This window comes from Oenanthe melanoleuca, chromosome 6, assembly GCF_029582105.1.
Source record: "Oenanthe melanoleuca isolate GR-GAL-2019-014 chromosome 6, OMel1.0, whole genome shotgun sequence".
NCBI lineage: Eukaryota > Metazoa > Chordata > Aves > Passeriformes > Muscicapidae > Oenanthe > Oenanthe melanoleuca.
In genome coordinates this window covers 16,297,419-16,441,597 of record NC_079340.1, presented here as the reverse complement: position 1 = coordinate 16,441,597, position 144,179 = coordinate 16,297,419, and the positions used below count along the sequence as shown (strand labels likewise).

The 144,179-nt window shown below is 45.2% G+C and overlaps 2 protein-coding genes across 16 annotated transcripts; one reads left to right on the top strand and one right to left on the bottom strand.

Annotated features, from left to right (window-relative positions):
• Positions 1 to 31,661: 31,661 nt before the first annotated feature.
• LOC130255015 (translation initiation factor IF-2-like) lies at positions 31,662 to 133,855 on the bottom strand. 5 transcript variants are annotated; one of them, XR_008840844.1, is made up of 2 exons: positions 133,177 to 133,855; positions 31,662 to 32,242 (listed from the first exon to the last, which is right to left on the bottom strand). XR_008840844.1 is itself a non-coding variant. In XM_056495259.1 (2 exons), the coding sequence occupies exons 1-2, from the start codon at positions 33,232 to 33,234 to the stop codon at positions 31,914 to 31,916; spliced, it is 465 nt and encodes a 154-aa protein (XP_056351234.1). In that variant the 5' UTR covers positions 33,235 to 33,354; the 3' UTR covers positions 31,662 to 31,913. The 5 variants fall into 5 exon arrangements, 3 of the variants coding, with proteins under 3 accessions (XP_056351234.1, XP_056351235.1, XP_056351233.1); XM_056495259.1 differs by lacking the exon at positions 133,177 to 133,855 and adding an exon at positions 33,099 to 33,354; XR_008840845.1 differs by lacking the exon at positions 133,177 to 133,855 and adding an exon at positions 32,804 to 33,354 and having other exon boundaries at positions 31,668 to 32,242.
• On the top strand, positions 37,913 to 136,018 carry PAX2 (paired box 2). 11 transcript variants are annotated; one of them, XM_056495250.1, is made up of 11 exons: positions 37,913 to 38,077; positions 54,008 to 54,176; positions 55,449 to 55,646; positions 83,699 to 83,784; positions 85,819 to 85,938; positions 107,188 to 107,363; positions 109,229 to 109,355; positions 121,663 to 121,872; positions 125,529 to 125,630; positions 131,496 to 131,582; positions 133,570 to 136,018. In XM_056495250.1, exons 1-11 carry the CDS (start codon positions 38,053 to 38,055, stop codon positions 133,689 to 133,691), a joined length of 1,422 nt encoding a protein of 473 aa, XP_056351225.1. In that variant the 5' UTR covers positions 37,913 to 38,052; the 3' UTR covers positions 133,692 to 136,018. The 11 variants fall into 11 exon arrangements, with proteins under 11 accessions (XP_056351225.1, XP_056351228.1, XP_056351230.1 ...); XM_056495253.1 differs by having other exon boundaries at positions 37,930 to 38,077; positions 133,551 to 136,018; XM_056495252.1 differs by lacking the exon at positions 37,913 to 38,077 and adding an exon at positions 49,397 to 50,037 and having other exon boundaries at positions 54,011 to 54,176; positions 133,551 to 136,018.
• The last annotated feature ends 8,161 nt before the right edge of the window (positions 136,019 to 144,179 follow it).

The following is a 144,179-nucleotide window of genomic DNA, read 5'->3' as shown; positions in this document are numbered from 1 at the left end:
CTTTGGCAAATGCTTTGGGGGGCCCCTTGTGGACATCCTTGCTGAGCTGGCAGCCCAGCTGGCTGCAGCAGGACAACATCTCTTGTAGCCTTTCTGCAGCAGAGGACTCACTGCAGACCCTTTCTGGAAAGGGAAATAGAGGCATTCAAACAGCTTGGTGGTCCCTGTCAGCCAAGGAAAAGAACAGAATCCCAAAGGCCCATTGGTTTACAGCTGCTGACTTCCACTGTGCAATGCTATTTCAGTTTCTAGACCTCCACCCTGCAGGCAGTTGTGACAATACAGAACTGACTTCTGCAGGCAGAGGTCTCTTTTCATGGCCTGTTCATCCAATACCAACATTACCAGTAACATGTCAGAGCAAAACTTTAGCAGTGAGAAGCAAGATACCCAGATTTAATGAACTAATCTAGACCAGCAGAGACTTTATTACAACTAAGTAAAGACCTCCAAAACCTCCACTCAAGCTCAGTCAGTCCTAAGCTTCCAGAAAAGTGATTTTCCATTGCAGTAATATATTCCCCACAAGACACTCCATTTGTCATAGCTACCAGGTTCCAGCTTCAAGCAGAAAAAAATTGCCCAAGCATCTTACTGCTGTAAGGCTTCCTGTTCCTGATTTTTGTTCCCAGGAAAGGACTTGGCAAAGTTTTCAATTATATTTTCCCAGTTTGTTGCATCAGTCTGGTATGTCTGTTTAACCTGATCCTCCCAGTGACTGTCATTCACATTTCAGTTGCCACCTGTAGCATGACTGACAATATTGCCAGGTCTGATATAATCCTCACATGCAGGTACAGCAATGGTAAGCATTAAAATCCTTGGATATGTTCATACAGCCAGGTACAAGCCTCCAAAGTCACTCCTTGGAAGTGCATAGCCTGCATCACATCTTTTTGAGCATAGGGTACCCCAGAGCACCAGGCACAGGAGCTCATGGCCAAGCAGACCAAGACAAGCTGTATGCAGCCCACACAAGGCATTTAGGGGGACAGTCAGGAGGTGGTCTGTCCTTTTAGACCTGTACAGATACAGCCTCTATTCCCACCAGGAGAACACAGGGCAGAACCAAAAGCAGACCCACGATCTGAGAGCTCTGTTCTGACCTGTACCCAAAGAGCAATCATACATGGTGCCAACAAGTTTTGATCCATTCATGGTCTTCCCTGCCCTAAGCTATGACAGTAGGGCCAAGCAGGATCAAAACCTCTTCCAGCCTGCCTTTGTCCCCAGTATGATCTGTGAAGTAATAAATAGTGATAAATCTTGACAGAGAGCATCCAAGTGTCTGGCATGCTGTGGAGGGTGAGGGCAAGGCAGCTTCTGCTACAGGAGATGATCTCTGGCCTGCCTTTCTTGATGACCCCAGAGAATTCACACCGCCCTGCTCCCTCCTCTTGAAAGGTGATAACAAAGGTGTGAGTTTCTAAGCCTGACTGGCTCATGGAGTTAAAACCCAGTGAACCTGACCAGATCAGTGATAAAGCCAGAGCTCTGCTGAATTGGTCATTCTCTTGCTCTCTCCTTCTCTTGCCTGACCCCTCTTTTGCATGGTTCATAGAATCGGCAAAACTCCCTGACACAGAAACTGGAAGACACTCGATCTGTCGGTAACAATTTCCAGCAGCTCTGACAGGAACAGGCAGAGCACAGGAAGAATGAGAAAAAAAAGGGAAAGGGGGAAAAAAAAAAGAAAATAAGATAATTCCATCTGCCTCATATTCTCCCTTTTGTTTTTCCTTTGGCTACCTCTCTTTCCTTGCGCTGTGTCTCCTTTCCTTTGTCTGCAGCTGGACACTGTAGGCACCCACCTCGAGCCGTAAAAGAGACTAACTCATCCCAGAGGAAAGGCTACACAGAGAAGGGTAGATTACACCTCTCTTACTTTGGAGCTCCCCCAGCACCTGCAGCATGCTGGCTCCCTGTCCTGATTGCTCACACTGGCAGGGAGGCTTGGAACAGGTAAGGAACATCAGTAGAGAAGATGAGGCTGGTGATGATTTATATATCCACACAATATCTACATTTTTTGTCACCTTTGCAGGGGCTGAGGGGACGCTTTCATTAATTTTATTTTGCAGAGTTAAGTGTGGCCTGGAACCATGAGTGTGTTTTTACCCACTAGATGCATTGCTCTGTCTTTGATCCTTCCTGATGTACAGTGGGCTTCACAGAGTATTGTGGGTCTGTGAGAAGTCAAGGCATACAGACCAAGATTTCTGCAGCTGCTTCTGAGCTGTACATCTGACTCACAGACTGACACTGTCACTAAGGAGGCTGGACTCTGAAACCCAGGTAGCTCCTGCCCAGCCTGGAGTTCTGATGTCCTTCACTAAGCAAAAATCATCCTGGCTAAGTGTCTAGGGAGAGGCAAGTACACAGTATGACACCTACCTTTTCAGACAATACCCACCCTCCTAGCCAAACATTAGATCAATGAGTTATAGAGAGTAGAATCTGTGTTGTATCTTCAGAGCTGCACTTTCCCCATCTCCCTCTCCCACTGAGGGGTAGGTTTTTCAGAACAGGTGATCTTTTGAAGGAGGTATGTGAGTTGATAAGGAGGAGAAGCCATTGCTCTGATGCACTAAAGGCCTAGAAACAACAGTATTTATTACACAGGACTAACTTCCACCATGGTTGAACCTGGCTATCATATTGTCATACAACCAGATCCTTCCGAATATACACACCCTTGGAAGAGTCCAGCTTGAAAATCAGATCTTACATGATACAAGTCACCTGTGGAGAGGGAGGGAGGGAGAGCACAGGAGGAGAAACAGAATGGGTGACAAGAGCAAAAACACACAGAGCACACTTGGTTATCAAAAGTCACAGCAAGTCAGGATTTTACATTTAGCCCAGGCACCACTTGTGAGACACCAGCAGGACACAGCACAGGATGATATCACCAGCAGGGTGTTATCCACCATGAAGCCCTTTCCTTTAAAAGACAAAGCACATCTGGCTCAGAACCTACACCATTTCATGACCTAGATGACACTAGGTCCATGAGTCTAAGACACACTGAGTGATTTATTTTTTACTCCTGACACAGGCAGAAATTCAGAATAAAAGCTTTACACCTTCCAGTCTGGTGGAAACATCATCAGTGTCCATTGAAAGCAGGAACTGGTCCCAGAGTTGAAGAGAAGACTGAAATCTAACTTTGGAAGTGATCAGAGCTTGGATTCTCCCCAAAGGCAAGATTTTGACTTTCTAACTAGTTCTTTTCTGTGCCAAGATCAAGCTTTTATGGTGCCCAGCCTCACTTGCTCTGAGTATCATGGCACATCAACAAAAGGAAACCCAACACATGAAGTTGCAATTGCCTTCCTGTCCAAAACAGCTGATCAGAGCTGTGCCAAAGGCTGCTGCTTGTTTCCTTCTCAAGAGATAATTACAGCTTCTAGAAAACCCCATTTACCATGCTGCCTTTAGTTCATATCAGCAGAACAGACAGCTACTGCTACACTTGCTCAGGGGCTGCAGGTAGAAGTCTGGGAAGGATGGAGTTGTTCCAGCTTCAGCTGCAAAGAGCTGGGACACTTTCAGCTCTCACTGCTGTCACCCTTTGCTTTGCTTTGACCCACAGTCCACTCTGCTTTCTGTGTCTGCTCCACAAACCATTTAGGCATCTGTAGCCAGAGGTTGAACCCATTGCTGAGAAGGGAAGGGTGACCTTGTGCTTGGAAGAACAGGAGTTCAGGTCTGCTGCAGGATCCCTGACCATGTCCTGGGGAAGCTGCAAAATCTCCACAGGGTTTTGGGGCTTACTTCCCTTCAGCTAGCCAGAGAAGCTACCATAGCCTGGCTGGTGAGGCAGGTGGTGTGTGTCTGGCTGAGTGCTCCATAACTGCTGACAGAGGCAATGGTGAAATCTGGGGCAGGAGGACAAGGGGTGGATGTCACACACCACAGGCTGGTTGCTGGTGTGACAAGGGGAACCCCAGCAGCAGGATACACAATGAAGGAAAGAGAATGGGAGAAGCAAATTGGACATCTCAGGAGTGAGCAGGAAGAGACTCTAACAATTGAGAAAACCAGAAGTGTCCTTGCACACCTGGCAGCCATGTCCTTATAGACTGAACAGCCTTCAGAGCAGCTGCTGCCTCCTGTTGTGCTTTACACAGCACCAACCACTACAAAGCCCAGCTGAGATGGGGCCACCAGGCCATGGAGAGCAGCAGTGAAAACAGAACAGACAAACTCAATTCATGGAACTTCCCTCAAGCAGGAAGCACACACAGCGAGCCACAAATGCTTCTAGTGAATCTGGAAGCAGTCCTCTTTAAGGTCAGAATTGGCCCAAATCACCTATAGGTGCACAAACTGATGAAAAGCCTGAGTGACTTAAAACCTAGGAAGTCTCAGGCATGGGAAATCAGGGCAAGGAAGGTGAGGAAGCAAATCAAGCCCTCCTGGTACAGCTGCAACCTCTTGCAAGTCAGCACAGAGTGGGTGCTTTAATATTCTATCCACCACAACCACACCAAATTCAGAGTGCCAGCATGGCAGTTTGAAGTGAAACAGTCAAGTAGCTGGATACCAAGGATAAATAAGATTTCTGCTAATCCTGCTTTCACAGCAGGATACTAGAAAATTTAGCTGACCTTTGTTAAATAAGCTTAATGGGTCCCTTGAGAGATGGTGAATTACTGTGAGTGAGCAAAGAATGTCTGCCCTGGGCTATAGCCTGCAGAGAGAGCTTTTTCTTACACAAGAGGCTGCAATCCACCCCCCTTCCCTGGACAACATGTTTCTTTCATGCTACAGGGAATAGCCCTCCCCAAGCTACTGCAAGGCAAGCCAGTTGTACCACATGTGTAGAACATCTCTCAGCAGCACAGGAGACACTCCACATCACAGCTTTTCAGCTGTGGCACTGGAAACTCTCCCCAGGAAAGCTGAGCTGCCATCAGAGCACTTGTTGCCCCAGGATGTCACTGCCATGGCTCCTGTTTTCCTGCTCACAGTTTGTCCTCTGACTGCCAGAGTCACCTGTGTAGGGCAGTCAGGGGATAATGGAGGACAGGCAGCAGCTTAGAAACAAGCCCATCATAGACTTTAATCTCACAGGGGCCCTTGACTAACACACTCTGAATCCATTGACAAAACATGGACCAAAATACTACCACGGCCAGATGCAGACAGACTAAAATTTCATTGCTACACACACATTTCCACTGGCAAATAAAAAAAAATCACACCTGTCCCCCTGTTCCAGCTTGACTAGCTGGGATTTAGACCACCTCACCTGACTGGCTGAGGAAGCAGATGAGACAGAGCAAGGTAACACAAAACTTTTTCATCTGTGCTCTGTTCCATCTGTGTTGATGAGACACAGTGGTCACAGAGGGTGGCATCAGATGAGACATTAACATGCTGCAGAAGGAACTGCAGATATTTCCTTTCCAAGCATAATGAGACAGAATACAGTATTACAAAGCTGCATCTAAGATCTTCCATTAAGATCTGACAAGCTGGATCAGAAAACCAGTTTGGGCCAACCCTTCTAGAGTGAACTGAGCTAGGACAAATCCCACTCAGAAAAGATATGTCCAGAACTACATTTCTGGGTACCCACAATTGCTGCAGGTGCCACTACTTTTTCCTTTCACAACCTCAGATAATAAGAAGGAGTAGGGATGGGAGAACTTCAATCAAAGTACTTTTTTCCATTTTTCATTCTTTAAGCAACCCCTGGGTACCTGGATAGACAAATACCTGGAATGCCCACTCATAGCAAATTAAAAACAAAAAGTGTGCTTCAGATTGTTGGCTTCCCTTATTTCTCTCTCTCTCATCTCCTCCCAACTCCAACCTCTCTAAAATTCTCAACTGAAAGAGATCACAGATTCCAGTGTCCATAAAAACAGGAACATTTTTATTTCAGTTTTGAAGCCTATTTCAATGACCCTGCTGAGGCAGGGGGCGGTGAGGAAACAGGATCATTCATCGTGGCTGAGCAGTACAATTCCATTTGCCAGGCTCTGAAATGAGACACTGCTGATGAAGTCAAAAAAGGAAAATGCTCCTCTGTGTCATTTTTCTCCTTTTCCCCACCCCAAGTCTTTTATATGTCTTCCCCCCTCTCTACCCCTTCAGTCTCTGAGCAGGCTCTCTGGAGATAAAGGAGAAGAGAAGCAGAAAGAATGGTATCTCAAGGGAAACCCACACCTCTCAATATTCAGAATATTGAATATGAAATGTCAGAGGAGTTATCAATCTTACTTTGAAGGCACAAGGAGTTTAATTTGTTAGTGCAGGATGCAAAAGGGGCCTTCCAGAGCCATTCACTGACTCTTCAAAGCACATTTCACCACTGGAGGTTTGTGATTGTTCACTCTGCACAGTGTCCAAGTAGGAAAGGGAGACACATTCAGTCCCACCAATCTGTCCTAGGCAGCAAGGGAAGGTACAGACAGGCAGAAGAATATACAATGGCAGCAGTGTTGTACAGAGGAGCAGCATGAGGTGAGGGCTAATTCTTAGCTGGTGGAAAGTCACATGCTACTTCAATTATCCTCCAAGATAGGATGATGCAGCTCAAAACATGTAAGGAAATTAAGCAAACCCTCTGCTGACACCAGTGACCACATCAGCTGTGAAACCAGTTGAGCCTAATCCTTTCCCTCAAGCTTAGGCTCACCCCTTGTCATCATCAAGATATCCTCTTCCTTACCTCTCTCCTGACTTCAGTGCATGCAGACAGAAGCCTCAGTGAGGCCAGAGTGGCCTGAGATATGACAAATAGCCCCAACTCAGTAATGACATCCTACAAAGCAGTATGGAGAACTGGGTCCTGGCTGACAGCAGAGCAGAGGCAGAGGGGGGATTAGGCTCCAGTAAGATCAGTAGAAAGCAATATTTGCAGAGCATCTCCAAAACCAGAGATATATATTTATACACACACACTGTCAATACAGTTTCCAAGTGAAAGATGCCAGCTCTGTGCCAAGAAAAGGCAAGGGGCAGGACTGCTCCCTGGGGAAGAAAGAGAACACTGGGACCATAGGATGCAGGTTATGTTTGGTGTGTCTGGCTCCCACCTCCTTGTCAGCCCCACTGCTCAGGAGCCTGACATTCCCAACCATCACCTGTTTTCTGCATTGTGTGATCCACAGCCTTCAAGTTTGCACACCATCCCTCTTCAGGGCAAGCAGTAGGGAGAGGTTTCAATCTTCCCCTAATTCATCTCTCTGACTACTTCCTGACTTTATTCCTAAACATCAGTGGTTGTATATGAACCACATAATATGTGACCCAGTTCTCTCTTCACTTGCTACCAAACTGCAGACACATCAGATATGTGCTAGTTCCAGGGACCTACAAGAGATCTTGTGTGTTATTCTCTGACCAACATTTTCCAGCCTTGAAAATAATGGTTTGATCCTACTACTAAGAGTGTTCTGCTGCTCAAAAGTTAGTGTGAGTAGCACACCCATTGAGGGATGGGACAGGAAACCAAACCTAGGCACCTCACAGAATTCAGTGCATCCTGCTTAAAGCCAGCTTCTCTCCCCAAGTTCAACTCCCTTGATTCCCAGGGAGCTACAATGATTTAAGCTGACTTAACATTTGGACTCTAAGTTCTATACAGGAAAGTTTGAAAATGCTGGACTGTTGCTGTTTCCTGCAGAGCCAGCATGTGGAAATGAGGTGCTGTTGTTTATGACAGACCACTGTGCAGAAAAAAATCTCCTGGTCTCAAACATGACCTTTCCATCAGAGGTCACCAAAAAGTCATCAGTGATTTCATCAGATATCAACCAACTCAATTGCCCTTACGTGCACACAGAGCAGTAGCAACATGCAGGTCACACTCATTTCCTTGTGTGACTCAGTCACTCTGAGCCCAAGGCCACCACTTAGAAGAAAGAAAGATCGTCCGAGATCCTGAATTAGATTTCTGCTCTTGGCTCAGATCTCATTCTCAGAAATCTGCCTACTGAATGATTACAGGAATAATACCCCCTGTTTAGTGTTACAGGAGGGTGTCCTAGGGACAAGGGGGCTGCACAATGGCATCTACCAACACCCCAGCTCAGCTGTGGATGTGCTCTGGCATATTTACCCTGTGGATTTGTAGGGCTGTTGCCCAATGCTAGCTTGGGAAAGACGATAAAGAGAAGAAAGAATAATACAGACATGAGGGTGACTATTTTCCAAAGAGGAAACACTTGCTCTAGCTGTCAATGATTTACAGGGTCATATTGTTCATTGTTGACATATTTTATTGTCATTATTTATCACACTCACTGCAGGAGCCCTAAGGAGCCCTGCACAGGAACTTGGGCCATGTAGCACAAGGTGATGTACAAATACAGAAAGCTGTCAGGGGGGTAAAGGCACCGGAGTCCTGCCAGCTGCTGCCACTGCAGAAGATACTGCAGATTCACAGCAGGACATAAAAGAGGCAGTAGGGGGAAGATGGCAGGTGTCCAGAGTGCCAGAGTATTTCTCAGCTCAGCATAGAACAAAAAGATTCTCTTCACTCCATCAAGTTTATAGAGTTAAGTTCACAAATGCTAAATGCTTGCATCGTTTTTAATGCTTTCTTACTGGCCACAAGGCTGTCAAAAAGCAGAGTAATTGCCTGCACAGTCAGAATCCTGAGCAAGAGATTACCCAATAATAATAATTATTATTGGTATTATTACTACAGATTTATATCTCTATCATGATCTCTCTATCAAGAGAAATGTACTCTCCTTGTGAAATAACATTTGCTTTGCTCTTCACAGAAAAATTAGAGCATTTACAGGCAAAAATATACTGGCAAGTTACTCCAAAAGCACTCCAAGAAGGCAGAGGTCTCCATCAAGTATGTACATTTGCACCTGTTTAGTCTATGATCACTTCTGTAGTGGTGTAAATCAGGAGCAATGCTGCAGACACTGCACTAACACACATCAGTGCAGTTCACTGATTTCATATGAAAACCCTGCAGCCATCAGGCAGGCAGAGTGCAATCAGACCCTGCCCGAGATCACCCCGTGTCCATATGCTGTTATTCATTACAAAGTGTGATCCCAGTGCCCAGGGGCTCCTAGCCAGGCCAAAGTCCCCTCCACTGCATTCTGCACTGATCAGTAATGACACACAGCACCTGCTTCAACAATTTGCAATGAAAGGAGACAGAAACCCAGGTATGTTCTGGATACCTTCTCAGATGATGAAAATACTGCCAAGTCTTGCAATTACATGGTGAGCCCATACAAGTCACAATTTTTCTTCAAGCCTCAGCTCCAGTCTAGTGAGTTGATAAGATCTTGGAGAAAAAGGTTCCTCTTTTACCTAGAGAAGCCTCACCACTCAGACCTTCAGCCTGGCCTTTCTGCCCATTTCTGATTTCCAACTGCATCTTCAGTGCATGGCTGAGCTGGCTCTCAATTCTATTTATGCTAAATCAGTCTAGAAGGAATGAGAAGTCCAAAGAACAAAACAATGGAAAAGAAAGAATGGTTAACAAATGCCACTACAATCCTTGTGAGCCAAAACTGACACAAACTTTTCAAACTGAATTTTTAGTGTGCCTGAACTTGAGTGAGAATTTTCAATTCAACCTGCATATTGATTTTACTTACTTATTATTCAGATTTAAAGAAATCATTTATCTCTGTCAAAAAAAAAAAAATTACACAAACAAAGTGAAATACCAAGACACACTAGGAAAGAATAGAAACACACCACTGCTCCAAGACAGTGGCTGCAGAGCTGGCAGCCACAGCCCTCATGAGAAACAGTGTGGCTCCTCCCTGCTCTGCTGAGCTCTGTGCTCTGTTATTTTAGTTAAAGGGAGTAACCCAAGCCTCCCAAAGAGCAGCTGCTGCTCTTACCCATACACAGAGTTACTAACAAACCAAAAAATGACAATAACCCCTCATAGGATGAGAGAATGTGCTAACCCTCCAGAGAGGAGGAAAGCCATGGCTGTTAGCACACAGCTCAAAGGCCTCTCTGAAGTACAGCATCCTTCCTGAACCATCCTACAGGACTCAGAGACACTCAACTCCACAGCACTGCCGAAAGACTTTCAGGAAACTCCTGGGAGACAGCTTCAGACCATGTCCCACAGTGCCTGTACCAGAAGAAGGACCCCCTTCAGGATCGTTTTGCACCTTAGCATGAAATCACTGACTAGATGAGGTCAGAAGAGTTACAGAGATTGTTATATTCAACCATCCTCTCCAAACCAAGATTAACAAGAGGAGGTTTCTCAGGGCTGTGTCCAGTCAGTTTTTAAACATCTCCACAGATGGAGACCCCACAAGCTCTCTGTGAAACCTATTCTAGTGCTTAACCACACTATAGCAATTATTGGTACATGGCTTACATGTGGAGCTATTTGGCCATCTCCTAACCTGTTCACCATGCATCAGAAATTAAATAAAATAACTCCACTGTCCCTAGTCAGTATGTTACTAGTGGTGTAAGGAACCTATTGCAATAGCACTTGGAGCCCAGCTGGAGCTCGAGAGCCCATATGTTACATCTGTCACACCATGAACAGACCAGACAGAGAAAGAGAGAAGAAACAGGATATAGAGAAGTGGTGTGCTTCAGCTCAGCCCATACAATAGGCAGGACTGAACCCAGGGTCTCTGAATCCTCTGTTCACAGCATCCAGAAAACCAGGCTAACACATCCACATTAAAGCATTTATGTTTTGCTTCACCACCAACATTGGTGACATATTTCATAAGTACAAGCTGACAAAAGTTTAGCTTTACCTTTTCCTGCTCATAGATCCAAAAAAGACTTTCTAGAAGACAGCTCCTTGTTTGAGTATTTAATACATAAGGCACATGCTCAAATCTCAATTGCAGCAATTCCCCTTCAGAAGAATTTTCATTCCTATGTAAGACATCTGAGGTCACTAAAGATATCTGCCCTTACCATTGCAACAATTGTGGCAAATAGCCACAAAGTAGGGATTTTCTGATGGACCAAGAGCCATGTATGTCTACAGGCCTCTTGGAAGGTCACAGGTCTTCTTCTCATTAAACCTGCCAGGTGCAAACACACCCCCGGTGTGATGGGCTGTGATCTCATTGTGGGGCTGTGCGACTTCTCTATCCAGTGCCCTCAGAAGCACCACTTTTTGCATTTTTTGCCTTCTGCCAGCACTTTTCTGGTTAAAGGCAGAGCTGAGGGAAAGTTAAAGAGCAGCAGCAGCTGCTCCGGTGTCTTCCCCAGCTGTTCAGCCGTGTTCAGCCCGTTAACAGTCTGAGAAATCATTCGTCAGCAAAGGTTTTGCTGCCTTGCAGGCTTATCTCTGAAACAACATGGTACTTACACAAAAACTCACTCTCACCCTGCCACACTTAGCACCTAAAAACCCTTTGTCATTTCTTAACCCACCATATTCCCTAATCTCTCTTTGGGTTGTAGAAATTATTTGGTGCCTTGATGGACAGAAATGTGAAGAAGCACCCACCCAGTAAAGACTATCTGCATGCACTCACAAAGGTTAACCTGAATGTCTCATGAACTTAAAAAGTTTTTCTGAATCCTGTGCTTCAACATGCATCCCTGCTAGAGCACTTTCTTCTGCTGAGTATCATTCAATTACTGTTATGATTCTCTGTTACAGGGATTGGTTGCAGAGGTCAGTGAAAGGAAGATTACAAGGAGTGTTAATGTTGGGATTGGGGTATGGTGGAGATCAGGGTGGAACAGAGTGGCTCATGTCCAGAGTTACAGCCAGTCAAATTACAGACAGCAAAGGGCAGTTTAAGAAGGCCAGTGTTAGGACCTCTTAACACCAGGTATCAAGGACTTGGAAGTGAACCACAGTGACAAGAGCTAATTGCCGGCGGGATACAGCCAGGACAAATTACAAGTGTTAACTGCCAATTAAAATGACAGGGCCAATATCAGGGCCACTTCAAAGATCAATTATGGGATTACAGCAAAGGTCTGCAAGCACAAAGCCCACCTGCAGCCACACAGAGAAACTCAGATAAGGAGCTTCCAAAAGTGGGAGAAGACTTTTTTGCCTTGAGGCAGCTAAAAGACAGAGGCTCAGTCTCTTACAGCAGACACAACTGAGGTTCAGGGAAGTTCAGGAAACAATGCTGATTTACTCCAGCTGGGGTTTCAGCTGTGAGGCCTTTACTGGTGGTAGGAGTAAGATATGACTTCTCTTCTTCGTGGTCTTAATGGCCAGGTTGTAAAAGACCTACAAAGACCTAAAAAGACCTAAAAGAGGGGCAGGAGACAGATGTCTTTACAAAGGGCTCACTGGAAAAACAGCACAGCTCTATCAGCCTGAGGAACCAGCCAGGTGTGAAAACCAGACCTCCTGTACTGCTTCTTTGCTAGTGTTGACTCCAGTGAATCTGGGATCAGAGGTTTTAAACTCAGCCCTGCTTTTTCTGTGCTTAATTAACTGTCCATCCACAAGCACATTATGTAGTGTGTGAAAGGGCTCCTCAGACCTCTGCTGAACACTCCAGTCATTTCAGAGCAACAGACAGAGCTTTATGAATAACTTCAGAGATTTTTCTTCCTCTGTTTGCAGAACACTCACATTGCACTTAGGATCTGACCCATATTCTGAGCTCGCATAGACCTTCTCACCCCTTTTGAAGACATCTAGACATAACTATTGCACAATCAGAACAGGGATATAAAAAGCCATCTAGGTGAGGACTGAGGCCAGAGCACAGGGTGGGCAGGTGGAGAAACCAGAATGGGCTGGAGGAACATATGTGTAGACTTCCCTAGAGCCTGAACTTTGGTTTGTTCAAAGAAGGATGCCCTTGTTCAAGCACGTTCCAATTGCAAAACTCTGTTCCCAGTTTGCTCTCCCCCTTGTATCATTCCACCAATAGCTCAATGATCCCAGCTTGGATCAAAATTGCTTAGTGCCCAGAGAGTCTGACCATATCCACCTTTGGGGCAGAACACAACACTCCAGAATCTTTCACACATGGAGGAGACAGTGATTCTCTGCATGCCGATCCTAGAAAGTTCAAATTACACAGTCCTAAATACCACAGAAGCTGCCCAGATTTCTTTGGAACTGCAAGAGCCACACTGAAGTTAACTGCAACCTGACAGCACAACCAAGATGACACCAAAACCCAACCCCAAAAAGCCTGGCATTGTTACCCAAGCCTTGCACTGCCCTTGCACTGCCCAGCTCCCAGGTTATGCTGGAGCACATTTGCCCAGGCTCCCAAATGATGTCCCTTCGACTGGCTGGACGAATCCCCTCAGTGCTGAGCAGTGCAGAGGCAGCCAGTCAGAGCTGCACTGCCTCCTCAGCTCACCTCCAGGATGCTGCTGTAAATCCAAAGAGAGATTATCTTACCTGCCACAGTGTTACCTCCTTGACTGCCAGCAACGGCAAAGGGACTGGTGAAAAATGCTGTAAATTAATTAACATCAGACCTCTTGTAGCTGTTTGTTACTGTAAACAAACATTTTAATATGCAGTAATTAATTAAATCTGCCATGCTGTCCCCCTCCTCCCATTGATCTTTCTTCAGCTTTTCTTCTGCTCTGCCTCATCTTTTTCGCTTGGTGAAACAGATCACTTGCAAACAGAGACACAGCTTTCCCAGTGGTCCAACAGCAGCGACCCAATTCAAAGAGATCACTTTCCTCTTCTTAATCAAATGTTGGGCTCTTTTTTGTCCACACATCTGGGGTTTTTTTTCTCCTCCTGTGCACATTCTTTTCTCTCTCTGACACTTTTTTTCCCACTTACCAAATGCAAATACCGTATTATTTTTTTTAAATAAAAATTTAAACAACAGCCCAATATTTAGAAATTGTTCCCTAGCAAAAAAAATTATGTATATATATATACATATAATTGGAGGGACTCCAAGGACACTTAGGCCAGTGCCTTTTTCCACTATCACAGCTAATACCCTTTGAACTGTGCCCAGCTCAGTCTGAGTTCCATTTGACATGTTCATGTCAGTGCTGTGACCCAAAAATTATGGTAATATTTGAACAGTCAGAGTGCATGGGTTTGTTGGATGAGGACTGGGATTTAGGAGCATCTCTGTATGTGCATACAGATGAAGGTAAGCATATGACAATGAATTTACAGAAATATAATAAATTCTATGGCAATGCATGCTTTTTGTGGAATGAACACTTTCACTGATAGGCTGTAGCAGCTTCATATTCAGACAACATTTCCAAAGACACCCAACAAAATTTTATTCCCACGGGAAAAAGACCTGTTGGTGTGTGTGGAGCCAAGCCAGCAGTGGGAGGCAGATGGAACAGAAAGGATCTACAGTTCCTCACCAACACTCTGGTTTATACTGCTGAAGGGAGAAGTTGCCCTTCCTGGCAACAACTACCTAAAAAACTGAGCTAGGGCCAGGAACTATGAGCCCCTTTGTGCTATCCTGATCGTTTGATGTAATCCCTATTCCTTGCAGAGAATATAATTTCTGCACACCAGGCAGGTCTGCCAGGCAGGAGACCACCAGCTCTGCTCCATTGCAGGGGGGAGTGCCCTAACCTCCACAAGGTTGCCAGGGTGTGCAAGTTCTAAGGCTGCCTCATACTTTTAAAACTGTGGGCTTCACCACAAAAGCTGGCTCCAGTGAAGCCAACCACAGTCATGAGTACCCAGCCCCTCTAAGGAGCAGGCCTTGTATTTGCAGTTTTATTATCCATTTTTCTTTTAATGTCCTGCACACTTGAGAAACCCTGTGTGAGAGTCAGAATGAGAGAGGGAAAAAGAGAGAGAGCTCATCATGCCCATAAAAGGGACAGATTCTGATTAGCTGAAGTTATAAAAATGATTTATACTTGCAAACATTATTTCTACTTGTATTGTTTGCCTGCAAGCGTTAACATCACGTCATGGACACTGTAGCCAGACTCAGGCATCCCCTGAGAGGGGACAGATGGCTAACGTCCCCGTCCTATCAAAGAAACCCCAGAATGCAGAATTGGGGTGACCAGAAGAAAGACTTTGCTCTGGCTCTTGGCACTTTCGAGCCTCATGGGAACATTCATCCTCATGCAGCCAAAACAGAGTCCCAGGCATCAAGAAGAGCAATCCTGATGTCAGCTCCTTCTCTGTGCTTGGCATTTCTGGAACAGGAGAAGCATGCTGAGTCCTGCCTATATTGTGCGCTTTCCCCGCCTCCTGCCAGCCCAGATCTGGGTTTATTTCCTCATCCGTGATTATTGTAAAGAGGAGCAGAATGAAATGCAGATGCAAAACATGCTCGTAAGAATTTCCTCTCTCTCTCTCTCTCCCCCATCTGCCAGAGAATAGATTTTAATCTTTAATCCATGAGCAATCAGCGAACACTAGCGAATTGCAAATTACAGATGTTTTACTGTCTTTGGCATTTTTAGCTTCCTCGCTTCCCCACTGCCACTCAGTGTCTTTCTCACATCCTCCCCTCTTCTGCATTCATCGAATGCCACGCGCCATCACCAAAACCATATGACACTGTCATCATTTGGTAATTAAACCTTTACTCACTTTAAATACGCAAAGCTGGCTGGGGTAAGCAGCACTTAACCCTTTCCTGACAGGCTTTTTGCATATCTGGAATGGAGGGAAGGGGGGGATGGTGGACAGAACAGTAAGCGAGAGGAAGCCCAAAGTTTGAAACAGCCATCGGCACTAGGATACTTTCTCTGAAAAATCCCTGCTATGAGAGAGGCCGAAAGAGATGGCAAAGATCTGTACTTGTTTCCATTTACCTTCCATCTGGACTGTGTGGTGCCTCTGACAGAGGGGAGCACAGGCTCTTCTGTTAAACAAATCCCATGGGCTGCTTGAAGACATGAGGTTCCTGCTCACCACAGCTACAACCCTGCACCACACTTTCATACTAAGCAATCACAGGCTCAGCCCTAGCTGCTTCAAGTTGTTTATTAGCACAAACTGTCCCAATCCTTGGTTTGATTCTTTGCTGCCCCACTGGAGATCTCCAAAGAAAAACCAAGTGCAAGGACAACTTGCAGATATAGAATAGATATAGGAGCACAGGCAATCCCTCAAGAGGGGTAAAGAGTAGGTGTGTAAGCACCCTTCCTGGAAATATGCTTCAGCTGTGAAGGACAAGGAAGAACTTTTATATTGCCTCAACTGCAAGATTATGGAGAAAAGACAAAATATGGCATAAAAGGTTTCAGCACAATCTGCTGTGCTGGCCCAGGTCTCTTCTCTTAGGGTGGCTTCCAGCAGGGTCCCAAGCACAAGTGAGCACTCAGCCCTACTAGTCTGTGAGAGACCTGAAATCTCAGTGGAGGTTAAATCACAATTCATTACCAAAGGAGCCCAAGGTAAATCAGAGCTGGAGAGAGTAAGACACAGCAAGAAGGGAGGGAGGGAGGAAGGAAGGGAGGAAAACGTTGCTGCAATTATTTTGCCATAGATTGGCAGGGCCTGCTTCCCCTGTAAGAAGACTGCAACATTTGGGGAAACATAAATAACAGTTGACAAGAGACTGCACCGTAGAGACAGGCAGTAATTGTTTCACCTCCCTCTGTGCCCTGTCCACTGTAGGCTCCCAAGGAACTACCTTTGTATCTTAGCTCCAGGCAGCAGCTCAGGGCCCCTCTGGACTAGGAACAGCCAGAGCCTTAATCATTTTCTACAAGTTTGTCAATTTAACAAGTGTTTGCCCAAGGGGCATCTGTCTTCCTGCCTTCCTTTATTTCTCTCTCTGCTTGTTTGTTTGTGAGCTGGTGCATTCTGGCTGCTATCACCAGCTTCTCACAAGTCTGGCTCTAAGCAGGATGTGGCCCTCACTGGAAGCAATATGGTTAACCTCAGTTTCAGAGGTTACTAAATGGTATCCTCTCCACTTTCTGCCTTCACTTATTCTTTTCCTCCACCTTTCCTTCCTGTGTGTGGCTGCAGCAGTCACACAGTGATCCTTCTCTCCTGCCTCCCTGCACCAGAGACTGAATTTACCCCATAGCAGCTGGAATTAAATTCATTAAAAAGCTGAGCACTGGCTGTTCTTGAAAAGAATGTCTTTTAGCAAGTCCTCACAGGACCGGGGGCAGCACCAGGGAGCTCTGGTTCATTGGGGCATTTTAGCCTGGGATCCAGCTGATGGGTGTCTGAGCTTAAGGTGCAGCTGTGTCAGGTGAGGAAGAGGAGGAAGGTTGGAGTGAAGATTGCTGATGGGAAGGGGCTGCACTCCCCTCCCAGTGCCAGGTCCCCAGGCCCTCTCAAAGTGTGGCAGATTGAAACACAGAACTTGGGAATTTTCACAGTACTTTGGACAACTGAAAAGCAGGTACAGAATTGTCTCTCTTTTTTCTCTTTGAATGAAGCAATTAGAAAAAAAATTGTCATTAGAAAGTTTTCAGTGCCTAATTTTAAATGTATTAATTTGTTTCAGTTTTCTTAGGTGGGGTTACTTTCAGTGACACTGTTCCCATCAGCCATAACCCTCCATATCATTATAACATGCCATTAGAATAACTCAGTATTTTATCAAGAAAACTATTTACTCCCTCTCACATTACTCTAAGCTTCTGTTCTCAGAGAGCATTCAACTTTGGTGCCCCTGACTACCAAGACCTGGTCTTAACCTTAGCCCAAATCCCAAACTTCAGGGTCAAGTCACCTATCTCTACAGTAAAGTAGAATGAAGGACACAATTCCAAAAGCATCAGATCTCTTCCTTGCTGTAAAGGCCCAGCAGACTCTGATAAAAAAACAGAGTGTTCAATCAAACAAGTGATAGCCAGATCTGCCATCCTGCAGAAAGAGAGAGCAAAGTCCTGACAAGAACCAAACATCCCTGAGGATGACATCCCTAAAGAACACATTTATTTTGGCTTCCTCAACCTAAAACTTCACTTTAATTATAATGGACAGCCCATTCTTGTGGTCAAGAAAAATTTAAGACTCAGCAGCTGTGAGAGCTCTGTAATGTCCATTCAAACTTGGTTCAAGTCATTTGGGTTGAGATGATTCTCCAGGCTGTGTTTCTGGTTGCAATCAGACTTTTATTCTAGTTTGGCTGTGATACTACAAAGATTGAATCTTCTAGTTTGATGTCCCATAGGACTGCTATCTACTTCTATATAGTGCTGTGCCACTGTCTCTTCAAGAGAGGGTTGTGTTAATCTGGAAGCTTTATAAGATTTTTTTCCTGAGTCACTTTTATTTGATTGTTCTAGTGTTTCAGCACCAAGACATTTTGGAGATCCTTACACAGCATCTCCAGGACAGTTATTGCTGTCTTAAAGACAGGGTAAAAACACAGAATAAATTTAGCCAGTATCTCCTACAACGTTCAGTTAAGCCACAAATAGGAATATGCAGGAGGTTTGGATCCTATCCTCAATTTAAATCTAAATATTAAATATATGACCAGCTGGTTTAAAGGAGTCATTAAAGATGAGAGTAAAAGGAAAGTCGTGGCATTTACTCCCCTGTGAGATGGAACAGGAAAGAAAGGATTGACTGCAAAACACATGTGTTCCAGACATGGCTTTTATAATGGACCTGGGTGATAAGAGCTCAGGCAACATGACATTACTGCAGGCAGGCAGTACAGCAGTCCCAGGAAACCTCCCTGCCACTCATCTGTCAGTATTTATTTTTTACAGGGGGGCTGGCTTTGTACTCAGGTCAGACTAACTGATTACAAAGGAAGACTTGACCATGATCCCTTTGAGAAAGGTGAGCAAAAGAACATCCACTTAAACACTTAGATCCATGGCACACTGCATCTCACATAAACCATATGAGAGGCAAAAAGTCTCAAGTCCAATGAGAAATCTGCCAGGATGCTCACCTGTTGGCTTTTCTTGATCTTTGAGACAGTGAAGAAATGCTTCACAAGAGCCAGAAGTACCACAACAGCTATTGCTGAGATTGCCACCTCCAAGAAGGTATCAGTGTGGATAACTATGAACCACAGATTCCAGTGTTTCACTTCAGCTGCAAGAAATCTACAACTGACAGCAGAATTTGTCTCTGTAAGCTGCCCTGTGTTCTCTGTATGCTTGGACCTGCATCACAGCTTCTCCAAGACTTGCTGCCCCCAGGCCCTTCACATGCCAGCAGTGGTTTATTATCTCAGTCTCCTCACCACTGGCAGGCAAATCTTTAAGAAAAATGAGTGGAAAACCCAGGAAATGTGTGTCCTTATTAATCACTGTTAGGACTGACAAAGATGAAGCAAGTCCTGGACCATATCTGGATAGAGGAAGGAGAACTGGAAAGACAGCTTCCCAAACAGTAAACAAGGCCCCAGAGGCAGAGCCCAAGATTACTCAGATGCAATTAGAGAAGCTGGAATATGTTTACAGGCTCCCTTCAATCTGACATGAAGATGGACAGGACCAAAGGAGACATACCAGGGCACTTTCCACCTGCCACTTTGATCAGGAAATGTCCCTTCTGCCTTCTCCACCCACTTGTTGGTGATAAACATCTCCCCAGGTCATTGATAATGAAGATGGTGTGTTTAAGAGATGAGCAAACCACAATACATGGAGCATTTGCCAAGCCCTGATAATAGGGTGGAGTGGCAGAAACACAGGCACCCTTCCCATCAGTCTCAACTCCTTCTCCAGTGGTTATGGCCACAGCCTGTTAGGTGCCAGAATGTTTTCCTCTGTGGCACACTTCCCTGCATGGCACCTTTTAATGTTAGAGACCCCAGGCAGGACAGAACAGAGATGGGATATGCACTTGCTCAGAACTGACCACTGTGGAATAACACAGTGAGGAGTTTCTAGGAAAGAGATCTGATTACTCCTGCTCTGTCCTCCCCATCTCCCTTCCACAAGGGAGGTCTGACTCTCTGATGTGTCTCCCTTAAGTCTTCTCCAGCCCTTCCATTCATGCAGCCTAGGCACTTCTCTGGCACACAGCCAAAACTGTTCCAGAAAGTAACTTGAATCCTAGGTCAGATCTTGGGATCCCTGACTGCCTCTCTGGCTCTGCCAGGAATAGAAAGAGCCTCTAATATCCAGAATTCTGAGTGAAAAGATCCTACAAGACATTTTGCCAGGATGAGGCAAAGGGCTGTAGTGGGGCAGGCAGAATAAAAAAGGAGTGGGAGTGAGTGCTGCAGAACATAAAGAACATAAAGACACTGTGCTTAGAGGGATTAATGATGATGCAGGAGAGGCGAAACTAAAATACCACCAAGCTTCAGAGAGTCAGTAATTGACATATACCAGTCAGTGCTGGGGCTTCATCTGTACTGCTATCAGTTTCCCCAAGCCAAACTGGAAAATATGTCACATCCTATATGACACTGGGAGGTAACTGGAGACTTGCAGACTTGCAGGTCACTGTGCATCTATACCCTCCCTAAAAGATCATGTGAAATTATGCAGCCCCCTCTCAGCACACTGCCCAGTAATACTCAAAGAGCAGTCTGCACCATGAACTGCAAGGAGAGATGGAGACTTTAGGAGATTCATGGACATGCAGTCCAGATGACTGCCATGGAAACAACTTGGCTAGCCTGGCTCCATCAGGAGGAATACCTGCCCAAGGCCAGCAACTCAGCAGGAATACTGTTCTGTTGAAGAGAATAGGAGCCCATTTCCAGATAATTTCTTCCATTCCTCCTGCCAACATCAGCTGTTCCTCTGTTGTCAGGCTTTGGCCAGGTGCTTTCCATCAAAGTATTCTCACGATCTGCTTTCCATTTTCCCTAGGCCAAAGAAGCTGAAGTTACATAGGAAGATCCCAGGGTAGACAATATATTGTTAAAGAACTACAGAAAGCAATGGAGCTATTTGATTCTGGAGTGCTTGATTGAAAAGAAGCAAAGTAGGAAAATGTTCAGAAATATTAAACTTGGTCTTCTAGCAAACAGAGATGATGAACTCTTAATCAGAGTGTGTTAGGGGAAGCAGTACAAGCCCCTTCCGTTCTCAGTGCCTGTTTTTATCTCTTCTCAACTCTTCCCCTCCAGCCACACTCACCTCAGTGCTTTTAGACACATGTGTTCTGTCTCTACAGCACCTTGCACACAGCTGTTGGCCTTACAGTGGTGACAGTGACAAACTCCATTGGCAGACAGTCTACTGGGGAACTTGGGAAAGATCTGGGACACAAATGAACTTGTATCAGTACAGGAAAAGAGTGGGAAGTCCAGCAGTATTGTCATAGCCTTGAGAAAAGGGCCTGGCAAAACCCAAGTAGGAAAGCAACAGCAGATGGGCTTGGACAGAGCAGCATCATGTGGGCTGAAACCTGGCTGATGGCCCGTGAAACAAAGGAAAGGTAACATCACAATGATCAGCATGGGCAAGGGAACAGCCAGGTTTCATGTCAGGGCAGTTCACAGGTTTATTAATGACACAGAGCAAAGGATATCAAACACTTCAGATGATACCAGATTTTCTCCTTTGTCAGCTCAGCAATGAAGACAGGGCCAAGTGAAGACTCGTTTTACACCTATGGTCTGACACAAGTCACAAGTTCTTGTGCCACAGTTATGGTCACAGCACCCACTCTGTGATGATCACTTCCCTTGTAGGAATGACATAAACCCCATCCTGCTCAGCATCCAAAAGGAAAAGAGATCAGTCTGCCTAGCAAAGATGGAGGCAAGCTGATGTGCTGGGAGTTACCTGAATGCTTGATGATTGAATCACACTATACTTCATCAGGCTAAAAACCCAATAGAAAAACAGACAAGACATAAACACCAGCATATAAAACAACCAATCCATGGGTGCTTTCCAAGACCTAGAAAATTCATAATAGCTTCGTTTTTGGAGGTTGTTTGCTTGTTGTATTTTGTTGCTGTTGATTTTTTTGTTTGTTTGTTTTCTGTACGAGAAACGTTAAGAAATGAGGAACGTTTCCCCTGGATGACTTTGCCCTCATATGGAGTGCTGCAGGACAAGGACATGCACAGAACCTGCCTGAAATAACCAACAGTCAAAGCATTCCCAAGGTCATTTCGCCCCATGGTGACCAGTTTGGCTAAATCTCAAGGAACCATAGATGAGAATTTCCTGTTTCCTGTTACTCTCTGAGGACATTTGAACACCATGGTAGTTGCTCCCAGTAAGTAACTATCAGGCTGGTGGCCAGGATCAGTGCAATCAGCACTTTAATTAGTTTGGCTATAGGTGTGTGGTAAACACATGCCAGTCACAGAGCAGGCAGGTACCCTCCCACGCCATTCTGGTGGCATTAGAGAAACAGCTAGAAACAAAAAAAAAAAAAAAAGGAGAAAGGTGGCTTTTCAGCAAAGTAGATGGGAAAGTCATGTTAGAAAAGACAGTGGGATGGCCCTCTGCTGCAATATACAAAGCTCATGAGCAAAAGAGAGGTTTTGTTCATGAATGAGGGAAGGAAGGAGTATTTCCATAGAGCACCACAGATAGAGGAATATCTCACTAAATGTAATGGAAATGAAGCAAGCAAAAGTCAATTTGAAGGTTACATGGAAGTGCCTCAAGAGAGAGGATGAAAGCCTTGGGATTATATAGGTCACTTGAGACTTTCCTAAAGCACCTAATCACACAGAGTGAAGAAAAATTCTGCTCCCCACCTGAGGAGGGATACCCAAAGGACCAACCCATATTCCCTATGCTGGAGTGGTTTCCACCAGAACACAACTGGTGAAGCATTCAACAATCCCAGAGCATTACCCAGTGGTTAGCAATGTAGCCAAGTGCAGGCAGAGCAGTACTGAGGCTCCTGAAACAGTATTAGGAAGTTTGGCTCATCATCAGCCCCTGATGCGAGTTCCTTCCTTTGCCCAAGCAGACTGCTGATTAACTGGGAATTAAGCTGGCATGAGACAAGAGCTTGTTGATGTCTCTATAAAGCTTCAGCTGATAGACAAAAATAACTTTCATGTTGTCTATTCTGCTCCATCTTCTGCAAACACGCCTGGTTCCGCCAGACTGTCAGCAGAGGTCCTCTCCATACTGTAGCTTCCTGCTTGTACTCAAAAGGAGCAGCTTGCTTGTGCTCCCTTAGCCACACAGCCATGTTCAGCCACCTGCAGGCTCACACTCACATGTGCCCCACACTGTCCCACTCGTGACTCAGACACCTGCACATGTATTCACAGGTAATAATCCCCAGGCTGCCTGCATAGGAGCATCCACCAAGTGTTCGAGGAAACACAGGGGAACTTACATTGTCACATAGGCACACACACGTTTTCTCACCTCACTCTCAGGCAAAATTGTATCCATACCTTCACTTGCAGAGATACATCCATCTCCTATTCATCCACCACCCAAGCATTCACATGCACCACAGCACAGATACCACATACAAAACCCATACCCATATGCTAAGATAAATTAGTACTTACTCACATGCAAAACATGCATACAACATGCATATTTGAACATGCTTGCAGAGACTGCAAATACACTGCAAACCTACAGAAAGAAATACTTTTAAGTTGTTCTCATTTATGTGTGTGCAAAGCAACCTCACTGACAAATGAATTGCTGACGTTTCCATAAGGGGAAGAGTTGCTCTTTGCTAAAATTATTATCTTTTTATTATTATTTTATTATTATATTTTTCTCTTTGCAGTTCACCACTGGTTTAGAAACATGGAGCAGTCTAAACAGATATTTGTTGCCATAATTATCATTAAAGATTCTTCAGAAACCAGTTTAAGAGAAAAAAAAATCAGCCCTATTCCTGTTGCCCACCACTGCTGCTTGTACTACAGCAGTACCAGGTCCCAGGAAGGGATCAGGAGGGCACAGTGAGGATCTAAATTCCTTCCCATGCAGCACCAGAGATGGTGGTAGGGCCTGTTTTGCCTGGATGAGCAGTACCTGCTTGCACCCTCTCCCCTTTCCCACTGCACAGCTCTGTGCCTCCACCTTCCTGGCAAACACACATGGCTTTCCTCTCTGGATTTACCCAGCTCTCACCCACCTCTCCAGATCTGTGCAAGCACTAAAAGGCAGCTAGGCAGCTGGGACAGGTTGACATCATGGTCTCTGACACACACATTTACATCCTCAACACATCCACTGCTGTGAATTTGAATTCTCACCTGCACAGAAGAATTTTCTTCTCTCCAAAGGTACTAGCTCATCACTGATCTTTCCAATGGGAATTTTTCATACTTTTTTCAAAGTATATTTTCTTCACTGGTCAGTGATCTGCTAGTAATAGAAAAGCTACATGTATAAATTTATTTGTTTCAGAATTGTCTTTTTCTCTTTTCCCCAACTCTGCCCCCAAGAAGTATGAGGTGCTAAGTCCCAAACTGCTAGCACTTACACAAACACTTTGGCAGATCTGTCTCCAAATCACTTCAGCAGTCATAAGATAGCTTCAAACTGCGTATAAACTTTTCCAGAAGAGATGCAGTGAGTTTAAGGAAAAAGCAAATAAATATGAGGAAAAATTCTGCTGTATTTTTGCTGTTAAAATGAAGAAATTCAAGTTAACTTTGTTTCACATGCCAAAGCAAATGAATGGGGGCTACTGTCCCAGACTAAGAGAACATTAAATTTAAGTCAAGGGTTGCAAATTTTCATATGGGTTTTTGGCCATAAGGACTCATACAAGAGCAAACATGGTCATATCAGAAAAGCATCTAGCAATGAATTCTTGGAATATTCTCAAAAGCTTCAGGAAAAAAGGTACTGGCACTGAGATATCCTAACACAGATCTTAAGTAGGAGAAGATGTAGTAAAAAGAAATCTGAAGTCTCTATAAGGAATAATCAGAGATAAAGGCTTTGATCTGAAAAAAGTATCCAAACTGTAAAGGGAAGGAGAAGGGGAAAGGGAATGTTCTTAATCTCTCCATCAGATTTTGTCTGACTAAGAACCCTTCACTGATCCTTCAGGAAACCTGGTGTGACCTGCTGGTCTCTTGACAAAAGATCAAACCTGCTCTTGATTCTGTCCAAGCCTGAGGAGGCAACTTAAACATTTTGTTTAATAGTTCTTTACCACATTAACAACATCCTGGTTCCCAGATCTGCTACTCTTTTTCTCTATGCCTTCCACCTACTTTTGCCTGTGCTTCTCACCAATAACACAGAAACACTATCTGTTTTTCATACTTATCTGCTCTGTGTTAACTTTGAAAAGCATTTCTGAAAAGCATCCCATAAGGTTCTCAGATAGGTGCTTTGAAGAAAAATTCTTTCCTAAATGAAAATTTCAGAGCAAAGACTGGTTTGTATCTTTGCCTTCCAAGGTGACACCAGAGAATTAACTAGCTAAATAATGACATTTCTGTTAAAGTAATCTAACCTATCTGCACCATTTTATTTTTAAGAGAAACTTGTATCTATTAGACTTGTTCACCTTTTAAAAAATAAATTAAGAAAAGGAATATTATAACTGAAAAATATTTTTTAAAAATTTAGTTGGTTTTATTTGTGTGTGTTGGTTTCAGGTTATTCTTTAACGCTGGACCATATGAATTTATGTGATTAGCCAGTTGTAGGCTTCTAAGAGAAAAATTATACTCAGAAATTACTAGTAATCTTGTTGTGCGTTTTTAAAGAAGAAAAATGTTTTGATTAATAAAATACACAAGATTCCCACTTTCATTCCCAAACCCTGTATCAGTCATGAATCAGTCATAGTTCGAGATACAAACAAATTTCCAAATTTACATCCTTCTCATTTTGTTGCTAAGGTTTGAGCTAGGCTTTTCCTCACAATTATATTAGTTGAAAGTACATCAGAGCTGAGAGTTGCCTGTAATCACTTGACTCTAGGAGATGGGAGTGGAACAAATTGCTGTTAGGGTAATCTTGGGGACAGTATTCCAAGAGCTGTCAGGGCAGTTTCTGAAGGTAGCTGGTAGGTGAGGCCGGGAGGCAGCCCTCACATATGCCCTGCAACAAACACAGAAAACCCCTCCAGTATTTCATTGACACAAGACTCAGGCAGAGCCTGAGACAAAGTTCTTAAATGCTAGTGACCAAGGGAAATAGCAGCACTCAGTCCTTTCAAAATGCAGCCCCTCAGTTAAGAGGCAGCCAGTTCATTGCTACTGCATGATTCCTTTTTCTGCTGGTAGATGATCATTTCTGCTTGCAAGTCTGATTAATTTTTAAGGGCTCTAGATGCTGGGGAGCTTGTGGGGTGGGGGGGAGGTGATTTCCAGCTTTATGTACATCTAAAGGGATTTATTTCATTAGAAGTCTATCTGAATGCATTTTCTGAACATGTACCTCTTCTACACACATCTCAGACTACAGTAAAGCAAACAGCCAGGGCTTGGGCACCTCAGCCCAGCTGAGGTCAGAAACCAGAGAGCCAGTCGAGCTCGACTGACTGACATCAGGACTTGCTCTGAAGCTGCTGCTCTGTGGAGCACCCCAATCAACCCACAGACAGAACTGAGGAAGAAGAGGAAAAATAAGTGCCTAACTTTCCCTTCTTGTGGGCAGCCCTGGGAAGGCCTGCTGCTCACACCTGCAGCACAGGCAGCTCCCAGGCTGTCAGCAGAACACAGCAGCAAGGGAGGGGGCAGAGGGAGCAGAGCTGGGCGGGCTATAGCCCCCATCCCCGGTGAAGTGACCGGGGCTGGGCCATCACCACCCCTGCCCCACCTCCAGCTCTGCCCGAGGCACACCCAAGGAGCACAGCAGGGGGCAGGGGATGGAGGCTCCCAAGGCATCGCCCCCTCCCCGAAAAGGGAAACTGAAATAAAAGGCAGAGGGAGCCTTGTGTGTGTTTTTATTATTATTATTTCTGATTAAAGAGGAATTCATTTCATCTTTGCCTCCTGCCAGGGGCTGAGGTGCCGCCATTGAGGTTAACGGTGCGGAAGAATACAAAAAAATTTCATTGAGGAGGATTATAAAAGTTACTAGCTGGAACATTAACAGAAGAGTAACTTGTAAAAAATGCAATATTACAATATTCACAAGGACGGTAGAGCGTGGTAAAGCTATAAAATTCAACATTAAAATCTTCTACAGCCTAGATAACCTAGTTAACAAACATTGTATTGGAACTACTTTCTTTCCGCGGGGCCGGGGGCGGCGGGGCCGGGGCCGGGGCCGGGGCCGGGGCCGGGCAGAGCCGCTCCGCGCTGCCGCTCCCTGCGCTCCAGCAGCATCTGCGCACGGGATGCGCCAGGCGTGGAGCCGGCGCGGCTCCAGCCCCTGATTCAGCACTGATGAACTTCATGCCATTAACAAAGCGTGGGAAGTGATTTGTCCCGTCCAAACCCGCAAACAGGAAGCACGGATTCGTGTCATTTGTCACCAGCACCTAGTGCCCACGCAAATAACAGCCAATATCTTTCCCTGATGGAATTCTACAAAGGGGAGGGAAAAAAAAAAAAACAAAAAAAACCCAAACAAACACAAAACCCAGAACAACCAAAACCCAGGGGAAAAAAAAAAATTAAGAAAAAAAAAAAAAAAAAAAAAGAAAAAAAGAAAAAAGAAAATCAAACACCAAACTGGCGAGGATCCGATATTATTATTACTATTGCTATTACTATTATTATTATTACTAATATTCTGCTCCTAATAATGGTATAATGCAAAGACATCAACCTCAAAGATAAACCGATGCCGTTCTCCCAAAATCGGCAGAGAGAGTTTTAATCTTTAGAGTCTCCTACATCAGGAGAAACTTATTTTGTTGTGTGTTATTTTAGTGTTGTTTGTGCCGCATCCTTCTGCCCCCACCCCCTTCCCTCTGCGCCCTCGCTCCCTGTGTTCTGGGGGCTGCGGAGTCGCGGGAAGCAGATAGTGTGAAAGGGCCGGGAGAGAGGGAGAGGGAGCGAGAATTGCTCTGAGCGACTGCGGAGTGGAATTCAGTTCCCTGGGGAGTTAGCAGACAGTTTGTGGAGATGTTACTCCAGAGTTTCAGACTATGATAAATATGATAATTTGTATAAAATTTGAATGGGTTCTTGTTTTCAGGGAGAATGCCTCCGATGATGAATGTTCATGATTTTCAGATAGATGGCTGATAAAAAGTGTATTGAATTGTTGAAAGCGATTTTAATTTTAATTCTCTACCTGCAGATGTCTGATAATAATAATGTCTCCTAATAAAATAGGAAGGTGTCAGTTTAAGCAGCAGTATTTCGCTTCACTTCATCCTTCCCATCCCCAGACTGTGGCAACATTAACCTCTTCTTATAAAAAGGCACATAAAATTATTATAATTACAGAGTTATTAATTTTAAAAAGAGGGTTAGCAGGATTTTTTATTATTATTAATAGAGCTCGCAAAGAACCCCTGCAAGTAAATCCCCGTGTGAAATGATGGATCCGATTGCTAATTCTATTATTAGGTATTGCCTAGGAATTGCCTTTCGGGTTTTTAATTAGAGTAATTGAAACTAGAAGAGGCGGGGCTGATTATTTTTATTTTTCCCCCTTTGTTATTATTTAAAAGTCATTGATAATGCTCCCTGCATTCAGATATCGTCTTCAGAAGGAGACTTACAACAAAGCAACAAAGGGAAAACAGACAGATCCGCGGGTCTGAAGCTTGAAACTCCCAAGCCAGCAGTGTGCGTGTATTAGGTTAATTGGGTTTTGTGGGTCTGGGGGATCTCTGAGACTATCCCCAACCCAGCTCTTGCTGCCTCTGAGCTGGGCTGATATTTCATGTGTGAAAAAAAGAAGAAAAAAAAAAAAAAAAAAACACCAAAAAAACAAACCAACAACAACAACTCTGGTAACATGAAATCAATGACCTGGCAGTTACACTCTAATTAGCGCCTCCTGCGAAGCAGCCCAAAGCCAGCGCAGGGAAGCCGCACGCAGGCACCGCACGCCGGGGAGCGGAGGGCTGCGGTTCCCGGAGCCGGGGGCAGCCCGCTCCGTGCGAGCCTTCCCGGCGCGGCTGCACCGCGCCCGCTGCGCACCTGCGGCTCCCCCGCGCAGCGCAGGGCGCGGGGCTGCTCGGCCGGCAGCGGCACCGGCCCCGCTCCCCGGGCAGCCGCCGAGAAACCCCCGGCTCCGCTCTCGCTTGCCCGAGCTATTTTTCTCTCGCCCTGAAAATAGCAGACAATATTGTCCATTCATCAGAAAGGCAGGAATTTGGTGCTTCTGGTTGACTCCGAGACGGGTAATTCAGGGAGAAATGAAAGCTGGATAAATGACTCGGTAGTGTGAATTAGTACGGAGGGTGCAAGCCGCCTGGCAGAGAAGTGCGATTTTATAAACAACGGCATCATCTGGCAAAAGGGTAAAGAACTGTGCAGAGCTCAGAGCTTTTCTAAAGCATCACATTGATATTTTATAAATGGAGAAGAGGGGGGAGAGAGATACATGTGATATATGTTCATAAGCACAGGCTATGCAAGCACAAGGGAACATTCCCGTTCAGATCCCCACACAGGTGCATCTCACCACGCACTAAATGCTCCCTAGCTGTCTCCCAAAGAAATAGTTCTATGCAATAAAATATATATAAATTAAAGTCTCTTCATTTTGATATAAAGATTCGGGTTTATATTATATATTTCTTATATATTGCCACGTATTCCTCTCCACAGACGAATCTATTTTGGGTATATGTGCGTAGCTGTGAACATAACATATATACTTATAGTTATACAGGGAATCTGAGAGTTGGCAATACGTCTAGCAATGAGAGTGCTCGTTATATATATGGTTGCATAAAGGATCGTGTATAGATACATTAAGTCCCATTAAGACAGTGAATGTCGGTCCGCACCGTTTCGCACACGAAATTACAATTACAAGTTCCCGACTAAATAACAGGAGGAAATTGTCAGAAGCTGGGGTGGTCCGGTCCCCCGGCCTGGTGCCTGCGACCTTCTTCTCAATGGGGTGCCATTGGACTTAAGAAACCGGAGATAGGGAAAGGTATTTATTCAGGGCGATTAGAAAGCAGGTACCGCTTCAAAAAATGGATTTATTAAGGGGGAAAAGGAGTCGAAATTATTGTTTAAAAAATGCGCATAAACGAGTCTAACAAAGTAGGGAAGCAGAAGCATATTGGCGTGTAAGGTATCACACTGGAACTGCTTCCACTTCAAACCTCGGGATTAATCAAAGAAATCGGTGCGGCTGATGAGGAGTTATTCAGCAGCTGAGCTCTGGAAAACTGCATCCCTGCTTTCTTTATACATTTTATTATTTTCAATTGGTTTGAAAAATTAGAAGTGTTTAGAAAAAAGAAATACACATTTCTTCTTCCAGCGGGTTGGAAAGCTTTGATTTTATCCCCCCCCATCCTCTCTCTCTTATCTTTCATTCCCTTTCTATTTTTTCTTTCTCTCAAGTTTGTGATGGGGACCGCAAGGAAAGATGCTTTTGAGAAAGAAATTGAAGCGCCTTTTTGGAGGGCACTGCTCTCCTTCGCCCCACCCTCAGCATTCCTAACTCCTGTTTTTACCGACCATGCCAGCCCTGGCAGCCAGCAGCCCGGGCGTTCTGTAGCCTCCGACACCAGGCAGGGAAGAGACAGATCTGGGCTCTTCCTGACAGTTCCCCTCCATTGTGCTCTTAAACCTCCCCCTGGCAGGGCTCGGCAAACGCTTCTTTGTCCGCTTAGGAGTGGCCGTGGCAGGGAGAGGCGAGTGCTTCCCCTTTACATGGACATCCGTCGATGCCAAAACTTTCTTAGGAAACTTGGAGGAAAACTCGACTTCTGACAATCGGGTAGAGATGACGACTGCCAGAGTTGCCCGTGGCCGCTAGCTTTAACTTTTTCTGCTTTCAAAACAGATGGGAAAACTCCTCTTTTGAGGAGAAGGAGAATACCCTCCATCGGGTGATTCTTGAGTGCAAATCTTTAATGCTGTTGAATCAGAGCCTCTGTCTCTTGGCCGCTCGCAGACAAAGTTGACAAGCTAAGGGGATGGTGAAGAGCGAAAGTTACTGGCACGGGTGGGAAAAGGCAGGAGCGGCCGCACCCCTCCGCGCTCGCTCGCTGGGGTGTCACGCCTGTCCCTGTCCGGGCACACATGGACCGCTCGGGAAATAATCCCCCGAGAGCGATTCCTATTGATCGCCGGGCGAAGAGCAGCGGATTGCATCTCTCCCCTGACGGTCGACGACGTGTGACGGTGGAGGGTATAGGGCGGGGAGGGGACGGCAGGGGGGGAGGGGGCGGAGGGAGAGAGGGGAAGAGGGAGTTCTTGGGCCAATTTATCAGTTATTAAAGGACCCTTCCTAGACCTGCAGAGCTCAGGGGCATTTCTCATCTCAACTCCAAATAGAAAAAAAAAATGTAGTCAGCTATCTTTAATCATTGACTCGAGGGCACATTTCACATCATCTCTCAAATCTGCATTTTTTATGAAGTGGCCAAAACGTGTGCTGTGTGCCTAATTTTCTCTCCCTTACAGGCGTTAAGAACAGTAATGAGAAATCGGCTGGAAATTAACTTGCTTCTGCCCCTGCAGCCTTCCCCCCTCATGAGAGACTGGAACTTTTATCCCCCTCACACACATTTTTATATCAACTGGTTCAGAGCCCGGGGGCTGCCGGGGTTGCGGGGCAAGGGGAGGAGGAGGAGGGAGCTGCTCGCATCAGAGTTACGAGACAGACCTGCAAAGTTCCCTTTTCTCTACAGCTCCCAGACCATAACAGAGATTCTTGTCACAAGGACAATGGTTGTGTTCCCGGGAAAAGGTGAAAGGCACACGAGTTACATCTCCCCGGCTTTTACTCTTCCACTCAGTGTTCCTCTCTCAAACCTACTGCAGCCTACAAAATACTGAAAACTCAGCGTGTCCAAGAGATCTGGGGACCAGAGAGGCAATGGATGTAGGAGGATATTTATTTTCTATGCTTTAATATACGGAAACACATTATCATTGTTGTCATTATTGTTCCTCTTATCATTACTAGTGCCTGGAGTATTGGAGTTTTCCACCGAGGTCTGGAGTTTTCCATCGACGTGGAGACGGCGTGTAAGGACAGGCTGTCTGGGAAGGGAGAGCCACTGCTTCCTCACTTCTTGCACCTTGAGGTCTATTTTTTGTTGCTCCCGTAGCTGTTCCCCAACACTAGCCCCCGCGCCTGGCAAGAGCAGCGGAGCAAGGCAGCCCAGCCGTGCCGCCACTTGCTCCCTCCCCATCCCGAAGAAAGCCTTGCCCGGGGGAAAAGCAGGTTCTTCCCTTCCCTCGTCTTGCCAGGGAACTGTTGCTTCTTCGTATTGGCCCTGACCGAGCCGCTCCTGCTGCTACCCCCGGGACCCCCGGGCTGCCGAGGGTGGCCAGGGCTGGAGAGCCGGGAGGGGCCAGCGCCCGCTGCCCGCTGCCCGACGGGAGGCGCTTCCTCGGGGGAAGCTGCTCCTCCTGCTCCGGGGCACTCGCAATGGAAACTGGAAGTGAACCTAAAAAAGAAAAGTGCGGTGAAAAATAATTCTTACAGCTCAAAACAGCGTAAAGCTGAGATTTAGGAGCTCCATAAAATGCCAATGGGGAAATCACCTCGGCGCAGGCCGCCATAAATGTTTCAGCTTTTCTGTTCTAATTCTCATGTCTACCAAGTGTTTGACGGCTCTTAAAAACCTCTTTACTCTTTACTTATTTTCCTTTCCTTTCCTTTCTTTTCCTTTTATCCTTTCCTTTCTTATCCTTTCTCTTTCTCTGCCCCCTTATTCACTTGTTTCTGTCCACAAACGCTAGAAAGGTGGGGGGTTGTTTTCGTCTTCCCAGATTTTCTATTTTTCCCCCATTCTGTCCATTTATCCATCCATCCATCCATCCATCCATCCATCCATCCATCCATCCAGCCATCCATCCATCCATCCCCCTTTCATCATCAAATTAAACGTCCCCTTCTTTATTCAGACCTTTTTCTCTAATATCAGTAAAGATCAATGTCTGTCTGTCTACCCATTTATCCTGATTTCCATCTTCTCACTTAAGTTCCATGCTTCTTTTATTTTCACTTTCTTTTGCACATTGGCACAGGGCGTGCACTGCTGCCTCAGTCTCTCATGGTTTTTACGTGATCTTCCATTTTTCCTTTCCTTTTCTCCAATTTTGACAACGGCGAGCGGAAGCCCCGCGCCTACGTGTCCACCTCCCTCTCTCCAGATTCCCCAAGCCCCGCAGATTCCCCTGGCCTTCGGACCCAGGCTGTCCTTAAGCACAGGGCGCCCGCAGGCCGTCTGGCTGCCGGGTCCCCTTCCTTGAGACAGAAACTTGTGTTGAACTACCTGGAGAAGAAATAAGAGATCTCACCGACGTCTCCCCAGCTCTCGGGAGAGCACTGCCGCCCTCCCGCCCCCAGCCCCGCGCAGGGGCTGCGGTAGTCCCGACCAAGGGACTCGTTTTGCCAGCCACCGCCTCCAACCGGGACCACCAGCCGTGCAAACATTCTGGGAAGCGCTTTTGAATCTAAACGTCACCACAGGGCAGCGAGGGATGATCAGTGCCCGGCTAGGGGCTGGGGCAGTCCCCCGGCCGGGCCGAGCGCGGCGCCGTGCCCGGCAGCGCCGATCTGCACTGCCCCCTCTGGCGGGACGCGCCCGCCCGCCCGGCACCGGGCCCGGGGCTGCTGCTGGCCCGCCGGGAGCCCCGGGCCAGCCAAACCGCGCCCTCCTCCCGCCTGCCCCCGAACCGCTGCCGAGCTCCCGGCCTGATTCTTGCCGGGGCACCTGGCTTCCCGCAGCCCGCCTGGTTTCGTGCCCCGGGGCGCCACCGGCCCGCCCGCCCAGCCCAGTCGTCCCTGCGCCGCGTCCCGGTCGGCAACTTCACGCCAAGGCCCCTGCATCGACGTGGCCTGGGCAGCTAACCCTGTTCCATCCCTCCCGCCCACCTCCCATCCCCGCCAGCCCCGGGCACCCCGCCGGAGAGACCCGCAGGCAGCGATAGCCCCTGCGGCTGCCATCCCACGGCAACCCTAACCCACTGCCCCAAGCATTCACCCCACCCACCCCAAACTTCTCGCAAACTCCTTCCCACTCCGCTGCTCCGACACCAGCTCAGCCACGGGAAAGGCAGCCTTTCCCAGTGCCAGAAGCATCCCTGCAACTTTGGTAGCTCCAGATATTCCTGCTCATCTCACAGCCTCTACGGACAGCCTCGGAACAGGGGAGAGGCTCACTCCCTGCCCTGCTCCTCTCACCTCCCCCTCTGTCCTCCCCCGTTCCGCCATCACCATGGAAAGGCACCAGGTGGCCAGCCCAACACTAAGGCAATAGTGCGGGGCAGAGGGACAGGGGCACGGACATCCCGCACCTGTGAAGTCACCCCGAAACTCTCGGGAAAGGACTGGATCTGCCCGTGCACGGCTGCCGGCCGGACGAACCGCAGGAAGAGGTCTCTGAGTGTCGAAGCCCCCAGCCGGGGTCCAACCTCGCCTCTCTCCTTGTGTCTCCCCTGCCTGTCCCTCTGCAGGTCCTCTCTTTAATATCCTCTCCACCCTTCAAAGCACACTCTGCCTCAGAGAAAGGGAGAGGAGAGAGGAGACGCTGGACAAAGAGAGAGGCACTCATTTCTTTACAGTGCTCTCAAGCTAAACAGCCCAGCAGTATGAATTTTCCCCCGCCACTGGAAAGCATCCCTGCTCCCCGTGTCGCTAATGTCTGCCCTATTACCTGTTGCACCACTTTCTGTCTCGGACTATGGGGAAAGAGCCTGTCTGCCTCATTTTTGCACGCCACAGCCCTATCAGGAGTTTTTTCCTCAAAACACTTCCTCCTGGTTTCTTTCCTAAAAGGTGCAGGCAGTCAGAGGCCGAGCCCGTAGCGGAGGACTGGGGAGATTTTCCCGAGTGGTACGAGCGGCCGCGGCCAGGGGGAAGCGGCGGCCGGTGCTGGCTGGGAGCAGGGAGAGCCGCGCTCCCTCTGCCTCCGCATTTCCCTGGGAACTTTCTATTACGGAGTTAACTATTAACTGCAGGAAAGCAGGCAATTTTCTTCGGAATGCGAACTATTTCCTTTATCCAGCAGATAGATGTTTGAGGTGATTGATTAATATGGAAATTGATATTAAAATACGTGTCGCAGAACACTTTTCCCGTAGTCACAGTCCCACGGCTACTGCCGCACGGAGGAACAGGGCAAGCAACGCGAACTGCTGCTGCCGAGGGCTTTCCTGGTTCGCCAAGAAATGTTTTAATTGTGAAATAATGCAGATATAATTATAATAGCTCGCATTAATACATCTGTACAGTGCTGAGCGAAAGGGCACACTGAGGGCGCACAGCAGCACTCACGGGGGAGAAGAAACGCCGGGGGTCCCGCCACAGAAGGGGAAGGTGTTGGGAAAATGCTTGGCGCTCCCCTCGGGAGCAAAGGCGAGGGTGAGCGTCCAACGTGTCGGCAGAGTAAAGAGCCGAGATTCACGCATATAGAGATGGTGCAGAGCCAAACAGGTACGCTGTAACCATTCCTGGGGCACTAGTCTGCTGCAAGGGGAGAAACAAGAAATTTTAACAGGGAAGTCTGTAATTCTAGACCCGCGTTAGATTGTACTTCAGCACAGCTTTAAGAGGAAGAGTCGTGTGTCCGTTAAGGTACTCATAATCGTCCACTCCTTTTATCTGCAGCAGCACCTGCGCTCCTTGGTTAAGGGTCGCAGTCTGACACCGAAGAGGAGTGTTACACACCGGGAAACCGGGAAAAGTCCGGTTCCCGTTTATGCCGGCCCCGTGGTGTGTTGCTGATCTCCCTCGGCTAGGCTCGTGCTAATTAACCTGTGCCCCATTTAATTAAGAGAGGGCTCTCCTGGCGGTGCCCCCCGCTCTGCCCGACGGCGCGCAGCCGCACGTCCCCTCCGCCGCCCCGCCAGGCGCTGAACCCCCGGGCAGCCCCAGCCCTGCCGCCCAGCCCGCCCCAAGCCCCCGGGCAACCCGCCGACCCGCCCCGTAGCCCGCAGGGGTGGCTGGCATGGGCACCTGCCCTTCTCGGCCTGCTCGGCTCAGCCTCCTGACGATATTTTTCATGCTTCGCACCCCCGTCCCCCCCCGTTCCCCGCCTTCCCTTCTCTGCCGGTTCACACAAATATTTTACACAGGGAAGGGGAAATTTCCCAGTCTCTTCTGCTCCTTTCCCTCTCTTTCCCGGGTTTACCCCTCTCCCCTTTGCTCCCTTCCCTTCTGTTTCCTTGCCCCTCGCCCCCCCGCCGCCGTTTGTTTGTCCCAATGCCCGGCCGATCATCGCGGTGTATGAAGTTCTAACTGGTTTGTGTCAGGCAGCTCTCTCTAAGCAGTCTGGCGTGACGGATTAAACATCAACTAGTTAAATAAAAATTAATATCAACTGCCTCCTAACTTCTAATGTCATGTTGTTTATAACTAATGAACTGATTAGGGGATAAACACATCAGGAAGACATTTCTGCTTCCCTGCTCTTTCGAGAGAGATTTGCAGAATTCAAAGTGAATCTCCCAGAGTCCCTTCTGGGTTTCTCCCACACCAGTCTGGGGAGGGACGACGGGGATTCCGTGGGGTTTGTTGGGGTAAGGTCGGAGGAATCTGGTGCATGTGTCAGGGTTAGCTGGACTTATTTAAATATCTCACCGAGGAAACATTTCAGCGCGGCTGCGAGCAGGGCTCGGGCTGCGGGGAGGTGAGGAACCACACCAGACAGATCCGGCGGCTGCTGCAGACCGGGCTGGAGACGGCGTCTGAGGCAAATACTCGTTGCTGCAATTATTGACTTTTGGTGCCCCATTTTAATATTTTAAATGAAACCTTTTTTTTTTTTTTTTTCTTTGCTTGAAGAGGCAATCGATGATTTTTAAGTGATATGAAGGAAAGCGTTCCCTCCGCCTTCCTTATTTTTACAATTCTTCACTTGTCTGGGGCGTGCTTTTCGCCAGTCCGCGATGCTAACATTTTCCTAAACACTTTAGAAAAAGAAACACATGCACACACATAACCCCCAACAGCCTCATCTTGGAGAGGTCCCAAGCTTTTAAATACTGTTTGCCCAGCACCGCCGGCTCTGACAAGACAATAATAACAGGGGAAGCTTTTTAAAACCAATTTAGCAAATGCAGAAATGTAATTTTAATGAAGAATCGATAGCAGAATGGTTCATTTTTCCTGGGACTCCTTGTTGGAGCTGAGAGAGACTTTCAATCAATGGGGAGGTAGAAGGGGGGTAGTAGAAAGAGAGAAAGAAAAATATTCGTTCAGTGATGTCTTTAGCACTGGGAATTTTTCTTCTTTTCTTTAGAGCTTTGTTCTATTTATTATTTATTTATTTTCAGTCGCAAAGCCTTTATCAAAACGTGGTCGTAAGAGCAAGAAAACAGGCGAGTGGACAGATAAATGGATGGATGATGGATAGATGGATGGATGGATGGATGGATGGATGGGTGGATGGATGGGTGGATGGATGGATGGATAATCTCTCAGAGGCTAAAAGCTAGGCGCTCACAGAAGTAGAATTCAGAGGATTGGCTTCTGCCGCCTCCAAACTAAACAGCGGAATCCCCGTCCCCCGCCACCCCACCTGGAGTCTGCCCGGACCCCGAACTGAGAGCTACCAGCTCCCGGGTGGGCTGCGCCACCGTCCAGACCAATCCCCCGCCCGTCCCCGACGCGCTCCCCCCTCAGTCCGAGCCCACCGCCTCCCTTTTCAACTTGGAGGAAGTTCCTCCTCTGTCCCGCGTCCCCCTCTCCCTTGCCAGCCCCTCTCCGAGCACATTTTTATGGTAATAAGACAACAAATTAATCTGCTGTTGCAACAAGACTTCCCTACAGGTAGCCAGCTTGAGGGAGGGGGGCAAGGGGAAGCAGATTCAAAGTCCAGGCGTTGTCCCCCCTCCCGCGGGATCCCCGCGGGACCCCCCCAGCCCCTTTCCTCTCTGGCTGCACAGCCCTGGTAGACTGGAGCAGGTGAGACCTTCTCCAATTTTATAAGCAGCAGCGCTGCATTTGCTTTGATTGTTATTTATTTTCCCCTCCTTTTAGCCTGTCCCGGCTCAGTAGAGCGGTGTTTCTTTCTCTATGGCTGGCTATTTTTTTTTTTTTTTTTTTTTTTTGGTGGTGGTGGTGGTGGTGCTCTGGTGTGTGTGTGTTGTTATCTAAACCGTTTAGTTTTGGGTGGTTGCGCCTAGATCTCGAAAGTCAGCGGGGGAAAGCAAGACACCCAAGCGGGGAGGAGAGAAGCGAAGAAAAGGCCGCGGCGGATCTACTGGCTTGCAGCCGTCCCGGGGAGACGGGCCATTAGGCAGAGGAGCCATGGCTCAGAGCTCAGGGAGAGCAGGTAAGGCGGGGGGGCGCTGAATATTCAGCAGGGAGGGATGAGACCGTCACCCCCAACTCCCTCCTTTGGCAGGAGGCAGCCTGCTTCTGCTCTCCTCCACGCACACCCTCCTCGCCTCGCCAGATCCCCCTCTAACACTTGCTATCTCACCTGATAAATGCCCCTTTTCCTTACGGGTGTCCGCCTCAGCACCCCTCGAAGGGCTGGGTTCCCAGGCGTTTACCGCGGGAGCTTCGCAAGGAGCCGCAGCGGAGCCCGCAGCCGGGAGCGAGAGCCGGGCCGAGCCCCGCTCCGTTCCCTCCCGGCCCGCAGCGGCCCCGGGCGCTTTGCCTCGCCGCCCTCCGGGCGCCCCGGGCGGCCGAGCCAGCCCCTCCATCGGCCTTTGTCTATTTGCCCCAATCCCGGAGGTCCCTCCCGTCCGCAGAAAGTTCAGGGCTTTGCTTAAACTCTTCCTCCACCGACTCCCTCCCCACCTCGGGAAACTTTGCTCGCCGTGCTGGCTCTGGATCTGCGCTGTGCCAGCCTCGGGCCCCTCGGGCAGCCCAGCGCCTCGCCCGGAGCGCGGGGCCGGAGCGCGGGGCCGGGGCGGGCGGGGGCCGGGACTGCCTTGAGCCCCCCAAACCTGCTCCGCCGACGGACGCGCCTCCGGATCGCCCCCGTCTCCCAGTCAGCAATTTTATGATTTGCAAACAAAGCTTCAAACAAACCCCGCTGGAGAGGTTTTCCTCGGCGCTGCCGCTCTCGGTAAAAGCGCAACTACTCGCTTTGGTTCCCTCAAATTAAGTATATAAACAGAGCTTTTAATTTAGGGATTTTTTTTTTTGGTGGGGGGAAAGGACACAGAGGTTTAAAATACAAACCTCGCCGACTGCCAGCACGGAGCCGTGCTGTTGCCCCGGCTGCCAGTCGTTTGCTGCAGGGGAGGCTTGGAAAAGAAAGGCTGCGGCGGGCGCTGGGAACCGAGGCTAGGACCCGGAGCTAACAGTGCTGGTTTTCCTTTGTCATTTCTGATGGAGTCGCAGGGTGGAATATCCCCCACCTAGAGAGGGATTCAAGTGCACAGAGAGACACGTACGAGAGGCAAATAAAAATATTTGCCCTTCAGGAAACCACATCTCTTCTGTCGATAGTTTCCCCACATACAAATGTGTGTGCACCACCTCTGTAAATCTCAATATTAAACACGTTGTGTGCGAATATATATATATGCATATACACGTGCAAGCTTATGTTTTCATAATCGAACCAATTAAATCTATTATATATGCTGTATACTATATATAAATATGACAAAGATTCACCAAAACGTAAAAGAAAATTACAAAGGCAACGAAAAAGGCCTCCTAAAAGGAAAGGCCACAGAGGCAGTATTTTTGCTATTCTGCAGCAAAAATCTTCTGAGCTAAAAATGAAAAAACCCTCAGAAAGTTTGCAAACCTCTCTGTTCCTTTTCCCTTCTGTGTTTTTAAAGGGTCTGCCGAAGTCCCTTTGCATCTGAGGTTTAAATAGGGAGATCAATAGAAAACAGTTGTAATGATCTAATTAATTATGGCAAAATTAAAAGCGAGTAGAAAATCAATCTCTGATGGTGTTGAAGATGGAATTAAATTGATAGTCCATCTGTTCACCTCCTAGACCGTATAAATATGCAACCCAAGGACGGAGCTAATGGGATCGAGCTGCCTGGGAGACTCTCTCATTCTGTCTCTCTTCTTTTTACTTCGTTCCTCCCCGAAGTTCAGCCCCGCAGCCCCCGAGTTCCCGCTTGCAGCCCTCTGTTCACCCACATTCCCCCTCTCGCTGGAGACGAGCAAAACGCTGCTTGTGCCGAGCAACTCAAACCGGCAGCAGTAGCCGCAAATCTGAGGGTACAAAGCCGAGTGGTTGGGAGGGAAAAAAGAAAGCTGAGGAGACAGCGTTCAGTGAGAGCGTGCTCCCTATCGTGATGGTTTTAAATCAAACGGACACGATGATGATGACGATGACAACGGAATAGTTTGAGGATGTTCTCCTCCTTCTGAGCGTCTTTTTTACATTGGTCGCGGGTTCAGGAAAGTCAGCCCTTTCTGTAGCCGGATTCCTATAAAATACTGTGTGTGTTCTGTCAGGGAGAGGCGACACATTGAGTTAGTTTTGTTTGTCCGGTTTTCCCGACTGTGAAGCTCTAAGAGCAGAGACCAAACGGGAGGCCCTCGGTGCCGCCCTGTCCCGGCCCTGTCCCCCTTCCCCACACCTGCCCTGGCCCTGTCCCCGCCGGGCCAACTTTCCCCAAGCGGGCACTGGGCACTCCTGCGCCGGGCTGTCCTCGGGCTTCCACCCGCCTGGCCACCACGGCGACATTCTGCTGAACGACCAGCGCCACTTGAAAATAAAGGAGAATCGGTGTAATTGCTAAATTAGAGGCATTACTGTATTTGCCCGCTAAAAAAAAAAAAAAAAAAAAAAAAAAAAAAAAAAAAAAAAAAGTAGTAAATACCCTCTTTCCCCCATTTCCGCGGTAATTCGTAGGTGCGGAGCTTACGCTAACAGCAGGGAGAGCTAGGGCGAGCTGTCAGGCTGGAGGAGTTCCCCGCCATCCCGGCCGCTTTTTAATCGTGAAAAATTAAAGCTAGGGGCTGCGGTTCCATTGGAAAATAACCAATGAAACCGACGATACTATTGCCCGGTTTAGAGCTGCGCGGGGTGGGACGGTGGGGGAGGGTCGCTTAATAAGTGAAGCCTAAATATAAGTCAGCTAAGACGTGGAATCCCGGGCCCAGATCTAACCGCGTGTGCACACCCCCACTATCGGGGCGAAAAAAATTGACCGTATCTCACCAAGTTGTGTCAATTTAGTTCTGCCAAACCCCGAGAGCCGACGGAGGGAGTCCCGCCGGCTTCGCCTGCCGCCCCCAGCGCCGCGCCGAGGCTGGAGCCGGTCCCGGAGCCCCGCGCAGGGCCGAGCGGGGGAGAAGGGGAGGGGGGAGGGCGGGTCGGGTCGGGCTCTGCCTGCGGGGACTTCCCTGCCAAAGTTTGCCTTCCCCTCACACTTCCCCATCCGGCCAAAAAGAGTGCCCCGGGGGCGGAGGGGGGTGGGCGAGGGGGGGGAGAGCAGCCCGCAGCACCAATCGGATTTATTAATTGATGTATTGAAAAGAAAGATTGATTGACATCTCCTAATGGAAATTACAGCCTCACTTTCCTACCGCACGCTGCCCTCCCGGCTATCCCTTCATAAAGAAACCCTTGAGGCTAAAGGTAGATTTTCATTTAAAGTGCCCCAGTCCTCAATTTCACAGATTAGATACATTTTAAACACAGACGCACATATTGCAAATTAGAAGCTAATTTAATTATAAATCAAAACTGGGCATAAATCTGTGCTCACCACAAAGGATCCATCTAGCAAAATGCTAGAAAAAAACACCTCCCCTAACCCTGGAAAACTGCCTTGCAGAAATAACACTACATATACATTGCCAAAGTTATGGATTGTGCACAGTTTAAAGACATCCACGGGAGATATTTTTCCCCACGCTGGGGGAAGGGTAAAGCCCCGTGTGTCAGAAATCAGCCGTTCACATGGTGACAATTTCTCTTCCTCCTAGAGAAAGGAATTCTCCGACAAATAAAAGTTTGCATTGATGTAGAAGGTTGTAATTCTGAACTTACAGGCTGGGAGGGAGTCAGAAGAGGCAGATTTTTGAAGTCCAGCAGATCAGGATCAACACACACGCGCACACACGCACACACGCACCCACAGAGCCGGGGTTCTTATTGATTGGTGACGTTTGGTTTGCAAACCTCGGAGAGGAGAGGAAGGAGGAAAGCACCAGGGTCCGAGTGAGGAGAAGGAAAGGCAGGCACCCGGGAACAACGCTCCGCGCTCGGAAAACCTCCCTCCCTCTGTGCGTCCCTCCATCCCGGATCCGCTCGTCCTCTCTCCTCTCTGCGTGCCCTCTCCCGCGCCCGCACAGCTGCTCCCTGACTCCGCATCCCACCCCAGCTGCCCAGATGAGGCAGCCAGGGAAACTGGAGGGATTTGGTGTCTGCTCACAGTTCAGTCCTTCCCCACCCCCTCCACCTTCCAGCTCCTTTTTATAAGTTAGAATTCTCCATTTCCCCCACCCTTCCTTTAATCTCTGCCTCTCTTCCTCCACTACGCTGAGAGACACCCCCACTTCTTTCTGCCCCTCCGTTTCCACGCATACTTCATCCCTGTGTGTCTTCTTCCTCAGAGACAGTAAACTCCGAGGCCATTAACAGCTGATGTTAAAGAGGCATGAGTCTTCCTGCCACTTTTTTTAATTAAGCGCCTAACTTGAGCTTTGGCGGCTCCCAGCCAGGGGAAGGGAAGGAGCGAGCCCGTCTTTGCGAACGGCACAGGAGGAGAGAGAGCTAAATTCGCCCGTTTTCCCAGCTTTCCCACAAAGAGGGGAAGGGGAAAGAAAGTTTCCCCACCAACTTACGACCAGTTTCTCCTGAAGCCCTGCAGACTCGCATCTTTTCCCCCGCCGCCAATTCAAGTACTGCTCCGCAGCAGGACCCCCCGCACCCTGCCGGGCAAGCCCCAGCCCTCACCTGCGGCTCTCGCACGGGGCGGAGGGGACGCGCCAGGTCCTTTGTTGGTGCGTTTCCAGCCTTTGTTTAGCGGTGAAAACGAGCCTGCCTTCCCCGACCCAGCTCCCTGCGCATCCCATCCGGCCGGAGAGCGGGCCGTGGCGGAGGGGAGCGGGGGACAGAGACAGGGCTGGGGAGCCACTGCCAGAAACGCGACCGCAGCAACTTTCTCTGGGGAGGTGGATTTGTGTGTGTATAGAAATTGTTCGGGCTCAGCTTGGCTGGGAGGGGAAGGAAGGGAAGGAAGGGAAGGAAGGGAAGGAAGGGAAGGAAGGGAAGGAAGGGAAGGAAGGGAAGGAAGGAAGGAAGGAAGGAAGGAAGGAAGGAAGGAAGGAAGGAAGGAAGGAAGGAAGGAAGGAAGGAAGGAAGGAAGTCAGTCTCGAGGCATATCTATCACTTTCTAGTGCATGTGTGAAGAAGTCTGCTTCCAACTTCCCCCGCCGGCCCAGATGAGGGAGTGGAGCAAAGCGATCGCCCCTCTACCCGGCGGGTCTTTTTGTGCGATCATTTTTGGAGATGTGAATCCCAAGCAGTCATTACCACACTTTGGCCCCTCTGACTGCTGGAATTACCCTTTCCGGGGACTTTAATGGGCAAGCCATAGGGTTTTTCGCTGATCCGCAGCAGTTTTCGCTGCCTCCCTGTTTTTATGGGTGTATTATAGTTAGGGGTTATATAAATGTTTTTGCGTGTGATAACTGTAAATCCTAACATTTGCAAATCGCCCTGAGGCAAACTAACCTTGGACGGGCAGATAGAGGGAGGGAGGATCTCCCACCACTGCTGATTAAAAGGAGACTTTAATAAGCGTCTAATTCACTCATCGGGAGTTTTATGGAGAAATTAGAGGACAAAAAAAAAGACATTTCCAGCGTGGGGGGGAGGAGGCAGTAGAGGGGGGCTCCCACGCCTCTACCCCAGCGGCAGCCCAGGGCAAAGGCAAGAGACAGCTGGGCCTTGCCAGTGGCACAGTCTCCTACCACGAAAGAAGCAGGGTTCACATCTGGGCCAGTTCGTTTTTGGGTCAGAGGGGCAGCACGAAACTCCCCTGCCCTCACGCCCTCTCCGCAGCTCCGGGGCAAAGAAATGAGCAGGCAGACGACGGGAGGGGCTCTGGGAGTGTGGGACAGACAAAAGCAGAGATCGGTGGCAGGAGTTTTGTGGCGAGCGGGTGAAGCTGGCCCGTGGAGGCCGCCTCGACGGGAAACAGGTCTGGGGACCCCACTTGCAGCGGGGGCTTCTCCAGCCCGCACTGGGTGCGATGTTCGGGGGCAGGGATGGAGCCAGGCCCCAGCTCGGTGCTGGGAGCCGTGTGCCCCTCCCTGCCTGCCCCCTTAGGGTGGAAAGGGGCAGGCTGGGCGGCCTGTGCTGAGGCCGCCCTGTCCCCGTATGTCTGTGGCCCGGGAAGCTTGGAGACTCGCCCCAGCTCCGGCCGTCCCGGTGCGCTAAGAGACGGCTTTGTTGCAGAAGTGTCTCTTCACATTGTTGGCTCTCCCCCTGCTCCACTCTTTCTTTTTTTTTCTTTCTTTTTTTTTCCTTTCCTTTTCCTTTTCATTTTTTTTTTTTTTTTTTTTTTTTTTTTTTTTTTTTTTTCTCCTCAATGAGGCTGCAAAAGGTCTTCGGCTTGTCTCGTTTTTGTGGCAAACGCTCTCTTGTAAAGAGGAGAGGTTAAAGTGTCGGTGACTGAATAAAGAGCAGCACACGTGGGCTATTACCATTCAGGGCAAACAAATGCAGAGAAGGGAAAAGCCAGCAGCAGGCAGGGCGAGGGGGGAGCGCAGCCCCCCGGTACACACACGCACCCGCCCCGCTGGCAGGGCCCGGCCGCCGGCCTCCTCTCGGCCCCGGCGTCCCCCAGACATGCAACCCACCCATGGCTCACAAAAGAGCGAGAGAAAGAGAGAGGGGGAGACATGAGGGGGTCTTAGATGGGAAAAAAAGAAAGTAGCTTTAGGGGGAATGTGCTGTGGAGTGTGAAATTGCAGCCCGTGGTGCTCCATATTGTACCAGAAGCTCTCCAAAAACTCATCCTCCAACGTGACCAGAGGTGCTTAGAGGGGGAGAGAGAGGGAGAGGGGAAGAGGGGCTTGGAGACACAGGGGGAGGGGAAGGATGGGGGTCTTTTATTCTTTTCGAGCCCTCTTTCTTATTAATTGTTCGTTTAAAACCTAACTTTATGTTTATTTGTTAAACTTGTCCACCAAGAGCAATCTCTGGTCTTCTGGGCAGAGTGGCTGGAGGGACGGGGAGGAGCAGCTGGACGCTGGCTGCCTCCCCCTGCCCTGCTCGGCCCTGCCCGGCCCTGCACATCCCTCGGAAATCTCCCACAGCTTCGGTCCTGTTTCCATATCTCCACGCTACTGCCCGGCACCTCCTCCCTGCCCCATCACCCGCTCCCCTCCGGTATGATCAGACCACAGCACCCCTACAGCAAGGATACCCCTCATGGGTACTCGTTGGCGAGAAATCTCCAGCCAGAAATCATCCTGTCCTCAGACAAAGCACCCCAATAGTGGTCCAGGAATGTTTTATCAAAGCGTCCCCTTTCCTGAAGTTGTCTCTGACACTCATACACTGACCCCTTCCCTTAAATGCTCAATCTTTGGGGGTGGGGGGGGAGGTATAATTTTTTCCCTCTATCTTTTCACAGACAGGGATTTCACTACAGACTTTGTCATGGTGAAAGTTAAATTAGTTGATGCAGAAACTGTGTTAGAAAAATACACCTAGAAGGTCAGTGTAGGTTTATTCTGTGCATTCATAAATATGGTGCTGAGAATAATAAGGGCTGAGCTAAATCACCTCCAAAGTACCAACACTTAGGCTGTAAGCGTTCACAAGAGGAAGAAGGCAGGGTGTGGAGCTGAGAACTTAGCGGCATCTCTATGGTGTACAAATCCCAAACTTCCACCTCTGCAGCACACCGTCCTACAACGCATCCTGAATGGCCAGAGGTCGCCTTTAGCTGTTTTCCAGTATAATTTGCTACAGGCAACAAGGAAAAAAACAGGGAACCGACGTGGGTGCAAGTCCTGGCTCTGGAGCCAACTGCAATCGCAGGCAGTGTTTGGTCCAGGCCTGAGCCCTCCGAGGGGCTCCCCCGCCGCCCGACCCCCATTGTTCCGGGGCACAGCGCCCTTCCGAGCGGGCAGAGGAGCAGGGGGAGCAGATTCCGACAGCAGCGTCCGTAGAACTGGTTCCCAGGGACAAGGCGAGTTCGGGAAGCCAAGGCAGCACGGGAGAACTCAAAGGACGTGGAAGAGAAGCTGACAGGGCCCTCGAGGTTATGTGTATTGGAACCAAGGGTGGGAAACAGGATCAATGGAGAAGATTTCGTCTTGATCAGCTGGAGAAAGCCGGCTAATGAAGCAGATCGAAAGATTGCTATCATTGCAACTCCCCCAAAAAGTTTATTTTTCTTGAAATTTCCGCAGAGAGGCGGCTGCCTCTTTTGAAGTGTTAATGTTTCTAGCTTGGGGGAAGGAGAGGGGGGGGAAGGCTGGGTTAGAGAAGAAGGGGGAGATCCTCAGATTCTCTTTGAGAAAAAGAAATAAAAGCAGGAGAAAAGAAAAGGAAAGGAAAGCAAAGCAAAGCAAAGATTAATCTGAAGTGGGAGAGGGAAATAAGCACACAGAGCTCGTGAAGTGGAATAGATGCAAAGCTATGGGAGTGGAAATAGGCCCATGGTCTTGGTCTCGCCTGGCCCCTCTGGGCACACGGCAGTGCCCGGGGGCGAGCGGACAGCCCGGTATTTTTAATTTGGGTTGGCAGAAATTGTTCCGTGGATTTAAATGTTGACAAAGCAATACTTCCAGGAAGTCTGATGTGGAAAGGGGCACCAGGTGATATTGTGGTATGTGTGGTGGGGGAAGGGGACAGTAAACAGAGAGCCTTCCCTTCCCTTCCCTTCCCTTCCCTTCCCTTCCCTTCCCTTCCCTTCCCTTCCCTTCCCTTCCCTTCCCTTCCCTTCCCTTCCCTTCCCTTCCCTTCCCTTCCCTTCCCTTCCCTTCCCTTCCCTTCCCTTCCCTTCCCTTCCCTTCCCTTCCCTTCCCTTCCCTTCCCTTCCCTTCCCTTCCCTTCCCTTCCCTTCCCTTCCCTTCCCTTCCCTTCCCTTCCCTTCCCTTCCCTTCCCTTCCCTTCCCTTCCCTTCCCTTCCCTTCCCTTCCCTTCCCTCTCTTTAAAAAGCTGTCTTGTTCTACCAGGCTCAGGGCTCCCCGGTTTACTCGGGTTACCTCCGTGCCGTGCTATTCACCCTTCGTGTCGCAGAGTGCCCATTTTGTGTATTTCTCGTGCCTGCTATCCCTGTCTTTCTTCTCAGTGATATGGGAAAACAGTGAGGAAACTAAGGCAGAACACATTACCGGGAAGAGGTTTCGGGATTCGCCGGCTGCCCCAGCCCACCACCAAGCTGTTGTTTCCACACCGTACAATCGCCAGTTACAAAGGCTCAGAGCATCTCTGAGAAAGGGTCCACCAGCTCACCAAGTGTTAGTGCGGGCGCAAGGAGTTCCCTTCCACCCGGCATTGCCGGGGGCTCCCTCCCGCACCTCCCGCTCTGCTTTTGGGCTCGGCTCTGAGCCTGGGCACGGCCCCAAGAGCGGGGGGCAGCCGGGGCTGCCTGGGGCGGGAGGGAGGAAGGCCGGGGGTGACTGCTGGAAGACAAGCGACCGAGACCGGTCGGTGACGGAGAGCTGTAACAGGGCCGTTTCCAGCCACGGGCAGCTCGGGAGGGGTTCCCGGCATCGGTGATAAGCGTGCTCCGGGCCCCGCCGCGAACGGGAGGCTCTGCTGCCGGGGGGACTCGGCAGCCACCGTTGTCCCACCGTGCCGTGCCGTGCCGGACCGGGCCGTGCCGGGGATCCCGCAGGATCGCGGTGGCCCGGGCCCGCCGCCGGCCGTTCCCCGCTCTGCCAAGCGACCGGAGGGCTCCATCTAGAGGCCGCGGCGGGAGCGGCGCCGCCCGCAGCGGGGCCCGGCCGCTCCTCAGCCCGAGCGGGTCCCGCCGCGGCCGCGCCGGGCCCGGAGCGCCGATGGGGACCTGGCGGGCGGGCGAGCTGCGGCCGGCGGGTCAGAGCCACGGCGGGTCAGAGCCACGGCACGTCCCCGGTGAGCAGGGCACCCTGCCCGGCAGCGGCCGCCCTCAGCTTGGCGTGCGGAGGGAGCTCCCCGGGAGAGACGGAGCAGTGCTTTTGCCTTCGCCGAGATCAGAACCTGAGCGGGCAGGGCAGAGCCCCCCAATCCCAGGGAAAATTCACCCTGCGCAGGAGCTGCTGCCAGGGGCGGGCAGGGCCGGCTCAGCCGTGCCCGCCGCGCCTGTCCGCAGCGCAGCCCCGCAGTCAGCGAGGACTCACTTCTGTGCAATCCCGGCGGTGTAACAAAAATTTTATTTTTCAAATCATCCTTTTTTTTTTTTTTTTTTTTTTCCCACACAAGGGAAAGAGAGAGAGGAGAGAGAAAGATAAAACATCAGCTGAAGTGCCAAAATGATTTATGAGACAGTGGAAAATATTTCATAAAGATCTCTCAGACATTCTTTACTTAAAGCGGTTAGAAAAAAAAAAAAAGGGGGGGGGCTGTTTTGTGACAGATAAGCAGAGAGATGGGGAAGGATGAAGGAAGGAAAGAGAAAGAAGTACCTTTCAGGTGATGGTAGACCCTCAAGTTTGAAAATCAAAATTGAACTCACAGCAATTTCTATCTTGCCTTTTTTGTCCCTGGTTATTACCCTAAGAAGGTAATATTGCTCTATATTGTTCTGCTAGGTCAAAGCCATGTCTATTTTAGCAGTAGACCTATTTATAAAATAAATTAAAATCCCACCCTAGCATTAAAAAAAAAAAAAAAAAAAAAAAAAAAAAAAAAGAGAGAAAAAGAAAAAAAGAAGGAGGGAGAGAGAGAAGCAGCAGAGATGTGGAGATGTGGAAAGCGTGAGGTTGGATTTGCTGTTATTTCCCCAAATACACGTGAGGGAAAACTTTGCAATGACTGAAACGGGCCTAATCTCTTGATTTAAAGAGGTGCAAGAAGCTTGCTTGCTCTTTCGTTCTCTCTCTGTCTCGCTCTTTTTTCCTTCTCTGTCAGTCTAGCATCTATTTATTTTTCTTTCTTTTCCTTCTTTGTGCATTCCTCTCTCGATTTCTCTCTCCTCTGGCTGTCCCTCTCCTTTTTCTTTTCCTTCTCTCTCCTTTACCTCCTTTCTTTCTTTCTCCCACACTAAGCCGCACACCACGGAAGCCTTGATGTGTATCGAATCCCCCTCCTGTCCCGCTTTACCCCGAGTAAAGTCTCCGGTAAAAAAAGCAGAGCGCGAGAAGGGAGGTGAAACTAGCAAGGCGTGTGTGCTCGTGTTAAATAAGGGAGTTAAGGATCCTGAGCCGCAAGTGACAACAAAGCGGGGCTCGGGTCGGCTCCCGCGGGCCGGGCAGGGGCGCCGCCGCCCCGCACACGCGCGGCCCGGGGCGCTCGGAGCGCGGGGCCGGGGCTCCCCCGCCGCGGGTCCCGCAGGCAGCGCCCCCCCCGCGCCGAGCGCCGCCGGCCCGGCCCTCCTCTCTCTGCTCTCCTCTCCCCTCTCCTCTCCTGGCCGCGCTCGGCTCGGCGCGCTGGCGAATCAGAGAGTGTCGGAATCTATTGCCTTTGTCTGACAAGTCATCCATCTCCGGGGAGGCGGGCGGGGGGCTGAGGGCGCTGCGGCTTTTAGAGAGACACACACCGGGAGCGGAGGCTCCAGTCTCCGGCCCCGGCTTCACGCAAGCACTTCCCACCTCGGGCGAAAGTCCGCCGGGCGCCGGATCCGCCGCCCGGCCGAGAGGAGGGGTCGCGCCCGCCCGCCGCTCGCCGCTTTCCCGGGGATTGCTACTCTGCTTTGAACTTAAATGAACTAGCCCCGGACCGCGGGAGGAGGAGGAGGGAGAGCCGCGTCCTCCTGCGCCTTCTGCCGCCTGGCCGCCGGCCGCACCTTGCTCCGGCACCCCCTCCCCGCCGCCGGGGATGCTCTGAGCCCTCCCAGCCATGACACCCACCTGCCCCCCGGCGCCGCCAGTCCCTCGCTCCCACGGACTCTGCTGACTCCCCCAAGGCCGGCGCAGCCCTCCCGCCCCCCGGAAAGTACTTCGCTGCCCGTTCCGCCGGGCCGGGGGCCCAGCGCATCCCGCCGCTCTCCTCCTCTCCTCTCCTAGTGTGCTTTTTTGTTTTGCTTCCCTTTTTTTTCTTTTTTTTTTTTTTTTTTTTTTTTAATTTTTTTCTCCCCTAAGTCTTGAAGTTGAGTTTTAGAGGCGACACGGCGGCTTCAGCCGATTTCTTCCCCTTCCTTTGCCTCCCCATGGATATGCACTGCAAAGCAGACCCCTTCTCAGCAATGCACCGTGAGTACTGGAGCCCGGCTCCTTCCGCTGCTGTCCTTTCTCATCCTTTCATTCTTCCTTCCCCGACCATCCTTCCTTACCTGATCCTCCTCCAGGTCCACCTTTCCACCCTGGCCGACTCCGGGCTTAGAGGGGCGTTAGAAGGCAGGACGGACGCTGCCGGCCCGAGCAGCAGAGCGAGGATGCCGGGCAGCCCCGGAGCTGAGGGGAGCAGAGCTCCTCCGTGCCGGCACTGGGGCGGGGGCCGGGACCCCCAGTCCGAGGGCAGGGCACTGAGTGCGGCTGTGCCTGCGCCGGTGCCCTGAGTGCGCGAAAGAAAGCCCGCTCCGAACCACAGCTATCCTCCGCAAATACACTTTCCCCATCGCCCTCAGACAACAGGAGTTTATTCTGACTCGTGTCAGCCCCCGGGACGGGCCCTTTGCCTGTCCGTGCCCAGCCGGGCCGGGACACCCCGCCACCCTCCGCGGCTTTAACCCCCCAGATTTCCCCGAGATCCGAGGCTGTTTGCTTTGATTTCCGATTTCGGTGGCAGAGAGGGAAGACGCCAGTTTCGAATTAATGGAGGGTTAGTCGGTGGCTGATCTGTGAGTCGTTTTGGTTTGGCGAAAGGTTGGACTGCGGGAAAAATAGGACAATTGCACGGCTGGGAGATGAAGTGCCTTCCCAAGAAGTCACGATCCCTTCTGGTTTATTTACCAGATACCTGGTGTGAATTTTAAATACATTCCTAGCACAGAGAAAAGGGCAGTTGTGCTACATTTCTGATTTTTTTAAAAAGGCTTTCTTAAGAGGGGGACGAAGGAAAGCGAAAAGCCCCCTTTACCAGGGACTGTAATACGGAATTTCCAGTGATTTTAATTAAACCGCAGGAGAGAAAATAATTCCGAGATTTAAACTGAAGAAGAAAAATTACAAATAGAAAACCGAGATTGAGAGTATGTTGAGTCAGGAAATGAATAATTAAGAGCAATTTGTAACTTTTGACACCGAAACTTTTGAGGACACGCCCTGCCCGCTGCATAAAACACAAATCGAAAAGACAGAAAATGGAAATGTTTGAAGTTTAGAAAAATCCCGATTTTGCCTCGAGAAGGAAGGCGCAGAAATACAAACCCACGAATAAATCCCCAAACGCAGATGTAGGTAACTGCCTTTCTAATAACTGATTTCCAGAATGCATTGCTTAAAACGTGAGGCTTGATTCCAAAAGAGCTTTAACAGCAATCACTCCGTACATTAGACATTATTTTTAGTTTTCAGCAGTGCGATCTGTTTCCAGACGCGATGTCAGTAATTCCGGCTCCAGTACGATCCAAAACATGCCAGCAGACGAAAGAGGCATTTCACTATCGCTGATTTTTTAAAAACTCCGGGGAGATTCCTGACCAATTTTTGGCTTCCGATTAGAGGGAAAAAAAAAAAAAAAAAACCAAGAAAAAAAGAAAAAAAAAAAAGAAAAAAAAAAACCAGACCAAAACACCATCAAATCTAAACAAAACAAAAAGACCCCACCAACATTTGATTCGTTTCCTACAGTGTATTTCTAGAGCTATAGACCTGGATATTATTAAGCAATTAAAACAGACGCGGGCACAGGCTCCTGACACACAGACAGACAGAAACACACGATCGGTACGACAGCGGCACGACTGAGCCTGTGCAGATACAGAAGCCGGCACTTACATGCGGATAAATACACTTAAATATCTGACTGCTCTGATAGAAAGAATCTTAGAAAACTACGGGGCAGAACAAAACAAACTCGTGTGAAAAATATCCGGACTGCAATAATTTGAATTATTAATTTTTAATCTTTTTGCATCTGTTGCCTTTTAATACTTTGTAATGCGAGTTATAATAGGTGCTTTGAATTATTTATCATGGAGTTGCCGAAGAAATTGCTATCTTGTAACTTTAGAGGCAACATGTGCAGAAGGGGTTCTGAACAAATGAAGGAAGAACACAACAATATATACTGGCGTGTTTTAGTGGAGGAAGATAAATATCCCCCGTTCCTTCTGAAACCCAAAATATGTTTTAAAAAAGACTAACAAAATAATGTAAAAAGTAACCCCGGTTCAGCGGGGAATGACGAGAAAGCCAGCCGGCGCCCTGGCCGCTGGGGCTGGGAGGGGATGTGTGAAGGTGTTACAGAAGGGGTGGGGGAGATGGGAAAAACTCTATTTGTGCGAAAGGACTTGGATCGATCGCAGGGCAATGAGAGTTTCCACTAAGTTCAGAGCCAATAAGTCAGTGTCAGAAGCAGGAGAGAAAAAAGCCTCAACGAAAATACAAACAGATCATTTTTCAGCAAACTGCAAAACGAACTAAGATCTCTTGGAGAGGAAAATACAGGAGGTTAGGGTTGCGTGAAAGGAAAGCTTTAATACAGAGTGCACTCCACAGCTATATCAGCTGGGTATTCCGGAGACAGAGACACCCAGGTAGCAGCGCCAGCGAAGCAGTACCGCCTGCGAGCGGGCATCTCCCCATGCCCTGGCAGCGGCGAGCTGCTCTCGGCTCTATCGTAGACGTTTGATTCACGACCAAGTGTCTTGTTGCGTCCCAAAAGGAGATATTTCCCTTTACTTCCGTCACTCCGTTTCTCGTGCCCACGCTTAGCAGGTGCATACTTTTTTCCCCCCCCAAGTTATTTCTAGAAATGGAGAAAGACAGATCGGAGGGAAAAAAGAGATCCTAGCAGTCCTATCTGAGAAAGAGCAGGTTTTTTCCTGGAAAGGGGGGAACAGAAGAAAACGGAGAATTTAAATTCTCCCTGAATTGGATTTGTGTGGTGGGGGAAAAAAAACCAAAAAACAAAAAACAAAAACAAAACAAAACAAAAAAAAATCCGCAACAGTACGAGTCTGTTTGTTTTTTTTTTTTTTTTCCTAGAAATTCTTTCCTGTAAAGATCGAAAGCTAGTGAGAGGGTCCGCCAATAAAGGAACACCAAGTGTGGGACTCAAAATATTTTCTTCCCCTCTCTCTCCTTCCATTTCTTTCCCTTTCTTCTTTTCTCTGTGAATCCTTTCAACTCGCATCCCAAAATAACGGGATAAGACTGCTTGCATGGGGGACATGCCGCGGGGTGAGGGAGGGCGGAGTTCGCGAGGAACTGTAATTGACAACGTGATAGAAAATCCTGGAAAGAAAATGAGAAAAAAAGCCCAGGAGTAAAGAGAAGGGGGACTGCGGCAGAGTCCGCCCGGAGCCTCTAAGAGGTCGAGCTCTCGAGTTTGGGAGTGCATCTCTGGGGAGAGGAGCGGGCGCTGTTTCCATGTTCGGCCCATCACAATGGCCGTGAGAATCCACCGCTCCGGCATCCCGGTCGGGACCGCAGGAGAGCGGCTCGGGGAGGGAGGGCGGCGAGCGGGAAGGTGGAGAACAGTCTTCCGCTGCCTCGGGAAAATTCATTCTTCCTTCTGTTTCCTTTCCATCTTTCCATCTTTCCTTCTTATTTATCTTTCTTTTATTTTCTTTCTTTCTTTCTTTCTTTCTTTCTTTCTTTCTTTCTTTCTTTCTTTCTTTCTTTCTTTCTTTCTTTCTTTCTTTTTCTTTCTTTCTTTCTTTCTTTCTTTCTTTCTTTCTTTCTTTCTTTCTTTCTTTCTTTCTTTCTTTCTTTCTTTCTTTCTTTCTTTCTCTTTCTTTCCTCTCTCTCTCTTTCTCTCTTTCTCTTTCTCTCTCTTTCTCTCTTCTCTTCCTCTTTATTTTTCTCTTGTTATCTCTCTCTCTCATTTTCTATCCTCTCTGTTTTTAGCTCCTTCTTTCTCTCTTTCTCCCTTTCTCCCTGTTTATCTCGTCTCGCCTCCTCAGGTCCTGTTCCCCACTCTCGACCCCCCGCCATTACCTCCATCCATCTGTAATGACTGGAGATTTTGCAGTACTAGCGGTAAAGAATCCACGACTAACGGTGTGTTTCTGGTGTGCGTGGGTTGTTGTGTTTTTTTTTATTTCTCTTTCCCCAGCAGGGCACGGGGGTGTGAACCAGCTCGGGGGGGTGTTTGTGAACGGCAGGCCCCTACCTGACGTGGTGAGACAAAGGATAGTGGAGCTGGCTCACCAGGGGGTGCGACCCTGTGACATTTCCAGGCAGCTGCGGGTCAGCCACGGTTGTGTCAGCAAGATCTTGGGCAGGTAAGGAAAGAGGCAGCTCCTTCCCCTCCCCTGAGACTGCTTCGCAGCATCCCTTCCCCGCTCCAGTATGACCTTCCGCCCTTCCCTCGGCACCGGGCTCTCCCCGCCACGACCCCGAGCGGCCCCGGCACCCCCGCACAGTGGGAGCCCGCGGCTGAGCACGGCCCCCTCCTCCAGCTGGCAAGGACGTGTTTCTCCTCCGCCTCCCCCTTCCCTCACCGGCAGTGTTTGAAAACTCCTGGGAAGACAAAATAATTTCAGAAGAGTGGTTGGGAGGGCGGGAAAGAGAAGAAACAGGAGAAAGAAAACGAAAGAACGACCAAAAAAAAAAAAAAAAGTCCCAATCCAGCAAGAACAAAAAAAATCCTCACAACAAGCCCTAAGCAGCCTTACCAAATACACGGGTAAATAAACAAACAACTGGGCAAATAAATAAATAAATAAAGGCCCGCAGTAACCGATCACAGCCAAATGAGGTGTGCAATATCCCTAGGGGCTACTCGGGCAGAGCCAGGGCCCTGGCCCGGCCGCTCGGCTGCGGAGCCGTGTGAGCAGAGCCCCAGTCGCCGGCGCGGGCGGTACGCGCTGCCGTGCCCGCCGAGGCCGGGGCAAAAACGCCGCCGGCAGCAGAGCCGATGGACAGCGGGGAGTGGGCTGCAGCTGCCCTGTACGAGCAGCCGCTTTAGAGGGACCCCGAGGCGGAGATAAACCGTACTCTGCCGCCCGCAGCCCGGCCAGCGCCCCGGCTCGGGAGCGGCCGGCTGGGAGATGCAGGCGGGGGAGTGCGAGCCGCCGCCGCCCGCTCCCCACGCCCCCTCCCCGCCGCCCGGCCCCAGCCCGCTCGGCGGGCTTCGCCTCCGGACGGCTGCATCGGGAACGGGGTTGCTGTTTTATTTCCCCACCCTAGGGTCTGAAAGAAGTGTGTGCGCGTAAAGCGGGGGAAGGGGGAGGCAGCGCCCCTCGCTTCTAGCACACACATACACACAAGAAAAAAAAAAAAAAAAAAAAAAAAAAAAAAAAAAAAAAGGATTCCCCCTAAAAAACTCAAAGCATAGAAAAGGAGAGCGAGCCCTAGAGAGGCGAAGGGATTGCCTTAGCCCCAGGTCAGGAGCGGCGACATGCAGCGCCCGAGCGGCCACAGCCCGACGCCGCGTACCCGCGGGCCGCAGCCGAGGTGGGCACGGGGCAGGGGCCGCGGGGCGCTGCCAGGGCCAGTGCGGCTCTGAGCGCTCGGGGACGGAGGAGCCCTTCCACTGACCATCTTTTGTGCAGGTATTACGAGACGGGAAGCATCAAGCCCGGAGTGATCGGAGGCTCCAAACCCAAAGTGGCCACCCCCAAAGTAGTGGATAAAATCGCCGAGTACAAGAGACAAAACCCGACGATGTTCGCCTGGGAAATCCGGGACAGGCTATTGGCCGAGGGCATCTGCGACAACGACACGGTCCCCAGCGTCTCTTCCATAAACAGGTAAGAGCAACCCCGCAGCTCGCGGCCCAGTCGCATCTTTACGGCCCCATAAAACCCCTTCCAACAGCTAGAATGGCCTAATCCTTCCTCTGTCAGGGTAGACCCAGCCTGCTCCAGTCCTCTGCCCGCAGCGGGACCCGTGGGCATGGCCCGCCAGTCCCCGGCCCCGCCGTGACCTCCGAGCCCAGCTCCGGGCAGCGGGACCCAAAACAGCCGCCCGTTCCCGCAGCGGCCCCGAGCAGCGGGTGCGCGGATTTGTCCCGGGGCTCGCTGCAGCCGGGCAGCCCGGCCCCGCCGCAAGGGCTGGGTGCTGCTCGGGCTGCAGAGCTGCCGGGCTGCGGAGCCGGGGTTACCGTGCTCCTCCAACACCCCTGCCGGGGTGTACATGACCTCCAGCCTTGCCAGGGTATTAGCGCTCTGAGCCGAAAGGCTGCCGTCATCTCCTGCCAAGCCGGGCTCGCAGCCGTGAGCCGCTGAGCCCGGGAGGAAGGATTCCCTGGCACCCACGCCCCCGGCTCACTCCCCATCGGTAGACCGAGGGAATGGTTAAATTTGCCGGGCGGCTCTTTACCCGGCTGGGGAGCGCTGCTCTCCGCGATCCCTGCGGCCCCGACTCGGTCTGATCCCTGCCCTCGCAGAGGGATGGGCAGCAGCAGAATCGATTTCGCACTAGCCAACCATTTTCCCCCCCTTCCGCCTTCCCCATTTCCTCCCTCAGCTGCTAGGGTGCAGATTTTGTTGGTTTTGTGTTGGAGAGGTTCAGATTTGGTCTCAGGTTTGAGGTGACAAAAATAACCATATGACAGGCAAAAAACCCAGGATGATGCAGGAGAAAAGGGAATAGATGTGATCGAGTACTGACAGACGTCAAAGTGCTCAGACTGTTCACATTGCTGCACATTCAAACACAACGTACATCTCATCTTCACACTTTGGCAACACAATACTCTTGTGCACACAGTAAAAGCAATTACCCTGTTTTAGTGTTATGTATGTACAGATACCCTGACTGTGCCCACAGAAATACAACCTCTAGAAACAGAGTAACACAAAACTATTTGCAAAAGGTATGTACATAGGCATGAAATATCTCACCAACAGAGTAAAAATACATGAAATTTCAGACGCAATTCCAAATGTATGGCTCTTCCCAGTCAAATAAACATACACAGGATATGTATAAATAAGCATAAAGGGTTTTGTAGTGTCCTATGTAGATAAAATGCACAAATTGGTATACTGGCCCCTTTGATGTATAACAAATTTAACCAGATTTAAAAACAAAAAACAAAAAACAAAAAATAAAAACAAAATTAAAACCTGGTGTATTTATAGCAAGGGAAACAAAAAATAAATAGCATGGAAAACACAGTGGTATTTTTTGTCTTGCACTTTTCATGGCAGATTTATCAAAATATGTCTAATAACTCAGACTGTGTATTTCTAAATCTGGCATCCTATATAAATGGGTTTTAATATTTTGCAAATGATATGGAATTATCCCAAATCATCTTGAAAACAGCAGGTAGAATTAGCTAGTGGAATGTACCTTGGCTAAGAAGGATTCCCTCAGACACACTGTCTCTGTAATATACTGCTAGGCTACCCTAGGAAATTATCCCTGTGTGTGCCATCTGTATTAAAATGGTTATTAAGTTATGAACAGGGTAACATAATACTGATCGGCTAATTATACACCCTCCTAAAAAACCTCCAGGTCTCTGTTACTCTCTCAGTCAGGTATTGAAATAATAACAGTTTGACATTCAGACACCTTACAAAGGCAGCTGTGGAAGGACAGACAGCTATCCCTGTAAGGAATTGAGCTGGTGGTATGGAAGTCCAGAGGAATAACCATAGGCTTTTTGGAGAAATAGCATATATGGACCCAATATATATTTGTGCTTTAGCCAGCTTAAGGGATCTCAATATCCAAAAGTCACTGAAGTCTCAGTCTTATGCTTGCTGGACCCAGTGTCTCGCATCTGGGTTGTCATGTCCCGGGCAGAAAGCTGAGCACCAGATTTAGCTCCCATCATGCTACCAGTCTTCAACAGGGTTTGGGGAGTTTTGTGCCTCAGTTTCCCCACACTGGAAATGAAAACAGATTTTTCTCAGAAGGAGGTGGAAATAGATGTCAGATTGCACTTATAAAATACTTTGAGGACAACTGTTCTGTTGCTGCTATACTAGAGAGGCTCAGCTGTGACCCACCATGGCAATGCCATTTGAGTTTGTAGTCCCCATGGCTCAAGAGCATTTTAGCTTAGTAAGATTCAGTCTTTCCTCATTCGTTTTAAAAGTTCAGACCAAACTTCCCACCGTTCATCTTTGTATGAGGCTCCCCAAAACTCACATATGTGAGGAAGTGAGCCCGTAACACAGGTCATAAAATTTGCAAGCCTGTCCTAGACAAGAACAGGACAGCGAACTGGGAAAAAATTGCAGTGAAACAGGAAATATTGAGAATATTAGGGCCCAATCCTAGTGCTGCAGAGAGTAGCACGAACTTCATCACTCCAGTGACTTTCATGACTCCAGCTCACAGAACTCACAAAACACAAAAAGAAGCTCACAATTTAAATACACATTTTTCTCTTCCTCATTGTAAAAATTCTCATATAGAATCGGGTCAGTTCTTCGTAACAGCAAATCCCTTATCTGCAGTAAATTGTCATCTCTCTGATCACCAATCACAAATTGGAGTTAATCTAACACTTAGTCTCTGAGCAGCTTCAGAGAGATGGCAAATTTAAAACCTAGCCATCAATAAATATCTGTCTTCTTACTTTTGCAAAATGTGGAGTTTCCAGTTCAAAATCTGGTTTTGCCCAGTGTCTAGAACAGTTAGAACTTTTTAGAAGCATTTTAACATTTTAAGGCAATTAGCAAGGCATTTACAGAAAAAGAAGTTACCTATATCCCTGCCTAGACTGTGAATATTGTGCTTCAAAACTGACATGTCCCTGTACACAGAAAAAAAACTACTTTTGGTTATTATAAGATTTTTTAAAAATGTATTAATTACATTTTATTTTCTTTCTGAGTATTAGTCTAACATTAGTAAAGGTCTTTGGGCGAGGGACTATGGAAAAACACAGTTTCGATTCAGTTTTAAAAGCCTCCCTTAAACACTTAATTTTTTTTTTTTCTTAAATTCTGTGTGCCTACATTGCACTGATCTGTCACTATTACACTGAGAATAGCAGACGCATTTGGGTCAACATGTTACTTAGTTCTGTGTTTTATCCGAAACTTTTTCACACCAAACTCATGCACACAAAGGGTAGATACAAGCTCTAGTGAAAAAAATATGACCTAACTACCCTGTCAAGATTCAGGAAAAAATACAAAAGTCTTCTGCTATGCAGTAGATTTCTTTGAATTACGGGAAAAATCTAGAGCGTGTAAGAATTAATAAGGAAAGTGCACCAGAAATGACAGGATCGAGATCAGCGATCTCTGTGCCAACAGCTTTCCTGTTCCCACTTCATATATGTAAAATCCCACACATATACACAGTGCATGTAACTGAGAAGCAGGGAAATGGCAGGAGATGTTAATTCTTCGGTAAGCAACTAATGCTTTAAATTGCTTGAGCACCTTGCTTCTTGAGCGCTCTGCCAGCCCAAACTTTTCCATCTATCATATGACTATAAACGAGTTATCTCTGGTCATTTCAGGTTAGACTATTTCAAATTAATTTAGACACTGCTAAATTTAGATGTTCCTTGTGTCAGTCTCCTAAGAACAAACTTGGAGGCAGATGTTAGTGACAAGTTTTCCTTTGTTTAGCAGAACATATAGTTCACCTAAGAAGATAGGTTTCATGAGATGATAATCATCCCAGAGAAATATTCTGAATTAGACAGTGTACGTTAGTAGGAACTGTACGGAGCAGATCACGGACATACGCTCACGGTAATGCAAGTTATACAACAGGCATTGTCGTTTAAGAGCTATTTCCTGCTTCTCTTAAATTAATGAATTATCTTGGATTAATGAGTGAGGTCCAGAAAGGCAAAGTAAAACAACCTCTCCCTGACTTGTACCTCTATCCCAGTTCTTGGATGGCCAGGTTCAGTACTAGGAACTCCCAGTTAGTTCATAGTCAAGGCATGCCAAAGGTAAAGCATTTCGGAGTTCAGTACTGTCTTCTGGATACACTTTGGACCCTCAGTTCCTGAGAGCAGATTTAACTAATACCCCATGGCAGAGAATAGAGTTTAGTGGATATATATCTCAGTCAAACTGCTGGATGCTTTTTCGATCTTGTGTTAGGTATCCATTAATTTCTACTGTTAAGCATATGGTTTAGGGAGATGTTTCCATTTTCACCATATAACAATTGGCCAATAATGCCTAGTTAAAATCTCCAATAATGATGTGCTTTTAAAAATACATATGGAAAGACACGTACATTGACTTGGGTTATAAAGACCAGTGAAATATACTTGTACACTGAAATATTATTGAGCATACTGGCCAATTTCAGTGGCTGCAGGCAGGCCAGTAGTTTAGAGAAAAGAATGGCAGATTTGAAGATCAGATCTCTCTTACCAGTTTTGACATTAATTTTCTGACTGATCTTAGGCAGGCCAAGCAGACTCCTTAGAAGGCTGTTTTGCCATTTGTAAAATGAAAATAACAGCTTTTAGTTACTTTTGTAAAACTCAGCATCATCTTTCATTAAAAATATTTATCGAGGTCAACACAAAAAGCGAAAATGTTCAAAACTGGAGCTAGGTTGTTTTACATCAGCTGAGGCTTTAGATCATGCAGTTGAGGTGAATGTAATGTTTCAAGACAAACAATTGTCTGGCAAAAACCAGGCACATTGGGGCAGAAGCTGTTTTACATGAGGAACAAAATCAGTATTACGCAAACAGAGTTTTCTGAGCCACCCTCGCTAGCCAGTGGTACTTGAGAATTCCCAATGACATCCCGGCCAAAGTCACTGTGAATCTCTTCTTGTTTTTCCCCCTGAACAAATCTGGAATTCTTGGAAGACAGGTAATGAGTCTAGGGAGAAGGTGGAAGAGTACAGAGTATCTCTAATGGCAGCTTGTTCATAGTGATCAAAAGCAGTGACAACTGCATTGTCTGCAGTGAACTCAGGGTGAACTGCCTGAGTTTGAACCTGCAGGAGTGTGTGGGTGTGTGTGTCACACAAACCTATCACCACTGCTGCTACTTAGTAGGCATGAGTCAGTTTTCTCCATATAGACTGGATCTGCCTCTGTCTGACACTCTTTTGGTGCAAGGGAGGGATGAAGAAAACTTGTCCGACAATACTCAACAGAGATTGCCAGGACTTGTAACCTAGCATTTCCTAGTGTGCACAGAAGAAACTCAGGATTCTAGCAGGAATCTTCTCTCCCATGCTGATGCTGAGTCCTATGTGGTTTCCTACATCAGGGCATGCTCTCAAGGTAGAAGACTTCTACTGCCAGTTGCTTTCAGCTGAGCAAAAAATGTAATCGGGTCACACAGGGCTTCATTACAGGGAATATACTCCTTTAAATTCAGACACTTTTCCATCAGACACAAACCTGGTATTATCTTCTTTTTATCATTACAAATAAAGGACAGGCTCATAAAGCAGAGGTTACAGACAATGTTACTGCAGCTGAAAGAGTAAATGAATGCTCACAGCATTTCTCTTTGTCTTATTCATCGTATTCTGGCTATTGGAAAGTTGTATGGGGGGAAATACAATAAGCTAGCTGCATTTTTTTCTCATTTTCATATTGCAGAGATATTAGCTCAACAGAGCCAGTCAGCAAGTAGAATTGGTTGTGCCTGGGAAGTTTTGAACTCCCTGTTCTGTGAACCTTGAAGTTCAGAACCGTATCGGCCCCTTTATCGCCTAAAAATCCCAGCCCTTCCTTTTTTTACAGATGTATAAAAAGCTTGATTTTTTTCCTGGAAGTTAAATATTTTCAAGATTTTGCGACTACTGAATTATTGCTTCATTCTGCCATTGAGGTAGCTGCACCTCTGCGCTGGGTGACTGAGTCTTGTGGAGCTAAACCTCACTTACCAGAATCAGCATTATGTGAAAAAACACTCATTTGACTTTGGGAGAAAAGAGGAGAAAATATAAGCGGCTTGGCCAAGAAATGACGAAGGGGTGAGAACAATATAGTGATCTGAAGGGCATAGTCCTTCCAACAGGAAAGGAATTATTCACATTTAAACAAAGCACTACAGGCAGGAATGAAGGGAGGGGAATAAGAAAGGAAAGATTTAAATGGTAGCAGAAGGTATCCCCTGATAGGGAGGTCCATTAAAATGTAGAATTGCATCCCATAGGAATTCCTGATTTCTTGGAATATATATAACTCGGTGGCATTAATAACAAGCAAATATACAATAAGAAATAATCTTGTGTTGGCTAAAGAGACAGATACTGGTCTAGCAGGACAGCTGGACTTTTTATGATATGATGGCATGGTGCACACAAAACAAAGTCGTGTTTTCAGACATATACCAATTGACAAAAACTCCCATCTCTAACCCCAAAGCCTTTTCAAACAAAAGATTTTAATATTACTTGAATAACAGTATATGGCTTCAAAACAGTTGAGCAAGGGTGAATTTCACTTAGATTCCATTGTCCTTAATTAAGGCATGGTGAAATTCAAATGGAATTTAGGCTCTCCACTTAAAATCAGCAAAATATTTAGAGAGCACACTTTTGGTGTTGGTCTCTGTAAATGGAAAGCTAGAGACTTCTAAAAGCATTTGCCATTGGTCTGACATCCACATAGGTCAATGGGGGTTTAGGAAACCCCATCTGTGTGTAGATGGCTCTAACGATTACTACTCACGAAAGCATCAGAAAGATTTGAGTTCTTCTCCCAAATGATTATTTTTTAAACTGAGTCTACCAGGAATGAGGATTTTTTCCACTGTAATCCAAATTAATCTATTGGAGCCTATAGCTGCATTGCCATATTTATCAGTCCCAACTGTTTAAAAGTGCCAAGGCAGAGACTAAATTGTGTAATTGGCATAAGAATCATGAGCACTTGTAATACAATGTAGGTTTGTTTTCACTTGTTTTCTCTTTTCTACTCTAAATTTTAAAGGGGATTTGGATATCTGACTCCTATTAAACAACTTTAAAAACATCTTAACAATGCAGTCCTTTGAGTCTTCTGAGAGCTGACAGGTCCCTTTTCAAGCCTCCACAAGCACTGGCAACATACTTTATTAAATGAGAACTGAAATTCTCATGCTACCACTTGACTAGAGGAGTTGGAAAACCCAAAAAACCACGGTTAGGTTTGTGATGAAATACTAGACACTATGATATTCAGCACTAGCCTCCAATTTTCTCTATTGCCGGTAACTGAGGGCTGATTTTGCAGCACTTATATGGCTATCTACTCAGCTGAAAATCACTTGATTTCCAAACTCCTCAGGGTGCACTTACAAATATTCATTTCCAATCAATTTACACCTGCTAATATTTCTCAATGCTCACATGTGATCACAGAGATCAGAAGCAATGCCAGTGCTTACTGTTTCTATTGCAACAGCATAAAGAGGTTCTGTGCATAGATCACAAACCATTGTCCAAAACAGGCACAGTGTAAATAGGAATTTCTTCCAAGAGGTGCTTTAAGAAAATCAGTATATACATGTCTTGGTTTACATCAGCCTCTTACCTTCTACTAGGCTCATAATTCAGACAGTCCTCAAGGTTTCAGGGGTCCTGAAACAAACATCTTTGTCTGTCATAGAAAATGAGATATGTGGGAAGGGCTCACTTGTCAAGTCCAAGTCTAGGCAAAAAGCAGAGCAAAACTGGAGAGTTCTTTTCTGTGGGCTCATATTTGACAAGGCAGAGGCTGAACACCAGCTAGGCTGAAAGAGCCTCCCCCCCTCTTCCATGATAAGTAGGCATATAAATAAATAAATAAATGGCATCCTAACTGCACTGAGAACTCAATAAAACAATCACATCAAATATGAGGAGGTATAAATCTCATGTCTGCACAGGTAACCCACTCAATTGCTTTTATTATGGCTCAGCCTGACTCCATTTATTACCATCCGTGGCCTGGGTGAAGGATGTTTGCATGGAGGGTGGTCTCCTGGTGAAATCCTATCCCTGGAGCAGTGACAATCAGCCCATACAGAGGTGGATTTTGGTGGGGAGACCAAAGGCAGATCCATCTGTCTGCATGAAAACTAATCAATAACCCTGTAACTAGACCCCTTGTCACTGGGAAATGGACAACACAATAGTTCAATCCTGGAGCCATAGGAGAGGAATAGCTGTGGTTGGGGTATGAAGAATGACAGGATGTATGCAAGAAATGTCTCAGACATATGGAGAGAATATGTCTGTCCATATAGACACTGAGGAGGAGTGATGGTATAGAAGGATTGCAGGGGGTATACATTAGTATATACTAGGCAAATTTGAAAGGTTGATGAGCTCAGAGGTGGGTGTGGGGAACAAAAAAGCCGAACTATACTGCATTTTTTTGTACAGGACATTTATACAGGGACTCTAAGTGCAAGGACAGATAGGTACCTTTGGTAAAACGTGCCTGCTGTTTGGACACCACATATTGGTATTTGGTAGAGAACACGTGTCTCTGAGCAGGCACGTAGATGGTGACACAAAATGCTGGTACCCAAAAGGGAGCATATGCAGGAGTTTGATGCAGCCAGGGAAGGATATTCCTTTGTCCTTTGTCTGGCTTGGGATTTATGTGTATACTAGTTTTGACAGTGAGGAGGAAGAGTGATGTGCCAAAAGCCTGAGCTTACGGACTGTGAGTACACAGATACACTTCCCAGAAAATGCTATATATGAAACATTTACCCGCACCTCACTGTTAATTCAGGAAGGGAGATTCTGGTGGCTTGTCTCTGCCTCTATGGAAAACAGAAAGAGGACATTTCTTGTTTTTTGTCATCCCCTAGCTCTGCAGTACCTGTAGCAGTTCTAAAACCTGCACAGCATATTGTTCCCCAGGCTTCCAGCAACTCCCTAACACATGCACACAAACACAGGTAGGATGGAGTTTGCCTCTAATAATTGTTCTCTCCTGGGGGCAAATTTACTATTCCTACATTTAGCTCCATTTTCAGCAAATCCTTCTCCTTCCAAGGTAAGAATTCTTCCCTCTCTGTATGGGTCCAAGGCATGAGGGTTCAATAGCCACATCTGCTTGGAAGACAAATTGCTTCAAGATCAGTGATCAGCTCTGCTCAAAATGCCCATCACTGTATTTCATTTGAGAAGGGTGGCACCCACATTTTGCAAGGCAGACTGATGTATGTTTGCTAATTTACACGAAGGAAAGCAGAGACTGCACCAAGACAACAAAGTCACAAAAGAAACCCTCACACATCTGTCAGACAGAATGCCCCATACCACCTCTAGCTCCAGAGTAGTTTGCATAGTTCTGGCAACAAAAAGAGCACTCATTTCATTGGTCAGGAAGGATTAATATCCCAGTCCTTTGATTCACAAAAGCCATCCTCATTTGTTTTAAGCTGGGCCAAAATACAATAGCAACCTCATTACCCAACTGCCCATTTTCAAGCTCTCACTTTAAAATTGCACTAGATTATTTGAGCACTAAGATTTGGGCCCTTCTTAAAGGGAATACTGTCTTTCAATATACTCCTGTTTCCCTAAAAATTCTTTTAAGAACAAGTTTTGGTCATCTGTCTCTAAAAAGAAAGACCATAGCATGATGTAGCTAGGTAGCAGTACCTGCTGTTAATATTTGCCTAAATTTTTGTCGCTTCTTGGTTGTTTAATTGCAGACTTTTGAACTTGAAAAATTAAACATATATAAATAAATTACACATACACAAAAAATACATATTCATTTATAAAATCAGTGTGAATGGAGGAGATGAGAAGAGAAAGAGAAGAGAAAAGGAAGGAATAATATTTCTGTAGAAAAGGATATCATGTTTGCAAACCGAGTGAATTTCAGGGATACTCTATGTAAAACCATGCCAAGGCAGTGCAAACAGAGGCAGAGTGGAAAACGTGCAATGTCCCAGATTCCCTTTCTCTATGGAACAAAAAGCAAATTTAGAGTTTAAAAGAGACAATATTTGTAGTGCTGATTCTGACAGATGAGCCACAACATGAAGTTTTCCAGAATAGGAAGAGAGCACGGTTGGGTAGGGTTGGATAAGAAAAGGGCAAGAGATAAGGATGGAGTGAAAGGCTAAAGCAGATTTATTGTATACTGTCAAAATCAGACCTGCTGTGGCTTTCCAGAAGGCAGTTTGGGCCATTGTCCAAATAAGAAGCCAAGTCATTCAGTATTAACATCCAACTCCCTTATGTGGCTTTAACAATTCCAAGCTACACTTGTGTCTGAGTTTAGGGCCTGTAAGTATGAAGGCAGACAGGATGGGGACAGAGCAAGTAGGTCTGGCTGCATGCAGATTCTTGTGAGGGGCGCAGGCTGGAGAGCAGAGAGGAGCTGCATGGATGAGTTTGTATGCTTGCACAAGAGAAAGCACATACAAATTTGTAAAAAGATGAGTGCCTTGATTCTAAACCCCCTTTGCAGGTTTTACATAAGTTTTTGTGGCCTGTAAATATTTAAAGAAAAATACATTCCTATGGCATACCCATGGCTCTTCATGCGCCACAGACAAAACTGGGAGAGCTGGTGGTGCAGGGAGATGTGAAATGGAAGGGAGTGTGGCCCATTTCAGGTGGGTGTGTATATAAGGAAATGCCCCTGGCACAGTGAAAGACAAGGGATAAAGTGATCCTGTAGAACACAGTCTTTTGAAACACGCATGCATGAGAAGGATGCCAGCCCTGTAAATGATGCCTTAGCGCTGTTCAGAGCACCACCTTCCAAAATGAAAGCGCTTTCTGCACGACTTGAATATGCTCCAGGATCACCCTGCGCACAGTGAAGTAATTTGAGCATGGAAACCTGGGTGCATTTGTGCAGATAAACCTTTGAGTCTCTATTGTTCCACCAGACAATCTTCTCTGTAATGGATATTTGGGCGAGACATGCCCTATACCCCATGACATGTGTACAAGGAGGAGCACGGGCATATCACTAGGGCAACATGTCCAGCTGGGAGTATAGACTTTTAGCAAGTAGGTATTGTTGGTCTGTGTAAGAACTAAGAACAGTCTTATCCATGGAAACAACGTCACAACTCTGCAGTTACATGCAGGGAGTCACAGTGGTGAGCAGAGGCACAGCAATAGGTGGAACTCTGCACAGGATTCCGTGCCACTGCTTCCCGATGGCCAGAGAGTCTCATTCGTGCACTGATGAACTATGGCTCTAAGCAGATGCAGGGAGGAGCCCTAGCAGTGCTCATATCTTTGCCAGCAGTTCTTTTAGGGATGTGGGGATAAGGTGCTTTGGCAGCTGTGCCACCAGTGTGCTGAGGAAGCACAGCTGGGTGAGATGGGCAGCGTCAGTAACACAAACATGGGCAAACGTGTGTGTGATAAAGTGGCGTCTGCTGAGATGTGTGAACACAAAAGGTGTATGGCAGGGCAAATACACATATACAAGAAAATGTCATGCACAAATGTAGGGACATGCCTGTTGTGGGTACCAAGTGTGACCAAGGGAATGAGGGGTGTATATGGCATGATACATTTATCAGGGAGTGGATGTGAGGTAGTTCACCTGATACATGATGCAAGAAGAGGATACCTGGGGATAGTGGGGGCAGAGGAGATTGCACTAAACGAGATATTTCTAATTGTAGCTTAGTTTAATGCACTGGAGTCTGCCCTTCTCTCCTCTCCCCTCCCCTTGCACTCTTTTCCTCATTACCCAGGTTATCTTGTTTGGGTTAAGAGGCCAATTTCAACAGACTATAATTGAAGAGTGAAGAGAATCTGATAAGATAAGGAAGGGACATCATTCCTCGAGGGATCAATAGAGGTTTCATGTTCCTCCTTCCCCTGCTGTGTCCCTAACACGCTAACACTCTGTGTCCATGGGCCTGGTTTATTTACTCTGCTTGTCTGCAAGACTGGAAAGGAAGTGTGGGAGTAGAGGGGGGCTGTAGCCCGTCTGTCACAGCCAGAGCAGGGAAGGCAGCATAAGGAAGGGACCACAGTCCCCTCTGGGACTCATGAGGAGGCAGGGAGGTGACAAGACTGATACCCTCCTGTCTCTGGCAGGGGCACAGATTAACAGGGGAGGTGTTCACCTTTGGCCTTTTATCTTGTCATTGTGCTCCTCAAGAAAAGGATATTGATAATTTGTCTTGATTCAGACTTGCCTTCCCTATAAGCACTCACAGGACAACCTCTCAGGGTCCCTCAGGGTGATGGAGGCATATTTACCCCTTCCACAAGGAGGACTGGTTGCTGCTCCTGAGTAGGTTTATGTTCGTATCTGAAGCTCAGCCTTGATGGACTCAAGTCAAGCATCTCACAAGTTGTTCTTAGTAGTTTTTTGGACTAAGCCAGCATGTGAGGATCCCCTCAAGAAACATGAAGCATGAATACAGGTCTTCATGGCAGGGCTACTGGGGCTCCCACACTGCAGAGGCAGAGTTTGTTCCATTCCTGACTCATGCTCTTTGTCAGGAAGATGCGTATTTCACAGAAGCAATGTGAGATCCATAGGAACCTGTGCCCATGCAAGATGCATATGAATGTGCAGGCAGCTGGGCCACTGCAAAGAAGTCCCTCCGGGAGGCCCAGCCTCTCACATCAGGGATGTTCCTCTGTCCCTGCAGCTGGCATAGGAATGCTCAAGCACAGGGAGATGAGCTGAGAGGTCAGCACAGTACGGAATACAATCCAGATCCCATACAACAGGGCTGGGCAAGTTGCTGGAGAGACTGAGACACGGAGGGGTCTGGGGCTGAGATATCTTCTTTTAGCTGATTTCTCTTTTATTTTTAACACCCAGAGAAACAGACGCTGAGAGCAAGTCAGTCATGCAGTGAGCATGTGGCAGAGTTGGGAATACAACCCAGATCCCCTGACTCCCAACCTCAGGCTTTAACCACTAGACCATGCTTCCCTCTAAGCCACCTTGAACTTTCCTCAGTGAGGATGGGGGCTACTAAGCCTCTGTGGGCTGCAGTTTACCAAGCTGTCAGGAGTGTGCTCACTGGACCGCCTCACCAGAGACAGCCTTCCTCACGCATGCTAAAAAAGTTGAAAAGAAATTCATTTCATGGCCGGTGGTTGCTTAAAAAAGGCGATTCCAGCATATGTATGTGATAAATGTTAACTGTGCATTAATCGCATTAAAGAGGACCCTATAAACTTTTCATTTCTAATTAAATTCTGGCCGGTGATTCTGGCGAAGCCAGCTCACTCCGGGCCTTTGTTTATGTGGAAAATTAAAATGCAAATACAATGGAATTTATTTCCATTACTAGAGTGATATGCTGGGCTCCTCTGTTTAACAGCCTCCAATTATTTTTCAAACAGGTCTCTCTCCCTCTTTCCCTCCCTCTCTCCCTTCCTCACTCCCTCATTTTTTTCCCTTCTCCCTATTGCTGCTGCCCCAGTGGGAGGGGTGGGATCTGGTAAAGCAGTGGGCGGGCTAAGGATCATGTAAACTGTTCAAGGTCAAATTCAGGCCAGAATACAGAGGAGAAAGTGGGGGAAAGAGTGTGAGAGCACAAACAAGGGACCAAGGGAAGTAACAAGGACTGAGCTAATGCAAGGATGAGAAAGGAGTTACCTGTTAGCAACCTCACTGAAAAATATAAGCTAAATTCACTGCCTTGCTAAATCTCAGCCATATAGATGGCCTGACTGAGAGAGGTCATAGATCTTTCCCTGATGAGATATTTTGATGGGAGGGTACAAATGACAACTCTCTCTGGAAGTTTTCTGGATCTTTCACAGCCTTTTTCATAGACTTTTTCTGGATGTGACTGCTGCTGGGCTAAATCCTGATGGCTGAGGAAGGACAGAGCAGGCCCAACGCCAGACACATTGCCTGCACAGAGCAAATAAATTCATGCAGCAATGACACATAATCATCAGCTGAAAAATAACTGAACTCTCTTGTTCATTTCCAAGGGACCAAATGTGGCCACACTGTCTTAAAGTATTACTGCACAAACCTGCACGAGTCAGAAGCCATTGCACAAACCCAGAGATTCATTGTAGATTAAAAATTTCTTAACACATATATTTACTGCTAAATGCTGCTGACACAAAATCCCATTCTTTCCTACATATAGGAGAGACCCAGGTCAGTTCAGACCTGGGAACATTGCTAGTCAGTCACACACAGATCAGAGGCATCTGTTAACTGACAGAGATGCCCTTCTATGCATTAATGTAGAAAGTCATACAAGAAGACCCTTGCAAAGGCAAGCGTGCACTTCACTGAAGACATGTTGTAATTTATAGATCCTTTCACAGACTCAGTCAAATCTTATTTGAAATTGCACAGAATTGTCTTGCATGTAATTGTGAAGAACCTTATCCAAAAACATAACGGAAAGGTCTTAGCAAGATCCCTGAGTACGCCAGAAGACACACACACCTTGAAGCATGCAGCTGAGAGCCAGCCAGACACTACACCCCACGTGTCACACACACCAGAGACGTACCTTCAGCATGCCCAGAGGGCAAGGAGAGCTCGTGAGCTAAAGGGAAATTCTTTTAGTGCATGTGAGCATCTTAAGGAATCACCTAGTGTAAATGATCCTGCCCCAGCCGAGACAGGGAAACAGGAGAAGGACACATTCACTTACAACACTGAAAAGAGGCCATTACCCAGTCAAACAACCCAATCCTTGACATCATTATTCAATACACAGGAGCCCTGAAATGCACACTAACTCAATCACACGATTACAAAATAATACTGATGGAATCAATGAGACAGACATGCGGTCATACAAAGCACACCCAGCCTGGTGTTAATACACAATAACAGCCGCCCAACAAGCGAATACAAAACAGCCATTCACAACCACAGGGCAAAACACCAAAACACGGGGCCACGTTCTCAAAGGAGACTTGAAAACTCTGGTAACAAAACCCACCCTTGCCAGAGGGGTCTTAGGGTATGGGCAAAATCTGGCAGTCGTCAGTCTAGTGAGCAGCAAATAGTAAAAGCCTTGTTGAATAGCACAACTGAGGACATTCATGTCCTACTGAGGCTGGTGGACTCCCAGGGCACTCAGAACCATTCAGGATTGCACCCACAGCCTTGAAATAGACTGGTGTAGTGAAGTGACACCTGCTCACTGACCAAAAGCATCATGCAGGCACTTTTAACACAAGAAGGGGTGCATGATATTCAAGCCTCACCAAAACACAAGCCATTACAAGAAAGAAAATCCTACAAAACATTACAAACAAAATAAATTCACACTGTGGACAGATGAAAATACTGTTCAGCACCCAAAGCTACAGAACCATCTCACAGATGTGCCTCTGCAACACAGCAAAATCCTCTGCCCAAACCACAACAGCATCCCCAAACCTAACACAGCACTTGTGTCTTTCCTCTTTAGAGAGGAAAAAAGCAAAGTGACACACAGAACAGGCTCATAAGGGCACAAACAATCAACCTTCCTTGTGCCTCGCAGATTGTGCCAGACCATGCAAACCCAAGCACTTAACACACAGCCCAAACAGCCAGCTTCTGCAAATCCTGCATGATCTGCTTGGGAGGGAGATAGGGGAACGGGAGTGTGAGTCCTTTCCCTGGCACAGCAGGCAGCAGCTCGTAGCAGGTTGTGTGCACAAGAATCTGTTATTGAAACAGCCAGCAAGGCTGGGGGAAGGCTGTTGTTGGTTGTGTGTGCCTGCATGCGTTGTGCGTACAGGAATTCCCCTTCCTCTACCCAGTGCCGCTGCTTGTAGCCATTAAAAAGCCCAGGTCCTCATGCTGGGTGTTCAGTGAGTATTGATTTGGTCTGCAAGCAATTTTAATATTTCTTCAGGGACTTTCCAGCAACAGCACAAGTCATTAATTCACCCTCCCAAATTGCTTATTCAATAGAAGGAACATGGCTCCTGAATAAAGTCCCAGAATTTATGTGACTCACATGAGTCAGGAGGTCAAACAACTGTTATGGAGCGAAGTTAAAAATCCAAATAAAATATTGACACTTTTTTGGGAGTGAGAGGAGGGGGAAGGGGGAAGGGAAAGAAAAGGTATTTAAAATAGGGTTTTGTTGCAATGCCCCCAGGATAAAGAACGGAAAGAGATTGAAGACAAGCTGGAGTTTGTAAAATCAATGGGATTTATTGCATATCCGCTTGGCATTTAATAACTCCTTCCTTTCCATCTTCCCCTGCTCTGTTTGTACATGGGGGAGATAAAAACTACAAATAGCCAGCCACAAAGTACACAGATGGACACCCCACACACTAACACACAAAGGCAGGTACATGCAGGGATGAATGTTACTGGGAGGCAGTGGCAGAGCATCAGAAGGTCCTCTCAGGACTTGGTATCTTGACTGAACTAGATAGAGCCATTCATACAGGGAATTACATTATGCCCATATAGCAGCAGGGAGTGTGTGTCCTCAGTCTCAGTCTAAAAAAAAGACTGGGAGGGGAAACTGAGGCACAGAGTGAATTAAAAGACTCTGTTCATTCACAGAGCTCATCAACAGGGATCCAGGTCTCCTGGTGCCCAGTTTGTGTTTGTGGTGCTGAGTGATGGTGCCTTGTGTGGGAACGAAAGCACTCACAGTGACTGAGATCAGGCCTTAAGAAGGTATCCATCTCACAGGAGGGACACACAAACCACACAAAGAAACAGATCTGGAGACACCATGCAAGCCCATCCATATGCAGATAGATGCACACACAGATACAAATACATACATGCTTTTACTAAGCTCATTGACATTCAGCAGGCAGAGCAGCCAGATCACACAGAAGTAGGAGCACACCTGCAGACACACAGACCTGCAATGGCCTGTGTGTGCAAACCCACAAGTACACACACACACACTGGTACATCAGTACAGCCCCATAGAGCAGCACAGCACACTGAAAGCCACTGCTTCTGCAAGCCTAGATTTTACTTACAGTGGTATCCTCTTAGCTAGCTGCACATAAATGGATGCCCACATATGCTGAAGTGCATTCTGCACAAGCATATTAATATATAGGACTGTCTCCTTATTGCATTTTACTGTGGCTGTTTCAGTGAAACCATGCTAATTTTCTGCTGCTTAAAGATATGAGACTGCTGTAGCCATCAAACAACACTATTAATAAGCAATAACTCCATAAAATACAGCACACAAAATATTGCCTAATCATTTAATCAAACAATACTGGATGGCTTGGGACATTTAAGTGGCTTTGTTTTTCTTTATTTTTCTTCTTTTTTTTTTGGTCTGGTTGACTTTTCAGCAAAATCTTAGGCCAGCTGCTTTCTGAGATGAGATTTTCCAAAATGCAATTTTTCAAGGGCTTTTTTGCATCATGATAAAGATATTTAACAGCATTTTCTTCCTAAGGTATCTTTTTGACCAAATACACTGTGTGTTTTAAAATTAAATTAAATTTAAAATTAAAATTAAATTTAAAATTTCCATAATGACACTCTAAAAAATATCAGTATTAAAATAGGCTTCTGTCTTACTTTTAAGGTTATTTTGTTCATGATTGATTTCACAACTGCATTTTAAAACTGATATTATAGAATCTTTGATTCACCTTATGCTACCTCCTGTCTTCTCAGACTACAATACATTCAAGAAAAAATGTAAAGGGAGTATAGTTTTTTAAATACCATTGCCTATGTCCCTCTATATTCCTCTGCCTGTGAATCCTGATTGCATCTGATCTTGTTGAACTGAAGTTAGATTAAAAAAATTCAATACATGCTGATTTACAGCTGGAGGCATTCTGATTCATTAGGTGAACACATACTTAATTCAGATTAAGGGGACCATGTTTTGAAATAATGGAACTGAATAAAATCACTAAAATTCTCTAGAATATCATGATTTGCAGAAATAATAGATCGTAATTTGCAATATCGTATTCCACTGCAAAATCCTAAACTGCGAAATTTGAATAATTCAATATTTATAATTCAGGTCTTTAGATAGTGCTAAACAATTGCTGTATCTCTTCTGTGTTTACCCCAGCTGGTGCCTGGTTCAGCGAGTCAAGCTCTAGACAAATCAGTCTCAGAGATCACTAAAGCTCACTGGGAGAAAAGTTGCCTGCATGGGGATGTAGGGATAAGGAAACACTTGTGCATGTGGGAGGATCATTTAAACTGCTCCTCTTGGGAGGCTGGTTGTCAATTCGGAGTTGTTGAAGGAGTCTCAGCTGAGAAGGTTTCATTGAGAGGGAATAGAAAACAGTCTTGTTTCCACAGGGCCAAGCAGGAAAATTAATCTGAATTAACTTTGTAAGTACATTGGTTAAAAGCATTAAAACATTGTTCAGGTGCTCATTCAAAATTTAAGGGTCCTAAATTGAATTTAGTTCACTTCATTTCCAAAGTGAATTAAGCTAAACTAAATTAAAGCTGCCTTAATTCTAAACAAAGGAGTCAGAGGTGTAATGCAGTTTAACTAGACCACTTTAATTTCACACATTCAGTTAATTCAAATTATTTTGCAGAGCGTTATGTAGATAAACCCTTAATCTGCTAACTCCCATGGACAGAGACTGTACTTATCCAGGGGACCCAGAGGCTGAGGGTACTTTACCAGCCACTGAAACAGAAAAGGATGGGTATAATAGGTTAGTGAAGGCTCATAGAAATCCACAGTTCTGCAGTTAATCAATTGGAAGCCAGGTATGTGTTTTAAGAATAGAGCAGTTCTGCATTCACAAACCTACACTATTAAGCAAATATATACACAGCTACAGGCCTTAAGGTTCCACACAAATTATGGATCAGTATTCAGATATGTTAGCTATTGCATCATAGATATTATAGCTTTGTTAAAGACTAATGCCAGGTGATTGTGACTTATTATTTGTAATAAGTGAGTACTGTACAAAAAGTCCATATAGATAGCTGATGATGGTTACAAGCCACACATCTGAATATTTTCCCACAAAATTCTGTTGAAACTTGAAATGGGTGAAAAAATATTTATTAATTCTTCATGGTGCCTGAATATACAATATGTGACCCAAATATCTAACTCCATGTAGCCACAGTTATAAATGCAAACCTATAGGTGAAGGTAAACAAGTATGCTGGCTTTGTGGTGAATTCAAACATACCAAGAACCAAACACTAATGCATTTGCCAACACAATATGGACACATAAACATACAGCTTGTATCTCTAAACACCAGACCTGACAGTGACTTACATGAGCCTAACAGATTGGTTACAGATTGACCTTTTCACTATATAAAACTGGCTTTGTCCTATAAATATGAAAACTAGACAATCTCCTACAGAGACAGGCACCAGCTTGATGCTGGAGTCTATGTAGCACCCACACCCTGAAGTGCTCACTTGTGCTTAGCTGCTTTGGGTGAAATGATAAAGCAAGGAATAAATTATACCAAGAACAACAAGGACTAGAACAGGAAGGGAAAGATTCTGGTTCTCTGTGAATATTTCCTATGTGTTTTTGAGCCAGACCTTTATTAGAATTCTACATTTCAGTGTAGTTGGAACCTGTTTTTTCAATAAAATCAGAACATATTATTTTTATTTTTTAGCATAGTCACCAATTCATCTGAAAAATGTGATTTTAAAGAGAAAACCCACACTTTTTCCATTCTAATAAGACTTACATTCTTCTTGCAATTTTGTTCATTTCTTTAAAGCTGAGGTAAAAATAACATTAGATTAAATAGACACATCCTCAGCACTGTTTGGGTTTTTAGGTTTGGTTTGGTTTTGGGTTTTTTTTGGTGTTTTTTTTTTGTTTTGTTTTGTTTTGTTTTGTTTTGTTTTGTTTTGTTTTGTTTTGTTTTGTTTTGTTTTGTTTTGTTTTTTGTTTGCTTGTTTGTTTTTTTTTCAAAAATCTTTTAATGGTAAAGAGTCCACTGGGAAAATTTTTCCCAGTTCTGACGAGTGTAAGGGAAGCACACAAAATGACATCCCTGTAAAGGGAAACATTTACTTATCCAATACATGCAAGCACTTTCTGCAGTGCAGCACTCTGCAGGATAGAGAGATAATACACAGCTAATACACAAAGCTGCCAAAACCAAAAGTTAAAAAGTCCTGAGTCAATACCCTCCAAAATGAGGAGATGGCATAAAAGTCACAATGCTGTAAATAAGAATTTTTTTTCCTTTGCCTCAAGTTCTGGCCCCTTGGGAGGCAGCCAGGTCCCACTTCCACCTGGTCCTTGAAGTTATGAAAGCCAGAAATACCTTGGTATTAAATGAAAGCTGAACTAATTATTTATCTTCAAGATCTGAGGCTTTACACAAAACACCAGGTATGGCATAACTTGCAAGAGGGCTGAGAATGTTATCTACATTTATCTGATTCCTCCCAGTTCAAGACTCCCTTCCTAGCACACACATGTCTTCTGTTAATCAAAATGAATGTCCACAAGGAATTCAGCACAGACTCCTGAATTTTAATAACTGGAAATGGGCTCAAAGCAAAGCTTTCAATTAAAAGTTGCCGTGCTCCAGATTAAGATATTTAACCTTGGCAAGCCCGTGTGTGTCTGTAGGTGCTCTTGCCTCACCTGCTGGCACGGGCGCTGCTGTGGCACCCGCTGTGAGCTGTGCCCCATGCCAGCTCCACACTGCAGAAACACTGCTGGCAGCACTCAAGCCAGCCAGTCTGGAGGCAACAGAAGATGACACTCTGAACTACACATCATTGCAGTGTAGGTGGAATCAGAAAACAATTCTGACCTCCCTAAGAGGTCACAAATTTCTGGACATTTTCATGGCAGAAATGTCTTGCTAGTGAAAGGACTTTAGCTACTAGTGATGCTTCTCTCCTGTTCTCTTCCTGTGGCTTGTTGGTTTTATAGATTTTGGCCTTCTGTTGCAGAGATTATGAATGTGTTGAGGGGGAAAGGTAGATCTGTAGCTGCTTTGATGGATATTTTGATGGCTGCTCTGAGTTGAATGACTGCTTCATGGTTACCTATGGTATTAAAATTTGGACTTGATGACCCAGGTTGTTCCTCCCTGTGTTTCTACATCCAAGGCCAGTAGAACTCTTTTTGTCATTTAAGATTTCCTTAATTCGCCTTCAAACCAGGATGTCAAAAACCCGGGATCAAGTTTGCTTACAATATTTTGATAACTGTATGATATCTTCTAAATGTTTGGATTTTAATGAATGTCTGGAAGAAAGCCTTCCAGACATGAAATGCGTGTAATAAAAGTAGAAACAGCTGCCTGAGGACTGTTGGGACATTTCTATGCTGCAGTCAGTGCTTGAGTGCAGCTCGTGTAGCCAGCCTGGGTCCTGAAGCTCTGTAGCCACAGCTTTGCATAACACAGCTTCAGGCACACCTGTTTCCCAGGTGAGCAAATGGTTCTTAGAGCCTCATGCAACAATTCACTCTAGGAGGTCAGGCTGGGCAACCTACACACGTGGGGCTGACCACTGTCAATCATCAGTGCCAGGGCCATGGAGCTGCATGTTACTGCTGAGCAGAATGAGGTGGCAGGCCAGCCTCCTGCCTGGCACACTACTCCAGAAGGCAGACATCTTCTCCTTTCTGTCCTTCTACCCCTCTTCCTTGTATCTGCACCTGTGCCATGCAGCACAGCAGAGCTGGAATGGGTAGAGATCTGCTAGAAGCTAACGTTAATGCTCTGCTCAAATTAAATGAAATAAAACCATATGGTGTCATCATGGGTCACTGATTTAAAACAACAAAAAAAGTCCTAGCTCCTCTCTAAGCCCTTCAGATAGTAAAACTGAGGCTGTGAATCGTGTGTCTTCTTAGAGTGCAGTCAAGAAGTGCAGTGAGAGAAATGGGCAGGATGGGGCTTTCTCTCATGTTCATAGTGAGCAGGCTAACCTGGAACAAAATGACATGTTTTTCCCCATGTCTGCGGGCATGATGTCAGTCTAGCCCCAGTGAAATTGATGGACCTACAGAGATTAACAGCAGATACAGAGTCAATTCTCCTCAGAGAGGGCTGGGACTGTGTATCAAGGTACATAAGGCATCTCCATTTTGACCTCTCATCTATTTGGAAGCTTTGAGAAAAAAGATAATCCCTCTTCATGCACCTTTTAGGACTATCAATTTAACCAGTGTGATTAATCTATCATACTTGTGCCTACATACTAACATAGTACATGATCACCCCTCTTCTCTCTCTTTTTCCAAAAGGTAGGGAGAAGAAAATGCAATTTTCATGATAGAAGCAAGTTTGAATGTGTGAATATTGATTGCTTGTGGCCCCTGAATATGGCAGGGTTTGAAGGCATTCTGCTGTCTTGGCAGGGAGTGCCAGAGCCCCAGGCCAGCTAGCAAGGAAGCTGCTCCTGCCAATGTCAGCTGTTTTTCTGAGGATTCTAAGTGTTGCAGTAGATTTTGAGAGCAGTAGCTTCTACTGCTCCCACCCTACTTCGTATGAGAAATTATGTTGTGGCTTTTATGTAGCAACTGCAGCTCTGATATTCCCAATTACATCTGCTGTTGCAAATTCAAGCACCACCACCAAAGCCTGTGCGGCTGAAATACGATTCCTGTTGCCTTTGCCCATTTCCCTTCACATACAGCCACTGTCAGCAGGGTACATGTCACTTCTGCTTCAAGCAGGAGAACGAAGCCAATACTGTGCTACAGCTCGCTGAAGCACTTACTTGGCCCCTGTTTATTAGAGACTCTGAGCCCTTCACTCCTCCTTCCAGCTGTCCTCACTGTGCCCCAGGTGGCACGGCAATGCTCCTATCTTCGCACTTCAGGCAGGAAACAGAGCACAGAGAGAAATGCCATTTGTCCAAACTCTTGATGAGAGAGGTCCATGACAGAGCAAGAACTGAAGCCCTTCCCTAAATCGGATTAGGCTCGAACTATCAGACTTTCTATTTCCCTTCCTTCACCCCCAAATCCCTTGGCTGTTTTTCCTCACCATGTTAAAAAGCTTGCTTTCCATTTCGAACTTTGTGCAAACAAGACTTTCCCTCCCCCTTCTTTTACTCAACCGTGAATTCAGCTGCATCTCAACCTATGCCCCGAAACACAAGACTGTCTCCTATTTGAACCAAAGCCACGTTCAGATCTCTTTATGCCTCTGCAGCACCGATCTGCAGGTGGGATATTTTTGGCTCCATGGGGGCTTTCACCTAAGAGCCCAAAGCTGCCTGTTCTCATCCATGCTGTCCCTCTGCCAGCATCACTGTGATGCTCAGGAGCCCTTTTGGAGGGAGCCATCTGATGCAGAGAAGGCTCCAGTGTCTGGCTGAGCCCAGCTCCGTGCGCTGCCTTGAGCGCAGCCCGGCACTAATTAAGCGGTGCAGCACAGCAGGGTGTGTGTGCCTTGGCCATCACAGCCTCCCCTGGACACAGTGCAGAGAAAAGGCTGAAGCTTCACGATGTTAGCCTTCCAAGAACCACTTTAATTGCCCAGTAATGCACACCCTGGGGTCTTGTAATGTGCTTCTAATATGGAGCATTTAAAATATGAATACTCCAAAACAATTACAAGGAGTTAGGTGCTCTGCTGAGTGCATCCTTCCACTCTCAAAAATAATCCACAACAAAGGAATATGACCGAAGTGAGGATACCAATGCTTTCTGATATCTGTCAGAGTCTTCTTGAGGCAGCAGGACACACTAATCTTTCCTTCAGTTCAACTTCACTCTGTTCTTCCAGAATTAAAATAATTGCTGGATTGCAACTCCAGATTATTCAGTCCTACCTTATCCCCCTCTGATCAGCCCAAGTATTTTTTTAGATTTTTTTATTAGAGATACTGTCAAAATACTCTGCCAGCTATAGTAAGAGAGAAGAAACCACAGAGTATGTTAGGCTGTAAGAGAGTTTGGATAGAAATGTCAGAAAAGCAAGGTGAGTTTTCTATGATCTGTTGTTGTTTCAGCAAGTAATTTCTGGACAAGTTTAGAAGTGATTTTCTACTTGCTTTTTTCTTCTCAGAAAGCACTCTGGCTCAGCTTATTTTAATTTCTAATATTTCTTTCAAGCCCTTGATTAGAGTTTGTTAAAATTGTAGTACTAGAAGTGAAGATTTTTTTCTGCCCAAATCAGGAAGAGTTCCATTAAAACTGACAAAAATAATGAAATAGAAATAAAAGATTGGAAATTCCTGATCTAATGTTGAACATTTAAGGAAGTCAAAAGCATTTGGAAACAAGCAGTTGGTTTCAGCTGGTGCTGTATGTAATATTAAATCTAGAAGGAGTTACTACAAGCCAACTATGGCAACTCATGAATTCCAGAATGGATGTATAATTCACAGTATGATACTATTTACTGTAATGACATTATATGCCATCACTTAACATAATATTGGATATTAAATTCAGATTGTGAAATGAAGTTCAGTTGCTTTACTGCAATCAAAGATCTATAAATGTCCTGTTGCTGAAACTTCAGAAGGTTATGTATTAAATCTGTTTATATTATCCAAAACTCAAAGTAGTTAACTTGTGCAAAAATCTCCCACTGGAAAATGAAAAATGGGAATTTACAGTGAGTACCAGTTTATGTTCCTAATTAAATATAAATGCTGTTATTGGAGTCACTGATTGTGGTGGAATTGGAGCAGGGATGAATTTAGTCCAAAGGGTCAATTTCTCTTGGAAAAAGATGTTTGAAAATATTGGTGTTTATCTTAAGAAATCAGCACTGCTAACTGGTGTGCCAGTACTTGTGTCCCTTCTGCTTCTGGGAAGGGCTGAGGATGTAATCTGCAAGACTTGTCTTTCTCCAGTGTCTGAAGGCAAGAACAAGCCATCAAAGACAGCAAGAGGTGATCGAGGTTTTGCGACCTCTTATCCAGCAGTAATCCAGAAATCCTGGATTTGAGGCAGCAGAGCTGGCTTAGTGCGTATTTCAATCCCCAGTAAGGGTGAGAAGCTTTCAGCAACACTGAAGTTTAAAGACAGCATTATTATGCTGCATTTGTTGCTACAGGGCCAGGTCAGCTCTGTTCATCTTTCATCTGCTGTTTCATTAGGTGGTCTTGTGTAGGACAGGCTCACTTGAAGCCTCTCAAGCAGCAGCAGTGCTGCCTAACTATTCTGCTGTTTGTCACTGTTCCTAAGTGAATTGACCCAGGGGGATGCACTGCTGTCTTCTGTACTGAGCATTAGGATCCTGAAATTTCCCCTCTTTCCTTAAAATACTGGAGTTCAGTCATGACTTTAGGGCAAAGGAGCACTGCTGAGGAGAGTCTTTTAGCCATAGAAAATATGTTCTACCAAATACACCATTAGGTTCACTGTTGCATTTGATGCCAAAAATTATTGATCCAAGCCACTGGAGGCTGCACAACCAGAACCACTTCCCTCTGCTCAGTTTCCGGATACTTTCTTTTGACATAAAACCAGTTTCATTCTTAGGAAGGGAATGTTTTTGAACAGAGCCTTTCACCTCTGGGTCACTAGCAGAAATCTGGCCCTGCTTGGTAGTGACCGAAAATCATTACCAGCTGACAGCTACTTGGTGCAATGAGCTGGTGAGTCTCATTCCAGTTCCTAATGGACACATCTCAGTAAACACAGTCACAACTGGCACTAACTGGTGTTCTCAGCCAAGAGACCTCAAACTGAATGGGGAAGGAAATGGAACCTTCCTCTTCATCCCCTGCCTGGGCTTTGGAATATTATGGACAGGCATTTTATACCTGCAGCGTTTCACAGGCTGTTTTTACTCTAAATGGGTGTTTGAAACTTTGCAATTTTCATGCAGCATGATTCAGCACAGCCTGATCTGCCATCTCAGTATAATTAGACTCATCTTATGGCTCCCCTCAGTAGAAGCTGAGCTGTCTGGTGCCATCTCCCAGTACAAATGGTAAATCTGATGTCATATCTCAGTATGAATGGAACTGTCTGATGTCACCTCAGTGCTAACAGGACTTTTTATAATATGTCATCTAAGGCTGCAGGGGAAATCTTCTAATCCATTCACTATGCCACATTACAATAGAACATAACACAGTATAATGTGTAGGTTAACTTAGACACCCTCAGGCAGATTTTGGATAGACGGATAGATGGATGGATAGAAACATTTATACAAAGTATACATATATTATATCACTCTATTGATTTTAAAAAAGTTCCAGGACTGCCTAGCTATAATGAGATTTTTGAACTTTGTGTTGCGATCAATGAGGGGAATATTATTGGCGTGGAGAATTGATATACCCGCTCTGTGTGGCTTGTTCTGCTCCTGGACTGCCCCTGCCCCCAAGGTGTACGATTCCATCAGACACTTAACCTCTTTTACAGTGTCATCAGGCTAAAAGGAATCTAATAGTGACACGGGACTTGTGCTCAGCACTCTGGCACTATTGCTTTCCTGTCACAAATAATTTATAGCTTTCTATTTCCATCCCTTTGCCTGCACCCCATCCCCTTTTTCTGTTTCTCTGGGCTGGGGGAAATCAATAAACTCACACAACCAGAGTGGCACTTCAGGGGGTTTTAGGGGGAATGTGAGACAAGAGGGGAAAAAAGAAAAAAAAAAACAGAAAAGAAGAAAAAAGTTGTGTTATTTGCTGTAGCACACTTTTCAGATCAGCTCTTCACCTAGTACAAATTGTATGACCTCAGAATCTGGCCCTGAGGTCTTCAGACACTTTTTGTATAGTTTCTCAGCAACTGTAGATTAGGGAATCTGGTACCACTGATCTATAAGGAGAGAGGATCTGGATCTCCATCCTCAACTAGAACCTTGACACTCTGTCTCCAGCTATGTCCCAGGCACTCCAGCTACAGTTCAGTCCTTATCAGGCATGTAGCAGAGTTTTCTAAGAGTTTTCTGAGATGAGATGTTCTCTTTCTTTTCCTAAGAAGGTTTCACTCTCAGAAGTTGTGGTTTTTAAAAATTGCCCTCACAATGTCTCTGCCTATCTCTATCCATGCCATATCACCCACTAGCCACACATTTGCTCTTTGAAGTTTTGCCAACTTATTCTTTAGAACAAATTTTTAAGGGAAGCTCTCAAGTGGGCAGGAAGAATCTTCTATTTGCTTTCAATTTCTGGAGAGATTTTTGCGTAGAAAATGAAACTTATATAATGGAGGGCTAAGAGTTCCAGAAGCTCAGGCTGAAGAGGATCTGCAGGCTGAAGAGATGAGAGACTTGTTCTAATCTCGGAAAGGAAGTTGGTTTGCATGGCCTTCACAGGTCATGGCTTATTTACTGAGTTCCTTGGTGGAAGAGCTGTTCCCAACTCACAGATACCCAATATCTGCCAGTAGTCAGGGACCTTGCCAGTCATACAAGGTACCAGTGATTTTCTTTCACCACTGACCTCAGCTGGATTTAAACCAGTGACCTAGAGGTGAAAGATTTCATGTAACAAGAACCGGAGCACTGACAATTACAGTTCAGTTTATTGTCATTCTGAGCTACATTATAAGCCTTGTGATGTCTTTTTGAGTTCCCATGCTGTGTTCATTCACCACCTGACAAACACCAATTTTTGCCCTGTTTGATGGGCCTTTGTTTTCTGGTGATCTATATCCCGTCACCACTCCCTACAGATGCCTTTGGCTTTATCCTCATTTGTGAAGGGCAAGGGCTTTGGGCAAGCCTTCCACAGTCAGAAGGGTATTTTTCAGGTAGACAACAATATTAAAGCTACACCATTTGTAAATTCAGCAGTGTCTCTATTAGCTGCAAAGATTGCAATGTGATTATGCTCACAGATCAGACCATAAATGACAGTGCAGCTGTTAACACACAGAAGATCCTAGCTTGCTCACTGAACACCATCTTTATGCAGTGAACACCCAAGTTTGGGATAAAGACAACTGAGCAGAAATAGGATGATTCTCTGAGATCTGGACTATTAAAGCCATAGAATCAAGACCACAAGGCAAATGAAGCCACTCTGCTGCACCCAGAGCTCAGATCAAGCCTTCAGGTTCTGATAGTGGGTCTGCAAAGGCACAGAGATGCATTTGAGTTCTGAATGTGTTTCACTCTTTTCCAGGATCATCAGAACCAAAGTTCAGCAACCTTTTCACCCAACACCAGATGGGAGTGGGACAGGTGTGACTGCACCAGGACATACTATTGGTAAGTAGACTGGCATGAGGGGTGGTGACAGGTCAAGTGGAAATGGGGATGAAGCTTAGTTGAGGGAACAAAGTCTGACAAGCAGATGCTAAGCAGAGCAAAAGGGAGGGGGTGGGGGAAGGAAGCCTCCATGGAAATCAGTTTTCTATTCTTCACCTCCCCTGTTGCATTGCAGAGAAGTGAATCACAGACAAACCAGCCCAAAGCAGGGGTTTGCTCAAGTGATTCTGCCTTAATGTCCATTTCACATTCACACTCTCTCCTTCATCTCCCAATAGAGAAGTATTTACTGCTGTCCTAAGTGTCAGTCTTCACCTTTTCTCTTGTTCTTACTCTGACTCTCTTTTTCCCCCTCTACCAATTTTTCATCTCTCCTCTCCCTTTGCTGGAACTGATCCATTTCTTAGTGCTAGTAATACACAAATATGAGTAAGATATTCCAGCTGCCTCACAACTAAGTTCTTTGTTGTTTAGCTCTGCAGTCAAGTATCCCATGCATATATTTCACTGGGAAAATGTTTGGGGTTTTTTTGCTGGGGAGATTTTTTTCTGTTTTGTTGAGGTGAACAGAAAATAGAGGCTGTAATAAAGTGACCAAATGCCTCTAGTCTGTTTAAAAGTACTGTGTTAGATGTGTGATGAGATGATTTTTAATCTGTGGGCTGTGTGGTGGATATGTCTGCTCATGCTAGCATAGCTATATCTAGAGACAAACTAGAACAGGAAAAACAGTAATTCTGCAGTATTCTGGGATACTGTGAAATACAGTGGCTTATTTGTGACCTAAGACTTTCTTAGATTCTCTTGGTTATTGAGAATCTGCTGTTACACAAGGATTTACCACAAAATGGTCATCTACATAGGACAGAGCTGGCAGATATAATCCTGTAGACAAACTGTATTCATGAGTACAATAAGCCAATATGGAAGAGCATTTCTGGATGCCCTTTTAATATGGACTTGCTTACTGGACTGGCAATCACTGATCACAACAGATGGAGCTGGCAGATATTCCTTCTTGGACCAGTAGTGCAATGTCTAGGGAATGCAATGGCTGAGTTGGGATAGTGATTGTGAGTGCTTCTGGTGGAGTCTCTCTTTGCTCTGGGATGTACTAGGAAGTGTAGGTCTACATTGGAATGTTGAAAGGTTCTGCTCCATCCTGAAAGGCTTCTGTTGGACGTATTGATTGCTTCAGGGCAGTGCTTTATGAGCTGAATGATGAATAGTGGCCTGTAAGAGAACTGGAATGTTCTCTCTAATACTGGGACACACTGGGACACAATAGGCACGCCTGTTGGATGCATAGGTCTACTTGTTCTATTTTCTAAAGGCCTGATTATCATGATTATCATTATCATTGTCACTTTTATATATTGGAAATTCATGAACAATCTTGGACGGCCAAGTGGCGGGATCATTCTGCCTATTGATATTGGTCAGTACAAAAGAAAGACATTAGATTTTTATTAGTCTGGGTGGTAGCATGTATCACCCAGTCATTCCAGTAGGGAACTGCATTTATTAGTCCAGCACTGAAGTGGTTCTAACCTATGCTAAGAAGGTAATTTTTCATTAAGTGTTTTGGGTGAGCATGTAAGAGGCTAGTCTGCCTAAGACAGAACATGTGCACTCCTGGTGAAAAAATGCTGAGAGGAAATTATCTGGTAAAATATGGATGGACTATGAAGTCACTAGAGAATGTGGCCTATGCAGCATTTCACTCGATTATCTTGAAAGTCTACTCTGAGCTGGGATGTAACTATGTTTAGCTTCTTCATGGAATACACTTACTTGTTGTCAATGGCCCTGTACTGGAAGGCTGTGAAGCTATAGTGTAGAAGTGGACAAGCAAATCTGGGATGCAGCTTTGCTGGGATACAGTAGAGTAAATCCTTCAGCATGAGGGACTGGGAATCTGCTTAGTGCCCAGGCTTTCCTATTAGACTGGTGGCATGCATAGCTTTCAGCTGGGGATCCCTGAGTGCTGTGCTGCTCTCCTGATGGCCCTTTTTCCCTTTTCCTTTCGTCCAGTGCCCAGCACAGCATCCCCTCCTGTCTCCAGTGCCTCCAATGATCCAGTGGGCTCTTACTCCATTAACGGGATCCTGGGGATTCCTCGGTCGAATGGCGAGAAGAGGAAACGTGATGAAGGTAGGGGGAGGGGAGAAGCTCATCCTCCCTTTTATATTCTTTGTCCCCATGTATAGGCTCCAATTTCAGGCCAAGGTTTGCAGCTGCTCCAGGGGCTAGATCAGTTTTAGCAACAGAGACCAGTTCCCCGCCACTGCCCTGCTGGCTTGGAATGCTCTTCTTCCGAGGCCCTTTCATGACAGGCTGCGTCTCCAGACATCTGCTCAGCAGGCAGAGAGCCGTCTCCATTGCTGGAGCTGATCCCAAGTTCATTCACTGCTGGAAACGGCTGGAACTGAGCTCCCCAGGTGCCAGCAAGTGCCCGGACTTTGAACTGTGGCTAAAGATGGTTTCCCTGACTCACTCGATTCCAAACTAAATGCCATCTTGGAGAAGCACCAGCAATGTGGGAGCTGTCTTTCATCCCCCTTGCAAACAAGTTCCTGCCCTGTGACGTGCCACAAGCTACATTAGCTGGTGATCACAAGGGCCCAGTTTTCAATGAGTAGCATCCACCACAGCAGAGCTGTCATGCTGGCAACAGTCTGAAAGCAGAACAGGAGGTCTTCTGAGTACTGTGATCCTAAGGTTGTTTCTAAGCCTCTCACGGAGGCTGTAAGGAAATAGGATTAAGCTATCTCCTTTTGCTTCCTACTTTGCTGCAAAGTATTCAGGACAAAGTTCCTGAGATGAATCAAAAGCTGGAGCCTCAGGTCTAAATAGATTGAATCAGGAGGGGTGGGTAAGGTCTTGGTGCTCTTTGGTGCTCTTATGGTGGCTTTCAAACACTTTTCCTTAAATCTGTCTCTTTTAATTTGATTTGTTCTAAAATTGAGGGCCAGGTGGTGAACTTTTTAAAGAATACTGGCTGGCCAGTTGGGTTCAGCTCTGACTTCACTGTGTTGTGTTGCTTGTTGCATGAAAAGACCTCTTAGGACAGGTGGCTCAGTGTGCTGTGTGTGCTGTAATCCCAAGGCTGTGCAGTGCAAGAGAACACAAGAGTTCTCTGTGATTTGTGGTGAGAAGAGAAAGTTCTCCTGAGACAGATGTTGCATTCTGAGGTTTAGCTAGTAATTTTCTCAGTATTTGCTCTACTGAGGTTCACATCTGTAAGTTTTTAATCCAAATAAACACAGTAATTTAAGAATAAAAGGCAGCCATCATGTTCCCTTTCTCCCTAATACAAAGTAAAACTAGATGCAAGGACCCAATCCAGCTTCTGTCAAAGCAAATAGGAAGATTTTTGCTGATGTCATTGGAAATGGGATCGGGCCCCAGAGGAAGATCCATTTCCCAGCTAGATGGCAGTAGGGCCCAGCTAAGAGAAAAGTGTAGCAATGGAAGGGCTGAGTCAATGCCTCAAAGTCAAAAAATGTCAGGAATAAGAGACAAGTATTGCAAACCTTTTCAGCATTTGCCATCACTGCATATACAGGAAATAGTGACATTTCAAACTGAATTACAGGTTTCTCTAATGGTTGTGCAGATCTCCTGGCAGTTATCTGGGTGTTTTGTGAATCCTGTTCCCATACAGTCCAACGTGGTGATCACCAGCTCTCAACATGGTGCCTCCACATCTCATTAGAAATGAAGCTCTTCAATCTGGCTTTAGCTACTATTCAGGCTATACCTAGAAAGATCATCCCACTTTTCATGCAGCCACACAGCCACTTCCAGCCTCAGAACTTGAGCTTTCTTTGGAACAGTACAATTAAACACAGAAACAACAGAGAAGCCATCTAAGACTGTGACACTTCACAATGATATATTGACAGTGAGAACTATTCTTTGTGTCTGTCCTTAATTCATTCCAGATTTGATTTAGGCAAGTGTCACTATGCAGCTCCTTGCTGTTGGCCAAGCGCCCATATATCCCACTAGGAATCAAAAAGGTACCAACCAGACAATTCTGCAGATGTTGCTTATCTTCAGCTCTCAGAGTTTTAGGTGGCAGTTACTTGACATGTTTGCAACTGCCTTAGATAACAGCCTTAATCCTGCCATCCCAGATATCTGCTGCAGGGACACGCTGTGCTCCTGACCCTGAGAAAGCTCACATGGGACCCCCAGCTAGGTGCTGAACATCTCTAACCATGAGATGAGTTATCTGGCCTTCAGAAATTATGAAAAATAATTTTGCAGAGTTGGGTCCTAAGTTTGGAATGGTCCAAGGGGAAGTTTTTCAAAGCCAGTGACCTGCACTCATTCCTGGGCAGTCTCCTCTGTAGCTCTGAACATTCTGATTGTTTCTAGTTGAGATGAAGAGTATGAAAAGTTTTGTCAATGGATTAAATGCGAGTATTTCTTTCATGTTCATGCTGGATGCATATACGCCTTCTCAATGTTTCCCAGAGCTACTGAACACATTGCTGCAGTTTCTTTCTTAACTTCAGATTTTATTCTCACATTGAAAAGCCCTTGTGAGCTTTGCACATCTACTTTTCAAGCATTTAGGGAGTGGTTCTTCTCTAAAGGAGGCAGAAGAAGCAGCGCTGCTCTCTCTTTCTTTCCGCTCTGTTGGACCAGCTCTGCTGCAAGGATTCCTCAGTGAGGAATGCAGTTCAGCAGAAAGGGGAAGTACCAAGCTGTTCCTGAATCACCAGTTCTGAAAACCTTGTTAGCAACCTCTGTGATGGCTGGGGGGAACGGGGTGGGAGAAAGACAGAGAAGCTTCTATGTGAGCACACCCCCTCCCCCAGGTCCTCCTTGCTGCAGCTGGTGCCTACATTAGACAGTAGCACAGATGATTAAGAAGAGGAGAGATAATTATGTGTCAAGATGATGTAGCAGAACTCCCGAGTTGGACAGAAGGAGCCAGACGGATGCATGAGGTGGGCTCAGAGATGGACGCTGACAGCCAGGTGTGTCCCTCACAGGGACTTAGAGGGAAGAGTGGGAATCCCAACCTACCAAATACACTGGTTGCAAGTGCAAGGGTGGCCTGGGAAATGTATGACATTAGGAGAGAATTAGAGTGGGAAACAGCTCTGAGTGTCTACTAGTCACAAGGAACTACCTGGCCACAAATCTTTCCTCAAAACTCAGTTTGTGTTCCTCACATGTTTGCCAAGAACAGATGGTCAGGATTTGCCTTCTAAAGGCCACATTACCCTTTTGTTTCAGTTCATAACCAGTGACTGCAAAACTTCTGACTTCTGTATATTCTGATAGAGTGGGTCTCCTGTGAGTCTGAAAATAATTTAACTAAAAAAGTTCACTGCCATTTGTGTAACACAGTGTGTGCCATTTCTTGTAATCTGTGGGCACTGCCAGTGGAGCTATAACTTCCCTCTGACCTTCCATCCACCATCACTTACACCCACCATCTTCCAAAGGCAGAGGTGACCCTGCAGCATGTAATGACTTTCTCAAGGCCAGTGAGGATCTTACTATCAAGTTGCATCAGAAAATGTGAATTCCTGGCTCTTTATGGTTGAGCGTTGTAGTACTCTGTGATGGCAGGCCAGCCATGCTCAGCAGGGTCATTGCCAGACTAAGAAGCAGCAGTATGATGTCCAGAAGGACAAAGAGGAAAACTATGCCACTATTTCTGCTGTTTCATAACCTCTTAATTGACAGCTAAAAGAATGAGAACTGGGGTGACCCAGAAGCACTAACAACAACTTAGTATTACTCATATTGTAGTCTTGAGCAGTGTACAAGGACAAAAAAGGAGAAATGCAGAGAAAGAGAAAGACAAATAAATAGATATATAGAGGGATATAGATAGATAATTAGATAACAGAAAAACAGTATATCAAGCTGCTGCCACCATAGCACAGCATCTTCATCTGGGTGAAACTTTGGCGATTTTTACAAAACATTCTTATGAGATGTGGCCCTTTCTTTCCTGTCTGAACCCAAATTCTCATTTGGGATTCATCTTCCAGTGAGGTTGGTGCTGTAACATTCTCAGCATTATTAATCTTGGTCCTTGACAGTATCTGTAGTATTTGACAGCATTACTGGCAATAATATCTGCAGTGCTGACAATGGCAGAGATAATATCCCCCAGTATTATCGGCATTAGCAGGGATCATATCTGCAGCCTGTTATTGGTGGGAGCAGACGTAATGTGTCCAGTATTATTAGTATCAGTAGTAATAAACCCCAAAGGCTTGTTAGTGTGATCAGTGCTAATATCAGCACCAGGTTTGTGGGAGAGGAGGGGACAGAGTGATTGCTACTGTAAATGGCAATAATACTCAGGCTGTTTTCAGTAAAGGAATCCCCAGTAGAGATGGGGGGCAAACCTGAGAAGGCAGAAGTCTCTCCTTCCCTTTCTTCACTTGTCATTTTGATGATTAGTGTGAGCTGCATTGATGCCTAGTAATGCAGGGCTGTGTCAGTGCAGGGGGACAGTGAAGAGTCACCAAGATTTCTACAGATCTGGTGGTGTTTCCCAAGAAGTGTTAACTGTATGGTGCAGATGGTTCACCACACTCTTCAAATAGGATTGAGCTATGCTGAAAAGGGTGCTGCACAGTATCTGTAGGAGCATCTGTACTGTTAATCCTGTAGCTATAGCAAAGGCAGCATCACTGCCCTTCTCTTTGGTGCTGCTCATAAAATTTTCTGACGTTTATTGCCACAACACCCTCTACTGAAAATCAGTGCTTTTGTTACAGGTGGTTTTCTCCTTCCTCAGTCCAAATGGGAGGACTCTGAGTACAGAGCAGGGTCTTGACAGTGTTTAGCTTGGCACTTCTCCTACCTTGCCATGATCTCATTTTTGTATTGGGAAATTACAAATGCCTCCTTCCAGTGGAGTGTGAGGCAAGGATATGTATGACAGTCGAATACTGGAAGTTGTTTTCTAAAATACTGCCCCAGGACATAGACTGTTTTAAAGACACGAGCTCAAAATTTTCTTCAAGTGGAAAGTAGCGCAGAATGGAGAGGTGTGTAATGTCTAAGTTTTTGAGAAGCTATACAGCAGCTGAGTATGCCACTGCAAGTATGATCTTTTTTGTTGCTCAGAGTGGCAGGAATAATATAATTTGAGAGATGTAGCTATGACATTTCAGATGACTGTGTCACTGTCAGTGGCACACAGTATGTGTTTGCAGGCAGTTTGGTTGTGGTTATCCTGTTGTTGTAAATATCACTATAGGTTGTGGGCTTGTGACACTAATGATGAGATTAACGGTATCACTGCTTGCTCTGCTGCCCCATTACACTCAAGACCATTACACTCTTCACAGAAGCAGCTGTGAATTGTTTCGTGTGGTACATTTGCATCATGGTATGCAGTAAGATTGTTTCAACATGGTAATTGTTGCGTCACTGGTGCAGTTTCTACAGTGCTGTCACTGCAATTCATAGAGTTGTTACTGCAGCTGATGTAACTTGGTTGAAAACAGACTGTCACCTGGCCATGACAGTGAAGTCAATACAGCTGTGTCACTGCAGCACCACGTTCAGAATGGTGTGTTTTATGAAGTATGATATTAGTGTTCCACAGCATACTGGGGTCATTTCAGAGCATACAGTGTGCTTATGCTGTCATCTGCAGTATGGTGATGCTTTGCTTGTGCTGGAGTTGTACCACAGCAGAGGTCTAGCCCAGAACTGTCCTGTGGGGAAATGCATTCATTCATTTTTCTATGCTGCCTGCATATGTTTGCAATATGAGTGAGTCATTCCACTTGACTGTGTCATGGCCTGATGCATGTTCATCTCTGAGCATATTAGGTATATTTCTGTTCTCCTCAAACCCTAATAATTGTTGAAGACAACAGGGTGTGTTTGGACCCCTGCAGGTGATGGAACAGCACTACTGTCTGTGGCGAGCCTGCATTGTTTCCCAGTGTGATTTTTTGTCACCACAGCCGACTTGTTTGCGTTATTCCATATGACTGCTTTATTGCAGGTCAGCAATAGTCTTAATGACACTGGAGACACATGCAGTTATATTGCCTCAGGTGCTAACCCCATGTTCCAACCATCACACAGAGTCGTGGGGCATACACACAGCAGTTTATGGCTGTGCAGATGGGCTGAGCAGATTCTGGAGTCTTTCACACTCTCACAATGTCTTTCTCCTACTTTCCCTGGGACTGTGTTGTTTATGCAGCACGGCTGAGTTTCCAGTGGCTGGCAGCTTGCAGCAATGGTGTATCTCTGCAAACAGGAGCAGTCACAGGGGACCAGGCTCACTGTGTTTATACACACAAGTCTAGGTAACACTCCCTGCTGTTCTAGATGAAAATATAAATTGAAGTGGGAGTTTATTCTAGGTAAGCATCCACTTCTCCCTCCTGAAGGTCTTTGGCTAGTGAAACCCCTGGAAGGATATAAGAAAAGCACCTGCTACTCATCCTGCACCTCTCTAAATAAACTGCAGGAGGATGTCAGAAAAGGGAGAGTATGTATGGGAAAAGAGAGGAGGAGGAAACTGGATGAAGCAGAAGACAATGAATAAGCAGCACAGCACTGCCAGAAATGTGGGCTGCTGCACCAGGAATTTGGAGGTCAGTCTGTAAGCAGGAGAAACAGGATATGTGTTTGTGTGAGCAAGTCTGCACACACGCTGGGAATTTGGGGAGTGTGCATTGCTCAGGAGGAAGTCAGGTAAGGGAGAGTTAACAGCTTACATCACAGAAAGCAGTTTGGACAGAATGCCCTGCTTCTAAAGCTTTTAGTGCTGCTTAGTTTGGCAGGGGTTGGTATTCTCTGAAGACAAGCTGGTCTGGCTTCAGTTGTATTTGTGTGCATCTCTGATTGTGTATTTGTGTCTCTAGGAATGCACGCCTGTTTGTTTTTTGTATTTCTGTGTTAGGATCGCTGGTTTCTATTATCTGTGCTTATGTATGGGGTGAGTGGCAGGTTGGACCCGTATTTTTGTGCATGCCTATGGACACCTGGAAAATGTGTATGTTAAGTTGTGTATAATATTGCCTAGTAGGAGGATGCATACTGTAGATCATATGGATGTCTGGGCATGTATGGCTCAGTATTAGTGCTATGTATTTCTATGAATGCGAGGTATTTGTATTCACATTTTGAGCATATATTTGAATGTTGTATATTTGTCTGTATATTCTGAGTGTATGTGTTGTTACATACTTGGAGTATCACTGTATCTTTGTGGTTGCTGGACATGCTGGATATGAATATGTAGCCTTCTAGTGCTCTGCACTTCTGTACATAGTTTGTACAGATGTGTATTTGCATTGAGGTTACATATTTGTGTGTATGTTATATATATATTTATATATATACATATTGGTTGTTCTTGCCTGTATAAAGGCTGTTGATTTATGTAAATATTTTGTATTTGTTTAAATGATTTGATTCTGTATGTGTTAAGGAAATTACTTGGAGTTACAGGTTTTCATTCAGTTAGTGTACATATACTTTTGTAAGCTATTTGTTTATTCAGAAATTACATTTAATTGACATGCATCTGCATTAGTACCTCTGTGTGTCCCAGTTTGCATTTTTGTGTCTTCAATATTAATTTGCTAAGTTTTGTGGGTGCTACTTAAGCATAGATCTTTTCTTTATATTTACCTGTGTGAGTACCATGAGTGTGTGCTTTTCTGGCTGTTTATTATGGGTACTTCATTAGTGGTTAGATATTTTTCCGCTTTTTGACTCATTCTTGGGAGGGGTTGTTGTAGCTAATGTGTCTACAGGAGTCAGGCAGCTACAAATCCCAGTGTCTCTGACTCCTCCATGATTCTACCTGTTGCAAAGGCTGCTCCCCAGTTTTGCTAGATGCCTGCTACTCTGGGTCTTCTAGTTCACTTCAGAGGAGTTTTACATTGGGTCTGCCTGCAGTCATGTAGGTGACTGTTATATGTTTTCACAGATGTAAAGAGTATGCGAGTCAGAGGGAGCATGGTGTCTGAATCCATGAGGATCCCAGTTTAATGCACAGTGGATGACAGAATCAACTGAAAAAGAAACAGAAATAGCTGGCAATGTGCAGGCAAATGGCATTTTAGAGGGTTGTGGATGAGGATGCCATGAGAGTGAGAGATAACACTGATTTGGGGGTCAGGTGACATGGCAATGAGACATAAGGGCAATACTACTGTGGAATCAAGGTGACATGGCACTGAGACAAAACATGGGTCACAGTGACATGCCAGTGACCCAGGCTGATCTGTCAGAACAGGAAGAGCTGGAATCTGTCCATCAGCTGAATAAGACAAGGGAAAATGGGAGGAGGAGGGTGAAGAAGATCAGAGGCAAATCAACAAACCTGTACCTGGGCTGTAGGACCCCAATCACCAGCAGTGTGGGACATGCAGTGTCTCCATGGGATCAGTTGTATTCTGGTATGAAGGGCTAGGGCAGCCTGCTAGCAGTGGTTGTTTGCTCACGGTGATGGACAGCAGGGATAACACAGTGATGACATCAGGTGGTGGCCATATCCTGTGAAGGTAGCCATGGACCATGGGGACTGTGTGGGCAGGGGCATTATTCCCAGTTGCTGGAAAAACAAAGAACCTAACAGGCAGTAAAACAAAAACAAAGGAGACTTGGAAGCACCTGACAGCCCTAATTCATCACAGCCCAAGATTTTTTTCCCCCCTCATGTTCCCATTATATTTGTTTGTAAAAGTGGAAATCAATTTTGAAGGTAATTTTCTGGAAAGAATGGAAGGGAGGTGGGAGGGCCGGATAAGGCAGAGATGGCAAGAGGAAAAAAAAAATTTAGGCCAGGCACAGCCCAGGGGCAGCTCTTGGCAAGGTGAAAGAAAATTGCATATTCAATCTCCATCCATGAATCTCCCTTGCTGCTGCCCGCCTCCTGCTCGAAAACAATGAAGGCTTTCTCCCCTACGCTGCACAACGCCGGAGTATCAGCGCTCACTTTAACTTCAGGGTCATTAATTCACCTGATTATTGCAGGAGAGGAGAGGGTTGCAGAGGCATCCATTCTAAAGAGCCCTCCCTTAGCTCATCCTTTGATTAGTTCAGGGTGGGGGGAGTTGAGATAATGTGTTGTCTTGGACACAGTTTAAAATGGGAGGGGTTGAAGAGGGGGTGGAAGGAGGTAGAGGTAGAGAGGGAAAGATGTGGCCCAGCTTGTTGTGGAAGGGAGGGTTGGAAAGCAGTCATTCTTGCATCCCTCTGCTGTGGTGTTACTGCAAATTAAAAGTAGCATGTTCCACTTCGTAGCTATCTTTCAGGGAGGGGAGGGGCATGAGTATATGTCGGCATGGGGATGGGGGGGATCTTATCATTGCTTCCTCAGCAGCCCAGCGTAGTGTCACCCTGTGAGGTGACATTTGAATTTACAATTCCGCAGAGAAAAGCCATTAATTCACAAATTAACATTTCTCCCTCTCTCTCTCTCTCTCTAGCTCTTTCTCTCTTCCTCTCTCTCTCTCTCTATCTCACATGGATGTGCAAGCAATTGAAAAGACAAAGGAAATAGCCTTAAGGAAGAGACTTTACTGCTACTCTGTCTGTGCAGAGATTGCTACTACTGCTTCTAGATAGATAAACCAATTACCTGAGCTGCTCTGTTCATGGCAGCCTGCTATTACCTCCTTTTGTAGAGCTGACTCCATTGCTGGATTACACTGTGTGTATCTCATTAATGTAAACCAGCATGATACTGGGCACTGTTTCTGACCCTTCTTGCCATAGCCCCTTGCTCTGCAGTGGAAGAGGGAACTGGGAGAGGAGTTGAAGAGAGGTGACAGTAGGCACAACATGCTTCCTAGTGCAGGCTACATGCAGAGCTTGTTAGAATACCTGTGGTAAGCTTAGAGGAGATGGGGGCTTCCCTTCTATGGAGCAGATTGCATGACATCAACCCTGACCTGTTCCATGTCTTGGTGAACACTAAGAGTGCTGTGCAAGAGGCCTTGGTGTATGGGCACCAGGTATGAGCAGTCCCTTGCATTCTCAGCCCTATATAGAGTTTTCAACAGGCGTAGAAATGTGTGTGGCAAGCAGACACAGAGGTGTGAGTACAAAAGCTGCATATCCATAGCTATAGCACAGGAGAGACTGCACCAGGAGCTGACTGACTCACAGAGGTACACAACAGAGCTCAGAATAAGCAGCAAGAGTAAGCACTTCAGTTTACAGGCTGGGAGGGCCAGATTTCTCTGTAGTACAACTCCATTGAAAGCAAGTAAAGGATGCCTGTGGAGATGTTCTTGTCTAAGACAAACACTAGACACTACTTCCACACAGCCCTGTTGTCTTCTAAATCCCTCTTGCTGCTCTTTCCTGCCACAGTCTTTCTCACGTAGTTACTTGTGCTATCACTGCTGCTGTGGCTGCTTGGACAGCTCATGTACAGCATAAACACACACACACAGGCAGGCACTCAGCCACACTCTGGTGCCACCCAAAGCACACATCTGTGACACTGGCAGCCTGGCTATGCAAACTCATACCTCTGCAGGCACGGCTTCTCCTCACCTGCTCTGGTGAGGTCTCTTCAGTGGCTCCAAGCCCACCTGCTGCAGGGCACACTGGCAGGCAGCTTTCTGAGCACCTTTCTGCACTCTGCAGACAGCCTTGTAGCAATATGCTGGCTACCCTGCCTTTTAGCCTGGTCATAGCTATGTGTGTTTGGGGAGAAAATGTCCAAGCAGTGTTTACATAAAAACTTGCACATACTAATGTGCAGTTATCCTGGTAAAAGAAAAATGGATCAGAACAGCTGTTTCTAGAAAACTGGTCTCCACATGCTCAGTGGTTGGAGCATGTGCCTTTCTTCAGCGTTGCCTTGGGTCCTTAAATCTTCCTAAAAACTTATCCTTTTAACAAGAGCATCTGCCTCTCTGACATTCGCTGTGCCCCACACCGTGCACAGCACATGGCTGGGGAGCATCATCCCGCAGCTGGTGCTGGAAGACGGATCACGATCAGCGGAGGAATCGGCAGCAGTGCCAGTAATTCAAACCATCCTGACCGTTCAGTGAACCTGAACCTGCTGACCTTGACAGCACTAGGCAGCAGCGGCCTCAGGAATCCCAACCTTTAGAGAGGCGTTGGCTGGAGGATGGCTCCTGCTCTCTCCCTTTCTTTCTCTCTTTCTCTTCGTCATCACATCCAGCAGCCAAGGGGGCCCAACAGTCAATCCCCAGTGCACCAATTAGCTCCTAATTTGGCTATCTCTGCACTCCCAAGTCTACATCAACGTAATGTTAAGCATCGCTTGCTGTTCATAAATGTAAATCATTCCTATAGAGGAATGCCTCCCTGTGCTAAAAGAAAACACTAAGCACCTTGTTCTCAGTCAGGGCAACAGAAACCCCTCCTCCCAAAAGGGAAGCTGCTGCTGTTTGGAAGGAAAGCAGAAGCTCTTTACTTCCCTAAGTGATAGCGTCAGATCCTCCAGCCTTGTTTCACTGAATCTCAGGGGAAAACCAAGATCTCACCAAGTGATTACCCTGTGAGAATCTTGGCTGGATAGATGAGGGGCAAGGAGGCAATTTGATTGGAGGGGAAAAAGAAAGAGAAAAACCAATGTGTTTAATATGGCACCAGATCTTGCATTAAAAAAGCAGTTTGTGAACATTTTATGATGGTTTCAGGATTTTCAGAGCTCCAGCTATCTGTGTAGCTGCCAAGCAAGACCTGTAAAAACAGCATTTTGTGTTGGTCTGCGGAAGCACTGCTTTAGAAATTGCATCTGAAGGACAATTCTGCTAGTAGATGGCTGGAAAGGAGCAGTTACAGATACATATTTGTATCTATCTATTGACATCAGACATGTTCTGTCTTCTGTCTGTCTCCATCCATAGCTCTTTGAAGGTGATTTTTCCAAGCATCAATCAGACAAAATAAAGGATGCTTTAAATAGGTGAGAAATCCAATTCATGCCCACCTTTAGGCCCTTTAAAATGACAGAATTTTGTTAAGGTGCCTAAAAATAATACCTAGATCCACATTTTCCTTTCACTTTTCCTTCATTCATCCAAGCATCCTACTTCTTACATCCCAACAGGTTCGAGGTACAAAGGTTCTTCTCATAGAGGCCAACAGCTACAGGAAAACTCAGGAGTACAGTGCCAGAATGGGAGCTAGGTCATGGGTATCACTGTTTCCATTTGGATGTGCATCAGGTCAAGGTTTCTTTCTCTCTATGGCTCTGCCTTTTTTTGGTCAGAGGAGCTATTCTGTTTTTAAGCTAGGAGATCTGCATTGGAACAGATTTGTAGACATCTGATTAAACCTTAATAAGGTGGCTATTGTGTATGAAATGCTCATCAAACTTTGAGTGACTCCTCTCTTAAATGCTCTAGAAAAGGCTGTTATGAAGGACAGGTATACTTCCATGCCAGGTTTCCCAAAGGCCCTGGTGTTCTTTTGCTTTAGCTTTTGGCATCTAGTCTGAGAAGAGGTAGGCCTTGAACAGAAGGCTTTACTTTCCAAGTTTAGAACTGTTCTAGAGTTTGGGACAACTTTATTAAATCCCAGCAAACAAAAAACAGTACTCCACTAGCTAATCCTCAAAAATACTTATGGCTCTTCTCTGCAGAGACCTTCCTTGTTTGTGAAACTGATTGCTGCCCATGGCTGGGCCCTCTCTTCTTTGGAGACTACCTCTTACAATTTGGAACTTATCTGCAATATACATTTTATAGAGGTCACATCAGTATAGGTTCCTTCATGAATCTATAATGGCCTTCAAATAACCTCATGCAGAAAGATGACAAATGACTCTACTAATGGTTTACAGGAATTATGGGAACGAGGGTTAAAAAAAAACATTTTGCATGGTGATATTTCAAGTGGATTGCTGCCTATTGCGAGCCTGCAGCTTTTTTATTGCATGGCATTTCACAATTACCTATCTTGTATCATATGTTGTTTCTTAACCTTCCCATTCTTAAGATTTCATTTTCTACTGAAATGTGGCCGACTCTCAGATGGACCATGGCAGATGTTGAACAATACAGAGCATCAACTGTGAAATTTTGCTGTGCCATGTCCAAATGAAACCACAAGAGAATTAAGATATGCTGTGGGTAATCATTCAGGCTGGATTTTGTTCAGGACAGCCAGGTTAATGTCTGCACTCTTGCAAAAAATGCCATGGGAATTTTAATGACTCTGAGTGATTGGAGCCTTTGTTTTATGGCACGTCAAAAATGGCAGCTCTAAAAACACTCTGCTTGAATACTGGTTTAGTGCTGACTCAGAAGAGCTTCCAATAACATGATTCACAAGTATCTGGCTCAGGGGCAGATACAGACTGCTTTGACTGGTGAGGTTAAGGCAAAAGTGTGCATGAGGGGAATATAGGTGAAATGAAAGGAAGGAAAAGTCTAGAGCAAGGAAAAGAGAAGGAAAGGAGGTATTAAGAGGCATATCCATGGGGGACCAAACCAATGAACCAAGCAGTCTAAAGAGGAATTCTTATTTTCTAGACTGTGCATTAGAAGTGTCCATGGTCTGACCCAGATCTGCTGAGTCTTTATGCTGGTGTCCTCTCAGTGCTCTCCACTTAAATCTCAGGGATTCCCAGAAATTGGGAGGTGGAACTAGATGGTGACAGTCCAGCTCTGGGCTCCCTGCCTTGTGTCTAGCAATCCTGATAGCAGTGTTGATTTGCATGTCAGGCAAAGCACTGCTTGAGGAAAAAAAAAAACCCTCCAAGTGTGGCGGTGTCAGCGCTCGCTGTTGTTCGACAGTGTAAAATTAAATTAATAAAGCCCCCAACACAGGAAAACATAACAGGAAATTAATGGCCTTTACTGTCGCTCTGATGCAGTCATTTGCAACCCTGCTTTCCGCACCAAAGACTTCATAAATGCAAGCAGTTTCTCTAAACAAGCATAGTTAGGGCTGCATGCGATGTAATTTTTTTGTGTTGCTTCTGTCCTTCGGAGCTAACAAAAGCCACTCTTTTTTATATGCTCACCAAGGGGGATCCTGCCAAGAAGTAGCTCCCCAACAAACATGCTTGGGAAGACGGGAGAAGAGAGTTAAGGCATGCCAATGATGCTGAGAGCATCATCTTCTCTGGCAGAGGGAAAGCACAGCTTCTGGAGCCCTGCTTCCCTGCAGCACTGTCCCTGAGGGCACTGCACTAAAGGCAATGCTGTGGACAGCACAATAGCATAAATCAGGATAACCCTTCTGATAACTCTTAGGATGTGTAAGTCAGTATAACCACTGAATACAAGAGACTTCACAGATTTACACTAACCAGAGGATCTGGCACGCTGTGTGAGTGTGCTGAGTGCTACTCCATCAACATACACAAAGCCAGTGTACTGGATCCTAGAGGCAGCTGCATTTCCATTTGTCTAACAGTTAAGCCTAATAGCACTAGTAAGAGATACTGGACCTAGGAAACTACTACCTAGGCTAAAACCCCTCACCTGCACCTCCACACATGTAGTACATGTTGTATACACATCTGAGATAGCTCCTTGCATCCTAACACCTGGAAAGACTTTTGCTGGCATTTTCAGTAAGGTTGGATGTGCTGATTATTACTATCCAACACAGTTTCCCAGATACTCTTTTCCAAATTTGCAATCATACACTTAGATACAGCAGTTAATACATATGATTTTCATATGCATATACACACTCACTTCCTTAAATGCATTTTGCATGCTCCCATGATAATGCAAGGCAGATCTGAGCACACACTTCATTACACATTTGCACACACAATTCATTACATTTACATTCTCATTGAGCACTGCCATTTTGGTTCATGTAAGCCCTGTATTAAAGCTGCACTGCCTGTCCCTGCTCCATCTAGGGTAGTCAGTCACACACAACACCTGTGTTAAAAGCACTGCTGTCAGGCACCAGCACACATCTCACTCTTCCTCAGTCAGGCACACTCACTTCCCTGCATGAGCAGCCTTCCTTACTCACCAATTCCTCATGTGAGCTATACCCTCATTTCAAGACATAAAATTCTTTGTTTCTGAGCCTTTCTGCTTTAAGCCTGAGCATGTAAGAAAGAAATACACACAGTCTATGTCTTGCTGACACACTTAAATTACAGAGACACATGGACCAGCACAGTACTATCAATTAGCATACTGAAATTCAGGTTTATGGATTCCCTTGAGGCAAATGGACACAGAAATCTGAACAACTGTGGCGTTCATGAAGGCTGATGGTCTTCCTTGAGGTGATAATCCTCCAGTATTTATGTCCCACTATCCCTGTTTCTGCAGGATACTGTACATAACCTGAACTTGTACTGTATCTCCTTTCACCATCACAGCATAGATACCTGATAATATTCCTTTCCTATGCATTTCCTAACTTTGCCAGCCCCTTCCATGCTCCATCATCTCTATTCTGCACTTGCTTAGGGTCCTTCCCTTCTGAATCTTAGGTTCATCTTTCTCCCCACCAGTTATCACAATCAAAACACGCAAAATTCTTGCAACACTGCATGCTGAAACACAGAACTGACTCATCTAGAGATGACATCTTTTTTCACACTGTCTAAAAGACCACAAAAATTCTCCTGGAAGGAAATGTAACCCAAAATTTACAGCCTTCCTTTTTCAAACCTCTAACTAGTAGGACAAGAAAGTTAAATAGCTGAAAAGATCACTAGATTAGGACTGCCACTCCTTGTGCTTGTCCTTACTAGGGAGAGTACAATGTTAGTTTAATTATTATCAAGGATGCAAACTGTCTGTAGAAATATTGTGATAGCCAGACTGGATTAGCTTGTGGAGATCAGGACTAGACAATGCTGGCCATCTGAAAATGTGTGACCCACTACCTCAGGACAAGGTCTTTGTCCTTATCTCACTCTTGGCTGGGGGTCAGTTCAGACACAGATGCAGGAGGTCTGCTGTTCCCTGTGGGCAGCTCTGGCAGTGCTGGGGTGCTCTGGCAGTGCTGGGTGCTCCATGGAGCCACACTGAATGCAGCACGAGGGGCTGCGCAGGGCTGGCTGCCGTGAATGACAAGCACTGGCTATCGATCGCCTTCTGAACTCGGCCCAGCCGATAGAAGGTAATTAATGACTCCATTTGCCTCAGTACCGAGGAGAACAATTGAGTTTGAAACTGCAACAACTGGCAGTGTGGGGAAAGGCCCCCTGGGATGGACAGGAAAGCTGCCTGACAGGCCCAGGCTGCATGGGGACACGGGAGCACATCAGAGGGGGAAAAAAGAGAGGAGAAATCAGAAAAAGGGAAAGAGCAGTGTTAACACAGAAGTGTGATTTGGGAAAGGGCAGCATGTGTAGCCACAAACGCTCAGGAGTGGGAGAGGGCTGCTGTGGGTTAAGCGCCCCAGCAGGGGTGGTGCAGGCAGGCTGCAGGAGAGGACAGGCTCGCCCGGCTGGTGCAGAGGGATAGCACTGCAGCAGCAACTCAGCACCACTGCATCAGTGCTTGTGCTTCCCTCGGAGCCTTTGGCAATTAGATGGGTTCTGCTGTGTCACCTGGCTGGCACATCTCATGCCAGTCACACTCGCTTTTATTATGACTGTGACTTTTATTGGTAGAGCCGCAAGGGCCCAGCTGAGATCAGGGCCCCGCGACACTGCAGGCGGACATGTCATAGGGATGGCAACAGCCCCTTCCCTGAAAGAGAGCAGTATCTCCGTGTTTGTGTGGTAGCTGCACAGCTTCTCGTGACCTTCCTAGATGTTTCTGTGCCACAAAGATCTCCCTATATCAGCAATACTTCTGAGTTATTTGTTGACATGGTCCTGTCCCACCCTGAGCAAGAGTTCTGTCTGTCACTTGTAGACAGGGAAGTAATGAATTATGCTGCTTTATGCTACTTGTACATTATGGCATCTTTGTGGCTGAGAATGTCTCTTTGCTTTGGAATTATTTAATGGCATATTCCCTGTGTCAGATGTAGTTAAAGTTGTTCTGTTGTTCTTTGGCGCAGCATTTCCTTGTTATTTGTCCAAATGTTTCTGTGACACCCTTGGAGCTTATCTGTGTCTTGTGTTGAGGGTTTACTCTGAATATTCACTGTGTGTACTCCCTTGGCTGTCCCTTGGAGGAGAGATATTTCCTGTCACATGAGCAAGGCCTGATCACACCGACAGCACCATGCACCTTTGTGAGTGACACAGTGACTGAGGCTGTGCTTTGCCTCTCAAGCTGTTTGTTAAGATTCTTATGATTTAAAAGAGAGGTTTCCCTTCCCACCAAAAGGGATCTGGGAAAGGTGTTGCTTCCTATTGGGTACAGTTATCACAGTTACCCAGGTGTCATCCTCAGACTCATCCTGCAGCTGAAGCCTTCCTTTACCCCTTTGAACAAGATCCCTTCCAATATATGCTTTCTTGGCAAATCCCTGGCCCTTAAGCTTTTACTCCTAGCACTGCTCTTCATCAGCTAAGTGGCTGTTGCCCACCACAGTGCCATTCCTCATGGGATCTGCTAGTCTTTCTCAATTCAAGTTTTCCCCGTAAGCCCTTTCTTCACTAGCACCCACATTGTTTGATGGACTCCATCTCTTTCCTGAAGTCCTCTCTGCCACCTTTGCTCATACCCACAAGACTGTCAGCTCTCATACTTTGTGTATTACACTCTTGGAATCTTCTCCTGATAGTCCAGCTTACAGAGTCATGCACTTAGATAAGAATTGCAGCTTTGATCTAAAACCAGATATAAGTGTCTGGCCCTTGCAGTTTCAGGGAAAAAATGAAACACATCCTCTGTAGGTTTTGACACCAGAAGACAAACACAGGGGACTTACAATCATTTGGTTTTGAAGAAAATAAAATGATCTGTGACTGTGAATGTCTAACATTAGTAATACAAGACATACAAATCTATTTTTCAGGATCACCTCTGTGAAACCTTCTCTGCTTCATAAGTAAAATATATATGCACAATTCACATAAATGCTCTGTGAAATTTGGGATTCATGCATCCTACCATTATTAAGCCAAATACTACTGCAAGCTTTTTAGACAAGATCTATCACAACAGGCCTCTGTCAAAAGTTTCTTTTCTTTTGCAGATTTTAAAGTATAGGCTAGGGCAGAGTGACCCATGCCCCACCTTCTTCCCTCTACCCTCCAGGAATTTCCACCTAAACTAAAGCATTGTCTTTCTCCTTACAACTTTTGCACCCCTCTCTATCCATTTGCTTGCTTTGATTATTCTTATTTCTTATTTAACCCCATTCTCTACCCTTCTATTTCCTTCATTTCCCATATACTGTACAGGTCCTTTCTCATCAGCTGGTCTTGAGTTTCCCAAACACACATACATGCTTGTGTGTGCACATGCACACACACACACTCTGACATAAATAAATAAAGAAATAGAAAGGTCAGTGAGCAGTGCAGCAATAACCCCTAAAACAGTACTATCAGAGGGACATGATTGATCAATTGAATTCCATAGCGGCTCAAAAATGTGGGATTAAGTAGTGTATTATACGCACAATGAGTTGAGGCATGATGTTCATTTCAAGTTCATTTCGCCAGCCCTCTGCCACCAGATCAGGCAATCAATAGGGGCAGCAGATATCATATATCACCTCTCTCCGTGCTAGGCAGAGAGCACCATAATCTCTCGCAAATTTAGAGTGACAGATTTGTCAAGATCTGAAGGGCCCCTGAATAAATGAAGGAAAAGAGACTCTTACAGCGACTCGGGAAAGCTGTGATTTCAGCTTCTTCACACAAAGGCATGGCCTGTGCACACGCAGAAGACACATGTGCATAGGGCTCTGAAGGCAGACAGAATTGCAAATGCCTGTGCACAAATTGTGTAAGCACACAGGGCAACTCACTAAGGGCAAAATCTAGTTTAATGACAATCAGTGAAAGTTTTACTGCACACCCGTCCACTCACACCAAACACCATGCAGAGTATAGGGCTGCCTCCTTGAAAATCAGGTATAGCCAAAACCAGCAGCCACAGATAAATGCCTGGTCAGGCATGTACTGTGAGGCAGAACCTAAATAATGACAGAATAACTATATACTGCAAAAATACCCGTGTGTATTAGTGCCATGGTGTGTATAATCATACACACTGACACATGCAGAAAAATCCTCAAGGGCTAACAGCTTCACAGGCTGCAGACAGGTTGAGGCTGATACAGAAACATTGTTTTATCTGAGTTTGGACCCAGGATTTCTGTGCCAGCTTTCTGCAGAGAACCCCAGAGTTCTAGTTCTCCTGCAAGTCACCCCTGCAGAAACAGCCCAGTCCATCTACAACATGAAAACTGTACTGATCCACACAGTGGGCAGTCCACCAAGCCTGATCCTTGCTTTGTTTTCTCAGTCAAATCTGTCATGAACTGCAGATTTCAGGAAATTGATAACTTTCTCTTGGGCAAATAAGCCTGGGGAGAGGAGAAAACTCCAGGGATCAGTGCCAGTAAACAGCCTTGCTCTGGCTTGGGGTGGAAAAGAAAGAGAGAACAGGCTGCTCGAGGGAAGGCTGCTGGCAGGGACAAATCAATATGTAATATTTTCTATGGTCTTGTGAGTGGTACTGTACTACGCTACTGTATATAATGTACTATTGATTATATCATATCCTATAATCACCTATAAACGGATATATCTCATAGCCAGAAGGCAGCAGCCTCAGTCATAACTCTGGGCCACCAGTTGGGCATTAACTGTGCCAGGAAAATACCATCTTGGAGCTATCCATGAGCTGAAAGAGGAAGCAGCAGTGTAGCATTGTTCTGGATGCTGCACAGTGAATGTCACTCCAGGCTCCTGGGAGCATCATGACTCCATGAGCACCTCACGATTGCATGGAGGAAGGAAAAGGTCTATACAGAACCCTTGATCAATTTCTTGACAGACAGCAGGTTTCTGACATTCACAGACTGGAGGCCACCAAGAAAGGCTTAAGTATGAGGCATATTAGTGAAAAGCCAGGAATATAATTACAGCACAAGAGGGAGAACCTGATTTTAGGTTAGTCAGGGTGATAAGGGAGTCAGACTTGTGTCTGATGGAGCACAGTAGGTAAGGATTCAGCATGGAGAGTATAGAGGTATATCAGCATGGATGAAGCAGGGGATTATAACCAGGCACACCAAAGTTAGACTGAGATGTGACAGCAGAAAGATATTCAGCACAGTTGGAGGAGATTATGAGAAGACTTGCTTCAGATGAGATGAGGGATTATGACAGAGGAAGATTCACTTCAGCTGGGACAGGAGGTTATAACAGACAGACTCACCTTGGATATGACAGATGCTAATAGCAGGAGACTCACTAGAGATAAAAAGGGGTTATAACAGAGAAAAATGTACCTCATTTGAGTTGGGGGATAACAGGGGGAAAAAAATCAAACCAAACCCAAAGCCAGATAGGTGATCAGATGGTTTATCATAGGAAAAATTTCACTTTGGATGGGGCAGGGCATTTATAACAGACCTGGAGCATGGCAGGAGGCACTGCTGTGAGATTGGACTGTATCAGAGGGTTGCTGTAGGGACAGAGATGCACTTGTAGGGAAGCTTCTACAAGAAAGCAGCTACATTCCTAGTAAGAACAAAGTAATACCAGGAAGGCTTATTCCCACTAAGCAGGACTAGGTTTTGTAATACAATAATTCATTTTGGATAAGAAGGGAGACTGGCAGAGACAAGGATTCATCTCATTTTGGAATGAGTTTTATAACAGAGATATGAGTCATGATAAATCACAAGCTACATATAGGTGAATGGGACAGAAACCAACATATGTTGGATGGGACAGTTGCCCCACAGGGAGAGATTTATCTCTGGTGAAACATGGAATCAGAAAACAGATTTCCCTGTTATCTAAAGGAGATGAAAGACTCATCTAGAATATGATCAGATGAAAAGGAAATTGTAACAGTGATAGCTGCTCACAGGACTGGGGAGCTACAACAGAGACTGGTTCCCCCGCAAACTGCTAGAGAGCCTTTTTCCCAGTTGCAGGCTCCCTCAGTCCTCTCCAGTCCAGCCCATCCTCAGCACTCTTGTTTCTCTGTGAACTGCCTCTCCAGTGGTCTTCTAGCGATGCTAATCGCTGTGCTTTGCTCCCATTTTATGCTCAGCAGTGGAGATTTGGCAATTTTTAACACTAAAAATCAGCGGAACCGAAACTCATCTCTGAGCTAAGGACCATTCTCCACAGCCTCACTCATCCTGGGCAGGAGAATGCCAAAGAACCCACAGGAGCAGCCTGGCCACTCCATCAGAGAGGAGGGGGCTCCTCTTGGACCCCTGCAGCCTTCTTTTCCCTCAGGAGTGGCACGGCTGTCTGGGTGGAGGCACAGAGCCTCACTCTTTCCCACTCTGTCCTTGTCCTGCACCCGTTACCAATCCAAGCCAGGGTGGTGCTAACTCCCTGTTTTCTCTGTCTGTGCCCTGCAGATGTATCCGAGGGCTCAGTTCCCAATGGAGATTCCCAGAGCAGCGTGGACAGTTTGCGGAAGCACCTTCGTGGCGACACTTTCACCCAGCAGCAGCTGGAAGCTTTAGATCGAGTTTTTGAGCGTCCTTCTTACCCTGACGTCTTTCAAACATCAGAGCACATCAAATCTGAGCAGGTGAGGGCCTGGCCTGGTGATGGGAAGCCACAGGCACTGAGAGGATGATGGCAGGGAGATTCCCTCACCAAAATCCCTCTCCCCCTCTCTGTCCCGTGTTCTGACACTGATCTGTTATTGCCTTTCTATCTGTTAAATGCCTTTCACAGCCCTGTCTAGTTGTTACTGTACTGCTGTGCTGATGCTCATGTACACACCAGCTTTACCTCCTCTCCTAAACTTGCTAAACTTGCTATATACCTGCACACTGTTCTCTCCCTATATCCCCATGACCACTTTTCCCTCTGCACACACACCTGTCTGTATGCCAGCCTGTTCTTGCCATGAACATGCCTACACCCCATCCATGTTCACTGGCAGGCAGCACTGCACAGAAACTCCTGCACCCTGAGATCACACTGGTGACCAGCAAGCTGGGTTGGGTTCTAATGGATCATTTTCCTTCATGACTCACAGCTGAGACTTGACTCCCATCTCCAACATAGTTTTCCACACTTCTGCAGCTCTACCCACCTTTTCTTTACTCCCCCGCTCTCCTAGCCTTTTATCCCAAAAGCTGTTTGTCTTAATAAAATGAAAATCAAAAGTCTTTTTAAACCGCCCCAAGCCATAAACCAACAAAGGAAGAGAAGGAGAGGCTGGCTGTGGACTCCCTTCATCCCAGAGTCCCTGGGTTTATTACAATGAATAACCTTTATTTACTTTCATTAGACTATTAAGCACCAGCACAGTCATTTTTCCCCCTGAAACTCTGAGCAGGGCCCATAAAGCAAATCCAAAGCCTAATTGAGTTCATTTTAATTTCTCTCCGATCACAGCGAATTACTCTGGTGATAAATCAGGGGGCAGGCTCACCCCCAGTAGAAGGCCTAATTTGCAGCTAATTACAAAACTGATTTCTACAGGAAGATCAATACAAGAAGGAATTGGAAATGACTAGGCAGTCCTAGCCAAGCAGGGACAGGGGCGGGGAGGGGGCAGCATGCATGGAACCTGCTGGAGGAGGGGAAGATGTGGGGAGGGGGTTGGGGAAGTGCATGGAAAAAAACGGAGGAGAAAGAGCAGAAAATCAGTTTTAATTTAACGTAATATTAATCAGAGCAACTTTTCCTGCTGTTTTGTAGCCTTCCTGTTTCTCCAGCTCCCGCGTCTGGTCTGGAGGCTGCCACAATAAAAAGGCAATTACCAGAGCCTTTCGGACAGGACACCCTTTCAGATTCAATGGCTCTCCCCCTCCCATCCTTCTGTTAGCCATGTGGCTCCCCCCTCCCCAATTTCATACCCCAATGCGCAGAGTGACAGAGGCAGGGGATGAGGCTTCTTTGTTTTTAAAAAAGCTAGGACAGAGGTAACAGGGGAGGGGAGGCAGGAGACCCAGGCAGAGACCCTGGCGACAGTGGGCCAACACTGGCTGCTTCCTACAGCCTGCCTGTCCTAGTCATGTCATTGTAGTCCTATGCCCCAGCTGTCCTTGTCAGCAGGGCAAACACCTCCCACCTCCACTCAGCCAAGAGGAGGGGATGTGGATTTCCCTTCTTTTCCCCTGGGCTGGCACAGACAGCAATTCCCATCCCCACAGCATGGAATGAAGGCTCAGCCGTGCCACAGATAACAGGCCAGATCCCTCACCTCTCTTTCCCTTCACACCATCAAGCAAGCAAGCAGTGGGATATTTCATCTTAGGATGCCCCCCCCACCACATCCCCCTCAACCCTCTTGTCACTTTGTCTTCTCCATTTCCTCCTCCTCCTCCTCTTCCATCTGTGCAGGGGTTTGCATCTCTCCTCTTCCTCCCCCCCATCTGTACACCCTTCCCTTTCTCCTATCGCATCAATAGCGAGCTGTCTTTCTCCTCTCTTCCCCAGGGTAATGAGTACTCCCTCCCAGCTCTGACCCCTGGTCTCGATGAAGTCAAATCAAGTCTATCCACTTCTGCTAACCCAGACCTGGGGACAAATGTGTCAGGACCCCAGACGTACCCTGTGGTGACCGGTAAGCTGCCTGACCAAACAGCAGAACCAAGCTTTTTATTTATTTCCCTCATCACCATTAGCTTCTGCTTTTTCTGCTAATGCAAGATACCCCTCTGTGGCAAACAAGGAAAGAGACAGAAAGACTGTGGAGAACATAAGGGTTCAATAGAAGTTTGAAATTCAGAGTGTTGGCAGTTTTGGGTACACTTAGATGCGTCCAGGTGTGACTCAAAGACAGGCAAACCCAGCTGTGAATCACAAGCTTGTGTGTCCAGATGGGGCTTAAGGTTGGGATGTTGGTGGAGAACAAACATGTCCAAATATTCACTGATTTTTTTCCTTTGTATCTGAGAACAACAGGGTCGTGGCTTACCCATGATCTCCACTTGGTTTTCTTTTGGAGAAATAATAGTTTAAGTTTTATTCAGTCCTGGCACTTGGAAGGGGCATTTGCAAATTAAATGCTGAGATCTGATGAACTGCTACTGCTAAACTCCTTCCTCCTTAAGCCCATGAGTCTCTTAGAAGACCTGGCAAAAAAGAATTGTTCAAGCCTTTTGTCATGTGTGGGCAAATTAAACACAGGTGTGTCTGGGAGAGTAGAAACTGTGAGCAAGCACATGAAAGCAGACAAATTGGGATGCAGAGAAATAGGAGGTAATCTCTGTAGCAGATGCTTCACTGAAACTTCCTTTTTGCTGGTGGTGCAGAACCTGAGTGGCCCAGGTTGGCCCAGGGTCACTCCCACACTGTCCTGACACTGGTGTTAGATTGCCTGTCCTGTGTGTCTAGAGCTGTAAGGAAGTATTCTGGTGCCACAGCCCTTCTTCTCAAGGCTTTGGTTGCCATCAGTGGCTGCTCACACAGCTACCAGACTTGCTAGCTCCTCCTAGCTAAAGTGGCTGCAAGGCTCAAGTGACTTGCCCCTGTCCCCTTCTCTCGACAGCTTTTGTAGCCCCTCTAGAAACCTCTTGGCAGAAGTTGAAAAACAACTCATGACAAAGAGGTTTAAGTCCTGTTAGCAAGGAAAGAAGCTTGACCTTGTCCCTTGACTAAAAAGTTGTCCTCTGATGGCACAGAATCAAGAACACTGGAGTTTGTGTATCAATGTTTTCTTGCAGAAGCCCAGCTAATAGCCCCTGATGTCAAAGCAGCTCATGGCTGAAGCAGGCAGTCATTGCTTGTTCAGCAAACACTGAGCAAAGGCATATTGTTGCATGCAACTTTTGATTACCAAGAACTCTGGGACCAGGCAGGATTAGTAACAGTTAACTCAAACACAGAGGATATCCAGTGTGAAGTCTGCAAAATCTCATGGAGAACGTGGGAGGTGAACTATATTATTCAGGAAGTGTCGAGAAAGCATGACATCCCAGACCTTTTTCATGGCTGTTACAGCTATCAGGCTTGATTCAGAATCCTTGTAGCCATGCAGTTTCTTAGCCAACCAGAAAAAAATTGGCTTAGCTGTGGCAAAAATGTTCTACCTTTCTTTGTATTTGCAAAACTCAGCTGGCGTTCATCTACTGTTTACACATCCACATCTCTTACAGGAAATATCTTCTTGTCTTTGAGGGACAAAGCCAGTAGGAGAACAAGGCAAATCCCTACAGCAAAATGTAAAGGTGATGTGTCTACAATCAGAGTTTAAGATTCAAAGAGGCCATGAAAATAGTTCTTTTTAGTCCTTCTGCCTAAGTGAAGATGGTGCATTCCAGCCTGTTAATGTGAGAGGAGGCTTCCTGAAGGCTGGGACACTACACAAGCCTTGGACATGACTCTCACAAGGGCACAGCAGGAGACAGATTTGGTCTCACAGAAGAGACTATGGGCTGAGAAAAAAAAATTTTCTTCATGTCCCTTATACCCTGTGATACCTCTACTGTGTTCCCTGCCATACTCCCAGCTCAGCTTGAGAACATCCCTATCTGATCCATCTGGATCCAAGAGTGAGAAAAGTTCATTTCAGACCCAGCTTGACATTCCCAGGTGGCAACTTAGCACTAACATCTCAATCTGTATGCGACATTTCAATCAGTGCAGAGTAACAAAAGCAGAACTATTAGCACTGGGAGCTGTTCAGTGGTGGTAACGATGGAGAAACTCAGAAACTGGAAATGAAAAGGGGAAGAAAAAGCCCCTCAACACCCTGAAAGGCATCAGAGGAAGTGGGGTGAAGAATTTTTCCTGTACACTTAGGCCAGGATCCAGTGTTTGGATTAATGGTGCCATTACCCAAGAAAGGACTTCAGATAATGCTCATTCTTAAAATGTTTTTGCTGGCAATTAAATGGTTGCAGGTATTGATCTTCATTGATCTGATGTTCTCAATTTGCATAATCTACTAAAGATGAATGATTCATGATATGTTTGCTATGGGGCTGAGCAATGCTTTCAGGAAGGACCAGAGAGGTGAGGAACTCAGTGCTGCCTCCTGATCTAACCCTGCTAGGAAATTAAGGAAGAGGCATACAGATTGCTTTGGTATCACCTAGGTCCTGCTCCCAGGAAGGGATACTGGAGTAATAGTGAGTACTGAATTGCTGGCTGCCTCTTTTGCTGCTAGGGCAATGAAATGCCTCATACTTTTGTCCCAGGCTGTCTGTGAATTCAGGTGATACCTGAAACAAATGTGAAACAAATCTACTCATTCAGGTACAAATTCTGTGTGGAGTCACTTCACAATGTGAGATTTAGAGTTCAGTCTAGCAAGTCTCTCCAGCTTAGTCTTCCCAGACAGAATAAAGTGTCACTAGGTCTTTCCACACCATAGCTCTATGATACCAGATCCTTGTCCTTTCTGAAGACTTTAGAGAAAGTCCTTCTCTCTGGCTCATGAATAGCTGTCCTCAGCAAGCTCTTTTAGCTCACACCATTCTCAGACTATACCCCTCCAAAAGCCACCAAAACCTCAACAATATGTAGCTACCTAAGGTCTTGAAATGTAGTGACATAGTTAAGGAACAGTGTTTCTGAAGTCCCTATATCTGTCTTGGAACTGAAGAGCTGGAAATGCTGCAAAACAGGCATCCACCTCTTCAATGTGCCAGACAGCCTTCCTCAAAGTCCTGGGCATGCAATCAAAGACACAGATTAGCACCACAGCCATGTACAGCCCAGCCTTGCCTAGTACTGCCAGTATCAAACACTCCCTTTTAGACAATTATTCTACTAACACAACTTAGATGGCTCATTTATTACTCAAATCTCCAAAAGTAAATAAACAAAACCATTTTTTACTATGGAGCAGACAGGTCATCCTTATTTCTCCTTATTAAGTATGTGCAAAAAATTTCCATGAATGAGTTGTCACTTAGGTACTAGCTGGACACTAGGCTAGGAAACATACCCTGCTGTCCTTCATATGGAACAGACAATGCAGAAATTTTCAACTTCCTTGTGAAGATTCAGAGAGAGAAAGCTCTTAAGGGTTCCTTGAGAATACTTCCTCACCTCTTTCTGCACACACAGGCCAGCAGGCAAACTATGTCTTGCCTTGATGTTGCATGGCTCTCATAGCTGGATTGGTGTAGAGCCCTCTCAGTTTCTTGGACAATATCTTTGAACACCAATCAGAATTCCTAGAAGCAAAGATCCAAGCTCAAACATACCATGATAAGGCAAGTATGTGCAGTTGTACACTGTTACAGAATTCTGTTGTTGAGTTGTTCTACTTTAATCATTTTTATTGAAGGCAAACAGTCAAAGCAGATGAGTATAAATCTGTACAGGGCTAGGTAAACACAGAAAATCTCAATAGCTTTCTTTCATTCACTCATTTCCATGGAGCTTTGAGTTTGGAAGGTACTCAATAGCTAGGTAGGTTCTCAATGGTTGAGAGGTGAGTGGAGAAGAACCTCAAGATTTTGGCACTAGCAATAGGAGTGTCTTAAAAGCACAAGGATGTTCACAGAATGGAGAAGAGAACAAAGGTTAAGATCCATCTTTAAACAACTGTTTCCAACAGCTGTTGGAATAGTCACGCAAAGAAGTGAGATGTCTTCAAAGCAAGTTCTGAGTCCTGGGGACTTAGATTAATAGATTGGGAACAGAGCCCTTTCCAACTCAATTATCTAGCCCAGGAGTTACCCAACAGAGAGACAATACTAGAGCATAATGGAGTTTTCATGTATGGTTTGAAATGTGTTATTATTATTGAAACTATGTTAACAAGGTATTGCTTGTTAACAGACTACTACAGGGGAGGATTTACCTACTGTATGGATCATAAATTGACAGCAAAGTTGAAGATAAATTTCCCTTAGTTGAGACCCAGCAGTTTTAACTAAATAGACTTTGTTTGTGAGCCCATTACAATCCATGAGATGTACAAAGAAAAAGTAAAAGACAAGATGAAAAAAAAAAATCATGTCAGGAATTTCTATTGTGACTGAAATGGGAATCTGTATCCTCTTCTCTTCCTGTGAGGAAGTTTATGAGTGCTTCTCTGCTACAGTTACCACCTATTAACAGGAATAGAGAACTTTCAAAGTCATCATCACCCACCAAAACAGCTATCATGTCCTATAAGGAAAATATTTCCTTCTCTCTGGGAAATAACTTTTTCCCTAAAGGAACAAGTATCATCCAAGGTGAGAAATCCCGACGACAACTCATGACATATCAAACAGGCACCACAAAAACAAAAAGTTCATGGAATTTACTTTCCTCCAGACCTCCCTCTCTGGCATAGGATCAGATTTTTTCCAGTTTTTTTTTTTTTTTTTTGTTTGTTTGTTTGGTTGGTTGGTTGGTTTTTTAATTCATAGATGAATGTATGTAAAAAAAATTTGGAATTACTGACAAAAAAGGATACTTGCTATACCTGAAAGACATAAAAAAGTAGTACTCAAACAGCACCTGATTTCTGTGAAAGTTTCCAGGAAAGCTGTGATGCTAATCATGGCGAAATCACTGGCTAGACAGTTGGAAAAATTTTCTGAAATGCTGAACAATCCTTTGAGGACTTTAACCTTCTGCAAGGTGAAAAGATACTATTTGCTTCATTTCAGATTAGCAAGTGAACTGAAGAGAATTCTGTTCAGTTCAACAACCTGGTCATTTAAAACGAAGAAACAAACTAGGATTTGAAAAAGTAGAACCATTTGTTTTCCTCAAATTAAGTGAATTAGAGTTGGTATGAAAGGATGAAATCTATTAGTTTTAAAATAGTGTTCTTAAACCAGTCCAAATTCCTCCTTATAGCTATCCTTTCCTCCAGTTAATAATTTTTTTTTTTTAATGCAAAACCTGCTAAGAAAATCTTGCTTTTTCTGTTCTAATATATTTAGGAAGTCAGGGACCTTATGGTCATTTTATTTAATTAGCATGAATAATTACAAATACTGGTTTTAATTTAATTCTAATTTCCATCCAAATATAACTTGACACAGATAACAAGTAAAAAGTTAATAATCTAATAAAATAATAATATGGACTCATCGTTCACTATTTTGCCATGTAATAATATGTGAAGACAAATTATATTAAACAACATAATTGCTTAAATAAATATGCACATGATGCAGTTCATCTACTTGGCAAAAACTGAAATGACTATATTTAGGGTGAATTTTATATTTGTCAAAATATTTGTTACCTCCCATAAAATTCAAGCTTAAGAAAACAGCTTCACAGTGGAAATGTAAAACAAGTTGATCCATATTTCTGTTTGAAATCATTACTAAAACTGACCATTACATTCAGTTGTACTTATAATGTTACAGTGAGAAGGGAAGTATTTCCTTCCCCTTTTCCTTGTTTGTACTGGTGAAAAATTCTGTCTTACTTCAGTCCACTTTAGCCTCTGATACAAGCAAGCAGTGGCCCTGGCAGGGCTTGACTAATCTGACTTTAAAAAAGCTGCTGGGGGGCCCAAGTTGGCTCTGGTGATGGCAGAGCCCACAGATGCTGCCCCAGCCCAGCAGCATGGCTGCAGTCACCAGCAGTCAAACAAAACAGCCTCTTGGGCACATCTCTGGGTGCTCCAATGCCATGAAAATGGAATGTGATAATCATTCATGCATCTGCTGCCAGGTTGTTACTATCCTGCCTCACTAAAATGAAGGTAGTATTTTGTGTGAGCAAGCCTCTCATATTTAAGATGAGGAACTGGCAAAAGCAGAAGACCACAGGACCTGCAAATTTAATCAACTCTTTCCCCTCCTTAAGAAGAGATAATATCTTCTTATCTAGTCAAGGAATTTGTAAAAGCAAAAGGTGCTACTATTCTTCTCTGGGACCAAATGGCTGAGAGTGATAGATGGTCAGATGAATGATCCCTGAAACAGACAGGAATGGGGGTGGAGGGGAAGGAATCACACAAACTATTTATATGCATTCAGTGGAATTTTCACTGACATTAACTTTATGATGATGAAGAAAGCAGTTGGTGGGCTTTAAAGGCATATTCAACTGAAGAACACAGGACCCAAAAGAAATAATCTCTTTGCTTTCCTTAAATTAGCATTTAAGTGAACAATAGCAGTGAATGAAAATAATGTCATATAAAGACAATAGCAGTGAATTGGCATTCCCAGTCCAATTTTCTTCAGCAGAGGACAGCATTGCAGGCTGACACACTCTATGCTGCTGGACAAAAGGGGGCTTTTTTAGAGAAAATAATTGTATTATATTGTATTTCCAGCTATTCAAGTTTTGCCTTTTCTTCTGAGGTTAAATGAAGTATCCAATGAGTACAATTTTGATAAAAATTCTTATGATGTAGACATTTGCCCAGTGTAGCAAGGACTGTGCTTTATACCTGAGTTAAGCAGACATTATTAACTTTTGGTGTCCATCAGCTGTACTGGATTTAATCAGGCCCACTTCTTGTACAACCACAATTGTCTTTCAGAGAAATTGAGAGCTTAGAGTGATCTTTGTCCCATCTTTTTAAGTTTACAACTGCTGCGGGCTACCAAGGAAGATCTATCTGTCTTGTGATCAGTAAAATGCCATTATGATGAAACCTGGGAGTTGCCTATAATGAGGACTGAGTAAAAAAAAACTAGCAGGTTCTAGTTGCATTGCCCAGTATATATTTCAAAAGCATCTTGTTTGAGAGGTAACTCTTAAGTCACAAAACAACAAGGAATAAGCACATGCTACATTTCAAGACGGGCAGAACTTGCCAAATCAATGGGTTGGGACTCAAGAAAGGGGGCAATATAAACTCCACTGATCTTCTCTGTCAAATGCACAAGTTGAATACACTTCTTTCTCCCCTCCACCCAGAACTTCAAAGCATATCTTCCTTCTTCAGCTCCATGTTTAAACAAATGTATTGAGAGCCACATGAAATACACTTCAGTGGAGCTCTCAAGTGATTAATCAGTATTCAAGAAGCTTCAAAGAGTAAGTTCAGATCACAGGTCTACATGGAAGCTCCATGTTTTACTCTGTATGAAGAGTATAAAATTTTCTCTTCAAAGTAACATACAGAGTTAGCAGGTCAGTTTACTTGGAAAGCAGCAGTTGATCAGGTCAATCATAAAATCTAGGCTTATAACATTCTGTTTAATGAAAAAAATACAGCAAATAGATTACAAAATTTGATATGATGTCACAACAGCTTTGACTCTTAGGGGAAAGCGTTCCAAAGTTTTCTTTCAACATGTACTCAACAATGTAATGGACTAAGAACATGGATGAATGTATGCAGAAACAGAAAATAAACACTCAAGGCTCACTCTCCAGTCAGCAGGAAGACAAGAAAGGTATGAGAAGAAGGTTAATCTTGGCATACCTATCTAGTAAGGGTCTGTTATGATTCGAGAAGATAAAAAAAAAAAGAACAGTGTTTATTTTCAGTGAAGCTTGCAAAAAGCTCTCACAACAGAAAACCTAGGAAACTAAGAATAGAAAACGTGGTTCTTTTGATATGACAGTAAGCAAAAGTAAACAATATGCTGTGTGAGTCCTGTCTGCTCTCTTGTATGATTATTGGAATTGGAGGCAAGATTCCCACATGGGAGAAAATGATGTAACTCCACTGCCAGTAGTGCAAACTCACCCGGTCCATGAGTTCTGAGGACCCAGTCCCATTCTGTTACCAAAATGAAACAGAAAAAGATGTTCCAGAGGTGGGTACAAGGATAGAATTCAAACTACCTGAGATAAGATTCAGTTTTGGCACAGGGTTCCTACACAAACTTGAGTATTCTTCTCTGGGCTCAGTTCCTCACAGACAAAAGAGTGATCCCTAAGTGATGCTGTAAGTGTGCTGTGAAGGGTGGGGCACTGGGGTCATACAAATATTTGATAGAGACCTCAGGAAAAGACAAAGAATGGGAAACTTTGTCAAGATGGTAAGCAGTGTTGAGCAGGTGTGTAAATACATCCCTCATGCATGGATGTGCCATCTTGGAATTCTTTGTGTACTATAAAGAAAAGGAGCACTGGATGCAGATAGCTTATCCTCCAGGAAGCCAGCAGTGAAAAACAAGTAGCTTATCTAGTCCTGCAACCAACATCCACCCATCCACCCACCCTGCTTCCCTTCAGCAGGAGAGAGCATGATAAAAGCTGAGATGAGTCTCCCTAGGAATCCAAAGATGTGAATCTTCCTCTCACTCTGTCTGGCCAAAATCCCTTCATTCGCAGTAGGAATTTAGGCTGGAGATCACCAGTTCTTGCCTTCTGCCAAAATAACAGAGGAGAGGGTTAGAATGGAAGAAAAACAACCCTAACTCAGAAAGTACAGTCAGAAAGAGAGGAGTAGGTAATTCACAAAATGCTGCCCTCTGCTATGTTTCCAGCTATATCCCCTTCCTGACTTTCAAGTTTCCCCCACAGTGGGTGATATTATTTTTTTGCCACATATAAACAAGGATACTGTTTGCCTTTTAGAAGAAAAAATTAGACTGGGGCAGGAATAGATTGCTGTTGCTTTGGAAAGGGGTTGCAAACTCATTTCACTCCCCTGCAATTTGATTACAGGTTGGTATTCCAGCCTTAGGAGCAAGATATCCCTTAGGATTCACTGAAGGAGTTTTACTGAGGAGCACTCCCAACAAAAACACAGACAAGCCAAAATGGCACTGCTCCACAGCTTGTTGAAAGCATGGGACTTGGGATAGGCAGGAGCAAATCCTCCATCACAAATATGAAAGAATTAGAGAATGGAGAAAATCAAAATTGAAAACATAAAAGATGCAGCTGAAGTTTGAGTTGGTTAAAGTGAAAAATGGGACTGTGCCATTCACAGGTGGATAGATAGACAGATCAATCAATTGATTTCGTATACAGTGGCACGCTTTGGAGCTATAATTCACTGCTGGGGCAATTATTCCAGCATAGCAGTGGCAGGAGTTATACCAGAGACAGAATTCAGGTGCTTTTAGTCAGTGGAGAGTTGGACAACAAAGGAGTAAAAAATGGTAAATGCCATCTATCAGTAAAGATACATGGGATATAAATTATGTCTGTGCAGTTGCAGAGTGTAGAAAGAAAGATAGACAGATAAATAGACACATAAAAGTCTGAGTTTTGGTTGTGCAATCATTTGCTGTCTGACCTTATCCTCGCCTCCTTTCCACTATTCTTAGAGAGAAGAGTGTTTAGCATTATTGTGTTCAAGTCTCTTTGCCATGTTACTGTTGACTTCTTTATCCCCCCACACACTGAGTAAGTGGCGATGCCTCTGGAAGGTGCGAGGAATTTTTCTTCATAAGCCTTGATGTGTTCAAGAGAGGGCTGGGCTCATCTCCACTGTGAGTCTGACAGGGGTTTTAACAGCCTCACAACACTGGGACAAACAGCTCCTGGTCCCTTAACCCTTCCCAGCTTTGCAAGGCAAGGCCTAGCACTGTTGTTCCATTGCAAGGGCTTTACACAGCCTTTCAGGCTGAAATCCTCTCAGTGGTGGCTGGGCAGAGCGGAAATCCAGGGGCTGGATCAGATTGGCCTAATGCTACAGCAGCTTAAGCGGTCTGTTTTACCAGAGATTATGGTTTCACTTACACAGAGCGCCTGAAAAATGCTGTGCTTTAGGAAGGATTATAGCTGAAAATTCCATGCTTTAAAAGAGAAATAAAGCAGGGGAAAGACTAGGAAACCCAACGTGCCTGGGGGCTGTGCAAACAGGATTAACCCCTGCCCATAGCACCTCTTGCTTCTGCCCACCCACGCTTCCATGTCCACCTGATTCTCTGCCCTTTCCTCCTCAGCAGCTCCCCACACCTGCTGCCTCTTGTATTATAAAGAGAGTTGAAAAAGGAGTATGGAAAATGCCCAGGACAGAAGTGTCCCCAGTTTATTTACCTATCACTGTCAAATGGCCTCATTGAAAAATATTACTTCCACTTGCAGCCTGTGAAAGCCCAGGGAATTTTGGCCCTCTGCCTGCAGATAGGTCTGTTCATCCAAATTATCTTGTATCAACGTCATTTGGATAAAGGCATAAAGCACTCCCAGAATGCTGGTGGTGACTCTGCCTGCTTGGTCTGAAGGTAAATTTGTGCATTCCTTGCCATTTGATGAGGATGCAGGAGAAAAGTCGCTTGAGGGGGTTCTTGATCTACAGAGATTGGCTCTGACACATGAAGGCTCACTAGTGGGATAGTAAGACAGTGTACAGTTGTAAAAACCAGAAGCTGGGTGCTGATGTGCTGCCTACTCTGTTAACTGTAAAACAAAGATAATCCAACTTCCATTCCCCATATTCTTCACAAAAGGCCCTTACCAGACAGGGCTTCCTAGCAAAAAGGGAAAAGAAAATACAATCGTCACTTAGCATACCAGTGACCTCACTTAGGAAACTAAATGAAGAAGAAGAAGTGTATCCCTTTTGGCCAGGACTGATCCTTCCCAATTGATTGAAACATGAGCATGTGTCTTTGCTGCAAAGAAGTCTTGGTGATGAGTGACCTTTGCTGGCCACCCATGTCCGAAGTACATGGAGGAGAACACAGATGGCAAACTATCATTTTTGTTAGGTAGCAAATCTTTAGGAAACAAATATCTCCAGATAAACAGCATTCACAGAGAGGAATCGCCCAGCCCTTTATTGTCTAGGTGAGCACTACAGCCTTGCAACAAGATGACTAAAGTTAATTAAGCCACTTCTACATTAATGAAGTCAGATTTATGACCTAATTATATGTCACATTTCTATTTCTCTGTATAAATCAAAACCACCAGAACTAACTTATTTCATAGTCCATTGGCAATATTTGCCATCACAGCAGAGAGATGGCTTTCATTTATTGGTTTGAATTTGTTTACCTGAGGATGGATGGTTTGCTAGATAATTTGGATTTGATCAGATCACATCATCCATGCTTTGCTTTCAGGTGTCCAAATACAGGACTCTATTACTGCTGACCCAAAGCAGTGGGTGTTCTGGCATACCCATGCTTTGGGTCACAGAGTTCTCCAATTCTCAAACATCCTACTTGGCAGCCAAGTTAGGACTAGTTGCAAAGCTGAATCTATTGTGCTTATGAAAATCTGCACATCAGAAATGGAGGTCCAATGGAAACAACAATGAAAATTAGACCTTTTATTAAGTCCCCCATATTTCCTCTCTTCCATTATGTCTCTCTGTCAAGGTATCTATCCAGCAAACCCACACTCTGGAAACAATCAGAGTCAGCCCTGACTGCTTTTATGGTTAAATCTTCAAAATGTGCCACTGTGAACAAGATCAGTTGATTGACCCATCTGTCTATCCACCTATTCATTGCACAGTCACATTTGTATTTTAACCTCAAACTCCAGCTATACCATTTTTGTCAAGCTTTTATAAAATTTGTCTTGAGAAGCTTTGGCCATTACACCCAGCAATCTGTTTAATAGGTGCTTATAGCAAGGCTACTCTCCTGAAGAAGGTTACCTTGGGTTTGAAGAGAAAAAGTGATGCAATTCCTTGGGCCAAACCGTGTAAGCGTAGCATCTTCATATGCCCTTGGCCAACAAGAAAAAGCAGCAGGAAAGCTTCAGAGCATTCTTCTTCCCAATCCTATGCTTGTTCCTGTCTTCCCTCTCCTGCATGTTCCCTCCCTCACCTCTCCTCTTCTTGCTTCCCGTTCCTCCCCTCTGCCACTGCACTCCATTCCCCTCATCTCCTGCTGCCCCGCAGAGGCACTCCTGCAGTCCGAGCCTAGCCCCCAGGCACATTTACTGCTGTTGTCTCAGCACTGGCTCCTCTGATCTACTCCTAGCCTTTTTATTTTTTATTTTTGTTTTAAAATTAATTTCCCTGTAGATTTTAACCACTCCATTTTCATTTACCCATTTTGTTCTTCCTCTCCTCCCTTCCCCACCCTCCTCTTCCTTCCCCTGTTCCCTTTGTCTGTCTGTGTCCATCCCTTACCCTACCACAGAAAACCTCTCCTCTCCCCTCAGTATAAAGCAAGAGCCTCATGGAGCCTCTCTCACCCCTTTCACCCCCACCACGCCGGTCGGCTCTGGGCAGGCTGATCTTCAGCCCTTCCACATGGCCCTTTCAGACGATGCGTCCACGCCTTGCTACAGTGCCTTCCTTCATCATGGTGCCCACTTTGGGCAGTCCAGCAGCCAGCCTCTGATAGCAGGTAACCGGCCTTGGCCACAAACTGAGTGGGGATGCTGTAGGCAAGGGGTTCAGTTTCGTCTGATGGGGAGGCCAGTAACTGCTGCAAGCTCTTTGAGTGCAAGTGGGAACCAGAGCAACCACGTTCCAGGTCTGCATCTGCAGCATATGCTTTCAGCTCCATGAAGAATCAGCAAGCTTTCATGCCTGTCCTTCATTTTTAGAATAAAATGGGAAAAGAAGCTGTAACTACTTAAAATGACTGGGTGTCCTAGTTGGATTGAATTTGGGTCTTAGCATAGAAACATGCAAACAGCAAAATTCTGTATTGCCTCAATAGCCATGATGTCCCTGAGTACTGCAGGCACAGAATACAGTGTCCTAGCCTAAGGCAGATGACAGCAGCATGAAGATCCCAGCTCCAGGCCTGCCTGGGCTGTTCAGCACGGATTCAGCTGTTGAGTCAGATAGACACAGGCAGTTGGTGAGCACTGCCAGAGCTGTGCTGTGAGCAGGATTGGAGTCACCTGGTTTGGGAGTGTCAATGTGAGCGGGTGCCTTCACACAGCAGACCAAGCAGTTAAGAAACCCAGCATCATGTCTGAATGTCAAGTGCAGGAAGGATGTGTGAGAGACTGTGTTTTACAGCCAATGGAATACAGAGCTGAGGAAGGTGGCATTTAAGGGGAGAGCAGAAGGGAAGAAATAGGTTGCAGAAGATGCCATTTATGAGCAGCAAGCAGGAGGGAAAGATGAGGAGAAAGATCAAGTTTCAGGTAGGTACTAAGGGAAACTCCTGAGAGAGGTGACAGAAGCAACATTGCTGCAGAATTTCAGGGGTGACTTGGGTGAAATAGTGGGTATCATCTTGGGTTACCACTGACCATTTTTCAAAGGATGTAATCTGGACTTTTTTAGAACAAACAAGTCTTAGTGCAGACCACAGTTCCTTACACAGTATCTTACCTCTGCCACTTTCATGTTCTGTATTATTTTTCTCTTTTGACTTAATACCTTCCTTTGTCTTGTCACGTGAGATTTGCGTTTCTAAACCTCATGTAGGAAAGCAGCAAGTAGCAGCAGAGAACACTTGTGTTCATAAGACTGTCTTGGTCCTACCTTACTGCAGCCAGTAAGAGCCTCTGAGTTCTGGGCACTTCCTAAGCCAAGAAGTCTCCTGACTCTTTCCAACAGTACAGATATCTGGGGATACTGTTCTGCATGACCATCTTCTAGCCTAGAAGGCACTGTGTTTCTCGAGAGGCACGTGCCTTAGGACTCTTACAGGGAATCAGACATGGGACAAAGTGTTAAAAAGTGCAAACAATGTCACAGTGATTCAGGTGGTTTCTCACTCAGAAGGTTCTTGCATGAGGAAGAATGGCTGCAGTTGGGAGCATTTTATGAGCTAGCTTTGCTATAGCCCTGCAGTACAAGAATTTAATAATCCTGTCTACCTGTTTGTAAGGAGAGGAGGTTATGGAAGGGGTCTGTTTGTATGTAACAGCATTTTAAGAGTTTCTCTGTGAGAATTTTATTGATGTTGCTGATACAGTACTTGTTTGTTATCTTCTATTTCAAGACTGGGATTTTGACAGATGATCACTTCCTAACAAATTTTCCATGCTCAGTTTTGAACATCAGCCTCTGTGCACTCATGTCTGAATAAAAACACAGGGGCATATGTGCACACATCAAGTAGCAGAGTGAGTGTATATGTGATCCCACCTGAACGAAAGTTCAACATGAATTAATTTTGCCTGCAGCTATATAATGTTATCTCTAACTTTTCAGTGACAGTTTTTTCTCACTTATCACTTGATGATATTTCTCAGGCTAGTCAATAAATGAAACTAAAAGAACAAGAATTTTAAGCATAAAAATTTCTTTCCTTAAACCAAAGTTAGAAAAAAAACCCTACATCAACTAGGTGCTCTTCATACTGCTTAACATACAGGTACAAATCACTAAAGGAATGATGGTGATAAAAGAGTAAAAGAGTGTAGAATATTAAGCCCTGATACATTATGTATTTTTTTTTTATCAGTATTGGGCAGTGGCTGCAAAATGGCTCAGCTGTTGTCTAAGATGATATAAGCTATGAACACCAGTCACTGATCAGGAACCTCTTCAGGTTGCATTTCTGTTTTCTTGAGTAAATCACCTCAGTAATCTTTACTCAAGACCTGTGAAAGCAATGACACTGGTTTAGCCTACCTCATCCCAGAGAAACTTCCTCCCTTCAGGTTAATGTTCCATGCTTATTAGTTTTTGCTTTGCCTTGTAACTGTTAATTATTTGTGATTCCCCAACCAAGGTTCATGCTTGTTCCAGGGCCTGCTCTTATCAGTTATCATTCTGCTGGCAGTAGAGTTAAAGCAACACTGCTTCATCTTTCACTGGCATGTCCCAGCATGGTTTGGCTGACTCCAATGGTGTTAATGGACTATACTTAACCTGTCACTCCTAAAGGCCAATCAGACTCTTGCCCTCCAGTTAGAACAGACAGGAGAGACAAATTTAAAAAAAGAACAACAAATAGTACAAACTTCTTGGTGAGCTACAGTTCACCTAGGGAATGTGAAAGGCTTTTGATGCCTGGAACAGGCTGACATCTCAGTAGGCAGTGTTGGAGGTTGGGCTGTAAATCTCTCAGCAGCTGTGGGGGAAAGATTATCTTAATTTATTTAGCTTTTTGTTTTGTTTTGTTTTTCTTTGTTTGTTTTGTTTTGCTTTGGCTTGAAACTCCCAGCAGCTTCTGAGATTATTTTAGTTCATTTAAATGCAATAAGCACTAACAGCAAATGCCCTTCTGGCTGGCCCATTTTCAGGCTAACCAGTCCAAATGAGAAAATGCCTCTGGCATCAACCAAGAAGCCCCCAGCTGCACTTCCTAAGAGAGGAAAAATAAACTACAATCATACACCCAGTCCACACCCCTCTCTACTTCTTTGGTGGTGAAAAGAAATCATAACTTCAAGAATTATAAACAAAAACTCGTACCTGTGATAAAAATGAAGTGAGGCTCAAGCTAATTTGCATGATCCTATTATTATATATAGTACACCAGCACCTGGAAGGAATCCAACCAATATTGGTCTTATGCTAAGCACTGTGCAAATGTACTAAAAGTGTGCCCTTGCACCAAAGAGTTTGCAGCAAAAAGAGAAGCATAGAGAGGTAAAGTGACTTGCCTAAAACCATCAGCAGGTGAATGGAAAAAGTGGGAAGAAAGACAGGCACAGAAAACCCTTGGATCACTTCCCAGTGCCTTGCACATTGATCGCACCCTAAAGCAACATCACCACAGTTTTGGAATTTCATCCAGTGCACATAGGCAGGACCTCAGCTACTCTGGCAATGAATATGCTGCCATTCTCTGAGCAGATCAGGGCCATTTTGATTTAGTTAAAATACATCCAAAATCTACAATGAAACAACCCAAATTCTTTTGAGCCTCATCAGAGCTAACTTTTAACATCCATCCTTACAGTGTGAGATCAAAAGTGCCCCAACCTTCACCCAGAATTATCAGTGGGTGAGCAGAACTCATGTAAGGGAAGGCTATGCAGTAGTTTCTTATCAAGTTGTGTGACAGTGGGACAAGAGGTGATACCAAATCAATATGGAAAGATCTTATCTGTATTGATCACCTGTCCTCATTCTCTCACTTTCCAGGTCGTGATATGGCAAGCACCACCTTGCCTGGCTACCCACCCCATGTTCCCCCAACTGGACAAGGCAGCTACCCAACATCAACTCTTGCAGGAATGGTTCCTGGTAAGTCAGCTGCAAACCCTCAGTGATGGTGCACACGTGTTTGAATGGTTACCAGCACTATGAGAGCTCTCACAGCTGACTTGGCTATTGCTTTGCTGACATGCAGAGCTATTCTTTTCGTAAAGAAACCATCGGGTGCCTACAACCAATGTAGCTAACAACCCTTTTTGTAATGTATCTCTTTCCCCCTAGTAACTGATTCACTGCTGCTATGGGTAGCTAGCTAGCTATAACCTGTGGCAATTAATTGGTAATTAATTAACCCTAGTATTCATTAACTAATGTAATTATTTTCCAATGACCCATGCAGATTATTATGTACTGCTCATGGCTCAAGATATTCACCTATCCACTAACTAAGGGTGACAACTCACCTTCTGTCTAAAGCCATGGCATCAAGCTGAAAATTATCAGCAGTAATTTAATACCTGCAGTATTTGAACACCTACTGTCTATATAGCTTAAACTTACTAAGAACTCAGAAATTAACAGCATTTCATGAGAAACTAACTATTCACTCTTAACAACCAACTACTTAACTATCCCCTGTTTGTAAAACAGTGCCTCCAATCCAAGAAACTATCAACCTAATCCTACATCAAAAGACAAACTCTTTCTTTGATACACAATGCTTTAGAGAAGTACCTTATCTCAGCATATGGGTTCTCCTAATCTTTTGGAAGGAAAGAGGACCATTTACTCTAGGACAACTGAAGAATTTATTACCTCAGGCTCTATTACCCACTCTCCTCTGATGACAGTTGTCCCCAGTAGATAAATGAAGAGGCAGGATTTTCTTTTCTCAGACATGGTAGCTCAGAACTCAAAACTCTTCTACCACTGATTTCTGCTTTTCATGGCCCATGATTGTGAGTTGTGATGATTAAGGAGCAGGTACACAACCCACTCTGCAACCTCTGCTTGTGAAGAGATGAGTCCAGAACCAAGGCAGCAAAAAGTTGAGGACAGAAAGCTCTTAAATTACTATCATATGATTTGCCAGGGGTTACGAGTGCAAAGCCTAAGTTATCCTCATCCGGATCTTGGAACAGCCAGCTAAATGAACATTAACTTCAGTGAGGACAGTGAAAGTGTAACTGTGAGGAAATGTTTTCAGGTCAAAGTCTTAACATCTTTAAGTGACAAATCACAGAATGGCCTGAGTTGAAAAGGACCATAAAGGTCACCTAGTTCCAACCACCTTGTCATGGGTGAACATCTTCACAGGTTGTGCAAAGCTCCATGCAGTCTGACCATGAACACTTTCAGGGATTGGGTATCCACAATTACTCTGGGCAGCCTGTTCCAGTGGCACAAATTAGGGTATGTCCTACTCTAAATTATTCAGGGAGATGGTTTAGCTCCAGAATCAGACAAGCACTAAGACTATATAAAATAAATTAACAACCTCCACACAACTTCTCCCAATAACAGCAGGTAATTTCAGTTGACAATATTTAGATCATTTATAGTCAAACCTTATAGGAAAGTCACAGCATATAGAAATTATTAATAATATAAAAATAGCTGTCTCTTTGAGTAGAAACTGTTCAGCGATTGCTACTTAAGTTTAATGTCCTCATGACAAGGATTATACTGACTTCTAAACTGGGACAAAATTTTAAGACTACTAATATCAGGGCTCACTTATCCAAGAATAGGGTATCTCAGCTCCTTGATGTGGAGGCTGCATATAAAACCGTAGTGTCCAAAAAAAAACCCAACCAAAAAAATACCCCAAGAAATATTCCCCAAAAGAAAAGGAACAGAATTATACAGAAAAGAGTTAAGTTATAATTTAAAGTAAAAAAAAAAAAAAAAAAAAAAAAAAAAAAAAAAAAAAAAAAAAGATGTCTTCACATTAAATCTGATGTCAACATTCAATCAGAGGGTTTTTTTCCAGTGGCCTATTTGGGCATCCTGCAGTAGTTACTGCATCTTTCAACAGAGCATCAGGTTCTGGCTGTTTCAGTCATACCCCACTGCTCAGACCCAGCCAGGAAGCCCTTTTCTTCCTGTTTTCTAGTGTGACTGAAGCCAACAAGATGGAGATAAAGAGGCTTCCTGGGAAGAAACAGAGGACTTTGCTTTAATGGGTCACTCTGCAGATCTCTGCAGCCACTACTTTGTGTCAGGGGCCACCAGGGGAAATATGAGGAAGGATGTAAGAACAGAGCAAGCATGTATTGGTATTTTCTCAGAAGATCTCCCAGTCTCCATGTTGCAGCTAAGAGATTTACTAAGCCAGATTTAGTATCTTTCTATTTAATATTAAACCTTTGATAGGTTTTCCCTCTACAAATGTAAAAAATGTCTCCTGAACCCATATAAGCCTTTAACATGCCTAGAAACCTTTGCAAGAAGTTCTGTAGCTAAACTACATATTTTGTGAAAACTATATCCCTTATTTGTTCTGAACCTGCCACCTGCTAGGCTCACTTCATGCCTCATCGTTTCTGTATTAGAGGACTAATCCAATAAGATTTAAATACAGATGCTGAGAAATAGTGTTAGTGAAGATTCCCTGAGCACAGATTGCACAGATATAGGCCTCCTGAGATCAATCCTTTGTGCTGACTTGCAACCTCTGTTAGGAGTCCAGTTGGAACAATCAAATGCAATGGCGCCAATGGTTTGTTATGTGCCCTCAGGCCAAGGAAGTTCAGGGACCAATGCTTTAACTGCACTGGAAACAAGAAGCTGGCAAAATGACTACTCAGGAAGTATCTTTAAGAAACATACTAACATGTGAACAAACCTATTGTTCAGATGTGAGAAAACATGGGAAAGAGGCTCTGTCTTCTCTTAACAAAGGTGCAGAGCTAAACACACAACAGTTCAAGAACCAGACTTCTAACCCATTCAAAATTCTGATTCCTTAATATTTGTTTTCATCTTGCATTGGTATGAGGAGTCAGAACCTTGCAACCGTTCAGTTTGCAAACATCAGGATGAAACATTTCAATAACATCTACATGTTCTAGATGTCAAGACATATTAAAATAATGAAAGAATTGAAAGGAAATTAAATGAAATGAGAAAGGCAAAATGAAACAAAACAAGAAAGTTGAAACATAATACTTTGTTTCAATTTGCAATAACTTCAGAACTTTTCTTTCCAAAACTCTATTGAAGCTGACAAGCTCGAGCAAAACATTTCCATTTCAATGAGACAGCGTTTTCCAATGAAAACTGTTTCTGAGAAGATAATTTAACCAATGCTAATCAAAGCTGCTCTGTTCTACCCATGACAACCTTTCAGTAGAGTTCTGCTCACATAGTCTAGAGAAAAGCTTGTCTCCTGTAACACTGCATTCATGCAACATGGCCAAATGTCTCTGAGATTTATACAGATGACGTGACAAGATTCCTGCACTTGCCGTTCCTGTAACTTCAGGTCCTGGGCTGTAAACGTGGACAAAAGCCAGTGGTCCTGAGCACACTCTTGGAAAAGCAGGGGTTAGTCACTCTCAGAAAGATGAATCAGGTATTGGGCTACACTTAACCTACTTATCTGAGAGAAGTTTCCTCTAAAGGTAACAGAATACCTTTGATCCCTGTCTTAATTCTTTGTCTTTCCCAGAAAGGACGTCAAGTTTCTGCAAACTGTTTTAGTGAAGTGAGCATCCACTGGAGGAGCTGAAGTTTACACAGAGCAGTGCGGAGCCTGCAGAGGGCTGGGGACAGCAGCGGCAGGGAGTCGTTAAACAGAATCCAATGTTGATGAGGAAATTACACTTGTTTCATTAGTGATCGGGGAAGGCGATAGCTCAGTTCCTCTTGGTCACAGTTGAGCTCAAAAGCTCATTATCCTGCTGCATGCATGCTTTCACTCCTCGTCAATAAACACTGTTTCCAGTGGCTGCCCTCCCTCCTCCCCACGCTCCGTAGCTGTGGCTCTTTCTCCTGTGCTTAACCCGTGCTTTAGCAACACTATAAACACTTTATAGCAGGGAGTGAGAGAAAAGTCTTGAAATATCAGAACAATTCCTCTCCATACAGTGAAGTTACATCATATGAAGCACTTCAAAAGCAGAAATTCTCATGAGGATAATTTTTTTTTTCCTCCTTCTTTGGGAAGCAAACTCATTCCAGTATATTCCACAGATAAGTCAATTCAGTAGAGAAAAATCTGGACTGTACATTGCATGATCATCTTCGCAGGTTTCACCTATTCCTTCCCAGCTAGTTGTCAGACTTTCCACACAGGATGTTTCTAGCTATGGAATTATGCTGAGATATTATCATGAAAACAGTAGTTAGCAAGATCTCTCCCACAAAATGAGATTTTGTGCTGAAACTAAAAGCTACTATACTAAAATATCTTTGGATGATGATTGGGTTTGGGTCATACTCGTTTTTGCACTGACTACTTTGGTTGTCACCCTGAATACCTCTAAAAACCTTGCTGGAAAGATTGTCCCCAAGTTTAAGGCAGTACAAATCCCCTAACTTGAACAGACTTCATTTCCACCATCTGAGAATCTGTGGTTTTGGCTTTAACACTCCAGTGAGAGGAGATTTGCAGAGATTATGCTATAATTAATTGACATTCTTTGGTAATTGTATCACAGGCATACATCCCATCTTGCATTACCTTCTTTTCCTGTTCCATGGTATCTATCAAGAACTACCAGCTGCTTTTTAAATACTTCTGTTGTAACAATTCCACCTCTGCCTCCAGGCAGACCAGAAGCTAATACCAACACTATTCTTCCACTGCCTTTTAAGCACATAAGGCCTTTCAGATGGGGTTGATTGTCCACAGTCTGTTGTTACTACATTAAATTGAGCTTATGATCAGATCATGCTATGATTTTCCATAATAGAATGATACATGTTTATGTTTGGGGAGATTTGTTTATTTTGAATACATCACTGTACCCCTTCAGTTACCAGTTCAAATACCCTGCACAGACTTCTAAGAAACAGGGAGACTCAGCTCCTTCTGCACAATAAAACTGAATGTTTTAGAAGACTCTGTGCCATTCAGATCTTGGTTCAGAGTCTTACTAGATCACAAAGCTTGGAACTATTTTGGTTTGGGCCCATTTTCCTAATGTGAAAAGGGGAGCTGAAGCACTTGTCTTTCAGATTCAGCACAGTACCTAAAGTGCTAATCATTAGAAAAATATTTTCCAGAGCTAAAATGAAGCAAGTTTTCTCTGTAACTCGCTAACTGAGCATAAAAGAGAGGTTAATCATGTATGAATCACTTTTCTAATGCCATCATCCAGGGTAAGAAAGAAAGTGATTATGCATTTTTCATTTTGTTTTGTATTTAAGGACAGTCAACTCAGAACATTTCCAAAAACAAATTATACTCTTCTCCACAAATATGCCATCATCCTCAGTACCCTAATAAAAAAAAAACTTAGAATACATATTGCCATCAGCAGCAGTACTAGTTCCAAAGAGTTTCTTGTGAGCTTGTCCCATCAACCTTCTATGCCTACTGTCTCAACACTACTGGAGAACCTTCAATGCTATTCATGAGAAAGCTGATAAGTGCATAAAAGCTTCCATATGCAGTTCTACTGCAGCTTGAGGATTGGAAGACAGAAGGCAATGGGAAAAAAAATTAAACAAAAAACCCCACTTGAATAATTTATTATATTATTGAATTTGAACTGATTTCTTGATTGTGAAAAGTCAGTTTTGTGATGCTTAATGGTATGGGTAAACAACTTTGCACTGAACTGGCACTGCAGACACTTGAAGGGAAGAGTTCTAGCTAGACGAGGAAGCCACATACACCAGTTTTCCTGCTGGCAAACAGATTCAGCATGAACACTGGTCTGATGGAATAGCAGATGTAAATCCTTACTGCAAACTGTATTTCACTCCTTCCTTGGTTTGTTGCAGGGAGCGAGTTCTCAGGGAACCCCTACAGCCACCCTCAGTACACGACCTACAACGAGGCCTGGCGGTTCAGCAACCCTGCGTTACTAAGTGAGTACCTCTGTCCCACAGCCCCCAGCCTCGCGCTCCTTCTGTTTGTCTCCTTGTTTTCTTTTCTTTGTTTTTTCGTTTGTTTCTGAAGAGGCTTTTCAAGTATTTGGGCAGGTGAGAGGCCTTTTTCCTCACTCTGCAGTCCAGTTTGAAATGAGTATATACCTCATGAATGTTTTGTATCAGTTCTGAAGCTGATACCTCTTTCATGAGACAGTTCAGAATTCCAGTTCAGCTCTGGCTTCTCCATGGACTGCATCCACAATTTATTCCAGATTATATCAAAAGTTAAATTTAGGTTCTGCTACTCTTAAGCCACAACCATCATACTTTCAAGGCCTGGTTAAAAATTCACTCCTCTCTCAGACTAAATCCAGAGTCAATTCCTGGGACAACTTTAAATCCCATAGAATTTCTTCCTACTGGACCAGTTGGACTAATGTCTAGAGTGGAGACAGGCTGCATCACAAGATTTATAATAGATTCTCGACTGAGTTCTCTTGCAGGGATATATATCCATCTCCAGTCACTCATATGCTCAGAAGTAGTCAGGGCTTTTTTCAGAGGAAAAAACTCCTGTGAGACTTTAACTTCTAATACAACATTTCTTTGCAGGGGAATAGGAGGAGATTTATTATATGTAAAATAAATCAGTTGTGATTATTACCTATATATTTACTGAGGTTTAACAACTGGATAATAGATGCACATTTTATTCCAGTGCTGTTAAACTTCAGTAAATGTGACCTTAATAATCAATCACTATTTAACACACATTCGATAACCATCTAAAGAGCTTTCATGCCAAATGTGACCCAAATCCCAAGTAGTAAAACGCTGTAATTTTGTTTCATTTCTCCCCTCCTGGTTTTAAAGTGACCCATTATCCTTTGTCAGGTACACTCAGAACATCTGGCCCTGACACTTTCTTTGTGGCTACGGATCAGGTGTGGCATATTTGTGCTACAATGTTTGTTGCGGTTTTGCCGCAGGCATTAGCCAAGCCCCATGCAGCCACTCATTCATTCCCCCACCAGGAGGATCAGGGAGACAATTGGAAGGATAAAAACTAGAAAGTGATAAAGACAGAGATCAAGACAGTTTAACAGGGAAAGCAAAAGCCACACACACAAGCAAAGCAAAACAAGGAATTAATTCACTCCTTCCCATGGGCAGGCAGGTGTTCAGCCATCTTCAGGAGAGCAGAGCCCCATCACGCATAATGGTTACTTGGGAAGATAAACAGTGTCACTCCAGACATCTCCCCTTTCTCCTTCCTTCCCCCCTTCACACAGTGACCATGATGTTTTCTGGTCTGGAATATCCCTTTGGCCAGTTCAGGTCATCTATCCTGGCTGTGTCTCCTCCCAGCCTCCCACGTACTCCCAGACTCCTCCCTGGCATGGCAGTATGAGAAACAAAAACCCCTTGGCTCTGTGTAAGACCTGCTCAGCAATAACAACAAAACCTCTGCATTATCAACCCTGTGCTCAGCACAAATCCAAAACACGGCCCCTTACCCTTTCTTCTTTTCGTGAAGAAAACTAACTCTACCCCAGCCAAAACCAGCACAAATGCTCATGGGCTTACTTACTGATTGTCAGAGGATGCAAAAGGATCTCCTTCCTGTAGAGGGGCATCCTATCCAGAGGCCACAGTGGGATCTATCGACTGAAGCGTGGCCCTCAGTCGGCTTCCACTGATGGCCTTTCCCTAATCCCATTAGGAGCTCAGTCTCCAAGTCCTTCTTTTGGTTCTTTTGCTTTTCTTTCTTTCTACCTTTCTTTTTGTATTCAGTTGTCCGTTATTTCTTTTCTTAGTTTGATTGTTTCTGTTTTTTGTTTTGTTTTGGTTCGGTTTTTTTTGTTTTGTTTTGTTTTGGTTGTTTTTTTTTTTTTTTTTTTTTTTTTTTTTTGTTTACTGTTTGTCCTTTCAACCAGTCCATTCTTCTCCTGTGTTAACTTTCAGGTTCCCCTTATTATTATAGTGCCACATCCCGGGGCTCCGCACCTCCCACTGCTGCCGCTGCCTATGACCGCCACTAGTTACCATGGAAACCACATGAAACTGCAGGGCGACAGCTTAGGCCTCCACATTGTACCTGTCTGATCACCTCCCTCCACCCCTGCCAAGGGTGAAGAGACCTTCTCCGTTCCTCCCCACAGTCCAGTTCCTTCCTCTTCGCCACCAAGGCACCGGACCAAGCGCTCACCACATGAGACTGAGGCCCCGGTTCCCCTGCCCTCCGCCCCGGCCTGCCCCGCGCCAGGATCAGCCTGCGGCCCAGCGGCCTCCCCTGCAGGAGCCCTCCACCACCCCGCAGACAGCCCTGCCGTGCAGAGTCCTCCTGCCTTCCAGACTCCAGGGGGCTGGGAAGCAATGCAGCTGGCAGCCATTGCCTTACAGGACCCCCTTCTGGGAGCGGTGAGGGCCAGGGAAACGGGGGAGAGTGCCGCTCATGAAACACTGTTCCCCAAAGATATGCTCTTCTGTGGTGGACTCTTGAGTGTGTAACCTGTGATGCTCACCCTGTTTCCCAGGACAGAGGGAACGGTCTGGCTAGAGCAGAGATGGCAGCACAGAGACCTGGCCCATCTGGCAATGAAGAAAGGACCAAGTAAAGATCTGTGCCCCATGAGGGGTTCTCTGTGCACCTCATCCCCACTTTCCAGCACGGATTCCCCCGGAGTTGGCTGCACCTCACGGGTGGTGACTTTGCAGGCCAGAGTTGGGAGGAACCTCACACATACACCCACAATTTCTGTGACACACAATCAGTTCAGACAGGAGGATGGAGCAACATTTACAAACAAACCGACGAAATGAAGAAATATATAAATAGATATATAAATATAACTGTGTTTTTATGCTTTGTCATGAAGGTCTGTAAAAAGGAACAAAAAAATCCCCAATTTTCTAAAAAACCCAAGCAAACAAAACCAACAAAAAAACCAAAATAATAATTAAAAAACCCTACAAAAATAAAACTCCAAGTCCCATCTCTCCCCACCACCTGAATGGCAGACGAGTTCCTCTGACGTTTGATGCTCCTCTTTCACTCTAGGGTTTTGTTTCCTTTCTGTTTTGCACTACAATGGGATGATGGTATTGGAGAGGATTGGATGCCAGCTCTACCCGGTCGCCTCCTCCTCCCCCTCCTTTCCCAAATCCTGTCTCTGGGGAGCAGTGTGGACAAGTCACATCTGACAAAGTTACCAAATACATCAGTCGACAAAAAAAAAAAAAAAGCACTCTGAGGCAACAAAAGTTTTCCATGTCACTGGTTGGCAAACAAAGAAAACAAGCCCAGCTGCGCTCTCACTGCGCCGTGTGGTGGAAAGTGTGGGGCTTCATGTGGGCCCATCTGATTGGCCTCTGGACAGCTGAGACTGAGATGGACAAATTCAGGATTGGCTGGGATAATTGCTTGGTTCCCTAGTCCTTAGCCTTCAGTCCTTTTACCTTAAACTCTGTACCTGTGACGACTTCAGTTCACCCACATCCCAACTTTTGCAATTTTAGATATGCCCAACACCCATTCTCCAGATCTCCACTGCTGGTGACAACCACCTCATTATCTGTGCCCAGCACCTAATTTCCTGACCATTATAGCCCTGCTGTATGGGCCCCCCTTTGATTCCCCACCCATCTGCTCATATACCTACTAATTTATAAGGTCCCCATTCAAATCCATATGCTTGTATTCTACCAGCCAGACCCAATATACAGCCCCATCTTTTCATCTTCAATCCTGTATTGTGTACCCTAATATTTACCCCTTATCCCAAATGCTCACCTGATGATTCTCTAGGGATTCTCTGCTCATTTTGGTTCCCAAGTGACAGACAAACACTGTTCTACAAAAGGCTAACTGTCAATAGAAATGCTTATTACTACTGTATTGTCAGCAAACTCATAAACTGTTCCTTGCACTGACACTTCCTCAAAATTACTCAAAGAAAACATGAAGGCAGCTATAGCCTGTCCCCAGGGCACCAAGTCTGCCAAAGTAGATCCTTGTTGTTTTAGAGAGGTTTCAGATAAAACTCGTGGGCTATTGTCCATGGACAAAGACAGGATTGAGAATAAAACCCCTGAAGGCCATAAAAGTGAACAGTGGAGCAATCTGTACAGCCAACGTCATGTATAAAATCCAAAGTTCCAAGCCTCTGAGGAGATGTGGTAGTGGACTTGGTATTCTGTCTCCAAGTTTAACTTGTATGTATGAAATCTACCATCAGTAAACAGCTGTGTTGATCCCAAAGGCCCCTTTCACCTAACTTTTTTAGCCTTTGCATGGCTTTAGCTGATTATAGGTCTGTGTCTTCTTTTATGGGGTGCCCAAATGATAAGGGTATTTGGGGGGACATTTACATAGAAGATATAGAGCTAAAATCTGTTCCTGTACAGAATAAAATCAAAGAGGTTACTCCTGATCTATTAAAAGCGTCATTCTGCACATCTTACATCTGAGTAACCTGCTGCAAATAGCAGAGTTGTTACGCTGTCACCAAGACCAGAATTTGGCTTGCTGTCTGATCTTACTCTACGAGAAGAAAATTCTGTTCAATTTCTAAAAATATGCTTCCACCACTCCTTCTGTTTCCCTTCACAGACACCAGATAGATGTTGAGCCCTGTTAGAATGGTCTCTCTTTTCATCTCTCAGTACAACCTCTGCTCTTCTTTGCACCACCCAGATTCACTCAGCAGGTAGTCAGTGCAGAGGCAAGAAATCCCAGGACAAGCAGAGAGAAGCTCCTGAGGAAGATAGAGAAAAGGAGACTGTCACACCTCACACTTGGCCATCTGCAGCCCAGGGCCCAGGTCAAGAGAAGCCAGAAGCTCAGAAATGCTTATTTTTATAATGGTGTTTCACTAAACTTGAGGACATGAGCTAGAGTCTGAAAGCAGGATTTAGTTGTCTCACTCATGGCTGGCTTGATTTGACCCTTGGAGGGCCAAATCTATTGTTGGTTTAGCTCCACTGGTAAAAGAGGATTTCCACTAGGCATTGGATTCGTCTGGAAAGTTCATAAGTACAGCATGTAGTTTGACCAGGAAATTTCAAAGGAAAGCAGAATTACACAAAGGACTGGGCAGTCTAATCCTCTTCCACCACCATCTGTAGACCCTCATGCGAATGTACTGAATTACATTTGCCAAAGAGTTTCTTGTGTTGGTTGTTTTGATTTACAGTCGGTGGATGCATTGTAAAGCAGTATTATAGCCCAAGTCTAGTAGCTGACATGGGGATTTATGTGGTGATATTATGCAGAAGAAAACCATCAATATTCATCTAGATTCCATTAGACTGGACTATGCAGGAAACGCAAAAATTCTACCAATTATTTAATATTATGTTATTTGCAAAAAACAATTGCTGCTTTGTAGGAAGATAATGTGTGTAATGTGAAGGCAATTCCTCTTGTATATAAGTTCATCTCCATCTTCATCATGGTAGTTATTAAAACAGCCTCGTCTCATCCTGTAGATAAGGAACACGCTGTGTGTACTGTGCAAGTCTCGTTGTGCTCACTGAAAACAAAACAATGTGTTCAATAAAGCACAGCACAAATCCAGAACCTGAGGGAACAGCCAAACCTTGTAAGGACCCTTTCCCCAACAGGCCAACAGCTGCTTTGTTATAGGTGGGGGGGGTTCAATAATTTTCCTTTAAAAAATGTTACAGGAAAAAGTGAAAAAGGATTGGAGGAAGAAATCATTATGTGAAATCCAGTGAAGTCTATAACACAAACCACTCCTCCGTTCTGCTGTCTCTTACCTTTCTCACATTTCTTTCTCATACCTTCTTTCCATACAATTTTCTATCCCTCTCTTTTATTATTTCTTATTCCCAAGGCACTTTTCTATCCAGGGAGGGAAGAGCATTACTGATATGAGAGCGGGTATCTGGAACCTCAAACCCCCTAGCACTCCTTGCAGCTCTAGAAAACCTTTGTCAAGTCCAATTTCCCCACACACCTCAATTCCAACACTCAGTAAAATGGGAATAACAACAGTTTCTAGTTCACAGGGGGATTGCTCAGCTGAATTAATTAGCACCGGCTCAGTGCTTTGAGATTCTGGATAGAAAATTCTATCAAAATGTTAAGCATTATTGTGAATAATAATTAATGTTTCCATGACATTTCTCTCTTTTCCTTTTCCTCACAAATAATTTTTTTTTTTTTATTCTTCTTCCTTAGCTGCCTCTTCAGTTCTTTTTTCTCAGGTCATTCTTAGTTCTGTTGCTACATTTGCTTTATCTAATGGACCAAGCAGAAATGTTCTGAGACTGGGTCTCATGTCTCTACTTGATCATGGGGGAAGAATCTCACGAAATCTCAAATGCTGTGCTTGGCTGGAAACAACAGGGATCATGGCATTCAAAATTGGGCAGTACCTTTGAGTCCTGCTCTCTGAAGCTCTCACATCCTTTTGGCCCGATGGGATGTGGGGAGGATTGCATGAGGTGGATGCAGTAAAGCTGAAACTTGTGGCCTGTAAGTCTGTTGGGGAGAGTTGATGGCAATGAGCCCTGCTGTGGAAACAGGGGGAAGTTTGCATGCTTTCTGACCCATCAGTAGCAATGAATTAAACTCAGAGTAAGACTTTGGAATTAATCACAACATAAATATGAGGATGTTAAACAAGAAAAGGAGAACAAAATGCCCTGCACCTCTTTCTTCTCTTGAGTATAAAATTATATATGCTTATTAACATTTTCCTAAAGGAATTCTTGTTTTGCTGAACTGTTGGAAAAACTCCACCCCTTTATTCCTAAGGAAAAGCACCCCTCTGGAAAAAGAAATAAGAATCATAGCTGAGCTGCCCCCTTTGGCACTGACAGAGTGAGGGCTTCTGAGGGACCCACAAATAGCACAGTGTGCTCCTTGGCTGAGCCCAGGATGGTGGCAGACTTGCAAAGCAGGGAGGAGGGACCAAACTGACAATTACAGAACTGATAACAAATGTAAGTGCAGAGCAGCTCTGCTGATGATCTCCAGGCTAAGCTCGACACGAGACTGGGGAGGGAGGGGGGCAGTGCCAGGTGCAGGGTCACATCCATTCTCGGCTTCTGCAGCCCCTCTTGGCTTTTCCTCATCACTTCAGTTCTGTTTGACTCTTTTCTTTTCTCTTTTTGTGCACATGAGAAATAAAAGCAATTTTTTTTTCCTATGTCATTTTTGTGGCTTCCGGCTTGTTTCTCTTTCCCTCTCCTTCTCTCTCTCTTCACTCACTGCCCTAACACTTCACTCTCCAATAGATTCCCCTTGAGGTCTCTGGGATGTTACATTTGCTGCACCTGGCACCCTTTGGGCACCATGTAACCAACATTATGATTGTTAACAACCACCACACTGTGTGATGGAAGGCACTGCTCATGCTTGCAGCACCCTACAGTACAATCCAGCCTCTGAGCCCCCAGCAGCCACCACACGCTCCTGTGCATTGCCAGCAGGACTCCCTCTGCTATTGATCTCACTCAATTGATTCCCAATGATCCAAAACACATCAGGCACCCCCAGGTAGTTCAGAAAATCAAAATGCTATTGGGTAGCCACAACATTACAAACATGTGGGGTAGACAGTTTCCTCATAGCCCCAGCTGGGAGACTCTGTCCAGGTCAACTGGGGAGCAAAACCCAATATAAAGTCATAAATAACCTGTTCTCCAAGCTATTCATCATCCACCTAACAAAGAGCTGGGCATTATATTCAGGTATGCTATAAACATACCAAATACTGAGGTATTCAGTCAATTTCTCCTCAGTCAAGTATTGGTTCTCCAGGAAGTCCTATGCAGTTTAAAGTCATAGAGGTGGTCTAAAAATGTAGCAAGAAATCAGGCCAGGCCAAACCAGTTTTGCTCCTACAGCTCTTAATCATATTATATTTTCACAACACCTCATGGAAGCCAGTAGGCCCCATTTTCTGCCAGTGCATGTGTATCTTAAGGAAAGCCTGCCCATAAGTGCTGTCATAAAATCAAATACCTTATCTCATTAGAGAGTTAAAGCATATCCTTTTATTTTCTATTTTTCCCTTGCAGTATTAATAGCATGGGCTGAAAATCCCCCTACAGGACATTTTCCATAAGTGAAAGTCAACTTGTTGAAATCCAAACAGACTGTAGAAGTAATTCAGTTTTTGCAACACTGCAGCAAAACTGCCTAGGAACTCTCCTAAAGCTGGAGGCCTCAATTTCCAGGATTTGCTGCCTGCAAGGCAGACAGGCCTGGGGAGTGGGGATGTGATGTAGGGATAGGCTTGCATTCAAAATTGGAATAAAACTGGATTCCCCAATTCTTTCTCTTTCTCTACCAAAGTTTAGGTGATAAGAATCAAGCAGCAAATTGATAGATGAATCCTAGATGTTAAATTGACTGTAATCAAAGGAAATTATTAATGTACATTCTCTGTCAGAGGTGAAAGAAAGGCTAAGAATCACCAGATAGATGTGTCAGACAAATACAAAATGGATTTTCAAAATTCATCCTGGCAAAATAATCTTACAAGAATGATTTAGAAACTAGCATGATTATCTCATTTGTTCACAAAATACAGCCCAGAGATCTTCACGCTGGCAGTCCTATGTAAGTCTCCATAACTGGCAGTACAATGACAGCAAAACTTTTGCAACTTTCAAGAACTTATATATCTTATATATCTTGCAAAAATAAATACTTGCATGAAAGAGCTATTTCCACCATTCAAACTAATATTATGTTCCTTTAATAATCTTCTTGCATAATCAATGGGAGTTCTCAGTGTGAAAATGTTACGTGATAAAACTAAAAAGAGCACCACAGTCTGTCTCCTAATGAGGAAAATGATCTTGTGAGGGTTAATACATCACTAAGTAAAGAAATCCTCTTTATGATTCTGACAAGAAAAATAAAGAAAAGTTTGAACATTCTGAGATGATGACAACCTTCTTTAAATGCACTCTGTAATAAGTGTAGGCAAGAAAAGATAATACACATCTCAAGGTATTCATTTAGGTAGCAGATGAATTTACTGGACACACAATCAGTACTGAAAAACTGTAAGGACCTGGGGAGTGGCAAAAATGGAAGAACAGCAAAGAGAATACCCATGCTTTGAAGGAAAAATTTTATCCTGAAAACTATAATCTAGTAAATCTATACAATGATGTCTGTGTCCAAAGAAAAGTGCTTTAAATTATTAAGGGATGGATCCAGTCACTAAAAAAGAAGCAGTTAATGAAGATATGCCTAGTAAACAGTCCATATATAAATTTTTTTCTGCTTTAGAAAAAAAGCTGTGAATATCCTCAGGACAGTTAATGATTCAGGCTCAGTCTGCAGTGAAGTAAAGAATGTTTGCATTGTCAGCACCTCATACTTGAAAATCATGATCCAAGTACAAGCAAAAATCACAAGAATCATTAGACATAATGTAATTTGTAAATAACACCATTTTGTATATATGTATATTTATATACATGTATATAAAATAAATACAAAATAACTTTTATTTGACTTCTAGTTTCAGTGTTGTCAAGACATCTACAGCTACATTATTAATGGTGCCTCTTCCTCTGTAAATTTACTTCTAGTGAAAAGGAAGCATCTCACTGCATCACAGGGACCTTGTGGCTTAGTGTTTTTGGAAGCAGTTCAAATGTCACAAGACCTGGAAATGGCCCAGTAACTCCTGGCAAGGCTGGCAGGGCTGGTCTGATACCAAAGCTTATCCAAGGCTTGGGTTTTTTCCTGTTTTCTCCTGCATGACATTTTGGTGGAAGATGCCATCCAAAGCTTATTTGATAATTTCACATTCAAAATTCCACCTGGAAATTCATTCTGTGGTAGCAGCTTGGACAGGACTGTTTTCCACTGGTTTTTATCCATGTAGGAGGAGAACCCCTCTTGTCAATTTGGCTGCTTCTGCCAAGCCCTGTCTCCTACCATGCCCCTCCTGCAAGATCCCTTTCCGTGCCTTGCCAGTTCTGCCCCAGGCACGTTGACCCCTGATATTGCCCACGATGAGGAAAACATGGATTCTCTGTAAACTGCCTGCCTCCCTCTCTGCCTCCTACCCTCCAGGTATAACCCCCCACATGTTTCTTGTACACACTGGGAAGAGCATCCAGCACCCCACATTCCATGCTCAGGTATACTGGCCTCTCCACACTACTCCCTTTGCCCCACACATTCAAAGGACTTTCTCTATCCTTATGGTTTTCATGGCTCTCCACAGTTCCCTTTAGTAAGGAACAGCAGGTTTCAGGAAGGAGGCAACATTCATCTTTACTTTACATCCTAACTTTCTGTTGCCAGAGCTTGTAAGCAAATGCTGACCTGCTGAAACCCTGACCATCTATGGCTCCAGACCTTTGAGAGAAAAGCTGTAAGAGACTGTTTTGAGGGGGTTTATTTGGTGTTGAGTTTTTTTTAAACTGAAAGAAGACAGATTTAGATTAGATTTTAGGAAGTAATTCTTGACTGTGAGGGTGGTGGTACATTAGAACAGGTTGCCCAGAGAAGTTGTGGATGCCCCATCCCAGGAGATGTTTAAGGCCAGGTTGGATGGGGTTCTCAGCAGCCTGGTCTAAAGGGTGGCATCCTCATCCATTGCAGGGGAGCTGGACTGAGACAGTATTTAAGGTTCCTTCCAACCCAAAACCTTCTATGATTCTATAATGACTTTTAACCTGACACTAATTTCAAGTACATTTGTTGAACACTCACGAAAGGTTGACAAACAAAACCTACACAGAAAACTTAAATGGACTGAACAGGGTGAAACTTCACGCAGGTAGAGAACCTCTCTGCACAGAAGAAAGAAGTTTTCGTTTTTTGTTTTTTGTTTTTTGATTTTTTGTTGTTGTTGTTTTTTTTTTTCCCCATGCCAGCATCCATGACAGTCCTGTTTTAGTCACAGAGCTACATTTAGAACCTCCTTAATACAGCAGCAATGGTTAGTTACACTGCCTATATAATCAGGCAGCTTCCACATATATACTCCACAGACTATCTATGAAAGTTAAATCATTATTACCAAGAAAATCAATCCAAAGCATCCTATTTTCATGCTGCTTTCTCTAACATCAAGACCAGTAGTTTTTAGTATCCACTTTTAAAATCACTAGTTTATTTTTAAGGCAAATGCTTTTAATATAACTGGGAAAGGTGAGCTTATGGACATAGATGCACTGTACATACAGCAATTCTACTACTGCTTGTTTTTTGTTCTTACTCTTTGGTAAGTGAAAAAGATTGAAAATCTTCTCTCTGGATATGCTTCAAATCTCAGAACATGACATAAAATCCAGGAACTCAGATTTTAATCTGCAACATCTTGCTAACAGTTAGCTGTCTAACCCATCTGGAAAGTTTATATATCCTATCCCCCTGTCAAAACTGAGTAGAAATAGGATAATAGCTTGCTAATTCTACCATCTGAGCCAACCTTTTATCTCAAGTAGATATGGTCCACACTCATAAAGTTCCAGACAGACTCTGCACAAATCATTCTCCTTAAAATGACATGAATTGCCTGCTTGAACTTGAAAAGTCCCAGAGGAAAAAAAGAGCAGTAAAAGAATTGAGCCAAAGCTACAAAGCTGGGTACCCAAAACTTAGAAAGAGGCAGAATGCAGGAAGACTAGACAGAACTCTGCAGGCAACGTGCCAGAGGGAACAGGAGAGAAATTAAATCAACTTGTCATACTTTTTGCTCTCTGACTTGGTCAAGTCTATTGGTAACAGGGTAAGATTAGCACAAGAGGTTTGCACCACCATGAACAGAAACTCCTTGTACAGTCCCTACCATCCACCTTGTCCAGCAACCCATTAACATCAAGCAAATATAATATGCTAGTAGGTTAAATTTGCTAATAAACCAGGATGTGAGCATGTTATAACTACTTAGTATTCAGTTTGCTCTTTTATAAATGATTTGGTAGAGAATCAGGCCCTCCTCTCCCTCTCTAGCTGACTCTCATCTGATTCTAATTCAATTTCTCTGCCTATTGTTTATTTCACTGCTCCCCTGTGAAGTGTCAAATGCTGATGTTCCGTCAGCCCAGAACTGTCGTTTATATTTGTCATTCAGTCCTTGTTAAAAAATAAAACAGGACTGCGCCTGCCTTGGAGCGCTCTGCCTGGGAATTCCCTGTGGTAAAATTAGTCCATTTAGATGGAAAGTTTTGTGTCACTCCCCTGTCTAAATTGGCAGATCTGGCTCTTTTGCAAAAACCAATAAACTGTGAACCTTGATGCATCTGTCAATCAAACTCATCTTTCGTGAGCAAAGCCAGATGACAACAAAAGCTGGGCAGGCTCCTCCGATTGGTTCTTCTCATTTAGGCATATCAGGAGGCACCTGTCACTCCTCTGGCTCAGCATCCTGCTCAGAGGGACTCGATTCCCGGAGAGATGAAGCCTTATTGGGGGCTGGGTTGGGGCTGGGATGGGGAAGGAGAGAGGGGGAGTTCACCCTTCTCACTTTCAGCTCAATCTGCAGCTTGGCTCCTTCCTCATAGCACTAGTGGAAGGCAAGGAACTGGCATCACCTTTTGTTCTGGAAATGCTTTTTTCACATCTTAACAAGCTCTTTCATTTCT

Excerpts from the sequence above, each read along its gene's own strand:
- LOC130255015 (XM_056495260.1), bottom strand. The coding sequence starts at position 38,453 with ATGGAGGGGCTGGCTCGGCCGCCCGGGGCGCCCGGAGGGCGGCGAGGC. Across the intron at positions 32,243-38,227 it reads GGAAAAGGGGCATTTATCAG|GTTCACTTCCAGTTTCCATT; the intron begins GTGAGATAGCAA and ends TTTCTTTTTTAG.
- PAX2 (XM_056495246.1), top strand. The coding sequence starts at position 53,905 with ATGACTGGAGATTTTGCAGTACTAGCGGTAAAGAATCCACGACTAACG. Across the intron at positions 107,364-109,228 it reads AGCACATCAAATCTGAGCAG|GGTAATGAGTACTCCCTCCC; the intron begins GTGAGGGCCTGG and ends TCTCTTCCCCAG. Across the intron at positions 131,583-133,569 it reads CAGCAACCCTGCGTTACTAA|TGCCACATCCCGGGGCTCCG; the intron begins GTGAGTACCTCT and ends TTATTATTATAG.